At 53.5% G+C, this 102,319-nt stretch overlaps 3 protein-coding genes across 12 annotated transcripts; 2 read left to right on the top strand and 1 right to left on the bottom strand.

Moving 5' to 3' along the window:
• Window positions 1–5,600: 5,600 nt before the first annotated feature.
• DIDO1 (death inducer-obliterator 1) lies at window positions 5,601–55,308 on the bottom strand. Of its 10 annotated transcripts, none has more exons than XM_055544494.1 (17): window positions 55,018–55,308; window positions 47,277–54,522; window positions 36,509–36,682; window positions 34,293–35,133; window positions 33,168–33,489; window positions 31,067–31,279; window positions 30,182–30,395; window positions 21,366–21,840; window positions 20,935–21,094; window positions 20,427–20,543; window positions 20,208–20,312; window positions 19,839–19,974; window positions 19,118–19,646; window positions 18,419–18,572; window positions 17,539–17,628; window positions 16,639–16,834; window positions 5,601–10,117 (listed from the first exon to the last, which is right to left on the bottom strand). In XM_055544494.1, exons 3-17 carry the CDS (start codon window positions 36,525–36,527, stop codon window positions 7,074–7,076), a joined length of 6,615 nt encoding a protein of 2,204 aa, XP_055400469.1. In that variant the 5' UTR covers window positions 36,528–36,682; window positions 47,277–54,522; window positions 55,018–55,308; the 3' UTR covers window positions 5,601–7,073. The 10 variants fall into 10 exon arrangements, with proteins under 10 accessions (XP_055400469.1, XP_055400473.1, XP_055400475.1 ...); XM_055544498.1 differs by lacking the exon at window positions 47,277–54,522 and adding an exon at window positions 35,810–35,923 and having other exon boundaries at window positions 36,578–36,682; XM_055544500.1 differs by lacking the exon at window positions 47,277–54,522 and adding an exon at window positions 35,810–35,923 and having other exon boundaries at window positions 36,578–36,682; window positions 55,119–55,308.
• Window positions 55,309–55,344: 36 nt separating this feature from the next.
• Window positions 55,345–63,297, top strand: GID8 (GID complex subunit 8 homolog). The gene is made up of 5 exons (XM_055544505.1): window positions 55,345–55,481; window positions 58,081–58,210; window positions 59,072–59,268; window positions 59,906–60,103; window positions 60,783–63,297. Exons 2-5 carry the CDS (start codon window positions 58,093–58,095, stop codon window positions 60,954–60,956), a joined length of 687 nt encoding a protein of 228 aa, XP_055400480.1. The 5' UTR covers window positions 55,345–55,481; window positions 58,081–58,092; the 3' UTR covers window positions 60,957–63,297.
• A 3,156-nt stretch (window positions 63,298–66,453) lies between these two features.
• Window positions 66,454–80,679, top strand: SLC17A9 (solute carrier family 17 member 9). Its single transcript, XM_055543177.1, has 13 exons — window positions 66,454–66,512; window positions 72,065–72,262; window positions 72,493–72,632; window positions 74,417–74,516; window positions 75,831–75,961; window positions 76,461–76,557; window positions 76,727–76,823; window positions 77,410–77,497; window positions 78,151–78,185; window positions 78,527–78,642; window positions 79,232–79,287; window positions 79,433–79,462; window positions 79,829–80,679. The coding sequence occupies exons 1-13, from the start codon at window positions 66,454–66,456 to the stop codon at window positions 79,990–79,992; spliced, it is 1,311 nt and encodes a 436-aa protein (XP_055399152.1). The 3' UTR covers window positions 79,993–80,679.
• Window positions 80,680–102,319: the final 21,640 nt, after the last annotated feature.

Genomic DNA, 102,319 nt, shown 5'->3' with positions numbered 1-102,319 from the left:
TAGGTTCATCCTTTTAAAGTGTGCCCTTCGGGGGCAGTGTATTCACATCCCATCACCACAGTCAGGTTCAGAACATTTTCACCCCAAAGAACCCCATACCCATTAGCACTCCCTACCCACTAACCTCCTTTCTGTCCTTGTGGGTTTGCTAAGCCTGGGCCTGTCCTCTAAGGTGTAGGTACTGTGTCCACCTCTCAGCCATGCCCCCACATCACCCAGTGGTTGTTTTCTGTAGGGGAACCAGGTAGTTCAAGGACGGGCCTGTGCCTGAAGGCACAGTTCTTCCACCAGGCTGTCAATGTTGTGCTCATTCTATCAGAGCTCAGATGGCCCTCTTTGGAGTGCCATTCATTTCTTCTGTAGTATCTCTTCTTCAGACAATATAAAATAGTCCTATGCATTTGCTTTGATAGTTTGCTTTTTTTTTCCACTTAGTATGTCCCCAGTAGGGAAATGATGAACCACTTGCTCAATAAAAGATAGCAGGACATCTGATTAATCATAGAGATTAATATATAGAGAAAAAATTAACATATAGAGAAAAAATTAAGAATGCTTTCCCCCACACCAGCATAATCATTAGTTTCAGATCATTGAAATACAAAATTGTATAACCAATAAGTATACAGGATGATATCAATAAAATATATGAGATGATTCTAAGCATGACACCAACACAGACCATAATGTGCACAGACTTGCCCTGGCGATCTTGTTTAAAAGGAGATTCTAAAAAAAAAAAAAAAAAATCAGATTCTAATTCAGCAGGCCTGGGTAGGTCCCAGAATGCCCCGTTTCTAGGGAGCCCCCAGCTGATGTGTGTGCCTCTGATCAGTGGACCCCACTCTGAGTAGCAGAATCACAGAGTACGTGGAAATTTACAGTGTTTAAAAGAGAAAATAAAGATTATATTCAACTTGGCTTTTCATTTACCAGAAATAAAGATCACTGGCACCTACAGTGTTTTTTGTGTTTCTTGATTTGCATGGATTCCTTGCAAATAGCAGTTTCTGAGCCTTCTTTTATTTAGACATGAAACATGAGAATGATCTGGCTTTAGTGAAGCTTATTTTATAAATCAAATGTGAAGAAAATATCAAACATGCTTACTTCAGACTCTAAATGTGGCTCCCAACAGTTCTCGTCTAGCCCTCCGGGGCAGCCCTTCTTAGCTGAGGAGTCAGGCAGAGCCCAGGGAAGTAGGTCAGGATGGGACAAAGCCCACTCCCAACACTTGGCTCCCTTGAGCCAAAAGTAAGCCCCTGTTCCAAACATGCCAAAAAAAAAAAAAAGTAAACAGCATCGTGGAGCAGTGCAAAAGGCTGCCTTTTGAGGCCAGGAGGGGTCACCCTGTGGCCAGGCTATGCTGTAGGGGAGACCTGCGCGGCCAGCTGGGCCACGTTCCTAGCAGCCCCTCTCCTGTGTGTTCGTGATCGGGGGGTCAGCAGAGACAGTTCTGCACGAGATCTGGAGGCCAGAAGAGGAGCTACAGCCTCACAGATTTTTCTACTCAGAGGTCACACCCTGGGGCCACACGTGTGGCGATCCCCCTCTTGGGGACAGCAGCTCCACCCGCTGTTCCACCTCCTAGGGGCCCACTCAGCCTCTGTTGAGCCCAGTGTGCCTCTAAGCCTTACGATACAGTGCCCAGCTTCTCAGGCCGGACTATCAACGCTGGGGGTGCAAAAAAAGGTAGGAGAGAAGCCGGTCCTTCCTCAGGGAACCTGACCTGTCCTCACCCCATTCTCCACACCTTCCCTCAGCCGGTCCTGTCTATCCAGCTCCCACAGCCAAGCTAAGCCTGCAGACCAAGCCCTGATGTGTCACCCTGTCCCTGTCTCTATGACTTTCCCTCTCTCCCTCCCTGTCTCCCCCTGACCCAGACAACGAAGCGACTGAAACCCACAGCTCCAAGTCTTCATGTTGTGTGCTGTGCATCTTGTTGCTGTGACTTGTAGGTTTCATTCACTCCTTAAGGAGTAAGATGAGTGGAGAAATCTTTGTTAGAGATGTGATTTTAATCAGCTGCTTAGGAGAATTTGCAGAGTCTGACAAGACTGAGCAGCTAGCACAGCGCAGAGCCCTGAGTAATATTTGTTGTCACATGACCTGGGCCTGTGATGTGTGTTCCTTGAAGCAACTTGGGAGAAATTGATTAAATATTTTTGTGACCAATTACTAAATATTTGCAAAAATTAATTGTTAAGTATTTAATTTTGTGTTTTAAGTGTTTGATACTATCTTTAAATATTTCTAAAAATACTGTTTAATAGATTGATAGGAGTAAGAAATAGGACACAGAACAAAATACAAGTTTCCCTCTGCTTTCTCGAAGGTGCCTCGTCTGTTAAAGTATCAATAAATTACACACACAAGGAAAGACAAACCAAAGGAAAATTTAAAGCCACTAACTTGGACTTCCAAGGAAATGAATGCATCAGCCTGCCAGGTCAAGAGATCAACAGTTCCATGACAATGGGCAGGTGGCCCGCAGGAGTCAGACCACCAGAGGCAGGGAGAGGGCTGAGGCTATAGTTAAAAAGTAAAGTGAAGTCACTCAGTTGTGTCTGACTCTGTGACCCCATGGACTGTAGCCTACCAGGTTCCTCTGTCCATGGGATTTTCCAAGCAAGAGCACAGGAGTGGGTTGCCATTTCCTTCTCCAGGGGATCTTCCCAGCCCAGGGATCAAACCCAGGTCTCCTTCATTGCAGGCAGACGCTTTACGGTCTGAGCCACCAGGGAAGCCAAGAGGGAAGCCACCAGGGAGGCTGTAGTTAAAAACCGCAAAATCACAACACATTAAAAGCAGCCCGAGGTGGACCTGCGCTGCAGAGAATTAGCCCCGAATGTCCAGGGCTCGGTGGAGAGATTTCAGGACTGGTCTGGGAAAAGTTCAATGGAGCAGGATGCCAGAGCCGTGGCTAAGCTGGGGTGTCCTGACCCGCTCAACCACGTGGTGAAGAGAAGGAAGCAGCAAAGGGACCCAAGCCTTCTCTCCCTCGCTCCCACCCCTTCCTCCTTCCCCACTCTGTGTTCTTTAAACAAAAGGAAAGTGTTCCTTTACTACTTACATGATGACAGATGTCTATGGGTAGCCAGTCCATCATCACAGATGAAAGGATGCACGTGGTCCAGGGGAGAGGTGTGACCTCGGCCGAGCTGCCTTTCAGGCTTGAGCTGCTTTCTTTTTGTTCCTGACGTGCAGTGTGTGTGTGTGTGTGTGTGTGTGTGTGTGTGTCCATGTGCATGTGTGTACAGGCAGGAGCTGGGTCTCACCCAGCAGTTGCCAGCCCAGCACAGTCTCCCTGTGGGTCTGGGTGTCACTCACAGTCAAGGTCATGAGAGCAAACAGCCTCCATAGCTGCCATGGGACAGGACCCCTTGTTCCCCGAATGCCTCCGCCCTGCTGCCATGCCCACCACCCTGCTCTGTCTGCCTCCTGTCCCCTCTGGCATGTCCTGAGCAGAGTCTTGCAGCTGATGGCCTTCGCCTGGGGCCAGTATCTCACTGGACGCACGTGGCTCCCCCTGGCAGTTGGGCCTCAATCCACCCTTACGTTGGCTAAAGGGCACCTGGGTGGTTTTCTGCTTTGGGCGATCGTGAATATGTATCACTAAAAATATTCAAGTTCTCGCACCCTTGGGGTGACATTGCCCCCCTGGGAGTACATGCTTTGGGGTGAATGTAGAGGGGCATGGCTGGTTTGCATGGACTTCAGTGACAAGTCACTGACTGGAAACTGGCAGCTCTCTGGGGGTGCTGCCTTCCCTCTACACTGTCCTGCGTCCTCGCCAGCACTTGCCACTATCAGCTTTCTGACTCACGCTGTGTAATTTTCCTGGGGCGGTGTCCATGGCAGCTGAATTCCTCTTCTTTTTACTGATACCCTGATTTCTCTGTTGCAGCCAGGGGTGGCTGTGTGCCCACCTGGCCAACAAGGTCAAACCAGACATTTTAAAGGGGCGACGCTGGCTTCCTCCTACAATAGTAAAGGGATGATGTGATGGTTCCAAAGGCAGCCTTCTTGCAAACCGGAGGACAAGAGTCATAAACAGTGGATGGCAGTGCGGGGGACCCTCAGTGACATCATAAGTCAGTCCACTTGCTGGGGCTGCCTGTCCCCCACCTTCATGTGTTGCTCAAAGATGCAAAAATCTCTGTACCTCCTTGGTGATCCCTGCCTGAGCACCAGGACCACAGGTACAGGAAAAGGAGGCCAGAGGCACTGCAAGGAACTCATGCCTCTGGACGGCGGCACCTGGGGAATCTTGGTTTCCCTGGGACACCTCTCATTGCCCCCATTCCATGAACATGTGGGACCCCACATATCTCCAGGGAGCATACATTCTCTGGGAAGGAGAAGCTTGAAATCTTTTGAACAATGTGAAAAATGAAAATGAGGCTTTCGATGAATACTTGATGTCTTTGGGAATCACCCAGGTTATAAGAAGTGAAAAAAGATACAAGAACGTATAGAATCCCAATTGTGTAAAAGAAAAATGGAGGGAAAAGGGATTAAGGGAAAAGGCACACAGCTGATGACCTGTTGGGTGGGAAGGTGTGGGTGGTCTCGGTGGGTCTCCCCTTTCTTAAGTGTCTGACAAGAAGCAGGCTTCACAATCATTCGAAACCTGGAGCTCCGATCCTCATCTTGAGGGATCTGGGTTGTGGTTGGGGCTCGTATCCTGGTGCACCTGCTTCCCCCAGCCCTGCCCAGCGTCTGTCCTGCAGCACTTGGGCTTCTCTCTCTGGCAGGAGTCACCAAGGTCAGGCTAGCACCATGGGTTCTCCACAGTTGAGCAGCCTCCTTCCTGGGCCATTGTGTGTCAGCGGGCCTGATGCGTTTCCAAGATGGCAGTGGTGGCAGTGGCCCCAGGCTGGGGTCCCTGCACTCACCCCTGGTTTCTCATGTGTTCAGCTGGGTAACCGATGGTCAGTTACTGACTCTTCAGCCCACGGGGTGGAGTCTGTCCTGCCCCAGGGACATTTTCTGGGTGTCTTGGCTCACAGCAGGATGATGGGTGCACAAGCTTTGTTAAGAAGCCAAATGCTGGTGCCAGGGTCACCAGGTTGGGGCTAGTCATGCAGCTGAAGTTCAAGGGCAAGACCCACAGCTTCGTCGTCTCCTCCCAAGCTGTTCTCCTGACCTGAAAGCACCGCATGCCCCCACCTCCCACTCCACCACCCCCGACTATTTACTCCACCCTGCATGGTGCCTGGCCCACCTGCTCTGCCTCACCACATGCTCCCTACCAACCTGCCGGCCAGCCCGATGCACCTTTAAGCCCCGAGTCAGCAACTGGGACTCTGGGTGCCTGCCAATCCTGCAAGGGATCTGCGTCGACTGCCTATCCCCAGACCCCACGTCCCTGTCATCCCTGATCGTGCTTCTCTGTCTTTCCTTTTGTGGCCTCGGACTTCCTGCTGGATGTGGGGACCCACACTGGAACTGTCCCTAAAGGGGGTGCATTTGGGAGGGGTCTTCAGGCCAAGGGCACCCCCTGCCCACAACACGCTGACCCACAGGAAGTAGGGAGCCAAGATGTCCTGTACAGACCCGACTTTCCAATGCGATGCCACACAAGACAGAAAAACTTTCTGTAGATGTTTATTCTACTTCATGTAACAAAGCTATGAAGTTCCATGTTTAAATGTACAGTGATATAATACTTTGCAATATAAAATACAATTTACAGAAATTTCTATCAAGTAAACCTAAAGAAACACACTTGATTTTTTACATTTGGTTGTATTTAAATTAGAAAATTTTTGTTTTAGAGGTAAAAAAAAAAAACCTTCACATCACATTAGATGTTGGAACTCGTCACCACTTTAATGTAACTTAACCTACTGATAGGGTCTGTAACACCCACAAATCACCCAAACTGCTAAGTTCTCAATGTTCTCGCAGCTTAAACGTTTGTGCTAGAAAGGGAAGAATCTGTAGTGATGTACAATGGAATAGACTCCAAAGAACAAAGGAAATTCTCTAACTTTACATTTGCAAAATTAAGTTTATGAAAATATAAAAAAAATTACCAAATTATATTTATACAGTCAAATAAATTAGCAAGTTTTCCTCTACTTTCCACTTCAGAAATACTTGGAAACACACGACGGGAAGCAGCTTCCTGTGCTTCACGGTGAAAAGCATTCTAATTTGCAGTTTTTGAGCTAATAGCGCTATTTTCACCTCAGGCTTTATACAAATATTGTTCCATTTCAACGACAAATGCTGAGATTTATCACCTGACAAGGACAGCAGTGTGGAGCTAGTGCACTTTTCCTGGGACATAAGAAAGAACTGCTCAGGTGGTAAAGTCCAACCAAAAAACTGTTCCTGATTATTCAAGTCAAAGAACGGCCCTCCCACCCCACCCCACCTTTTAAATTACACTTAATTGATTTATTTCCTTTCTTTAGACTGGTAAAATTTAAATCTTTTAAACTAAATATTATTTAAAATTCAACAGTTTCTATTCAGATGTTGCTTTTAATCATTTTTTTGGGGGGAAAGAAAAACTGTAAGGCAATACATAAAAACTGAGCAAAACTAAGAAATGTTTTGTTTCCTGGTTGAAATTTGTAATTCAAATTTCTTTGTGACGAGAGAAAGATGCATCTGTTAAGTTTGGCATTTCTCAACCATCCAGAGGTTAGCTGACAGCCATGCACAGAAACCCATGGCCACCAGGTCCGAACCCTGTGAAAACAGACTCTGGAAACAGACACACAGGTGAGATGTCAGGAAAGGTATGGCTTTAACAGCCACTAAACTCCCTCACAACTTACAACAGTCAAGTTATTAGAAAAGATAACTTTATAATCTGAAAAAGCAATATGCTTTTGTAGGTACGTTCCCATTTCAGTATATTTAAATGGAAATGTTAAGAGTTCTTAGTTTTTTGTTTCTAAAAAAGCATCGGAATTGTAAAGGTGTGAAATTTTGTAAGAAACCATTATACACAAAATTACAGTAACTTTTCAAGTCCATAAGGTTCTATTTGCGCATGAGCCCCCAGTTCTTTCCAAGACCATCTGCTCAGCAGGGAGTGTGGCTGCTGCAGGGCCCTAGGTCTGGGCAGTCGGAGCGGCAGCCCGAGGGGTCTCGGTCTTGGGGTCCCGGGGCCGCTCCGGGCTCCGGCTGCGGTCCCTGCGGCGCTCCCGCTCGCGGGCCTTGTCACGGTCGCGGTCCCTGCTGCGGGACCTCTCCCGGTCGCGCCTGCGGTCGCGGTCCCTGTTGCGGCTCCGCTCTCGGCCCCGGTCCCATTCACGCCCCTTGTCCCTGCCCCCGTTCCGCTCGCGGCTCCTGTCCCAGTCGCGGCCAGCGTCCTTGTCACGGTGGCGGTCCCAGTCTCGGCCACGGTCCCAGTCCCGCTCGCGGCTCCAGGTCCGGCCGCGCTCCCTCTCCCAGGGCTTCCCACGCTCCCTCTCCCGCCGCCGGTCATCAAGGGCCCGGCCTGAGCGGCTGTCAGGTGGTGGGGCCTCAGGCTCCTCTGGGGCCTTGTCGCGGGGCCGCCCCTCGAAGGCCGGGCCTCTGTACTCATGGCCCCGGCCCCCCTCGCGGAAGTCGGCCTCTGGGCCCTGGGCCGGTGCGGCGGACGATGCAGGAGGGTGGCTGGGCAGCTCCAGCAGCGGCCTGGGCGCTGGCTTGGGGCCGGGGGGAGCTGGACCCTGGAAGTGGAAGCGGGGAGGCACCGGCTCACTCTTCTCCGGGAATGGGGCACCCCCCCGGGGTCCCCCGAAGGGCAGGGGTGCAGGTGCCCTCTGGCCAGAGAACCGGGGCGGTGAGTGGACCCGCTGCTCTTCAAACTGCTGAGGCTGTATGCCCCTGGGTCCAGGCACGAAGCCAGGCGCTTGGCCTCTGGGGCCTTCAAACTGCCCAGGGTGTGGCCCCCTTGGGCCCACGAAGTGGCCGGGTGGGGGTCCTCGCTGACCTCCGAACTGAGAGGGAGGAGGGCCACCTCGGGGTCCCTTAAACTGCGACAGCAGAGGCCTCCTCTGGCCCCCGAACTGGAACGGTGTGGCACCCCGGCCTCCTGGGAATGGGGCCTGCTCAGGTCCCTCGCACTGGGCAGGGCCACCTGAGGCCTCGCTGTACAGGGCATCCGGGTACTCTCTCTTCTCCCCGTGTGCGTCCTTACGCTCTTCCAACAGAGGCGGCCCTGCTCCCCTGGGTCCTCCTAGGTGGGACGGGGAGGGGCCCCTGCCATCCCCATAGGGAGGTGGCCCATGTGGCCCTGAGAACAGGGAAGGGATGGGTCCCTTCGGAGGCCCAAATCTGGCCGGTGGAGGGCCTCCTCTTGGCCCATCGTTATTAGTGTTCTCTTCTGAGAATGGAGGGACTGGCCCCCGAGGAGCCGGGAAACTGGGGCCGTGAAGGCCCGACATCCCGAAAGCACGCGGTGTGGGCTCCCTCTGGCCCTGAAACTGGGGTGGAGGTCCCCCTTTCTGTGCCAAGGCGGGGAACACACCAGCCCCCTCGCCTGGCCTGGGCTGGGGCTCTCTGTCTCCTTCAGTGTCAGTGGCCAGGGTGTCACTTTTCTCGGCAAACTGAGCATTTCTCGGGTCATCGTACTGAGAGGAGCCCATCGGGTTCTCCTGAGGTGCATACATGGGCCCTGAGAAACCAGGAGGGGGGAAGGCCTGGCCCTCACCCTGCGGAGGGTAGAGAGGCTGGAAGGAGGCGCCCGGTGGTGTGGGCAGTAGTACCTTCCGGGCAGGTCTGGCCACGGTGTCCAGGCCAGCCATGCTCTCTGGCCCGAGGGTTTCTGAGGGCTCACGAGGGGGAGCATCCTGTTTGGCCGGCAGTGGGGCCTCTTCACCCGGAGTCCATGGCGGAGGGGCCGACTCAGGTTCCTCCTGGGCCGGCAGCAGCCCTGGACCAGCGGAGACCCCTCCAGGTGCTTCTCTGGCCGGTGGGGCCCTCAGGGCAGCCTCGCTCTCATTGTTCTCCACGGCCAACCGCCGGGCCTGCCTGGGGTCCCGGCTCAGCCGTGCCTCGGCATTTGGGCCGGGGGCCTGGTTGGTGGTGGGGGCCGGAGCCGGCTTGACTGCAGCCTGTGGTTCCTGCGGGAACAGCTCGGCCTTGGGCAGTGTGGCCTTTGGAGGCGGTGACATGAGTGCGTCTGACACAGAGAAGTGGGCCATGGAGGCCCCAACGGCGGCCCGCTGCTGCCTGAGCGCCTCTTCCTGCTCCTCCACCTGTCGCTTCTGCTCCTCGATCTGCTTGTTGAGCTCTTCAATCATCTTCTGCTGCTCCACCAAGGAGGGGGCAGAGAGGCCAGGCCCGCCACGTGTGTCTACACACATTCTGTTGGGCAGGTCATCGATGGTCACTTTGGCTTCCTCTAAGATCGTCTCATCCTCGGGGTCGTAGGCCACCTCCTCCCGCTCAGCTGCCTCGGGGGCCTCTTCCGCGTCCTGGTGCCTGGCCCGGTCACTGGGCGGAGTGTCCAGGGCTCTCTCAGGACCGTACTCTTCCTCGGGGTCATACGGCCTATCATCCTCCTCCTCCTCCAGGGCTCTGTCTTTGGAGAGCTGACCGAACTGCTGGACGATGGGGTCCAGCAGGGGTGCTGCCGTCAGCCCCCCATCAGTCTTGGCTTTGGAGTCCTGGTGGGGGGCTGGGGCCGACTCCACAGGCTCTTTGGAGAGGGGGTCAAAGGACTTCTTCTTCCCAAAGAGAGTCTGCAGGATGTGTTCCAGGGGCGAGGCGGTCTTTGAAGTAGAAGAGACAGAGGAAGCAGCCGCTGGAGCTGCTGCCGCCGTCCCGGATGGCGCTGTGGCTCCTGGTTTGAGTGTCGACAGTATTTTCAACATGGAAGACGAGCCTGGCGCCCCAGGTGCTTCTGGAGGAGGGGGTGGGGGTGGGGGAGAGCCTGGGGGCGTGCTGCTGACAGCAGCGTCCCCTGGGCAGAGCTGGTATTTGGCGGGCCTCTTCTCCGGCGGCAGGGCAGCAGGCACTTTGGGATGGACAGGCTCCACCTCGTCCTGTGTCAGCAGGCGAGCCCGCTTCTCCTCTGTCTTGTCTAGCTCGCCAGCGCCTGAGGGCCGTTTTGTTTTCTGACAGATCACTAACCCGAGGATTATGTTTGGACGAGGTGACTCGAGACCTAAAAAACAAGAGTTGTGAGAATGTGAGAATCAAAACCAGCCTTTGTCCTTGAGAGGTAAGCTTTATTATGGGCAGGGAGGGGGAGGAGATTCTATGGCAAGATAAAATCAAGTGTTGGGAGAGTTACGGTGACAGACGCATACTGCACCAGGACAGCACTGCACACTTGCCTGGCCTGACGCCCCACAACCCACGAACTGGGGGCCTGATTTACAGACACGTTCATCCCAGTGGCTGGGATCCTACAGGTTTCCAATTACACGCAATGCTGAGACAGAAGCGCCCGCCCCAGACCGTTAACATACTGGGCATGAAGCCTGTGTGGACCACAATGTTTTCTAAAATTGAGCTCTGTTCTTTTATTTGTCTCTAACTACAAATCAGGAGGGTAGCACCCTCTTTCGACTCTAACTTATGAGCTGCAATATATAATTTATTTTATACTAATGTTGAAGATTCAATTAGGGACCGATTCTACAACTCAATTACAATGATCAATACAGCACACAGCATTCCATTAAGTTCACCACTCACTTGTGTCAACAATTATAATTAACAGGAAAAATGATGCTGACTGAAAGGGCTAAAATAAACGTTCTTTCAGGTTTAGAAAGAAACTCAATGACCAGTAACTTATCAAGAGCTACTTAATGCTCAGGTCTTTGTCAACAGAGGACATGGGCCTTAAAGTGCACAGGTGTTCAGGACAGGGGCGGTGATGGACAGGCTAGATAGAAAACATGCTGAGAATTTCAGAAAAAGCATAGTTCTTAAAAATGACTATTTCTTCAGTAAGGCTGAATTGTAGTACTCTATATCAGAAACGCTACTGTTTCAGTAATGCCCCCCACCCCAACACTCATAATAAATCCAGAATACTGACAGGGGAACAGAAAAACCCAAGTCACAAATCAGTGATTTAGGAAGAAATGATAAACACAGGAGAAAAATTCTGTTTCCACAGCAGAAGACAGTTAAAATTAATCAAATTGTATAATTTCAATTTATGGATAAATCACTATTTATAGATATTCATATATTTCCTATTTATTCACTAAGAAAATTGGGACTGCTTTTCCTGTTCTGTGATCTTAAGTTGCTCACAAATCAGTTGTCTCTGGACATCATCACGTGGTTCCAAGCATTTCTGTCGCCCTTCCTAAATGCCAGCAGAGAGGTGCTGACGAGGAGAGCCAGGCCCGCCAGAGTGAGCTGGGCCAGGCCAGCGTCCACACGGGTAACCTCCACACGAACCACCTCCAGCCCCTCCCCACATGGCTTCTGGGCCTCCTGTTCACAGGATGACGTTCAATGGCCGAGGGCCCATGAAGAACCCCACTAGTGAGAGGAGTGGCTTCCAGAATGTCCTCTGTCTGACCTGACACAGCTGTGGAGAGAGGAGCTGGACACAGGGGTCACGGGGACATGGGCACAGGAGGGCCAGGCCCACTGCACTGAGCATCGTATCCAAATAGCTCTGCTCAGATGTCAAAGGTAACCCATCAAGTTCACTTTCTAATCAAAGTGAATTATTTTAACTTGGTATGCCTCTCACTCTAACAGCCTTCTACTGAGTATTCATAGCTCACAAAAACCCAGACTGGGGTAGTCAGTTGCTCAGCTGGCTCTCAAGGCCCTTCTGGGCTGACTGTCGCCGACACAGCCCCAGAGCTGGCAGAACGGGTCCCCATGCTGAGCACAAGCTGGAGCCTCGGCGGCCCTGTGAGCAGCAGATTGATGTGCTTGGCGATGGCAGGCAGAGTGGGCAGGAGCCCTGGCCAGGGCCATCCTTTCAGGGCAGGGCCCATGACGGTTCTCACCGCAGACAGGCTGTGCCACTTCTGAAGAGCTAGACCTCTGAAGGGCCAACTCTAGGGCCTGCCTGGGGTGTGAACCAAGCTCGGGCCAGAGTGGCCGTGTGTGGACCGTCGTCACCACGTTAGCTCCGGGGTCAGCATGCTGTCCTGTCAGCACTGCTCCCACCATGGCTCTCACCAGCTCCAGATGCTTCCTAACCAACAAAGTGTACCTCAGACTCGGCAAGACACTTCAGACTCTGCCTTTGTGGTCACGGCCATCACACATAAGGTTATGATGGAACTGCTTCACATTTACATTTGTTCTGAAAACACTAAGCTCCCTGGCATCCCCTGAGCAGGTCTGTGGTTAAATGCTTTCTGCTCTCAGCTACCCCATCTGCACACGCCTCATCAAGCTCCGGAGTAGGAGGAGTGTTAGTTTTGAACTTCCCTACTCATCTCCAGGATCTTACATCTAAACTGGGTCGTCTCACAATGCACGCCCCTATCTGGAAGCAGTCAGATCTGAAATGTCACCAGCACCTCGGAAAGGACTTGCTCATGGGAGACCTACAACTCCTTGCACTACATGGGGCCTAGGCAGTGACCCTCATGGAGATGAGGGCATGTCCACTGCACCCGTTCTGCACTCTCACACGTGGGCATCTGGCAAGGCCGCCACTGGGGAAGTGGTGAGACAGCTGTCCCCAAAGACGTCCACTGGGGCCAATGTGGCCATGACCACTGCTGAGTGTGAGCCCTGGAGGAGAGGCACCCTGAGAAGAGTGTGCAGAGACAGGGGCTCCAGAGAGGGCATGGGGCACCCCTAGCCCCAGCAGCAGTGACCAGCCAGGGTGCTGATGTACCCACCTCCCTTTGAGGGTGGTTGTGAAGCTTATGAGAAAGTAGATGAGAAGTAGGTGTGGGGGACACTGAACTACTGATTCCAGACAAGGGGTGTTGACCAGACTGAGCACCAGGATGTTGGTACCCCCACTCGACTCTCCAAACTGTGAGAGCAAACGGTCCACAATGTTCCAAGGGGGTGAAACAAGTCTTTCAGCTGCACGTAGCCCCAGGTTCACACTGGGAGGGCCAGTCCCAGACTGCCCATACAGACAGAAGTGGACTCACTGAAAAGGTGTGTGATTATTTCCTGAGCCAAGGTCCAAACAGGGGCCTGTGTCTGGGTGTGTCAGCAACAGGGTGGCCAGGGAAAGTGATGAGAAGCAGCAACCCCCTCCCCGGGGTGGGGGTGCCCCCAGATACCTCAGATGTGGCACTTGGAGGGTGAGGTTTAGCTTTAATCAATAAACCAGCAGAGAGCAGCCTCCTTAACCACATCATCATGATGCTCCTACCCCTAACTCTACCTGGCATGCTCCACTATTCATTATTTAAAGTGAAAACCTTCTTATGGCCTGAATCTGACAAGACAAAATGTTCACACCTGCGGGAACAGAAATTGTGTTGGTGTTAACAGCTACCGCCCTTAGTGTTTGGGTGGAGAAGCCCTGCCTGACCCCGCACGCTCACTCCCCAGCAGACCTCCCATGCTGGGTCCCTAAGACCTGTGGTCCCAGTGAGCAGAGTGCTGTCCGTCCGCGACCAGGAGCCCGTGCAGTGCCGCCCGCACAGCCAGAAGCTCGCGGAGTCGGCGTAGGCAAAGCAGGCAGATAGTCCTCAGTCACGGTGCACCTAGACAGGGACCAAGGCCTAGCAGACGGTTCAAACTCAGACAAACAATGACCAGTTTCCATGAAATATTTTTTATTGATTTCAAAGGAGAGAGAAACACATTCCTCATGGCATGACTGTGACTCTGATAACAGTATCTCTGCACGGTTACGGAAGCGCACAACTAGGCGCGCACGCACACACACAAACACAAGCAGACACTCAAGACATGCTTACCTGACAACATTGTAAGTCGTGGACATTTTCAGCTAACTCAGGAGACAATTAGGAGTGAAGACAGAAGACACCACGGATTGACCCCATCTGCTAAGAAAGCGGCCTTCTCCTTGCCACACCTTAGAAGGTATGACCCTGCCCTCTGCTCAGTGTGGTTGCGGAGCCCTGGCTGAGACCCCGCGTCCCAGCAGTGGAGCCTTCTCTCAACATGAGGGGCAGCGAGCTGGGCCATGAGTACTGTCAGCTGGGTCAGAGGGACGCAGGCCTCCCAGCTGTCCCCCGAAATAACACGCGGGGCAGCGTGTGACATGACGACAGCCTGGCCTCTCTGGGACAAGTCTGAGAGCACACAGGACAGAAGGTCCTGGAGGTGGAGCAGGCTCAGGGTGTGCTTGGACGCCGTGCAGGGGGCTGGGCTATGGGCTCTGCGTGGAGACCCCTCCAGGTCCACCATCCCCACAGTGCGGGGTGGAGAGGATGCTGAGAGCAGGCAGAGGGTGCAGCCCTCCCCAGTTCTGGACACGGGTTCAAAGCCTTTGTCTCCACCTGCTTCTTGGGTGTGAGCCACACAGTGAAAACCCACTGGCTCCTAAGTTCAGTAGTGAGGGTCACCGGTAACTTTTTCCAGAGACCAAGTCATGCTGAGTGGGTCACTCTCCACCTACAGCTCCGGCAGCCGGCCTGCGGGCTGCTCAAAGCTCTGTGCCCCAGTGAGGCCTCAGGACGGAGGCAGGGCCGGGGCAGACCCTGGCTCCACACTCCCCAGTCTGGTGACCTCAGGCAGCAACACCCCCAGGTACTGCGGGTGCTCAGCTGGGCTGGCTGCTTTGAGGGACATGACGCCCCTCAGGCTAGGCCTGTGCCATCAACACGGTGCAGAGACAGCAGAGCACCCTACCCACCTGGCAGACACTGCACATGCCATGAGCCTGGGACCTGCCTGTGAGCACTTGCACCGCATCATGATTTAAGTGTGTGAAGCGGCTCAGGGAGGAGGAGTGTGGCCAACGTGCAAGTGGAGAGAAGACACACAGATACCACTGTCAGATGAACATCCCAGGAGAATTAAAAACACATATACCAAGTTAAACAAGCTCAGACTTAGAAGCCCTTCAATCAAAAAGTCTTGAAACGTCTTCTCTCTACTGTGGGTGAAAATCTGCCACAGGAGCTGTGGGGTGCCCCTTCAGGAGTCTCAGCCTCGGGAATGTGGGGGTAGGAATGATGTCCTCCCTGTTAGTCACCCAATGTGGTCACTTGGCGGTTGAGGCAAGCACTCCCACCCAGCCCTCCTTATGGTCGTGTCACCCGGAATGCCCAGTGTGGCCCCCACCCAGCACGGCACAGTGTCAGCTCCTGTCTGGGCTTCACTGGAGAAGTCTCCTTGGTGGCCCCGTGGCCACTCCCTCCCTACTGCATCCCCACACCTGACTCATCCACCTCTGGTCTCCCGGGGACTGTCCCGTGGCCCCAAACCTGGCTAGTCCCTGGCTCATGTGACAAGATACTCTGGGACGGAGCCATGGAGTCTGCAGGTGGAGCTACAAGAGGGGCTCCGACAAGGCTGGAACGGTCTCCCTGCCCCACTGGACAAGCACTCAGTGTGTGCCTATCCCTGTCTATGCTTGCGCTAGGCCCCATAAAGGCCACCGCCCTCAGGACTGACCAGGGGCTCCTCACAGTGTCGGGTAGTTGGCTTCACGACCGTCACTGCAGCATCTGGAACACGGTGTCCGGGGACTGGCCAGAGCCTCAGGAGCTGCCTGCCAAGAACTTTGGCCACAGCCCTCCCTGCCACCCATCAGGCAGCACCACTTTAGCACAAGGAAGGCCAACGGCCCCCCAAAGCACTTGGCTTCTGACATGTGTTTGGCATTGAGACAGTCTGTGTGTGGTTCTAAGAGCACAAACCTGTGGCTGTGGGGGCTGACAGGACTCGGGAGGCACAGCTGCAGAGCCCACCAGGGGTGAGCGGCCCTGCAGGGGCCCAGACAGCACAGGTGGACGCATGTGTGCATGTGGCTGTGGCAGGAGCATGGCCATGGACACGGAGATGCCAGGTGCAGGGGGCCTCTAAAGATGCCAGATGCAGCCACCACCCCTGAAGTAAAGTACTTCAAGAGCCCTGAACACGTGGTGGACTCGGCATCTCTGAGGGGCTATCAGTCTTAGGGGCTTCATGGCCAAGGGGATGCTCCCACGGGGGCATCTTTCTGTGAAACTTAAGTCACATCAACCTCTCAGGGTTTAGAGGGCCCTTAGAGACCACATCCCCCTTGGAACCACCTTGGCCCCTCCACAAGAGATCAGTGTGTAAGTCACGCTTTCACGCAGAACTTTGTTAGGAAGGAGCAAGCAGAAAGAGGCCCACTGAAGGTAAAACTCAAGCAGCAGGTTTCAAAGTGCCTATTTCTAGAGCCATTTCCTATTTCACTGCCATTTCTTGCAACTCCTTGAAATGAATCTCCAAGACGAGGGGGAACAGCCCGGCTGACGTCCGGAGGAAGGCAGGACCGAAAGGCCAGACCTTGGCCCGCCCCGCACTGCCCCTGCTCCTGCGCGTCAACACCTGCTTACCTGGGGCCAGGCAGGCTCTAGGTGGACACTGCAGGCTTGGCCCTCTGCACAAAACTCTTTAAGACAATTCACGCCTTGACAGGGTACTTCCAGTGCCCCCTCCTCTACCCTAGAAGTTCTGCAGCCCAAGCTGCTTCAGCTCTGCTCCAAGTTCCGCTGCCGAGGCAGGTCTAGGGGAGGCTTGGCGTCGGCGGGAGGGGATGTTTGGGGTCTGAAGGCTGGTGCTTACCTGGCCCCTCAAAGGGCAGCAGTTTGGAGGGGATGGGGTCAGTGGCGCTGAGTGGGATCAGGTAGAGGTCCTTGACGTGCCGGCTGTTGTTGGCCACAACGCCGAAGCGGTCGCGGCTGCTGAAGTAGGAGTAGAGTGAGATGTAGGCCACCTCCTCCTCCTCGGTCGCGGGGTGGAAGCGGATCAGACAGAGCTCCTGGACAGACAGGACGGGAGCATGGGTCTGTGGCTGCTCGGAAAAGCTGCTGAGCCTTAGGAGCAGCTGTGAGGGAAGCAGTGCCCAGTCCTGCTGCCCAACACGTGAGAAAAACAGGGCGGTGAAGGAGCACAGGCCCGAGACTCAAGACTGCTGGGTTCCATCTTGGTCTCGGAGGAGCCTCTTTAAAATTATTTCTATTTATAGTCCCAGGGGGATCTCGACACAGGTTCCACCTCATGGGGTTTTTGAACCAAAGGGCTCATCTGCGTGTAGGGCCAGTATCTGACACAGAGCTAAGAAACCACGAAGCGTGTGATGAGTTGTCTGCAGCTCTGAAACCCAAGGGCTGAACTGGACCAGGGTCATCACCCTCTGTGACCGCAACAAATCCAGAGCCCTTCCACCAAAGAGCAGCACACATGCAGGTACATAGCTGAGTCCACATCTCCGCTGGCCCCCCACCGCTGCCCACTCCAGCAGCTCAACAGTAAGGAAGCAAAGCACCCGTGTTTCTGACCAACTCAGCTGCACACACATCACAAAGCTTCCACCGCCATGCTCCCCAAACACACCCTCACAGGGCGGCCAGCTGTCAGCTGGATTTGAAACATTCACCTCGAAACATCTCACAAACTGAGACATTTCAAGTACTAACAAACCCCTCCTTTCTCGGGCACAGCGACCAGGCTGCAGGCAGGTACCTTGGACACTGAGGATTTGAGCTTGCCGATGTAATCCCAAACGGTCTTTGGAGCAATCCTCCCACCAATGTGAATCGTGTCGGGCAGGTCCTAAACGGAACAGACTCTGAGTAAGTGGCCAGTAAAACCCTGGTGGTCACAGAGAGACCCCAGACACCAGATTCACAAGAAAACCACACTAGTCCAAACAAAGTAGCGATTACACAGTCAAACTCTGCTCAGTTAACTAACATCCAGGATCACGAATGACCAACCCCAAGGATGGTACGAGGACAACCGTCTACTAACTAGGGTGACAGCAAAGCATTTTAACGTTCTCTTTTAAGAACAGAGAGCAACAATCAGGTGTGATTCAGAAGTGCCTGAGCCCTCTTGGCTGAGTCTAAAATGCTAGTGCTGTTTCATTAATTTTGAAAAACAATGGTGCTGTGTGTGTGCCCCTGCACACATGCAGCTGGGCACACATACACCCACCCAGGTCCTATACAAGCTCTAGTGGAGCAGAGGGAGGAGGACGAGGAGTTCAGCTTTTTCAGGGAAGATGAAGGGTCTGAATTCCCACCACTGTGTGAACTGCATAATCTCAGACTCAGCCCAGCACAAACAACCCCTATTTTGCCTCTAGAGGAGCTTGTGCATCCAGACACTCAAGAGGAAGACGGTCACACTTCTGACTCCAGTGCAGGATCAGAGTGCCTTGGAAAACAGGTATGCTCACGCCCGTGCACACACACACATGCACGCGCACACACACATACACACTTCTCTCTTGGTTCACATCTGACTCCAGTGCGGGATCAGAGTTCCTTGAAAAACAGGTGTGTACATGCGTGCGTGCGCACACACACACTCTCACACTTCTCTCTCTCTCAGTTCTAACCTCACTGAGATAATCAAAACATCCAGAGACAGGATACGCCTTAGTGACAAACTTGGCTACACTTTGCATGTTAATAAATCCTTTCCAAATGGTGCTGAGTCGAGACAAGAAGAGGGTTGTATCTCCTTCAGGAGGGGACCGGGACTCGGAGATGCTGCAAAACAAAACCACAGAAAGTAAGTGAACCTTCTCTCTCTGCCCAAAGAATTGCCAGTATTTACTTAAACTGTGTGAGAGTCATGTCTGACTCTTTGCAACCTCACGGACTGTAACCTGTCAGGCTCCTCTGTCCATGGGATTTTCCAGGTAAGAATACTGGAGTGGCTTGCCATTTCCTTCTCCAGGGGATCTTCCCCACCCAGGTATCGAACCCAAGTCTCCTGCATTGCAGCAGACTCTTTACTGTCTGACCCACCAGGGAAGCCAGACTCTTTACCATCTGAGACACCAAATATATTTTGGTCAAAGAAATATATACTGTATAGGCAACAAAAGCAGATGGCTCTAAATTTAGTTTTTAAGATCTGTATCTCTAAGAGGATAACTAGTCACCCTAAAACCGAAGCTTTAAAAAATGCCTTTTTATGAAACAGAAAACTGAAGAGAGCTGCATTTCTGGGTGGATTTCAGAGCTGAATGACTGAATCACTCATCACTGCTCTCCCTGTTCATCGGAAAGGAAGAACGCAGAGGCTGCACCTGATGCTTGGGGACGGCGGCACGGACAGGAGGTATCTGGGCTCGGGGGATGCAGATGGCTTGGCCAGGATGGACTTGGGCACCGTCACGGAGGGTGGCACTGGCTTTGGTGCATCTTGTCGGGGCTCTGCTGGGGTGGTGCCCTCCGGGTGGGTTGCTGCGGGAGCTGTGGCCGTGCTCGGCCCGCCCAGTGCAGTCCTGGGGTCCCGGCCGGACATTGTGACTGTGGTGAGCACGCTGCCACCACCAGGGGTGGGGCAGGGCAGACCTTCCAGGGCGGGGGGCTCAGGCTGGCTGTCCTCCAGAGGCACGGGGAGGTACTTCCTCTCCAAGTGGGTGCGAGCTGCACTTTCCAGGTCCGGCTCTGAGGCATTTTCAGGTGGGGTTTCGGGTGCCGCGTCATCTGCCTCGCTGAGAACTGGCTCAGGTGGGGGGCTGTCGCGCTTGGACTTGGACTCCTCCTTCTTGACAGAGGCTGATAACTTCTGTTTTTTCGGAGCTGGTTCATCTTCCGAGGATGGAACCTGACCTGGAGAACAAGAGGAAGGCCTGCGTGAGAAATCCCACATGGTGGAGGGCGAAGCCTGCCCGTGAGCAGATGGACGACCCCAGCTTTAAGAAGCGGCACTCTGAAGGCAGGGCATACTCCAGCTCCTGACTATCTGACTTGGCTTGAGCCCAAGGTCAGGAAGAGGCCTCCAGTGTCCCCAGGCCTGCTCACCCGTGCAGATCTTGCAGTTCAGGTCAAAGAGGTGTGCCCGGTGCTGGCTGGTCGTGTCCTGCAGCATGCTGCTGAAGACGCCCGGCAGTGGCGCTGCACTCCGCTCGGGGGCCGCCCGCACCGACTCTTGCTGTTCCTAACACACATCAAGTGGCAGAGGGGTCACTTTTTCCAACCCATCCCCAAATGAACAGCACCCATGAGGAAAGCACCCCACATGACTAAGGATCACTGAAGAAAGAGAACAGGACCACTGGACACAAGAACTTGAGGAGCAGTAGAACTCCACACACTTGCTTAAGGTCAGTGTCCTCCCAATAACTCAAACACCCAGCAATATCTGGAAGCCCCAAAGGTGCAGGTGCTCACGTCAGAGTCTGACACTGGTGGAGAGTCTTCCATGTCGGGAACAGCTTCCTGTTTAATGGCAGGCTTTTTAGTCTCATTGTGCAATTTCGTTCTGGACTCCATCACCTAAAATGAGAAAGACATAAAGCCTTAGCCCTTCTTCCCCAAGAGGACTCACCTGCACCAACAGGCTATTAGTTCACTTCTGGGCCTCCAGCCACCGCTCCTGCCAGTACTCACAGGCTTTGTCGTTCGCTCTCTCCACACAGAGAGCTCTTTGGAGACCAGTTCTTCTGGCTTCATTCTCACCAGTTTTGCCAATGAGATTTCTTCACGCAGAACTCGATGGAAAAGTCCCTATAAACAAATAGGTCTCATTCATGCCTTCAAAACCTCTGCAGGTCTGATTCTAAGATACTAGAAACGATGTGGAGACCACAGCAAGGTTAAGTTCCTTCCCCGAGGCCAGTTGAGGGCCCAGACAACAGGGGCCCCGAGGTGGGCAGCTGATTTGATGGCCTGCTGCACCAACCCTGCTAGAGATCACCTCACAGAAAACAGCCGACTGAAGAAGGTACGGAGTTAAGAGGTAGCGCAGGCAGGCAGGAGCCTGGCCAGGCAAGTGCTCGGCCCCATGAGGACAGTGCACAGCACTCACCCACAGCCACTTCGGGGACCGAGTGTCCTGACCGCAGGCCTGGGCAGCACCTGGCCAGGGCTGTCCCACTCCTAAGGGTCTGGCACACACCTGGTTTTTGGGGTCCTTGAGGTTGAACATGAGGCTGCGGTACTTGCTCTTGTACCGATTGTCCGTGACTCGGAACAAGTTAAACATCTCCTTCTCGATGAGCAGTGCAATTTTCCCTACTTCATTTTCTGTCATAATTAAGTCATCACTGTCATTGACTCTAGAAGGAATGAAAAAAGCCCCAAATCAACTGCTGCACTTACAAGTGACTTTATTTTCTGGGCTGTGCCATGTGCCATGTGGGATCTTAGTTCACCGATCGGGGATTGAACCCAAACTCCTCTGAGGAAGCGAGGAGTCTTAACCACTGGATCACCAGGGAAGTCCCACGTGTGACTTTTTCCTTTGAACAGTGGGGCTACCATGAAACTGCCACCTTTTATGGGGAAAGCCATCCATTTTAACAGATAGGAAATAGTGAAACAGCGCACCTTTTCCACAAGATCTCCTTCAAGGAGCGTCTTATGTTCTGCCGAATTTGTGAATTTGGCTGGGATGAGGCTGGGCTCACGGGGCCCAGGCGTCCCGGCGCTGGAGAGGCCAGGGGAACGGAGGTGCTCCCAGGCTTCCTGACAGCTCCCACAGAAGCAGCAGAGCTGGGGAACTTTCTGGAAGCAGACGCGGCAGCAGCAGTCACCAGCCCTGCCTGCTTGGCAGGGGGAGCGCTGCCTGAGGGGGAGGTGGTGGACGAGAGCCATGGCCTCTTGGGGATGGTGCCCTTGAAGCCTGAGGGCGACTTTCTGACAGTGGGCTTGGCCACTGCTGTGTTTGCAAAAGAAGGGGACTTCTTTGGAAGGAGATTTCTGCCCGGGGGTTGTCTGCCGGCCCCCGAGGAGCCTGGAGGAGCCAACTTCTTCGCCACCACCACAGCCGTCTTGTCCTCCATGCGTCTGTCCTCCTTCACAGCTGCAAAGGAGAGAGACCTGCTTAGTGAGGTGGGGGCGTGGGGGGCCCACACAGCATGTGCACCAGAAACCAGCAGGGCTAACCAGGCATCACTCTGTGAGATGGACTTAAAGAGAACTTTTAAAGTAACTGTTGAATTCACAAACGGAGTGTAAAAAGGACTACCAGCAACAATTCTGATAGCGACTATATACTTTGAGGACAAATGCTTTATTATTAATTAAAAAACCAATAATCCAGTAAGCTGTTAAAGGCTAAATTTAAACCGCTAACATAACTTGAAAATTGAAGGGCAAATTTCACTTTATCAAGAAAAGGTATAATTTCAAAGACCACTCTCATGGAGAACTCCAGTGCAATTTTTGGTAAACATGAACTTAGAAAACCTTTCCAGAATGCTGCAGACACACTCTTTAAATGCATGTTCACTGCCCACCACCGCCCCCCCAACACCACAAGGCTCTGAAAGTACTAGCAAGAGTCCATCCCAGGGGTAAGGGACTCACAGGTGTTCATCATTCTTTCGGAAAGTCAACTGGACATGGTAAGATTAATGAGACACAGGATTCTGGGAGAAGACTGCAACATGGGGGAGGCCAGCTACTTTTATACCAGGAGCCGGGTGGCAGGGCCACAACACATTCCCATTCACATGCCTCCAGCTGCAGCTTGTTACTGGCTAAGACAGTAGGTTCAAGCTTTTAACCCAGACAGGGATGCAGCCAAAAGCTAAAACGGAAATCTTTATGCCAGTACTTCATGCTGACAGAGTATACCTAACCCTGTATCAGACCGAGAGAGCTGCACCTGCAGGTAAGCAAAGCAGGTCATTCTCAGAATCAGCCTGTCAAGATTAAAATCCAGACCTAAAACCAGCTGTCACTGACTTTTTTTTTTTTTACAAACAGTCCCTTGGTACTGGGTTCTATGGCCCACTCCCAGACAGCCCCGCTCCAGTCCACTGCCCAGAATGGTTGAACCCAGATGGGCAGGATGGGGGAACAGGCGGGTCCAGGGTGCGAGCTGGGACAGCATGGGGACACCACCTGGGGCAGGTGGTCATCTCACATGGGACCGATGGAGAGGCTGCCTGCCCAGGTGCAGACTTAAAACACCCATGGCATGGTGAGCCCCCAGCACCTAAATGGGAGACTTCATGTTCCAGCAACCTTCCCACTTTACCCAGAGATTAGAGCCACCGATTTGTCACCTGCTGGTGCTTCTTACAACTGTCCTAGGGAGACCCAGGGAAAGTCCAGTGAGGAAAGTGAGACCCTATCTGCAGCTAAGGCTTGACCCCACAACAGCCCCAAGGCATCATGGCCAACATCAAGCAGGGCCATCCTGGCACAGGGTCAGAGCGCTGCCCTCCAGAAGTGCCCTGCCTCCAACACTGGCAATGCCAGGGCAGACAGGGTGCTAAAAGCCCAAGGACTGCAAGTTTTTTCCACTTCATAGTTTAAAGGAAATTAATTTTTAACCAAGTTTGAAATAGGGGTACTATGCACACCCAACACTTTTAATTAAAAGTCGGGTTAGAGGCAGTTCATTGTCATCAAGCAACAATCTTGACTACCAGTCTCCCATTTCCATCTCACAAAGCCTGATCCATGCCCCTCATCCACGGTGTCCCAACCACTATTCCCGTGTCTGCTGGCACCCCCATGTGATGCTGTCTAGGCTTTCCCAAGACCACCCACTTCCCATGGAGGGCTCACTCATGCTCTACGTCCACCCTGCTGGCCAATACCCACATCCCATCAGCAAATCAGTTCGTACAGTAAAAACTGGGGACCTCACAGTGACTAAAATGAAAAATTACATTTCTGTACGTATTATTTCATCAGCTCAAGTTCACGTCCCTAAGGGAGTTGCCACACCTCAGTACATGGAAACTTTTCTTCACCAGCTGACTTGGCTAAGAGGGTCTGCAGCACCTAATGTGCGGACTGCTAGAGTTTAGGTTAAATGAGACGGGTGGAGGCCCTCTTCTTGGGGGAAAGAACAGAGTGCAGCAGGATGCGGTCCCAGACGTGACCACCAGCAGGGGATGAAGGAACCAGCCTGTCAGGATTAAAATCCAGACCTAAAACCAGCCCAGTCACTGCTTTTTTTTTTACAAACTCCACTGAGATTATTCTTAACATTTTTAAATAACTCCAAAATGGTAGCCTAAAGTGCTTCCAGAATCCTCAGTGAGGCACCTGTGATGGGGTCTCAAATCCTGCCACGTGGCATCTACATTGTTTCAGGTGACAATTCCTGTTAACTTCACATCCTTCACTCCCTAAGACCCATGCTTGTCCTGTCTCACCGGTGCACCCTCACTTGGAAACACAAGCCAGAGGCTTATTTCTGGGCCATTCCCAGTCCAGGTGACTGAAGTGAGCGATCTGCTGTCCAGGAGCAGGTACAGTAAGTGAACATCACCTGAGAATTAGGGGACAGCTTTCCTGAACCAGCCTTCTGCTCTCTTGGAAAACTAGTTGCTTCTGGCTTTTTAAAGTCACCTTTCATCCTGTCTTCCCTGCATCTCAGAGTATGTACGTAGGTGTAACTAGTGTAAATTAAGAAACTGGCAAAAATATGGGCACTGGTGGACCTTAACAGCTAGTTGTCTCTGTCCCCCTTGTCCATCTGGCCCCACCGTCACATGTGGGCTGGTTGCTGCCGGAATGGCAGGACACCACACAGCACTGGAGTGCGACAATGACACACTCATTTCTGTGTAGAGCTTAAATTGCACCTGCCGACTCTTCACTCAAACTCCTGTTACCGTGTGTGCACCTTCACAGAAGGGAAGGAAAGCAGCACCCCCAGGGCATCGTGGCTCCAGAGATGGCAGACCCCCCCGCCCCCCCCCAGTGCTGTCAGGAAGCAGGGAAGACTACCAGCCTGCAAGTTGGAGGAACATAGCCCCCTCCCCCAGGAGTGTGTGCCCAGTCTGGGTCATCCTGGGGTCCTGCCTGTGGCAAAGAGTGGCCCGAGTTCCAGGCTAGGTGTTTTCTTGGGAAGCAGCTACAGGAGGAAAAGCTGCCCGGTGGCCAGGTCACTGCCCCAGATGACGTCGTTTCTGCTGGGTCCGGCCATTGGTTTGTACTGGAAATGAGTTGTTTGTGGTGAAGCCCGGTAGGAACCAGGCAGGCCGGTGCGTTCAGGGACCAGCAACATTCTAATTGGCTAATTTCCCAATCAGCATGAAACCGGAGGCCTTGTCACTCGGTGAGGCAGCTGTGGCGCTACAGCTTCGCTGGCCACTGGGTGGCACTGGTGGGCCTCGGTGGGGACGGGAGGACAGCGGCGTGGAGGGCCGCCCTCCACGGGCAGTCAGTGCTTTGCAGCTGCAGCAGGACGAGGCAGCAGCGACGGGCTGCCCGCGCCCAGTCAAGGCTGTTGCAGGGTGGCTCCTCACAGGGCCCGGCGAGAAACCCTGAGGGACGGCCATGGCTTTATGCCTTTCATCCTGCCCAAACGAGGTGCCAATTTACCCTAAAGGCCCCTAGATACGAGGCTTAGAGTAACAATGAAAGCGGGGTACAGGGGAAGCACGGGCTGGGGGACACTTCTTAGGAAGCACGGGCTGTAAATGTCAAAGGAATCAGAGCTTCTGGTGTGACCAGGCGCCAAACACGACTCACCGCATGGTGTGAGTAGAGGACCCCCTCCCTTTCCCCCCTTGCCCATTCCCACGTGGCTACAAACCTGCCCAGACAAGGCAGCTACTGCCCAAGGATCGGGTAAGGGAACCGACCAGCCAGGGCTCAGAGGCCATAGTAGATCTGGGGGATGGACTCCGCACACTGTTATCAGCAGCTCTATTTTCAGCTCAGCCTGGCCATGTATGATGCTGCCTCTCAACTTTTTGACTCCTCCTGGTGTGAAAAACACCATTTTGCTCTTGTACCTTTGCTTAATTATTCTTCAGTGAATTTCTCCTGTAGTAGTAGTAATGCTTACATGGGCGGGGGCGGGGGGGGGGGGGGGCGGTGGTACAGAGAAAACTTGGGAGGCCTGAGCTCTGGCCCCGAGCTCTCACAGCAGGGGTCTGTATGTGGGTGCATAGCCTAACTGTCCTGCTTTGGGGCCAAAGCTTGTCCAGATGGACTTTTTTCTTACTAATATCCAATATTTGAGTGACTTACACCTAGAGAGGTGCAGAGAACTATCCATAATAAATTTGCAAAAAACCGAGTACACTTTCAGAGGCAAACAACCCTTCCTGTTTTAATAGTTTCACATACAGCATTTTGAAAATAAAATACTGAATGATCCATAATGGGTTGGTAATGTATGAAAGAAACGGTCAGTCACCCCTTCAACAGGAATCACTAGGATGACATGGGACGGAGGCCATGGGAGGCAGTGTTCCCGTGTCCTGTCTGCATGGCTAGTGGTGGGGGTAACCCCTGTCCCGAGACCCCACCAGGAGCAGAGCTGCTGCGTATCCTGAGTTCCGACCCTGCCACCAGGCACTCCTACCACTTTAATGAGGTTCAGTTTTCACTCGTCTGTGCCTAAATCATCTACAACTTTAAGAACCATGATGGGGCCAGGGGCAGGTTGGACGCTTACTGCCCCCACCCTGCAGGCCCCTAGTCCCCAAGGGTGGCGCTCAGTGGAGCCTGTGGCCCAAGGCACCTGCTGACCCGGAGGGTTAAGCGGCAGTTACCTTGCTGTTTGTCCTGTTGATGCCTCCTGGTGCACGGCAACGCCCCAAGCTTCGTTTACATAAATTTAAAGTGGAAAATTTTACCGATCTTCTTAGGTTAACTTCTTTAACTTTCAGAAGAAAGACTATAACTATGTGCACAGTGATATGCAACAAACATCGAGGGTGTTAACTGTTCAAACACACCCGAGCCCCGTGAACCACAGGGGAGGGTGTACAGCTGCATCTTCAGAGGCCTGTGGACTCGATGCCACCTCGGGACTCTGCCTCAGGGCTTGTCTGCATGTGTCACAGGAGACGCAGAGCCCCACAGGCCACACGCAGGCCACAGAAGAGCAGGCGTGGTGAGCAAGACCGGTCCTGCTGGAAGCTTCTACCCCATGCCCCCGGTGAAACACCAGAACTATGGGGGGCAGCCTGGGCACACCTGAGGGTCTGTCAGAGAAAACACCTGTGCATGCAAAACCTTCCCTGCACTAACTTTCTGAACAGCTGGCTATTAAAAAAATCAAACACTTGTGAGAAGTAAAATACTTAAAAATACCAGATAATGTCAATGACATCCAAAAACATTCCAGCTGTATGGGTAACAAAAAACAGCCATCTTGGTGAACCCTGTATGAGAACAGGTTCTGACTCCAAGTGGGGGGAGAGATGCAGATGTGCAAAGCTAGTTTGTCACCAAACACTTTTTTTTTTTGCCACTATCCTGGAAGAGACGGATAAAAATGGCTCATGCAGCTGATAAAACATGTCTCTCTGAGGGGGCCATCACTACTGACTGCTCTTCTCCTCTCACAGCCTGCACCCCTATGAAACCACATCCCTGGGTCCTGGAGCCCACGGAGCCGCAACTTGGGAGACTGGACACGTGGCTCACGGGGGCCACACTTGTGTCCCAGCAGGCTGCTCAGCATCACTGGACCTGGCGCACAGGTTCTGCCAGGGGTTCCCATTTTAATTCTCAAAGCTAAAGGAAACTGCAGAAATTTCATTTTTCATTCAAAATTTTGTTCAAATCCCGTGTTTGTTCAAATCACCTCGGGGCCATGGAGGGAGCCTAAAATATGGGGAAATGTTCTGAGTCTGTCAGAGTCCCACTTTCAAATTCTAACAAACCAGGGACACTTCAGAAAAAACACTTCAGCCCTCTTTGTGCCTGGATAGTACTGAGAAGTGAAGAGGAGGAGGTGGAGAGGAAAAACGAGTTTCAGAACTATGAAAACAGGAACATACATCATAATTTGGGGGAGAAATAAAACGGCAACTGTTTCCCTAAGCTAAACTGTACAGAAACTCTGAAAAACAATATAAATAAATATCAGAGAGCAAGTACATGTTACTCCCATCACCCCAAGGATGTGAAGGGCTCTACGTCCGCGGGGGCAGTAGGTCAGAGCCCTCATGCACAACAAGGGCTGCCCCTCACCCACAACCTCAGGCCGGGGCCAGCCTGGGAGAGGAGCGTCCAGAGCACCGCCGGGGCAGCACGCTGACCTCCCAACATCTACCCAAGACTTGACCTGGACCCAGGGCCATGTGGACAACGCCCCCTCCTGATGACTGTCCTGGCATCACCTGCACCCAGAGAAAAGTCACACCTGAGGCTCGGGTGGCAGGTAAGGGTCCTGCTGAGTGTGTGTGCAGGGCCCTGGGGAAGGTCCGCAGCCCCCGCCCTGTCAGGTGGTGGTTTGGGGAAGAGGCAGAGGCATAGCTGCTACTCACCGAGGCGAAGTCGGGTGTTTACCAGCGCCCTTTAACGCTCCTCCCAATCATCTTTTGGGAAGATGACATTTCTGGGATAACAAAAAATCATCAGAAGCAACTAGCTCAACTAGCTCAAAAACTAGCCTTATGCAGGCTTGAAAGTTGTGGCTATCCATCCACATGGTTCTGAGCCGTAAATGTGCTGGGAAAGTCAGTGAGGAGCTGATGTGCAGAAAGAAAAGGCAGGGCAGAGGGAAGAGAAAACCCCGCCTGTGAGCAGTCACTGCCTCCTCGTGGGCCGATCTCCCCACCTCCCCACCCCTCCACCCCAGTCTTCCACCAAAAACCCAGAATAAAGAGTTGGGGGACAAGCGCCCACCCCTCCTGTCTGTCAACTTTCCTAACTTGTGGAGCACCCTACAGCTGACTCCTAGCTCAGAGCCTGGGGGATCCTGGTCGACAGAGAAGGAAATTGGAGAGAAATCAATCACCCAAGTTTGTGGCTACACCCCGGTCTTCCTTTTATTCTGCCACATGCCTACAACCAACCGAGAGCAGTTAGCACAGGATCCCAGAGAGGCTGTTCCCCGCCCGCTCACAGCCGGGTGATGGTTACAGTTAGGTCCAATCATAAGCCCTGTAAAGTGCTACTGTGTAGAGGTGTACCTCTACTGTGTTGAGGTGCTATAATTTGATGGAAATTTGACACGTTGTTAGCACGAAGTTCTTAGTTCAAACAATCTGAGGTGTATTGAAACTCATTTTAATACAGCATCTGGTTAATATTTAACCACTCACTCCTAATATCCGAAAATATATATATATATATGTATATATATACATACATACACGTAGTATCACTTTGCAGTTTACTTGCAACTTCATTTCTTAGGTCTTGGGTCATTTACATTCTCAAAAATGCATCTAGTTATGCAGTTTTCTAGCCACATTATAGCCAGGAGGTCCCCCTTTGGGGGACTAGCTTAAGATTGGGCTGAAGGGAGGCAGCACTCGCCTGTAATCTGGAAATTTAGGACCACTTAACCTTTTGGTGCTTTCAAAAAAGTTGCAAGAGTTTAAGAGCATAAATTAAACCTGAGCACAAAATAATCTCAATCACAGAATACAATGTGCCCTGGAGCAATTTAAGCGTCCAAAATTTAATTTTGGAGAATGAGGCTGAGAAATAAGAACAGAGGAGAGTCAAGCTGCACAGTCTCCTCTGGGACTGCATGAGCCTGTCTGACCCATCCAAGCCCATTCCCAGGAAGTGGGGGAGGAGGGCAGGGCGGGACTCCTGGTCTGGGTGCTGCTCAGCGCAGAGATGTCTTGTTCACTTACCTTCCAGCACAGGAAGTGGGCCAGGGCCTTCAGGACTGGCATGTGTATTTATGTCATGTGTAGTATGTGAATTGGACGTGAAAAAAATCCCAGTTTGGTCAAAAATAATTTAACTCCTGAAAATCATACTTCAGCTGAAAATCAGCTACATCACTACTGTGCAGTAAGAGATTCCCACAACATACAGAGAAGAGAGGGTCACGTGTGTAGGGAGCAGGCTGCATGGCACAGCCCCATGTGGAGAGCTCCCGGCGGTGGTGGCACCGTGGCAGACTCCGGCGGACCTTGGGGGTGGGATGAGTGCCCCACCATCAGGTTCTGTTGAAGACACTACACATACTTACCAGAGCCTAATAATAAAGAAAGTGATTAAAGACATCAATGGTCAGAGGTGAACATTCAGCCATGAGCTGGTACAGCTTTCTGGAAACACTGACAGGAAGTCCCGACAGACTAAGGAAAGGTGCGCCAGGCTCAGGAGGCCTCCTGGCCTCGGGCAAGGGCTCCAATCTCTGCAGGTGCAGCACCACACATGGCTACAACTCCTAGCTCTGAACAGGCCTGAGTGCATGGCCGTCCAGAAAGACCAGGAAGGGTCCAGAGCTCCCCCTGGGTGATACATACATTTATACAACAGTGGCGGCCAGGGGGCAGCAGTCTGTTCTGGCTTTACTGCATTGTAATTGTGGTCGCTGGCCCAGGACGGCGTGCTGCTCTCACAGACTGGCTCCTTAGTGAGGACCTCGTTCCTGGGAGGGGCCACTGCTGCCTTCTTCACCACGTTTTCCTTCTTGTCTGAAGCCAGTCTCTTGTGCACAGAAGAGATTTTAATGCCTGCCTGGATAATCAGTAAAGCCCCAATCACTAGGGAGATCACCGAAGCTAGCCTGCAGTTGTTTTACTCAGCGGCGCAGGTCAGGACACACTCAGCTCCTGGGTCACCCCAGCCCATGAGCTGCATCGGCCACCGCCCTAGCATCTTGCTGAGGGGCCAGGCTGACAGGACAACGAGGGGCTTTGGAGCGAAGCAGTGAAATGAAGCGCGAGCACAGCAGGCAGTGCCCCCATTTGAAAATGCACCCAAGCAACACTGCCCAGACAGGGGCTGTGGACTTAACAGCACATGGAGAGGACAGGCGTACCCCTGCACCCCCCCAAACACTCAATGTGGGCACCCTCAGGGCCCGCTTCCCAACCCCACTGCCTAGACTCCAACAGGGACCACTCGCTCCCAAGAGGGCTGATCTGCGGGGGGAGCTACTCCATGCAGCCACTGGCTTCCGTGTTTCTGTTAGTCCCTCAGCTAGAGACAGGAGAAGAAAACATGAGAACACGTGCCTCTTCATAATTCTGACCAGAACACTGGTGGGGAAGGCGGAGGGCAGCGTGCAGGCGTCTTGGCCCCTCTAGGCCTGTGTACCTTCCTCTCTCTCAATCAACCCACCAAGCCTGGCACCTCCCGGTGATTTTGGTTTCAACTACGCAAATTGCTGGTCTTGGTCAACTTACTTGAACGCTACATTTTTGAAGAACGATTTTTTCTGGCTTTGTCTTCAGCTTTTCTTTTGCTTTGGGTTTCTGCTCCTTCCCTGCACTCAGGAAGCGCATGGTGGCCGCAGCGTGCTTCAGGATGCAGTCGTTGCTGCAGTAGACCGAGTCGGGTTGTGCCACGCTTGAGCACCCAGGGCCGATGCACTTGGCAGCACCAGGCGCTTCCACGACCTGCAAGACCAGACACGGGTTCAAGGTACTCCCCTGCTGGGGCAGGCACCATGCTCTGTAAGGTCACTATTTATGGTACCGAGATTAACACCTTTAATCATGTATGAATGATTATGCATAAAAATGTATCTGTTTATTCAAAACACATAAACCCTCCTCCACTGAGTAAGGCATCACGTTTTCAACCACCTTTCATGCCCCGCACAGTGGGCAGAACTCTGAGAGGACTTCTGCTGCACACTTCTCAACACAGCGGGATTTCACACCAGAATTAGGTTCTGTCATTGACCGAATGGGCATGGATTTTGCCAATTTAATTAAGATACCAGGTAAGAGGCTTTTGAGTTAGTCCAAAGGTTTGACTTATCAGGTAAAAACCCTCAAAAGAGGAACTGAGCCTCCAGAAGAGTGAACACTCCATTGCTGGCTCTGCTGGGAGGCTGCCCAGGCCTAGGCTCTGCAGTCAAGGACCTCAGGCAACAGTCAGAACACCCAATTACACACGGATCTCAGAAACAACAGGTCCAGTATAAGCATGCCACAGAAACTGCCAGGAACATACTTCATATGCTAAGTTACGTGAAAGCTTTTGGAAGTGGATTTTACCCCAGCCAAGACTGATGAGACCCTAGCCCCACTGACACATGGAGAGCAGTCTTATAAGACCCAGAACCAAGGACCTGGCTCAGCTAGGCCTGGGTTTCTGGGTTAATGGACGTGTATTGTCTAAGTCGCTAAGTTCTGGTCACCTGTTATCCAGCAGCAATCTGGAATATGACAAGGGCTGAACACAGCTGCTTGTGGCCATGATTACTAAAGCACATTTTAATGGTCAAGACTAATAATGTATGTGACATATACATGAAATGCACTTGAGCAAAATCTTTTTCCTCAAATAATGTACTTAACTGACTTTCCTCCACAGAATCCAAGTTTTACCCAGAAAAAACACTTAAGCTTATGTGCAGTCTTAAACACAGCAGGAAGATGATGCTTCCTGCTGATTTCCATTTCTGTTATGTTTTCCTTAATTACTAGTTATTCTCATATTTCCACTTAGTGCCTCTTCACACCCCCAGGACAGGGTCCAGGCCTCAAAGCTAACTCACTGCAAGGGGGTGATGGCAAGGGTGCTGACATGGCCACCACAGGACCCCACCACAGGACCCCTGCGTGTACAACACCTACAAGAGATGGGCCATGGTGGTGGGGTGGGCCCCTAATTCAAGGAAGGCTTGGGGTGAAGACACACTGAGTATGACACTTGTGAGCACCTGAGACAGTTCTCAAGATGCACGGAAACCACAACCCCTGGACAAGACATGTGTGAAAAGAGCTGGGAAAGGAGGAAAAAAGAGCTGCACAAACACTGGCGAGTGGGGAACACCATCACAGAGGGTGTATCAGGCACAGTCATCTTGTCACCCTGAGGAGCTGTGCCGCCGCTCTGGGTGGCCTCGGCATCTTGCCTTGAGGTGGGGATAAGACTACTGGTTTTCTCAAGACAGGGCAGGTGATACAGGTGCACATGTGCTTCTGTGACTCGAAAGTAATTTTCTTAATACATGCACTTAAACTTTAAGCTCAGGATGCTGGTCGTGAGAACACTAAAGACTAATTTTTTTAAAAAATTATGAAATACGTTAAATCAGTAATCACAGCACAGGAGACAGACACAGTTAACAACATCAAAAAACAGACCAGGCCATGCTGGCCCTGAGCAGGTGCATGGACCCAAGAGCCCACAGAGCCCAGCCCTACGCCAGTCACTGCAGGGAAAACCTAACTTATCTCAGAAGACAGACGCTTCCGATCTTGATGTTTCTGCCAAAGGCAGTTGAGGGCTTACAGTCACCTCTACCGTCGGCCTCAGGAAATAAGTACTTACGGGCTGGAATATCTTGAGTTTCTTCTTGCCACTTGGGTTTGCAGCTTTTTCAATTCTACCCTTAATTCCCTGGTCTTCACTTGATTTCTGCTCCACGGTTCCTATACTGGTGAAGTCCGTGCTGTCGGCACCCAGGGGTCCTGACCTCGTGTCCTGCATGTCTGTGGCTTCTGAGCTGGCCTCATCCTGCACCTGCAGGATCGTGCAGTTGGGGCAGATGTAGTCTTCCCCATTCCTCTCCAAGAGGCGCCCTCGAGCCTCAGAAATGCCCACACAGTCACCATGAAACCATTCTTCACATCGGTCACAGCAAATCATAAACCTGAAATAAAACAACGGTCAAAGTGTTAGTCACTCAGTTGTGTCCAACTCTTCGCGACCCCATGGACTGTAGTCTGCCAAGCTCCTCTGTCCATGGGATTGCCTAGGCAAGGATACTGGAGTGGGTTGCCATTCTCTCCTCCAGGGGATCTTCCCAACCCAGGGATTGAACCCAGGTTTCCCGCATTGCAGGCGAATTCTTTACTGCCTGAGCCACCAGGGAAGCCAATGGTATCAGGAATGAAAAGGGAGAGACAAACTCAATTTTAAAAATATCAATAAGTCAAATTCACTCTGTTTTTAAAAAAAATTACAGAAACACGGAGCATAAAGAATGTCAGTGTGCCCTTCTCTCAGTTCTATTACCACTGTACATTACCAAATTACATCCTTTTCTTCGAGGGCATCCTGCCCTGGACCGCAAATGCCTGTCCACAGAATGGCAGCCACTCCTTTACCCCTGCAACTACCCAATGTCCACACTGTGCCCCAGTCACAGCCAGTCTGAGCAGCGTCCTGAGGGCTCTCTTGGGCAGCAGACCCACTCTGGTGCAAGCCATCACACCCATTCACTGCCATGGCTGGTGTAACCAGGCAGCCAACATCCCACACCAGCCACCACCTGAAAAGGGCATGGTTCTGGGTAGTGCCCACCCACTCCACTGGTTTCTTTCTGACAATGACTTGCTCATCTTTCCCAACGAACAAGTCACTCATTCAGGCCAGCTTAAGACTCTCTTAAGAGAACAGTGAAGTCTCCGGCAGTTTCCCTGGCTCTGCCCCCAACCGTCCCCCACGACCCACCTGTTGTTGTGAGGCTGGCGGCACAGGCAGTACAGGGCGCTGGGGTCGTACACCTCACACTCCGGCTTGTGCCGGACCGAGTCTGCGGCTTCCTCGGCTCTCCCTCCTGGGGCCACTCTCCCATCCTGCCGGCCCTCTCTGTCCTCTTTTGCTGCCTGGGCCGCAGCCCCCAGGTCGCCCTCAGGCTCCCGTGAGGCGGGCAGTGAGCCCTCCATCACATCCCCTGCCTGGACGTCCACGGTCTCAGCCGGGTCCTCCTCCTCTCGCCGCTTCCTCCGCAGGCGGTTCTGGATGCCCCTCGTGGGCCGGTCCGCGGGCTCCTGCTCACGCTTCTTCCGCAAGCGGTTCTGGAGTTCCTTCAAGGTCAGTCCGTCGCTGTCGCTGTCGGACGTGTCGTCCTCGTCCTCGCCCTCTCTGGCCTTTGCCGAGGAGGCCAGCCGCTGCTTAGCACCCGTGGAGCTGGACCTGGGCCCACTCTTCCCGTCCGAGGCGCTCTCCACACTGCCCTCAGAGGCGGTCTCCGCGTCTGTCGCTGGACAGGACGCTGGCTCCCCAGAGTCCTCCAGGGACACGGGGGCACTCCGACGGCCACGGCGCCGCACAGTGGTTAGAAACTCCTCCACCCGCTCAGTGCGCTTCGGCTGCCGCCCACTGCGCCGCAGGGATGGGCTCTGCTGCTGCCGGGGCGACGGCTCCAGGGTGTCCACCTCCGCATCCCCGGCACCCTCGCGCTTAGCAATGGTGGTCCTCCGGAAGCCCCAAGTCTTCCGGAACTCCTTGCTGGTGGGCTTGATGGCTTTGGGCGCCTCCTCACCACTTGGGTCACCCTTGTCATCCATACCTGACAAGGAAACACAACCAGGCCATGTCAGGCATCAGCCAGGGCTGCGGTCCGGGCCTGACACCCATCAGCTACGAGCAAGCACAGGGGACACTCCCTCACACATGGGAGAACCCAACCTACAGAAAGCAAAAATGCTTCTACAGTGCAGGAGGATTCAGTGACGAATCCCATGCTCAGGAGGAAAACCCAGCGAGCAAACTGCATCTATGAATGTGTCCCCTGACTGCTGAGGATAAGCATGTATACCAGAAGTCAAGGAGAATGAGGAATTGGGCAGTAATGCTGCCAGGACGGGGCAGGAAGGGCAGCAGGGGCTCTCTGGCTCCCCACAGGGAGACATGGGCCCACCTCCCACCTGGCTGGCTCCGGGCCCAGAACTCTGGAGCCCCAGAGTGTAAGATGTCCACCATCCAGCAGGGGAAGGGTGGAGACGGGCTCGTTTGCACTCTGAACACCCAGCCCCACCGAACCCACCCAGATCCTAAAGCCGAGACTGTGTCGACACAACAGGGGTCACCCAGCTCTGCACTCAGGTCCGCAGCAGGGACACTCAGCCAGATGGCACCTCGTGCATCTATTTCTTCTCTCTTCTAAGAGATTATTAAAGGCCCCGGTTCGTGAAAACTTTGTTCTTATTTCAAATGAAAAAAGCCTGAAAAAATACAGTATATACCTTAAGAATTTTTTCCCCAAGCTGTACAGGCTTCAATTACATTTAAATGCTAATGACAACTCAGATTTTATGCCACGTTCCATCCCGGGGGAAGGACTCGTACAGAATGAAAACCTTCAAACAGAAAACACACAAAATTCCAAGTCACACACCACGGAACTCTCTGTTTGGTTCCCACCAAGTGGTGTCACCTCCCATCCCCCATCCAGACCTGCAGTTCTGCACTCTGGGCCTTGGCCCACGCTCTGTGACATCAGCACCCACCCTGTGACATCGTGCCCTCAAGGGCCACGCCACTGTCCTGGTCACCCAAGGCTTTCTGCAGGAAGGACTCTCCTCTACAAGATACAGCCCTCACCAGCAAGAATACATGTCATTGTAAACTAAAGGAACATCCAATCTAATGACTGATTAGACACTCTTGGGCTAAAGTTTAGAATATTTCCAACAAATATTAATGGTACACCAGTTTTTATACATATATAATGCCACTTTTGAAATAAAAACATGACATTGATGTTAAAATTGTGTTGTTGGCATTTAACATATTATCAACTGTGGGAGTTTTGCAAAAACAAAACTGTGGCTAATAATTTGTTATGTAAGACTGAAATGTCTCTGGTAAATAACATTTGGATAACAAAAGACGCATCAGTACATCTCTGGTCAGTAAGATGTCAACACTACTGCCGTTGTTACCTGCCCCACACAGAAGCATGGGCGCTTCTCCCGACTTCCTAAACCCAGCACAAACAGGGCCGTTACAACCTCGTGGCACAAGGAAAGCGCCAGGCCCCCAATGCTGCTGTCGTCAGCCACTGTTCACAGATCACAAGGTAAATTATCTTGAGACTGTGTCCACGGAGTAAGCTCCTAAAACAAACAAACAAACAAAAAAACAGTTTAAAGATCTAAAGCAACCAGAACTAAAATCACATTTAAGGGAAAAAAAGGCACAAAACTTTCCAAGCAATCTCTTAAGTCTACATTATATGACCTACAAAGACATCCACCCAGTCCACAAATACGGCTCCCCTGCAAGGACTTTTTTTAAAAAGGGAAGATGCATACTTTGACTACACGATGAAAGCAGGGCTGGGACAGGCCATGGTTGGCACCCTGGTGGAGAGGGAGCTGGTGGTCGAGTGCAGAGGCCTGAGTGGGCGGGAGGATTTCAAAATCAGTCACTGGTATCAGCTCCTTCCTAATTACAACCCTACTTCTGATGGACCCAGGCCAATAAAAACCAGAGGGAGAATCAGGAACAAGAAATGAAAAGATGAACAAGAAAATTATATGTGAAAGCAATTATTTAGAAATTCTTAACACTGTAGCTATGTTGTCCTTTTAGTTAAAAAATCTAATAAAGATTTCAGAAGACTAATAATTATTGGACATCCCTGTGGTACAGCTTATCTTTGTGTATTTATGCATTTACAGAACATTTCTCCTCCTGTCTCCTCATTCAATCATCATACCTAAATGCTCCACAAACACATTTCTGTTTCTAGGTAAATTCTCAGTATTAACATTTTAACACATTTCACATTCTGTACCCAAGACCCCTGCCTGTGCCTCGCCTCACCTCACCTCTTCCTCGCCTCACTCCAACTGCCTCCCCTGTTAACTGTGGTCTCCTTAGTGACTTCAGGACAAACATTCCATCACACCTCCTTTTAAAGGGACAGAGCCCATCTCACTCTGGCCACCCTCCATCCCCAACACCATGGCCACTGCATCTCTTTCAAGTGGTAAACCCATTTCAAAATGAGAAACTTCTCAGAAGGTACTGGAAATAATTCTTACTTTTATATTTCACAACAATGAAAAAAGTAAAGAAATTAGGACATTCTCAGGAAAAAAAAGTTTTAAAAATTTATGCTAATCTAAAAAAATCATGCCTTTGGATTTGAGTTCTGAAAAATCAAAAAAGGAAAATCCAGTTATTTCTGTTAAGTGGAGTGAAATACTTAACTCAAAACATAATATAATTTTAGACAATTTGGTTCATTTTTCTTGATTTTATACTTGCAAAATCAATTTCATGATTTCTTCACAAATTCAAACATAAAATTTCAGGTCATGAAACAAGTCTACCAAGATTAAAAAAAAAACAAAACCTCTAAGATCAAGGCAAGTTAAAAAAAAATAACACAACTTAAAGTAGGTCCACATACAACAGCAGGTCACCAAACAGTGATCACACTGTACCAGCAACGACGACTCCAGAGAGGAAAAGGACGGTAGGCACTCCTAAAACTGGGAAAGAGAAACCCAGAGGCAAACACTGGATACCCTGAAATGTACAATCTTAAAGTTCCTAAATGCAAACGTCCTCTCAGCTGAAAACGGCTCCATTTCCTACTAAGTAGACGTGCAAATACCAGCGAGAAACTGTGGGTTCCCCAGGCTCCCCTGGGGGTGCTGAAGGCACCCATCAGCACCCGAGGACAGGCGGAAGCCCACCTCCCAGGCAGCTCTCCACTCCGACTTTTTGTTGTTGAGGCCCGGTGATATCCCTAAAACTTGAGGGCCCCAAAGAGCATTTGCTCATGTGGGATGTGTATTTCCAAAATTAAACCTGAGGAAGACTTTCAGAATTGCGGACATTCCCTCATACCACAGTAAACCTTGACAAATTGCACTTCCCCAAAAAGCGGTTGTGACAGGAACCTGAAGCCACATCCGTGAACTCTGCACACGTTCCTAGGCTTACAGCCTAACTATATAAAACTGTTAAGGCACTCAGAGTGCCTCTTGTGCCCATGTGCACACGTACAGAGTCCACAGACTGGCATATCTCATTAGCCAGTATGAGACATGTCTGCTAATGCCAGCGTCCATCTCCTGAAATGTTTTTCCTTACTGGGACAATCAAGCTCATGGTGGCAGATAAAAGCTTTTCAAAATTCTAATCTTAAGCTGGCATTTTTTTCATCAGTAACAAATACTGTCCATTGCTTTCTTCAAGACTCACACTGTGTATCTTTGAGGAAACACCTGCCACACACCCAGAAAATGCAGTCCAGCAGCAATGCTCTGCGGGCACCTCTGTCCCCTTGGGGGTACGCTGCCAGGAACCTCTGTGCCAGTGGCGCGTGCCCACTGGCGGGACCTGCTCACAAGGCTGTGAGCCTGGACAGGGTTTCCAAGCCTACCCTCCAAAAGGGTTTCGATACACACCACGAACATCTGTAACATGACATTTCTAGTTGCTTAAGGACACGCTGGATCCATGTCAAGCAGTCACACGTATTCACACTTTAGGGTCGGAAGAGAACAAACATTTCCTTCCACAAAACTGGTCTAAAACCACCACTTAATTTTCCCTTCACATTGTCCAACCCTTGAAAAATAAGCTGCCAGAAATGATTTTAAGAACAAAAAACATGCTCCCCCAACAACGTGGGTGAAACTGGACTCTACAACCAGATACATCTGAAGGCTTGGCTTCTACAAACTTGCAACATGCAAGTAACCACATCTTGGTCATTTAAAGATGTTCAGGTCTATGGACTGAGGGTTTATTTCTCTGAGACACTTTAAGTTATAATATACAACTGCAATGAAGCTCCTACTTTCATAGTACAACGACCAAACAGCTACGTTTCTCAAGAAGGTAACAGGCAAGCACACACCTGCCCTGCCCTATGCTATGCTAAGTCACTTCAGTGGTGTCCGACTCTGTGTGACCCCATAGACGGCAGCCCACCAGGCTCCCCCATCCCTGGGATTTTCCAGGCAAGAGTACTAGAGTGGGGTGCCATTGCCTTCTCCGTGCCCTGCCGTACCTGGCAGCAAAACAGGCTGGTCCTCAAAACCTCACAACTGCAAAATATTCCCAACTACAGCATTACCTCTGGAGAAGGCAATGGCACCCTACTCCAGTACTCTTGCCTGGAAAATCCCATGGACGGAGGAGCCTGGTGGGCTGCAGTCCATGGGGTTGCAAAGAGTTGGACACGACTGCGCGACTTCACTTTCACTTTTCACTTTTATGCATTGGATAAAGAAATGGCAACCCACTCCAGTGTTCTTGCCTGGAGAGTTCCAGGGACAGGGGAGCCTGGTGGGCTGCCGTCTATGGGGTCGCACAGAGTCGGACACGATTGAAGCGACTTAGCAGCAGCAGCACAGTATTACCTCATTACTCTGGGCTGTGCTAACTCACTTTATAGTTCTGCCAGGTGAGGCCAAGGTTCACAGCTACTGAGATTTCATGTTAAGGGTCTTCCGTCTGACTAATTCTGTGCTGTGGGTGAAGAGGGACTGAGAAGATGTTAAAAGTTCTTTAAACTACCTACCAGGAGAAAAAGAGGCAAGCTTTCCCAATTAAAGCCCCTTTCACTATTCCGTTTTTATTAACAGAACAGTCACTACTGACGGCCTGTCCAGGAATTTCAGATGATGGGAAACACCCTGAAAGGTGGGTGTCCTCTGACCACAGGTCACCCCACACTCATCCTGACTCGAATGTACAGATGACACTTCAGTCCTTCAGGAGCCCCATCAGGATAACCCTGAGGTTACTAAAATTACCCTGAATCAAAGGTGCCTGCAGCACAATAAGCTTCTCAAGAGGTAATCGCAGAGAGAAATCTAGGAACAACCCTGCTGTTTAACATTTCTGAGGTGTTTTTGCTTTACAGGTATGTGGAGACAAAAACCAAAACTTTTTGCTTAAAAACTCGCTTGGACTGACGTCTGTCCCGGCCAAGCTCTAGCGAGGTCAGGCCCCCAGCGCCCTGTGTGCAGGTGGCAGTGGCTGCTCCAGTGTCTCTCCCCAGTTTCTAGTGAAAACACAGGCTTGTGACCGGATAAGCCACCCGAACACGTCGAGGTCACAGAAGAAACGAGGCCCCCTGTCCTCCACAGAGCCCTGCCACCGCAGACAAGCTCCTGTAGTGGTCTGCACATCTGCACCCCCTGAGCCTTCACAGATGGGGTGACTGGCTTGGCAAGAGGCCCCAGAGCTCACCCATGGCCCTGCCACCAGGATCGAACTGCCCCGGCACCTTGACCCCAGGCCTCCCGCCCCCGGAGCTGCGGAAACTCAAGTCCACTGTGTAAAACCCCTCAGTCTAGGTCTCTGTCACAGCAGCTCCTCTTGCCTCCCAGGGAACAGGAAAACATGGCTTCAAACACTGGTCAAGGGAACCTGAACCCTATACCCTGGGGGCTGGTGCTTGTAAGGCCATCGCTGGGGTCTTAGGGACCCTCTGAACTGCACAGGCTCTTATCCTTACTGAGTGTGCAGGATGGGGTGAATTTGGCCACCGCTAAATGCCCAGGACAGCACTGGGATGGGGTCCCAAATGGGCGCCACGCCTCCCCTTCCCCAACCAAGACAGAGGGCAACAGTGACTGTGTGGTCACAGCCGGGACCTGGACATGGAAAGTACCTTCCAGAACAGCCATCCGTGCAGGCACCCCAGCAGCTGCTTCCCCAGCATCTCCAAGTCCCATGGCTGTTAACACAGAACCTTGACCCTCCAGCTCCCCACTGCCTGCCCTACTGCTTTTGTATCTACAATGGTCCATCTGGGTCCCGAGTGCATCTGGGTTGGCTACTCCCATGGCAGGGACAAGATCCCACATCACCCACAGTGCCCAGAGCAAGCCCTGACTGTCTCATGGTGGCAAGAGCTGCTAGTTAGGGTCCAGTGGGAGGCTGTGGGTGAGGAGAGGACGTCGTACAGTAAAGGCAAAACACCCTCAGGTCAAAAGCCCTCTGAGACCTCTTCACCCAGCAGGCACCTTGGCCACACTCCAAGCCTCTCATTCCAGGCGGCCCACTGAGAGGGAGACGTGTGCATTGAACCCTCCTCACTGGGGACGGCAAACTGGCCGTATTCCACTCCTTTCCCCCAAAGCAAGGAAAGCGTTGAGACGCCCACATTCAAAGACTCTGCCTATCTTCTTAACAGTAATCCATTTCCCAGGTGTTAAAGTTCAGGACAACTGTCTTTTTCAATTTTCATTTCTCAACAAGAGCATTTCTAATCATGATCTAGGCAGAGGTTCTCAAAGTGTGGCCCCCGGACCTTCCAGCTGGCTTCCAAGGTCAAAGCATTTGTACAACACTACTTAGCAAAGTGACTAAATAATAACATGGAAGTGTTCTGTGACCTTTCAGGGGCAGGGTAGTTTTTCAGAAGCTAAATGATGTTGGTGTGATGATAGCTGGAATGCAGAAGCAGGCAGGAGAATCTGGCTACTGTTGCCTTGCCTAAGTCAGACATATAAAACCCCAAACCACCTTTCTCCTTAAGCTGTTTCTTATCTTGGAACATAGTTTCCATAGAGTGTTACTTATGTTAATATGCAGGTGTTTGCTATTATTTCTAAGTGAGTAAGTAAACTTAATGTCTCATTTTTAATGCCAACCATGGGAAATATCAATAGATAAAACAGAAACAAAAGCCCTTGGGGTCCTTGTTCATTTCAGGTATAAAGGGGTCAGTCTGAGAAAAGACAGCGTAGACTTGACAGGAAGGGTGATGTCAGATGGCTGTAAGACTGCAGGGCCCTGACAGTGAGGCTCAGGACGCCACCTTTCCAGGACTATGAAGAGGCACTGATCATGAAACTGCAGCATTCAGAGGGACTGCCGCCCACGTCCAAAGAGAAAGTGGTTGGGGAGAAACAAAGCTTGCTTTCTCACAAGCATCTGCTTCCCGAGTGCAGCTGCAGCTCATGCCACAGGCCATGGAGCAAGCATGATGCTTGGAGACCGCGGACACGCAAAGTCCAGACCCACACTGTACACTTCAGCTGGAATTGTCCTCTTTCTCTGAGATTAGCAGAGGCCAACGTCTAGGTCTGGGGGGGCAGTGGGGAAGGCCCAAGCTTAAATAAAACGGTTATAAAATAAACAACAGGACTGTCTTACTGATTTTTACAGATCCACACAGAGCTGAACTTGATGCAACTCCCCACAGCTGCCACTGCTGCCCGGGTGGGGGATATGCTGAGGAGAGCACCTTAGTACTGGAACACCTTGTGAAAGGGTCAAGTCTTTTTAAATTACAACCTAAAGAGCCAAGGGTAGCGCTGTACTAACCTGTCTAAATGGGGCATCTCAGGGGGACCACTCCCCCTGGTGCAGCTGAGCATCCCCCGTTCTGACCAAGGCAGCCAGCAGTGTCCACCCTCAATGACCACAGCACGACCCTCCCACGTTAAAGCCTAAGTCCGAGGGTGTCCCAGACTTCAACCCCAGCTGCAAACCTAACAGCTAGGCACTCTACCCAGGTATATGGAGATGACCATGACCTCCGTTTCCTAACAGGATACCTGAAACGACACAGCATCAAGTACCAGTCAGTGTTGGATAAATGGCAAGTTTATGAAAATGACAATGTCTGCTTGTGAGTGGCTGGGAAAACAGGCCCTCGTGAACAGTCTGTGAACATTTATCAAGGGCCCCCCAGTGCTCCACACAGAGCAGGCAGCATCTCTATTCCCCGCGGGGGTGGCTGCTTCACTGCAACCTGGTAGAGAGAACTAGGCAAGAGCAGGTGTGTTTATGGGTACTCCTAGCATGGACACAAATCTATGACCATCACCAGGAGACCGGTTTCAAAGAAATCCAGAAACATCCATGTGATGGTGTTCTCTAGTAAGATTGTAATGAGAGCAGGATGAACTCTAGAGCCCCTGCCATGGAACGAGCCCCACGCCCAAGTGGAACAGGAGGTTACATTCAGTTCACAGCACATCCTGCCTACCCCCCACCCCCCAAAACCAAGCTCACAAACATGTCCACAGCTGTAACTGGGCTTCCAGAGGCTGCTACTTTCTGGGGTTTCTGCTTTCTTTATATTCTGTATATTGTCTTGTTTTCTATGTATAAATTTATCTTTGCAACCCAAACACAGTACAGCTGTCTTTATACTGGGGGAGGCCCCATTTACCTTCCTGTTGTAAAGGTATATTAAATATCACTTACACATCTGCATCAGCGTATGAAAAACAAAACCATAGCACCTGATACCCGTGAGAGAAACAGCTGCTTTACAAATTGGGCTCCCAACCTGCCCACAGCTGAAAACCCACATATAACTCATGTTCGGCCTCTGTGTATGCAGACTGTGCAGTACCGTAGTACTTACTGCTTAAAAACAGGCTCTATGCGAGTGGACCTGGACAGGTCAAACCTGTGTGGTTGAAGGGTCAATTATACGACTCAGAAAGAGGAAAAGACTAAGAGTGGCCATGCTGTGCTGTGTGCTTAGTTGCTCAGTCACATCCGAGTCTTTGCGACCCCACGGACTATAGCCATACAAAACAGTAATCCACTTCTGGACATATAGCTGGAGAAAACTCTAACTCAAAAAGATACATGCACTCTAAAGTTCACCGCAGCACTATTCACAAGAGCTGAGACACGCAGACAACCTAAATATCCACCAACAGATGAATGGATAATGCAGATGTGCTATATGTATGTAACAGAATATTATCAGCCATAAAAAAGAATGAAATAATGCCATTTACAGCAACACGGATGGGCCCAGAGATTATCATAGTAAGTCAGAGAAAAACTATTTACAAAACAGCAAAACAGACATAGAAAACAAAGCTATGGTTACCAGAGGGGAAGTGCATACTTGGGTAGGAGGATATATCAGAAGTTTAGGGGAAAAAAAAGGCCTGAGTAAGAGACTCCAGGAAGTGTGAACACTTCACATCAAGTGAGGACTGTTTGGCCTATACCTTCCCAATTAGTATATGCCCATTAACTGTTAATCGTGGAGATTCTGCAGTGGAATTAACACACATTATTTGATGCTGGCCATAAATAGGGTCATGTTAGGTATCCACTGTTAAAGATGCCACTGTTTAAATAAGAAGTGCACAAAGGACTGTTTAAGCAAAGTTTTCTTAAAGGATTCTCAAGGCCACCAGGTGTATGAGAAATCAGTCTGCTCTTGGACACAGTGCCAACTTCAGGGACCCAAGGACGAAGTGAGTCAGCCTGTGAAAAACTCAACCCTGGCTCTCAGGAGCCAAGTGGAAGTCACCAGGGATCTTGGGACAAGTGTGTACAAAAGGGAAAACATGTCCTGTTAATAGGAATATAAAACAACCAGGACCTGGAACATCTGGAAAACACATACGAAAGAGACCCAGCCTGTGGGTTGCCTGGGAAGGGGCTCAGAGCCTCTGAGGCCTCTGTGGTCATAGAAAGACTTACAGTGTCAACAGCAGGTCCCACAACTCCAGTCATAAAGAAGATGGGATCCCAAGTCCCCACTCTAATCCATCCTCTCCTCAACGTGAAGACAAATCCCACCCTCATGAAGGCCCACCTGAAGCACTGGGCACCATGTCCAAGCCCCATGACACACTTCCTCAACAAGCCATTGTGATGTTCACACAGGCGTGTGTGCTGTGAGGGGCATGGCTGGCCAGAAAGCAAAGGTCACTGCGGGAACTAGCAGACGGTAAGGGGAACAGCCAACTGCACAACTTTTAATTTGTGCCCTTTCTTATCAGCACATAATTCACTTCACTTGAAACAGCCTGAATAATCAAATACTAATAAAGGACAGTTCTTGGTGGAAAATCAGAACTAAGTTAAAGATACACCTTATTCCTAAACTCATTGCTAAAATAAGCCTGCAAGAACACAACCAACTGGGAAACAATGCTTAGCAAGTGCGTTAGGCAAGGAGTTTCACAACAGGGTTGGGGCTGGGTCTCCATAGCTAACCCTTGACACATCTATGCCATGTTAAAGTGGGCCAGTCATACAGACGGTTATATCTATGCGCCAACCCCAAGTGCCAAAAAGGGCCCCAGGCTCCAGGTTATGTGGCTGGCAACCCTCTTAGGTCCCTGTTACAAGTCTCCAGGCCTGAGAAGGCCACCCTTCTGGTCTCTGCTACAGCCAGGGTGCTTGGCACACAGGATGCAATAAAATATTTGTTGAATACAATGAGAAGTCTTCCTAAAGGTCACAGATCTTATTTCCTTAAAGTCTCCAGTTAAAGCACCTTCCTTGGAAGCACGTTGAAACCAGAACTACATAGCTCTGAGGAAATTGAAGAACATTTGTCTGGGGTTGGCCCAAAGGCCCAGTTAGAACCCAGGTATTCCATCCTGGGCAAGCTCCTTACAGGTGCTTCAGCTTCTGGGAGGTTAGAACAGGTACAGAGCATCATAGTCACTGAAACGAATGAGCACACATACACTGCTCAGAACAGGGTCAGCCTGGGTGGACTGCCCACTGTGAACTGTTGCCAAATGGAGGCTCAGCCTCCCCCATACCAACCAACACTACAATGAGGTATGTGAACACATAAACACACTAAAAAGATCTTAACATCTGCCTTTCCTTCCTGCAAAATCCCCAAGATCATGAGGCTCAAATCTCATTCCATCAAGTATACAAATTACACGGATGTTACTTAAGGCCAACACACGAATTAAACAGTATCTTCAATTTCATTCACATGCTGTTGTTTTAAGGTCCCATCCCTAAGCTCATTAATTGGAGTGCTGGATTCAGAGCAGAAAACCTGCCCTGACCTCCAGGGTCTCCCAAGAAATAACAGAGAGAAAGCAAACGAGGGCGTGGGATCAGGACCCAGAGGCCTAAGCCAGAAAGGGGATGGCGGGGCACATCTCCCGGGAAGCTGAAAGTTACCCCTTTCTACTGTGAGGTCGACCAGAGCATAAAATACAACATAAATTTGAATCTTACATCAAATCGACAAGCGACGCAATAAAAGCTAAAAATCTGCATTTTACGGCTAGGCACATACTCTTTCAAAAAATGAAACCAATTTTCTTAAAGTCTTTTTCGTTGTTCTCTGCTTCCCACAGCATCAAATACCACATAACTATCCTAATGTTATCCTTTACAAGAGTAGTCGACTAGCAACAAGAGAAACAAAAGCGACAAAAACCACACTTCAGGGTGAAAAAAAAAAAGACCGACAGGGAAACTTCACCTCCTTTAAGATGTCTAGAGAAACAACTCTGGTTAAAAAAAAAAAAGGGTGGTGGGGAGGGGGGAATTCAACCCTGTTACACAATTAAGGCAGAATCATTTCCATGTACCAGCAGCTAGACCAGGAACTTCTAGGAAAAAAGCATCGCCCCGCTCTAGGGTCACCCCGCTGCGGGTCACCGGGCGGCGTCCTGCTGGCGCACTTCAATTCGTTTCGACCACGATCCGGCCCCTCGAACACGCCCGCAGCGAGCGGACCGCGCCCGGCCCCTCGGAGTGGACCCTGCCCAGCGGACGGGCGCCCTCCGCCCCCCTCCAGCCCACTGTCCGCGCGGCCCTCCCTTCCCCCTCCCCGAGGCCGCCGCCATCTTCTCCGCTCGGCGGAGCGCGGCCGGGCGCGGGCCCGGCGGCGCCAGGCTGGCTGGCCTCAGGGCCCGCCATCCCCGCCCGGCCCACGCGGTCCCGCGGGCGGCCGCCCCTACGCCCAGCGCCCCGGCCGCCACTCACCGTGGGCCGCAAGCTTCCAGGGTTTCGCAGCCATTTCCTCCGAGCGCCGCAGAGTGGGCGGGCGGGGTTGGCGCCGGCCACCGAGACGCGTGAGGTAGAGGGGCCGCCCGCGCTCTCAGTGGAGATAAGACGCTGGCCACCGAGACGCCAGGGGTAGACGGGCCGGCCGCACCCCGAGCAGCGCCCCGGCGCGGCGGGCGGAAGGAGGAGCCCGGCCCAGGCCCAGCCCCTGCTCTGCGCCGCATAGTGGCCGAGTCCAAGGGCCAAGGCTGGCAGTGTAGGCGGCGCGGCTCCCGTCGGCCACCCTGGGCCCAGTTTGTGGCAGAAAAGGCGGGCACCCGGACGCAGAAGCAAAGCGCCGCGCTCCTTTCCCGCCGGACTGCGTTCCCAGCTTCTCTGGACTCGAGCCTGCTCCCTACCGAGCCAAGCAGCTCAGCGCCGGGGCAGTTCCAGTCTCAGCGCACACAACCGGGCACACCTGCCTACGGGGGCTGCAAGGAAAGGGATCTGACAAATGATAACCCTCCACCTGGATTTTCTTCACTCAGTGCTGACTAGTATCAATTAACACCCCAATACCTGTGCGTGCTTAGTCGCGTTGGACTCTTTGCAACCGCATAGACTGCAGCCCGCTAGGCTCTTCTGTTCATGGGGATTCTCTAATCAAGAATACTGGAGTCAGTTGCCATGCTCTCCTCCAGGGGCTCTTCCCAACCCAGGGATCAAACCCAGGTCTCCAACATTGCAGGCGGATTCTTTACCGTCTGAGCCACAAAGGAAGCTCCCCCGCACCTGCCCCTCCCCAAATACTCAACAAGCAGACCTCAGAGGGGAAACACCTGCTACCTTGGGACGCTGGCCCCAGGACAGTAACTCGTTGGCTGAAGGCCTTTGTCTCCATCACTGCCTCTACAGGTCCCTTATTCCACATTCCTTAAAAGCAGGAACCTCTCGGCAAAAAGTGCCCTGTGTGTAGTAAAGCTGTGCGCGCCCAAGACCCTACAGAGGGCTGCCAGGTGCTCCTGTAGGGGAGCACTAGGGGCCTGGGAGCAGGTGTGCTTCTAAATAAACATCTGGAAAGACCACACAGCTTGCCAAGGCTCTCAGAGAATGCCCCTTTTCTTCAAAGAATTCCAACACAATTTGTTTCTGTTGGGTGATTCCATTAGGACCAACCACTTCCATGGAATCTTGCACAGACTAACTTCATACTCCAACATCTTGACCGTCTTCAGGTTTGTCCCAGACGAGTGTAGTGAAAAGTTCAGAAACATGACAGATTAAGTGGAAACTGGCTTGAACCAGGAGTATGATCTTGGGCAAGCCGTCTGTTGAATGGGACTCATGCTGGGGTGCAGGCGAAGCTCCCTGCAAAAGGCTCCCTAAATGGGAGCTGGAATGGTGAAACCCCACCCAACCTCTCTGGCTGAAAATCTTTACATGAAGCAAACCCAGCAGCAATGTCTTTCTAGGTGGGATTTTTTCCCCCCCCAATCTGTGTTGTCTTTTCACTTTTTTTAAAAAATTAATTATTTTAATTGGAGGCTGATTACAATATTGTAGTGGTTTTTGCCATACACTGACATGAATCAGCCATGGGTGTACATGTGTTCCCCATCCTGAACTCCCCTCCCACCTCCCTCTCCATCCCATCCCTCAGGGTCATCCCAGTGCACCAGCCCTGAGCACCCTGTCTCATGCATCGAATCTGGACTGGCGATCTATTTAACATATGATTATATACATGTTTCAATGCTAATCTCTCAAATCATCCCACCCTCGCCTTCTCCCAGAGTCCAAAAGTCTGTTCTTTACATCTGTGTCTCTTTTTAACTTGTGTGTGGCTTCAGGAGGGCACTGGGTCCTGTGAATGACATGGAAGATGGGGCTGCCGATGGAACAGGAGGAAGCTCTGGGCAGAAAGCTCAGGGGACAGAAAGAAGAGCCCAACAGGAAGCCCACCTGTGCCACTACAGTACTTGGGTTGGGGATGGCAGCTCAAGTGGGCACTCCGGCAGCAAAGGAAAGGAAACTGCACCTCCCCACCTACCCCTATAACTGGCCTCCCTTTCTAACCTCCCAGTGGGAGCTGGCCGTGACCATGGGCTACAAGGTTCAGAGGCATCTGCCACCTGTGGGAGGAGTCAGGCCCTTGTCCTTCTACAACCTCTTCAGGTAATTCCGTTCACCTACTGTCACTCCTCATAGGAGCTGCTCTTCCCTGGTGCAAAAGGCATTTCTAGAACTGCAGTTTGGGTACTTTTCGTTGACATCTACTAGCTAAGAATGGGCTTCCCTGGTGACTCAGATGGTAAGGAATCTGCCTGACATGCAGGAGGTCTGGGAGAATCCCATGGACAGAGGAGCCTGGCAGGCTACAGTCCATGGGGCAGCACAGAACAACCAACACTTTCACTTTCATTGCACTTTCAGCTAAGGAATACCTTCTCCTAACAAACTTACTTTAATAGCTAAACACAGAGGAACAAACAGGTTTAAAAGGAGTCTCCAATTGACTCAAATACCCCAAATACACAAATAAAAATCCTGAAGTTCAGGGAACTGACAACAGCAGTGGTTCAGAGGTTAGGAAGCTAAGCAAGCTTCCAGGCCTCAAGGGGTTTCAGTCTTTGAGGAAAAGTATGGGAAAAATACGACTGATGCATCCTCAACATGTGTGGACACTAGGTCCTGCCACAAACACCCACGAACAATTCTGAGGAAATTTATGAAGGCGGAAAAGCACAACTGGAAAAGTCAGCAATCCTTTTTAGAAGACCGCTTCCTGGTGTTCGGCCTTCTCTCACCCCCGAGTTAAAGCCCACTGGAAAGCAGGGTCCTGAGCAAAGCACCCCCTCTCCTGGTGGTCAAGTGTAACCCTGACAGACAAGGTAAAGTTTGTCAAGACCCTCTCCAAGGACAATTTAAAACTAGGTGAGGCAGCAGCCAAGTCGCTTTATTGTTACTCTTGTTCAGAATTCAAGGATGAACAGGCTAGCACCCACCCTGCAGGCAGGCCAAGAAGGGGTCAGGAAGTCGGGGTCAATGGTGGGCAAGGTCCACCAGTGAATCTGGACCAAACTCAGACCCAGGTCTGGGCTGGAGGGGAGATGTCGGGGAGAAGAGAGGAAACCAAGGGCCAAAGTCACGGTGGGACCCCCTTAGCTCCTCCTCCCTGGCCTTGGTCACCACTGGGTGTCTTTGAATAGCTAACGCATGTGCCCTCTAACCCCAGGGGCCATGGGCTGCAAGGCTCAGACTTCAGAACGACGCTGCTTACTCCTACCTTTCAGGATGGCTCCTGATACTAAGACTACTTTCCCCACAAATTTAGTGAAAAGTAAATAGCTAACTTAAGAAGAAATATTTTAATAAGTATGAGGCATAAGAACTGTATTTCCTTGCTGGCTAGTTTCATCTCAAGTCTCTAAAAGAACACACCAAATAAAAAAGCCAGAAAAATCAACTTCTTTCACAGAAAAGCAGTTTTGACAGAAAAGCAGTTTAAGAGTAAAGTGGACACAAGCACGTGGCGTGCTGCCTCCACCACACTGTGCCTAGATTCTGCATTTCCTCACTAGCTCGTCCATCACACCACAAGGGCAGGTGACAAAGGAGAAAGGCGAAACAGTCCCACAGATCTGAACCGAATTCCGAAGGCGGCTGGTGAGCAGGAACAGGAACCTCCCTCCACAGGGTGGGAGGGGATGGTCAACTGAGACAAGGAAGGTCCCAGACCAGGGCCACAGCTGCTAGTCCTCAGACGCAAGTATGCATCGACAAATAACTGTTGTTTTTTAGTCGCTAAGTCGCGTCTGACACGACCCCATAGACTGTTGCAACCCCATAGACTGTAGACCGCCAGGCTCCTCTGTCCATGCGATTTTCCAGGCAAGAATTACTGGACCTGGTTGCCATTTCCTTCTCCAGGGGATCTTCCTGACCAGGGATTGAATTGGTCTTCTGCACTGCAGATAGATTCTTTACCTTTGAGCCACCAGGGAAGCGTTAAGTAACTGTACTGACTACATTTTAAGAGATTATTTTTTCCAAAATTAAAATACTTGAAAAGTGAAAGATTCACGAAAGTCAGGTCTAACAGTGGCTTTTTGGATTTGTCCAAAAGAGGAAAAAAAAAACAACCATGTAATTTCCTGTGCTTGCCTGGATCACAGAAACAAAATGAAGTGAAAAAAGTGTATTTGAAGGAAATCTCAACAAGAATAATACAAGTCGAGCTATTAGAAAATTGCAAAAGGATACCCAACAGGTTTTATTCTGAAATTTCAACAAATCAATATAGGAGACCAAGAATGTTGCCTTTTACAACTATACAGAAAAACGAAAAATCTTGGAATTCTGTCAGCATACAAAAGTTCCTCTCATTCCAATGGAAAGTAAAAGCATTTAAAGAGTAAACATAAGAGGCTTTTAAAGTCAAAAAAAGAAAAAACAAAATTTGGCAAGTGTTTTTAAAAAGGAACACATGGTTATCAATTGAAACAATGGCTCATCTTTATTCAGTGTTCTATCTCCCATATCAGACATCTGATCAGAACTGGGCTAACTCAAAAACAAAACAACCAAAACCAAACAAAAACAAGAAACCCCTTAAAGCATATACAGATAAATTTTCAATAGCTGTGCACATATATGTTATTAGGCGTTTATATACACAGGTGCACGTGTCTGTATCTATAACCAATGTACTTATCAAAGCCCTCACCAGGCAAGAGGGAAGGGAATGGAGAGTTTCAGCAGAGACGGTCTGCAGCCCACTGCCTGGACAGGGTAGGTAAACTGCCACTTGAGCTTGCTGCCCGTGCCCCGCTGTCCAGCCCAGGCCATGTGTTTTAGGTTAGCACCATGCTGGACAGTTTATGTTACGTCCTCTGCAGGAATTAAAAACTCCAGAAAAATATTACTCTACCCATCCAAAGAAATGTATGACATAACCAGTGCTTGCTGGTTTAGTGGTATAATCCAGAAAGGGAAATACAGTCCAGCAGGGAGGGGGAGGGCGACCATCTCAGACCCCATGACACATGCTTCACAGGGTCTTCATTCAGCTAATTCATCTGGATACATGCAGCAGAACTAAAGCGTAAAAACAGTCTTCCTTACTCCTTTCAACAGCTTCAGGATGAATCTGAGAAGACCCTGAGTAAAGTCAAGGCTATGGCACTTGACCTTTGAGTGAACTCCGGGAGTTGGTGATGGACAGGGAGGTCTGGCGTGCTGCGATTCACGGGGTAGCAAAGAGTCGGACACGACTGAGCCACTGAACTGAACTGAACTGAGTGGTAAGGACATCTAGCCATTATTGGTTAGACAGCATCACCAACTCAAAGGACAGGAATTTGAGAAAACTTTGGGAGATGGTGGAGAACAGAGGAGCCCGGTGTGCTGCAGTCCATGAGGTCAACAAGTGTAGGACATGATTTAGCAACTCAACGACAACAAGAACCAGTAACAATTCTGAGCAGCAATGTCCAATCAGCTTATGCCTTACCCTGAGGAAACAGGTCTGATTTGCCAAATTCCCTGGAAAGCAGGGCTCCAGCATTCAGGCGTTTGACTTCATGCTTTGAGGGTTTGACAGTAAGACAGAAACACCCTCCAAAACACTGCGGTTCTGTAAAATGTGCCTGACACCTGGTTGCTGAATAGTCCAGGATTTGATTAAAGGAGGCACTGTGTATTTTATTATCAAAACACATTTCATTTTAAAATAATTCTTGCATGCTCCTTTAAAACTAATAAACCTTAACAACTCTCTTTAAAAACTGCTCAATTTCCCTGGTGGTTGAGAGGCTAAGAATCTGTCTGCCAATGCAGGGGACACCAGTTTGATCCCTGATCTGGGAAGACCCCGCATGTCTCAGGGCAACTAAGCCTGTGCACTACAGAGCCCGCACTCTGCAAGAAGAGAAGCCACTGAAATGAAAACCCTGCACACCTCAACTAGGGAAAACCTTCACGAAGCCAGGAATTAATCTTTTTTTTTTTTAAATAAAGGACTGCTGATCTGGGTGATTCAGTGCCATTCTCAACTTCTTCCTCTGCTCTCACTCCGCCCGGACCGCTGTTTCCCGTCCTTTGTCCATATCTACTGAGACAGCTTTTAGCGAAGGTCTTCACCCTCACTCACTCATCTGTTACTCCACGTTCTCAACAAGTATCTATGGAACCCCTGCCACGTACTAAAAGTTTCAGCTCTTGTGAGGGTCACATGTTGGTGGAGAACTGTGACACTATCAGGCATCAGTGACATAGAACGGTGTGCTGAAGACAACGAAGGGATCGTTTAGGGACCAGGGGAACACAAAGCAGTGGACAACACCCTACTTGTTGGGATGGTGTTCCCACTCCTAGGCACTGGCCTAGGAGTGCTGCACACAGACCCATCTCCTGAGAGCCCAGAGGAAGGGCAGGGTGCTGAGGCTGGCTTTCAGCTATGCTCACTCTGCACAGACAACTGGGGAGTCGCTGATGGATGTGAAGAGGGGGCCAGGGACAAGAGAGATGACCCTAGCTGCTGTATGGGTTTCAATAGGAAGCCAGTATCTGGACAGAATTAAAGCACAGCAAGACCACTTCTGGGGGTGAGGGGCCATTAACCCATGACCCGCAGAGAAGGCGCAGCTGAACCTTCTTTAGGCTGGAACACCCTAGCTCTTTAGGGCACCGGATTTGTTGTGCACCCTTGAAAAGAATTTTAAAAATCTGCACCCCTCGCCCACTGTAAAGCCGGTGTGTAAAGTTGTTCAGAGGATTAAGTGCTTGAAAAGGATGTAATTGCAGAACACTGTATTTGCATTTTAAATAGATTAGGGCCAAAGCTTTGGACTTGCAGATTTAGCTCAGTTCACTGGCGAGAAATATCCACCATTAGTCGTCAGAAATATCCACCATTAGTCTTCTTTGTCTAATCTGTTTACCAAATTGCACTTACTTTCTGCAACAAGTCCCACTGCATTTCCACGCAATCACACGAAACCATCTAACTCTGACTTTTAACAGGAAGACACTGGAGTTCATTGGATTCTAAAATCTTTTAACTTGACTCTCCAGCAACTGGAAAACGGGAACGACAGAGGATAAGATGGTTGGATGGCATCACCGACTCGACGGACAGGAGTTTGGGCAAGCTCCGGGAGCTGGTGATGGACAGGGAAGCCTGGCATGCTGCAGTCCACAGGGTCGCAAAGAGTCGGCTACGACTGAGCGACAGAACTGAACTGACCTGGAAAACGAGACCTTGCTCTGACGTAATCTGTACTCTTTTCCCGTGGACGCACAGTAATAACCGAATAAAAGCGTGAATGTCTTCCTGCGCCTCCGCGACCCCAGCCGCAGGGCAGGAAGACCCTCCTGCTCCTTGAGCAGCGGCCGCAGTACCTCGAAGCCCCAGCTGCACAGGCTTGCGGTCCCCGCCCAACCTGAGCGCGGATTCTGAACCACGGGCGGGAAAGACCGCCGGGCCCGTGGGAGGTTCCCTGAGGGCAGGTCTGGCCCTGTAGACTTGTTCTGGAGCGAGCTGGTGTGCGCTCCCCGCCGCGGTCGCGTGCCCCGGAGCCCACCCCAACCGTCGGAACCGAGAGCTCCCGCCGTCCGCGCTCGGGCGGCTCCTCCCGGGCCTGCGCGAAGGCAGGCACCGGGTCGGGAAGGTCCCCTCCTCGGGGCTGCGCGGAGCACCGGCGCCTGTACCCCCTCCCCGCCCCCATGCCCTCGGGCTTACACAAACGACGGGAAGGACACTGGGACCTTCGCCTCAGTCTAGATGTCGCCGTCTCGGCGCGAAGTTACCCTACAACGACGCCTGCACGGCGGCCATCTTACCCAGAGGCAGCCGATGCCTTTTGACTCTCGCGCCAATCCGTAGAGCGAAGGAGCCGTGAAGGGAGTTCTGCGCAAGGACGGAAGCTGGAGTCCCGCGTTTCCGGGCGGCCGCCGCACCCCGCCCCCTCCTGAAGGCACTTGATTGGCTGCCGACTCGCGATCTCGCGATCTCGCGGGAAGTGGCTAAGGGGGCGGCCGCCGGTGTGTCTGCCCTCCCGTTCCCCGCCCCCGCCTCCGCCTCCGCCGCGACGCCCGCCTCCGCCTCCCAGACCCCGGCGCCGCCACCTCCCCCTCCCCCCCGGCCCCGCCCGGCCCTTCGAGCGGCCGCGGAGACCGCGCAGCGCGGCAGGCGGGATCCGCACGGTAAGATGGCCGCGGCGAGCCCAGGCGGCCGGGCCTAGCGTCCCCGCCGGAGTGCGGCGGCCGGGAGGCGGAGGGCCGGACTCTGGGGTCGTGGCCAGGGAGGGATCGAGGCGGGCCGGTGAGGAGGCTGACCGGGCTGCGAGGTTGCGCTGGCCGGCCGACTGTGCAGGGGGCCTGCCGGTTTCGGACGTCCGAGCAGGTGTCCTCGGGCCGCGTTCTCGGGGGGAGGCGGCTCCCTCAAGAGTTTCCAGGTCCAACTGTCTCCTCTTCCTAAGGCGGCGGAGTCCGGGCGTGGACTCGGTGTTTGTTGTTGATGGAGCGTGTTTTGAGGGGCGGCGACGCCTGCTGGGAGGTGATAGTTCTCCACAAGTCGCACAGGTCTGCGGCGGGAACTGTTTGCACCAGGACCGCATTCGAGCAGACACTGAGCTGCCGAGACAGGACTTTGCTGGTGGGGCGAAGGGTTCCTCGCCGTCCGTACTGTTTGTGGGGTGTGTAAGTGCTCAGTTTTTCCTGCACAAAACAGAATGGGTCGGTTCTTCAAAGTTGTTAACTTTCCAGTACTGCTCTGTCGCCCATGAGTGAGAGTTTTCGCTAGTGGCCGCAGCTTAGAGAAATGACCTTGTGTGAGGGACGGCCCCTTGGTTTTGTCTCAGTCAAGTTCTCTAAGGCGGATCAGAGTTGGGCATGGCATCCCCCAGCGACCAGGGACTTCATCTTGCTCCCCTCTGCTTCCCCACAGACACTGTCTCCCTGGGCGATCTCTGGTGAACTCTTGGCTTTCAGTCATTTTGTGGTGGACATTGCCCTAATTAATGTTTCCATCGCCCAACTGGGGACCTGTAATCCAGGTGCCTGCTTGACTTCTCCTACTGTGGGTCTGATAGTCACCCCAAACTCGCCCGACTCCTCAAACCTGTTCTTCTCCCAGTCTTTCCTTATTTGGGACTCCATTCTCCAAGGTCTCAAGCTTGAAACCCCTCCATGGTCCATGAATCTTCTTTTATACTTTCCCCCTGGGTCCAGCAACAAGGCCCATTGGCTCAGTCCACGAAGTCTTGTGGGCTGTGCTCTTGGTTCTTCCACTGCTGTCCTCTTGCTTGGGTGGCTCCTCACTGGTCTTCCTGCTCAGCTCTCACCACCCCACAGTCATCCCATGTCCACTGGGAAACCAGAGCCATCTTTTAAATTGCTTTTATTTATTGAGGTAATTGAGCATGTGCTTTGCTTTATATAAAGTAATATCCACAATACCTATGTCAGTAACAAAGGATAAAAGGGAAGTGGACAGTGGATGGGCTCACCACCCATCCTGACACCCCTGCTGGGGCTCCCAGGGCCCCCTTCCCATAGTAACCACCTCCTGAGTTTCAGGGTTCACGCTCTTACTCGAAAAAATAACATGGTTTTTGCTATGAATGTATTTACTACTAAGTAAAAATTGTATAACTTGTCTTGTTTTTGTTCTTTAAAAAACTGCTGCCCTTGGGTCTCTGCTGCAACCTGCTCTCTTCATGCAGCTGGTTTCTAAGTCCCCTGTGTGGGCCTGGTCATGTAGTTTAACTGCTTTGGTAAATTCTGTTCCATTGATACAGTCAGTGGCCCTAAAATCCACAAAACTTTGAAAACCAAAAGTTTTTGATCTTATTTTTAATTGATTTCTTGGCAGAACCCAACCCTGCAAAAGCTTTTAGTAACTTCTGTTCCACTCGGTGTGATCCTCATGGGTTTCACTTAAGCAGTCATGTCCAATCATGGGGTGCTGCCGCAGACCCCTGGGAGGATGTCTTGTGATACATATACCAAATAGTCTTTGTACAACCTGAACAATTCTGAAGTCAGAAACTGGTCTGCCCCAGGGCTTTGGTCCTTTGGGACTGCAGTCCTATGAACCATCGTTTGCTTGTCCCTGCTGCTGTTGACTAACTCCTGGGTGGGCAGTCTCCATAGTGTTGCCATCGTGAACAGTGACTCTGAGCACAGGCTTGTCTGTGTCTGGGACACAGGAGGCTGTTTTTCGGGGTCCCAGCTAGCAGAAGAGCCATCGGCGAGGAGCGGAGCACACATGCACAGTGTGTGCTGAGTGTGTTGCTGTGCAGTCCGTTCTGACCACAGGGTAAAGGGGCTCAAGAGACCATGCACATGTCTGTGTGAGCACTTGGTGTTGTCAGGCTGCTTCATCTCTGTCAGCCTGGAGGGTGTGCGAGATGGCTTGTCTTGAGCACACACATCATAGCAGGTGAATCTTCAGCTTATACCTCTGTGTGCCACCCTGTGCTTAGAGGAGCATCCATCTATTAATAGACTCCTGCTGGGCCTGGAGGGCCTTCATCTGACCTGGACTGACCTCTTGACCTCCTGGTCCTCAGACTCCTGGCTCTTGCTCATGTTCATCCTGCCTTCTGAACCTCCCCAACCTTCTCTCTGGTCCCTGAGCCTGTGTTTGAGTCTCAGGCCCTCTTCATGTGCTGTTTTCCACATTTTAAGTATCTTCCCTCTCTCTACCCTTTGGTTCCTGGTCGCTGTGTTTATATCTGAAATGATCACAATTGTGAGAATTCTTCACCAATTCTTAAAATATTACTTTTTTTCCCTGTAGAAATAAATCAGAATGAGTTACACAGAAAAACCCGATGAAATCACAAAGGATGAGTGGATGGAAAAGCTCAATAACTTACATGTCCAACGAGCAGACATGAACCGTCTCATCATGAACTACTTGGTCACAGGTGAGGGCTGTGCTACAGGTGCTGCCTCTCGGGCACCATTCTCCCTTTCTGGGCTCACAAGCAAGGCTTTACCACTGGAGGGTCCTGAAAGTGAGGTTGCATTCAGGCATCATGGAAACACAGTGCTCTTGTAACCAACTTGGAACTACCATTTTAAAGAGATGTCCTCTTCTAGAGATGAAATCATGATTCCAGGTCTCTGAGATCTAAAGAAAAAACTATTTCTTAGCCTTTGACATTTTGCAGTTGATCTACATCATTAACAATGTGCAAAAGTAGATTTAAAGTCCAAGTAATTAATCTCTTCTGGCCAGTTTGGTAAATGATACTGGACTGTTTCAGAAGGTGTGTCCAAGTCAAAAGAAGAAAGGGGGAGGGGCCTATGGAAGGTAATGCAAGTGCTCTGTGATAACACCCCATCCTCCTGACCCTGTGGAGGAGAGGGTCGCTCTGCAGAGGTGAGAAAACCCACATGTCTCCAGAAAGTGAGTCTCCTTCCTGGAGTTCCAGTGACCTCGGCCCCCATCAGTCTCTGAGACTGAAGGAACTGTGTCCTCATTCACAGTGGGAGGGCGCTGTGCTGCCCCTGGAGCAGGTTGGCAGCTTCTCCACATAGGCCTGGACCCCAGTGCGGGGGCCTCAATGCCCATCCTCCCCTGACTGGAAGTTGAGGGGGTGGGGCAGGTGGAAGGAAAGGAAGTGTAGCTGGTAAGCCACAGAGGTGTTAATCCCACATCCCAAGAAAGTGCAGTTCTTACTAGAGGTTTTCATTCACAGAAGATGGGCTTTCTAGAGATAAAAAGCCCTGGTGTTGGTATCTTACTGATTTTCCAAGCAGTTGAAGGTAGTTTTCTTTTCCAGAGGGCTTTAAGGAGGCAGCGGAGAAGTTTCGAATGGAATCTGGGATTGAACCCAGCGTTGATCTAGAAACACTTGACGAGCGAATCAAAATCCGTGAGATGATACTGAAAGGCCAGATTCAGGAGGCCATAGCGCTCATCAACAGCCTCCACCCAGAGCTGCTGGATACAAACCGCTATCTCTACTTCCATCTGCAAGTGAGTTGCTTGTGGACCCTTGATGAATTAAGGTTCTTCATGTTAGCCATCCCCAACTTCCGGTCCACAGACCGATACCTCCTATCAGGTCAGAGGCAATATTACATTAGAAATAAAGGACACAATAGACATAACATGCTTGAGTGATCCCAGACCATCCCTGCCCTACCCCAGTCGGGAAAAATTGTCTTCCACAAAACAGGTCCTTGGTGGCAGAAAGCTTGGCAAGTGGACGTGTTAGTCACTCAGTTACGTCCAGCTCTTTGCGACCCTGTGGACTGTAGCCCGCCAAGCTCCTCTGTCCATGGAATTAACCAGGCAAGAATACTGGAGTGAGTAGCTGATCCCTTTTCCAAAAAGCCTGGGGACAGCTGATTGCTGTTATTGAGAGGTAATGAGGCTAATTTCATTAGAATCTTGCTGTTATTGACTAGGGAAGGGGTTTAAGTTAGCTGCTCTGCCATGTACCTCAGAAGCTGTTTCTTGCTCTGCAAATGCAAAGTCAGGAGCTTGGAGTACTCAAAAACTCTGTCCTCTGAGAGGCCCTTTTCATAAGAAGCAGGTGCAGCCCTGGGGTGGGGGGGGTGTCACTGGCTGGGCGCAAGTTGTTCACCCTGTCTGCCTGGCCCCCAACCAGCAACAACATCTGATCGAGCTGATCCGCCAGCGGGAGACGGAGGCAGCGCTGGAGTTTGCGCAGACCCAGCTGGCTGAGCAGGGTGAGGAAAGCCGCGAGTGTCTGACTGAGATGGAACGCACACTGGCCCTGCTGGCCTTTGACAACCCCGAGGACTCACCCTTCGGAGACCTGCTCAACATGATGCAGAGGCAGAAGGTGGGCTCCAGAGGGCTTCCGTCCACACCCTCTGTGGATATTCAGGGCAGGATTTCCAAAGAAACAGGGTAGTGTGTGTGGTGTGACCAGGACACTGCTGGGAGGGCCCCACACTTTACTTGTGACATACTAGGAGCCCAGGGTATTGAGACCCTTAAACGATAGTTAAGCCTCTTTGCCAGTTTTTTTTTTTTTTTTTTAATCTGAGCTGGCTTACTGTGTGGAGACTCTTAGGAACGGATGTTCCAAGTATCTTTTGATGAAAATCCCACACTTTGCTCTCTGCCACGGCCTCTGTGTTCCCACCAACAGGGCAGCTCCCCGACCGCAGTCCCCTTTCCCCACTGCCCTGACTGCCCTGAAAGGAGGGTGTCCTTGGGGTCCGCATCAGGTGTCCTCCTAGGGCTTGTTGGGTGGAACTGGTGTCTCCTCCCTGCCAGTTCCCTCATGCCCAGGCTGGATGTGAGATCTGCTGACCATACCGTGTGCCCCTCTGGGCAAGGACTGTGTTTTACATCCCCAGAGTGCCCGACGGTCACAGGCTTCATGTTTGTTTAAATAAGTAGCCAGCCTCTCGTGTAAAAATGGTTTTGAAGACGTATAAGATGCATCTTATAATGGCTCCTTTTCGCAGGTGCCCTGTGTGTGAGGTGGTTTTTATTGGCTATCCATTTTCTAGGTGTGGAGTGAAGTGAACCAAGCTGTCCTGGATTATGAGAATCGTGAGTCAACACCCAAGCTGGCAAAGTTGCTGAAACTACTCCTTTGGGCTCAGAATGAGCTGGACCAGAAGAAAGTAAAATACCCCAAAATGACAGACCTCAGCAAAGGCGTGATTGAGGAGCCCAAGTAGTCTGTGTGGGGCCCCGCCACATGGCCCCGGGCCCGCGGGCGCCACCTGGGACTGAAGATTTTTACGGCAGCAGAGAACTCTCTTCTCCCGTCTTTTACTGTTTGTGTGTTTTGTTTTGTTTTTGACCCAGCATCATTTTGAAAGGGAAAAGTAGCCCTTTTAAGCACTGGAAAACTCCCAGTGCAAGATACCGTCTCTTCTGGAAGGCCGGCAAGGACTGCCCCATGGCCTGTGCTCAGCGTTCTGGGCACTTCAGCTCCTGAAGGCGCCTCATCTTAGGGCCGCTAGTCCACTCGAGGCCCCGCTCAGAGCACTGGCCAGCACTGATGACCGTCTTGCTCTGTCAGCATCCAGGAGGACAGCGTGTCCTCCTCCCCCCCATCTCAGCCGGCCTTCGTGTAGAAATGTTTTCTTTCCCTCTTTGGTTTTTGGTTTGTTTTTGTTTTTTCATAGGAAAGACTATATGAATTTGTAAATCCCAATTCAAAGACTTCTTTTGTGCGAGGGCACTAAGTTTGGTTGTCTTCCTGTTTGGTCTGGGTCATGTGGCTTTGGGGGAGATGGGTGTGTGCGTGTGTGTATGCGGGGCGGGCTGTGTGTTTTTTAATTTTTTAAATATATATTTTGGTGCTGTAAGTGGTGAGAGACTCTTTCCTAGTGGATCAATGAACCATCTCTCCTGGGCACTTTTGTTGAAAATAAAGGTTTCTCCTTAATTTCAAGAATGACCACAGTGGTCTCTCAGAAGTATTCATCATCTCGAGCACAACTTTTGCTTTTGGAGTGGCTTCCCTGGGGTGACCATAGTGACACTGTCTGGTACCTACAGCCAGAAAGGGGCAGCTCCCGGTGACACGTGACAGTGCCAGGCATGCACTGTGGTACAGTGGGCTCTGTGACCCACACTTCTGCCTCTCACTCTGTCAGCCAGTCTGGCAGACATCCAGCTCCTATTCCCTCATGTCTGTCCCCTGCCCGGTGCCCACTGCCGTCACTGAGTCCTGAGTGCAGGCTCGAGTGTTGGGGTTTGGGGCAGGTGGCCCAGGGTGCCAGTGCAGAGCTGCCGGCCCTCAGTGAGGCTGGTGGAGGTGGAGGGGCCCTGGCGTGCAGAGCTCCCCAGGGCTGGTGACCCCCATACATCCTCTGGTGGGAGCACCTGCATGGCTGGGATTCAGTTCTCACCTGATCCCTCCCACAGGGTGGGTTGCGCTGGCACCTGGGCTCTGCAGAGATGCACGCCATCAGCAGCCAAATTTGGAGAGTCTGTTGGCCTTGGTGCTCGACTGGGTAGGTCTTTGGGAAGGTCAGGTCTTCTCCGGCTGCGGGGCGTCTTGGTCACATCCCCACACACTCAGTGTTTGTCCTGCAGGGTCTGTGGCTTCAGCTCCTCTCCCCACTCACTTCCGGCTGCACTTGGAGGCTGCAGGTCATTGGTTTTCAGTGGGTACAGCTTCAGGCAGAGTTTTCCCTCCCCAGTCACAGAGCAAAGGCAAAAGCACTGAGGTCTTTGTAGATCATCAGGAGACCATCAGGCCCTGGACTGGCCCTTACCCCTGGAAGTGATGAGCTTCAGCTCTGTCTCAGTCATCAACTCAGATGTGACCTTTCTGTATGATCATTTCCTCTTAATATTTGGGAATAAAAGTAGGGAGAAAGGGGCCTTTAATCTTCAGGTGATAGTTAAATACAGCAGAAGCTGAAGAAAAATATTAGGGAAGTAGAGGTAAAATTACATTTTTCGAAAAGCATGAAGTAATTCAGCATATTCCTATCCTTTACTATTAGTGTATATAAGATAATTTATGTGCATCATTAACATACAATCAATCTGACATTTTTCAAAACAGTGGGTTTGAGATGTATATTACTGGGTAAGAACCATCCATGAACCATGGGGACCTGTGGAGGGCCTGTCACGTGTAGGAAGTGCTGTGGGATGCTTCAGAGCAGTGCTGCTGGCTTGTTCATCATTTAGTCGGTGAGGGGCTTGACCAGCGAGTGCAAAGACCCATGTGAGCTGGGTACCAGTGAGAGGTGGAGAACTCAGATGGTGCTGTTGGGTTCTTTCCCTGTGTATAAAGAGTGTGGTTCCTTTCCCACAGGCTGGAAATCTTTAAAGGGACGGCTTTGCAGACTTTTCTGTTTCCTCCTCTTGCAGTCTTATTTTTTTCAGCAAGCATTTCAAGGTAATGAACATTAAGTATATCGATTTTTCTACTTCATCTCATTTGGATCTTGCTGTCATGTTGGTTAAAATGTGATGTTTTACCAGGGTAGTTTATGTCTTCTTTTTTACACTTTCTGGTGGAAAGTGCCTTGAAATAAATAAAACGTGACAATATTTTGGTGCTCTGTGTTCCTGATACTGTGAAGTCACATGAGGAATGACCCCTAGTTTGGATTCTTCCGAAGCATAGAGATTATTGCAAGGCACATGAGAAATACTGTATTTTGTTATTTCAATCAAGGTTTCCAGCTTCTAGAAAAGGCAGCTGTTGGTTGGGATGGGTCCTGTCATGGACTGAAATGCCAGGGGTGAGCCTGGTGGCTGCAAGGCTAGCTCTGCCGTCCAGCCAGGATGCCCCCTGAAGACAGACATGCAGAGCAAGCACATGGTGGGCAGCTTTCCTAAAGCAGCGTGACGTCTGTGCTTTCCCCAAGTGCTGACTGGGCTGCACAGGGGCCAGAGGTGGCGAGGACCCCGGGGACACCCAGGCTGTGGTCCAGCAGGGCTGCACTTCACCAGAAGTTGTGCCAGGTGTAGCAGCCCATCTGTGCTGCGCAGTAAGGTTGGGTCTGGAGGCTGAGGAAGGTGAGGTCACGACATAGCAGTGAGGCCTTTGTGGTGTGTCTAGGCAGCAACTCTGGAAGTAAAACTCACGCAAGGTGCACAGGCCCCAAACAAGTAAGAGCCGAGGCCCCAACACCAGTGGGCGCGGCCGGAACAGCCGTCACCAGCATTGGGGGCCAGGGCTAGTCTCTACATGACCCACTGATCACTCTCCACCTTGAAACTCAGGAACAGTGGGTTGGCTGGATATGAGGTCCCTCACAGAGGTTACTGGAAGCTGGAGGCATGTCCAGCTGCTGCCAGCATGAGCGTGGCTTCCTCTCGGGTTGGGACACGTGGTCTAGTGGCCCTAGCTGACACCCAGATCTTCTGCCTCATGGAGGATGGCCCTGTCCAGCTCAGAGGCTCAGGAAGGGGTCAGATGCTCACCCCTGGCCCTCCATTGGTCTCTGTGCATTCCGAACAACCCTCCACCTCTTGTTCCCCACTAGCCAAAGCCTCCTCACCTTGGGCCTGGAGTACTGCAGTGGCCTGTCCTTCCTTGCCTCTGCCCTGGCCACCCTGAGTGGTCCTCACGGCAGCCAGGGTGATCCTGTGACCCTCTGGGGCTTCCATTGTGACTCTCTGGGGTTTCCAGTGTCAGAGCCCTGGCTGGTCTCTAGCTGACCACCAAGACCCATGAGCCTGCCCTTCCCCACTGCTTTTGTCCCCCTTCCTGTCCCCTCACCCACCAGGCTCCTTGTGGTCCTGGAGCTGCCCTGGGCCTCTGCCCACCCCACCCACATGCCCTGCTCATTCTCTGCTCTCAGACTTGATGTGCAGGTCTTTGCAGGGACACTTCCCAGCCCATCCCATGGCAGAAGCCACCCTTCTCTGCCCTCTCGGTTTCCTTTCTGTGTTTTGTTCATACACAGCTCCAGGAGGTAAGCAAATGACAAATGTTCCCCATGGTGCGGCTCTAGGTTTTCATATAAAATCACCATCAGGGACTTCCCTGGTGGTCCAGTAGTTAAGAATCCACCTTCCAATGCAGGGAACACAGGTTTGATCCCTGACCAGGGAACTAAGATCCCACAGGCTGTGGGGTGAGTAGGAAGTCCATGTGCTGCAGCTGCTGAGCTGCATGCCACAACTAGAGAGAAGTCTGCGCACTGCAGTGAGAAATCCTGCGTGCCACAACTAAGACTCAACGCAGGGCTTCCCTGGTGACTCAGTGGTTCAAAATCCACCTGCCTATGCAGGAGACAGGTTGAATTCCTGATCCGGGAAGATCCCACATGCCACGGAGCAACTAAGTGAGTCCACCACAGCTATTAAGCCTGTGCTCCAGAGCCTGGGAACCACGACTACTGGGCCCAAGCACCACAACTACTGAAGCCTGCATGCTCTGGAGCCTGTGCTTCACAAGAGATGCCACCGCGATGAGAAGCCCACGCACCACAACGAGTAACCCCCACTCATCACAACTAGAGAAAAGCCTGTGTAGCAACAAAGACCCAGCACAGCCTAAAGTAAATAGATTTTTTTTTTAAAAGACCTGATGCAGCCAAAAATAAATTTTTAAAATCATCATCAAAGCTCCTGGGGCAGTGGGTGGCAGTGAGCTGCCAGGTAGAATTTAGCAAGGATTCTCACACTCCTCAGTCCTGGGTTATTTGGGGGAGTACTGCTCTCTCCACACTGTCTTTCTGTCCCATTGAGCATCATATGGGTGGAAGAAGCGCCGTCTGCTGCTAGCATGTGTGGAGCAGGGCAAGCCAGGCCCGCAGTGGGCACCACTGCCCAGAAGGAGCTGGGGGAGAGATAAGGCCAAGGGGTAGGGCGTTTTAGGTTTTGTTCAGAGGGCCTCCTCCTAGTGTGACCTGGCCAGGTTCACCAGGCTGCCATGTGTAGGATGGATTGGAGGGGGTGGGGGGGGCGCGGAGCTGGGGTTGTGGGTGTGAAGAGGCAGCAAGCACCTGGGAGAAGCAGAATTGCCCAGAAGTCCACTTGCTGCCTCTCTGTGGCTGTGCCCACCACCCCTGGGCGTCAAGGTTTCTGAAGTCATGAGAATCCCCCCAAGAGCGAGGATCCGGGGATCCGAGGGCGGGGCCTGGCACCTGACAGGAGTCAGAACACGGTCTCCTCCGTGGGCTCTGGATCGCCAGGCTTCCTTCCCCCTGCTGCTCCAGGGTCCCGGGGCCAGAGCCCACCTTCAAAGACCCATTTTGAAACTGGTTCCCTTCCAGTCTTGTTCCCCTTCCAGTGGGTGAGACCAACCCCAACTCTCACCCGAGGTGTGCACAGCCCTGCGAGGTGAGGAGCCCCCCATGTGTGGACGGCATGCAGGCTGCCCGCCAGGATCACCGCCGGCTCAGCCCCTCCAGAGCCCCATCCTTCCGGCTGGCTGCAGGGGAAGCGCCCGCGCCGTCCGTCCCGGACGTCCGCGGCGGCCGCGAGGAGGCCCCGGGGCGCGCAGGGGTCTGCCCCGCCCGGGGGAGCGCCAGGCCCGGCCTCCCCGACGGATGTGAGTGGGGCGGGTACCGAGTTGCGGGCCCCGCCCTGCCCGCCCGCCCCCCGCGGTGGCCGTCCGGGGGCGACAAGTCCTGGGAGCGCGCCGGACGGAAGCGCCGCTGGGACTGACACGTGGACTTGGGCGGCGCTGCCCGGTGGCTGGGCCGGGCGGGAGCGGCCCCGGACACGCTGCGCCCGCGCCGTCCACGCCCGATGCAGCCGCCCCCAGACGAGACCCGCAGGGACGCGGCCGAGGACACCCAGTGGTCCAGGTGGGGCCGCGCGCGTCGGGGGATGGTCAGGGGAGGGTGCGGGCGTCCTGGGTGGAGACAGCTCCCGCCGGCGGCACCTTTGCTCCGCCTAGGGGCCACGTACCTCCCTGCCGCCTCCCTTCCATCCAGGGCCCGGTTCCCCAGTGCCCGGTCTGCTCTCTACAGTCCAGGTCGGGTCTTGGTGGGATGGGAGGGCTGGGGGCAGGGCCTCCCAGCTCACGACCACACACGTTGACAGGCCCCAGCCCCCACCTGTGCCCACCCACCTGAGGGTCGCCTGTAGGTGCGCAGTCAGTGGGCTGGGGGCAGGGGGCTACGTTGGAACCTGCAGCAGACACTGACCCCTGCCTTCCTGTGCCAGCTGTGTGATGCACACAAGGTCCCCCGGGGCTGGGGGTTTACCGTACAGGGAGACCTTGGGCAGGTCATGGCCCCGGGCTGGGGGCTCCGCCCAGCAGCGTGACTCACACAGTGACCAGAAGCAAGCAAGAGGCTCCCCTCCGGTTCTGGGGGGCTGAGGTCCCCAAGTCGTGAACGTCAGGCCCTGCCTCCCCTGAGCTGGCCCTGCTTCCAGGGCCGGTTCACCTCCACTTCTGCATCCTGTGGGCCTGCCTTGTGCCTTCCCCTTCCCCAGCCTCCCAGAGCCAGTCACAGGAAGACCTGGGGAGCCAGGGGCTCCCTGGGGACAGGGCCCAGGGACAGGGGAGCTCTAGAGCCCAAATCACTCACCAGGTGCCAGGTGCCCAGGAGGGCTGCCCACTGGGTGTACCTGCCTCCCACTCACCTGCTCCCTCCCCACCCTGCTGGTTGTCTAGGCGAGGCCTCCTCCCTCGAGCTGACCCAGGAGCCTTGACCCAGAAGCCAACCCAAGTGACAGGAGCTCTACAGGCGGCTGGGCAGAGGGCTGGAGCTTCTAGAGAGTCCTGTTGCTTTGTAACAGTCTGCCTTTGCCTTCACCACCTCCTTCCCTCCCTGCCTGGTTTAGAAAGGAGCACCTCCAGGCAGGCAGTGGGGTGCTGGGTGGAGTGGTGCATACCCTGTGTGGATAAAGGTGATGAGAACTGTGACAAAGGGTTGTGGGGACTGTGCGGCTGCTGACTGCCGTGTGGACCACCCAGAGGCAGGGCCATTCCTGGGACATACCTGACAGGGCAGCCGGCAGCCTCAGCCCCGCTTCTCTCTGGCCCTTGCCCTCTGTCCCCAGCAGCAGGCACAGTTCCCTTTTCTGAATCAAGGGTCCACGTGACCTCGTGTTTGCTCAACCATGGGTGCTTCTCAGGCATGGGGGCCTTTGGCAGGAAGCAGAAGTTTCTAGAAAAGTTGGGGGCATGGACGAGACTCTGGACTGGGCAGAGTGAGGGGATGAAGGTCTTCGGACTTTTTATGGCTGATCCTGTCATGACCTTACGTGTTCCCAGCAAGCCCTGCCGGAGACCAGGATTCTGGGTCTGGCGTTCTGATCAGTCGCCACATCTGGGTCGCCTGCACCAGCAGACTTGCTGGTTCTGTGTCCCCAGCACCTGTGGAGGATGTCCCTTTGCCCGGCCAGCGGCACTGCCTGCCAGCTCAGGGACAGGGCTGCGGGTCCTCCAGGGCCCTAGGAGGAAGCCCATAGCACCTGGCCTCCCAGCTTCTGTGGGGGTCCCCATTCTGGCGCCTTAAGCTCAGGGCCAACCAGTGGTCTGGAAGCTGATGCCTTTCCTGACCTCTCGGTGCCCTGTCAGCCTTCCAGAGTAGGCCAGTCTCAGCCAGCTTTCCCCAGTTTCCAGCTGGACTTCCCACCCAGAGAGCAAACAGAGCCAGGCTCCTGGAGCGCTGGCAAATTGCATCCAAAGGAGGGGCAGGTGTGCTGGGGGCGCGGTCCTATCTATGCAGGTGACCCTTCGTAGCTTTGGCCACAGAAAGGAACAAAGCTTCCTTTTTAAAGGCACCTTCCGGCTGTGGCTGTTCATGGAAGTTAGAAGCCCTGCTCCCCTGCGCCTGGGTTTGCAGGGCTCACCTGTAGGCTGTGGATGTCACCCTGCGCCAACCTCTGAGGCTCATGGACCTGCACTCACCAGTCCTCTGCCCGCTCCTGCCGGCTGGCCTGCCATGCCAGGCTAGGAAAGTGGGGGCAAGAGTGGGGACTGGAGGCATCATTTCCACGGTCGGAGCCCCAGAGGAGACAGTCCCTGAGCTCCTCTGGGGGTTGCTGAGCCAGTGCCTCCTGTGGCCTCCTTGGCCTTCCTGATGCCCCTCCCCTGTCCTACCCTGACACCCCACTCACAGTCTGGTTCTGTAAAGAAAATTAGCATTTGGGGCCACTAGGCCCCAGGAGAATCCTCAACCTGCCCTGTGGGGTTCTGCCCCCGCTTTGCCTCTCTAGAGGGGCATGCCCCGTCAGCCACTGTGCTGCTATCCCCACTTCTGAGTCATTCCAGTCACACTTTGCCAACCAGGAAGGAAGGTGGGGGCACTATGGCCTCTCCCTGATCACTAGGCAGTTTCCAAGGGGGCACCTGCCCCCAACCAGTCGAGTGGATGGCTCCTGGGAGTGCAGAACGGCGGACCTTCCAGCACAGAACACTTTCCCACTGGACTCATAGGAAGCTCTAATATAAAATGCAAATTGCCACAGAGTGCTGCCCAGGAGCCCCATCCTTGCCCCTCCTCAGGGCACCCAGAGATGCAGCATGAAATCTGTGGTCCAGTGCACCCAGGGAAACTGAGGCCCAGGGAAAGGGGGGCTCCCCTAGTCAGGCTGGGGCCCAGAGTGCACCCAAGTGTCTCCTTGGGAGAGTTGCTCATCACATCAGACCATTCCCTTCATCCAGAGCTAACAGCACTTTGGACCGTAATTCCCAGACTCCTAACCGGCAAACACAACCCTCTGGGGAAGCAGGCTGGGCTTATGCCCCTCAAGTCCCCTTGAGTGGAGGTCTGTCTCCACTGGTGGGATTGCAGGACCCCACAGCCTCCAGCTGTGGGGGCAGCAGCTGGATGATGTGGCCCTGAGCCTCCCCCCACCCAGGGCCTCTGCAAGCCTGAGACACAGAAAGGCTCCCCATCTCATTTCCCGGCCTGTGGGAAAGTGCACCAAGTTGCCAGGGTGAGTGGAATGGGGTTGGGGGAGAAATGCTGGGAGGAGGTGGATGCCATTGCCAAGGCTCCCCCGGCCCCACCCCCCCAGTCAATGGCTCCTTGTTGAGGCTTCGGGTGCTGGCAGTCACCTTGCTAGTCACTGACCTGTGAAGGAGACAAGCGTCAGGGGAACAAGCCCATCTTCACCGAGGAAACTGAAGCTCAGGAGGCCCGGTGGCTGGGCCCGTGCCGCGCCACCCCCCACCCCCCACGTGGCTGCATTTGCCCCAGGTGTCAGTGGCCCTGACCTGGAGATAATGGACATGGCCCATCGTGCCCATTTACCAGGCTCCTGGTGCGCGTGACGCCCACTGGCTCAGAGCACAAAGTTGCACTCAGGGCCTCTGAGGTCTCTTACTCCTGGGAGGCGTCCAGGCAAGGGCTCTGGCCCTCCCAGGGCCGGTCCTGGCCTCACCCTGGACTGTCCTCCAAGGCGGCCTCAGCCTGGGGGGATGCCACAGGGAGGGGATCTGCCCCCGTGTCCACAGATGGAGCCCAAGCTTCTGCTGCCCTTGGCCCCTCTTGCTGTTTTCAGGTCAATGCCCAGCGAGGCAGCCAAGGGAGCCCCCGCCAGGTCCAGACAGGGGTTCAAAGGTTTGAATGGGCTTGGGGCACCAGGGTGAGACTCCAGGGTCCTGGCTCATCTGCCAGGTTTGAGGTCCCTGCTGTCCTCTGTTCCTTTTTTTTTTTTTTGGCAACACCACTGCATGCCTTGTGGGATCTTAGTTTCCCGACCAGGGATTGAAACCCACCTCCCACCCCCCACCCCCCACTCCAGAGTCCTGATCACTGGACCACAGGGGAATTCCCTCTCTTGGACATGGGTTTGGGTAGACTCCAGCAGTTGGTGATGGACAGGGAGGCCTGGCATGCTGCAGTTCATGGGGTTGCAAAGAGTTGGACATGACTGAGTGACTGAACTGAACTAAACTGTTCTGAGAACTGCCCGTGCACTCCTGCCGACCTTGCCTGCCCAGTGGCCTGCCCAAGGCCCTACAGCACTGATGCCTTGGCCCCTTTCTGCCAGGCCTGGGGGTGTGGGGGAGCAGACTTGAAGCCTCTGCCCTGTCTCCTCCCCACAACCTGAGCAGCATCTCACTCCCCCGCCCCCCGACCTCACCCCTGCTCTAGGAGAACCCTTGCCGCAGTTAGGCAGGTGAGCCCAGGTGTAAGCAGGATGCCCAAGACACCCCCTCAAGGCTGCCTCAAGGCCTCCCCACTCTCCTGACCCCCCCACCTCACCCCTGCCCCAGGAGAACCCTTGCCCAAGTTAGGCAGGTGAGCCCAGGTGTATGCAGTATCCCCAAGGCACCCCAAGGCTGCCTCAAGGCCTCCCCGCTCCTGAACTCCCCACTGCTGTGACCCCTGCAGGGGATGTCCCCACATTGCACAAAGACATCACAAGTCACTCGTGGTGCCCCGCCTCCCCCCACAGAAAGGGCACTGAGGCTCTTCTCTCTCTCATTTAGAAGTCCCACCACCCCTATCTCATTTTTAAGAGCAGTTGTAGATTGGATCAGGAAGATCCTCTGGTGGAGGGCCTGGCAACCCACTCCAGTATTCTTGCCTGGAGAATCCCATGGACAGAGGAGCCTGGAGGGTTACAGTCCCAAAGTAGGGTCTCAAACAGTTGGACATGACTAAAGCGACTTAGTATGCACGCACAGATTTACAGAGCCACCGTGACGCCAGTAAAGGCTTCCCTGTGCTCCACACCAGAGTCCTCCTTTCACATCCCAGATCAGTGTCTACTTGTCACTATCCGTGGACTGCCGTGGACAGTACTGCCACCGAGCCACACTTGCTTGGGTCCTGCCCTTCCCCCTGATGTCCTGGGATGCCTATCCCCACCCCACCTTGGACCAGGGTCCCATAGGTGCTGAGTCCCTGGGCTCCTGTCTCTGGCTTCTCCTGATTTGGTGACTGATAATTGAGGAATTCTGGCCAGGAGTTTGGAGGACAGTCCCCATGTGGATATTGTCTGGCAACCTTCCTAGAAGGTTCGGGCTGCCTCCCTGCTGCCCAGGCTCCTCCAAGGGCCCTCTGGCCTCCTCAGCATGCTGGCCACCTCACACCACTTTCCCCTGGGTCCCCTGCTGAGCAGACCCAGCTTTCCTGGGGGCCTTGCAGGGTCACTGCTCCTACCCGCTCTCTGCCTCAACTGGGGTCCTCGTGACAGCCCGTTGCCCCCTTGACGGGTTACACTTGGTCCATGGAAACCGAGTACCCGTGTCCTGGAGCACTGGATCTCCCCCACCGCAGCTTATTAACCTGCCCTCACTGGCCACCGTGTGTTCCCACCTCCGCTGTTTCAGGGACCTCATGCATCATTTCTAGCATCTGCCTGTTCCTCCCAGGAGTCACCAGATATGGACAGGTGGGTGTTCAAGAGGTGGCCGAGCTGTCCCTCACATCAGCCTCTCTCTCCCCAGGCCCGAGTGCCAGGTATGGACAGGGACACTGCTGCTGGGCACATGCCTGCTCTACTGTGCCCGCGTCAGCATGCCTGTCTGCGCCGCCTCCATGAGCCAGGACTTCGGCTGGAACAAGAAAGAGGCCGGCGTTGTACTCAGCAGCTTCTTCTGGGGCTACTGCCTGACTCAGGTGGTGGGCGGCCACCTGGGGGACCGGTAATCCCCGCCCCCCAGGCAAGGCTGGGAGAGGGGGCTCCTAGGAAGGGAATGTGGGGACTGGGAGACCCAAGGTCCGAGTGGGGGTGGGCTGGGCCAGCACTCAGCTGTCTTGGGGTGCTTGGCTCCTTGGGGACCCCGCCCGCTCCTCAGCAGGATCCCCTAGTCCGGCCCATCCTGGCAACCTGGCCGCGCGGTTCCTCATGGCCACCCTCTCGTTCCCCTTGCAGGATCGGCGGTGAGAAGGTCATTCTGCTCTCGGCTTCTGCCTGGGGCTTCATCACCGTGGCCACTCCACTGCTTGCGCACCTTGGCAGCGCCCACCTGGCCTTCATGACCTTCTCTCGCATCCTCACCGGCTTGCTCCAAGGTAGGGGGCCCAAGCGCAGCAGAGCAAGGGATTGTGTGCACATGTGAGTGTGTGCGTGTGTACCTGTATATATGGGCGTGTGTTCAGGCAGGTGCTCCTGAGCAAGCATACGTGTCCTCGTGTAGGGGCCTGTGTATGGTATGCCTCAAACTCTACCTCAGATCACAGAGGGTGCGTTAACACCGAAGGCTGTTGCTGGTGAGGCCGCGCCTGGTGGGGCAGGTGGTCAGCGGAGGACCATTCCCACTGGCACGCAGCCAGCTCTGTCTCACATCCCTGCACCAGTGTTTGTGCTCTGATGCCTTAGCACCCAAGCACTTTCTGTTTTCTAGAGTCACTTCACAGGCTGGCTGGCATGTTCTAATGTCACATGTCCTCCTGCCACAAAGTCTGCTCCAGGAATCTGGTGGCCACCAGGCTGCCTCGTGGTGCTGTCAACTCCACCACAGGAGTGTGCCCAGTTGGAGGCCACACCCATGCTGGCTGGGCCAGCGGGCAGAGGGATGCCAGCATTCCCAAGACCTCTGCGTCTCATGTTTTGGGGACATTACGCTTCTGGAGAGAGGCCTCCTCAAAGGCCTCCGGGGGGCGGGGGTAGTTGGTGGCAGGGTCTCACGCCCTCCCTCCGGGGGTGGGATGACCTTCCGAGCTCCTGCCCTACCCCAGCCTGGCATCTGACAGGATAGACCTCCTTCCTTACCATATCTCCCGCTTCCCAGAGCCCGGGCCGGGGGTGGGCTTGCTTCCAGCCCACACCCCCAGGATCCCAGACATCCTGGACTGGGCCTCTACCTGCTTCCTGATCAGCCTCATCAGCCCAGCCTGCAGGTGGTCCTCGTGCTCCAGGCAGTCCAGCACCTGCGCTTCTTCCAACTCACCCCAGTGACCATGGCTAGTACTGTCTGTCCTGCAGCTGAGGCAGGACTGAGCTGTGTGACACCTGGCTGGGGACTGCCCACTGGGCACCCGGCTGGGCAGCCGTCAGCTCAGCTGTTTCTCCCCATCCTCCTCGGAGATGGAAGGACTTCTCTGTGTGGCCTGTTACAGTGAAAAGACCAGGGGTCCAGGGGCAGTTCTCACCCTGGGTGACCAGCAGTGTGGTGTGGGCAGTGCTGGGTCCCAAAGGGAAGGTGGGGGCCATGTCCTGTCCCAGTGCCCAGCCTCTGAGCTTCTCCTGGGTGCTTTTGGAGAAAAACCCAGTGTAACAGGCAAGAGTTGCAGGCCCCCAGTACAGTTTTTTTTGTTTTTTTTTCAAAACTAGAGTTTGAAATAATGATAGCTTCACAGGAAGTTGCAATGCAAGGTGCAGTGAGGCCCCGAGCTGCCCCCTGCCCCCCCACCTCCCTGCAGTGACGTATCCCTTAGCTACAGGGCAGTGTTGCACCCAGGACCCGGCGCTGTGGTCCCTCAAGGCCGTTCAGGTCCCACCTGACATTTGTGCACCGTGTGTGTTAGTGTGTGCACTTGTCACGTGTGTGCATGGTCACCCGTGTCGGTGCCAGGACTCTGAAGCCCTGTGGCCTTGAGAGCTGGCGTAGGCCCCCTCCGCACCCCTGCAACCGCCCCAGCTGAGTGTCTCCTTAGCCAAGTGTCAGGAAAAGCCCACATCCACTGTCCCGGGGGTGATGCAAGGAAGAAGGAGACCTGGGCTTGGAAAATCACCCAGAGCCCCTGGTGCTTCCAGCCCATCTCTCATGCCTCAACCTGCTGCCCTGGTGGGCCTCGTGGGCCAGCTGGCTCGGGACACAGCTCCACATGGCCCCTTCCTTCTCCACCTGCCCCAGGGGTTTACTTCCCTGCGCTGACCAGCCTGCTGTCCCAGAAGGTGCGGGAGAGTGAGCGAGCTTTCACCTACAGCACCGTGGGGGCCGGCTCCCAGTTCGGGTAAGTCCCAGCCTGGGGCTGGTGGGGACAGGCCACTCGTGTGAATGCCACAGGGCGATTCAGCTTCAGTGACAGTGACACATAGAGAGTCTGCTCCTGGAGGCGCTTGCTGCCCAGCCACCCCGCCACCACCACTGTGTTTGCTCTGTCCCCCTGGGGCCAGTGGCAGATGAAGTGGGCTTTGGGGCTCTTGCCCACTTATATTCCCTTCCTTCTGCACTGACAGAACTGGATGGGGGCCTTCCCCATGGGGAGGTGGCCTGCGTTTGCTTTAGAGGGCACCCATCGTGGTCCAGTCATGACTGATCTGATCCTGTGTCCCTCCCCACTGCATGTCCCCCAGAGCACCAGACCCTCCGTGGGGTGTCTTGCTGTCCTAATGGGGCTTCACAACCCCTGGGTTTAGGGTCTCACTTCACTGCTGCCGAGTTCGAGGCAAGAATGCAAAGGGGCCAGGGGTGCCTGTGGGGGTGCTGGGAGCTGCCCAGATGGAAACCCTGGGTGCCCAGTGAAACGTGAATTTCAGAGAAGCAATATGAAACAAGTCACACCAAGAAAGGTTCATAGTGCATCTGAAATCCCATCTCACTGGGTGACCTGGACCTGTTGGGTGGGAGCAGGTAGAAGGGAGACACAGGGAGAGACCATGCCCACCCCCCTCCCCTCAGATGGGGGAATGGAGGCTCAAAGCAGAAGACAGCCTCCACGGGCCTTGGTGGGAAGCATTTTCCTTCTTTTTTCTTCTTTAACCATCTCCTGGTCGAGCCTCGGCAGACGAGGGGCAGTGGGGAGAAGCTCCTGGACACACAGGCCAGCCTGTGGCGGGGAGGCCCCCAGGAGACAGGATCAGCAGGACACAGGGAGGCAGTTGGGTTTGGAGGTTGTTTCTGCGTTTAGAAGTCTTTTTGAAATTTCATTCTCTCTGATAACGAGGAGCTGAAAACAGCGTGGAGGTTTTATATCAGCGAATTCTTGTCACCACTGTCTTCTCATTGCCTTTTTTTATTTTAAAAAGATTCACATGCAAATGTGGGCCAACTGAAGGCCTAGTAGGGAGATCCTAGAACAAAGCAGGGCCCCTGTGCCATGTCATGGCTGCGTGGCTGTGCCTGAGTCCACACTGGCCCATGGCATCAGAATGCTCTGCCAGCTCGCACCCCTAGCATCCCACACGGACCCTGCCTTCCTGGGCAGCTGCTCACAGATGACAGGGTGCCCTGTTTTCCAGGGACTCAGCTCACACAGGGTGGGGTCCAAGTGGCAGCTTTGGCCCCAGTGAAGCGAGGGTTCTGGCCACGCCCGCTGTCTTTGCAGGACGCTGGTGACTGGGGCTGTGGGCTCCCTGCTCCTGGACTGGTACGGCTGGCCGAGTGTCTTCTACTTTTCGGGTGGGCTCACCCTGCTGTGGGTGGGTTACGTGTACAGGTGTCTCCTGAGTGAGAGAGGTACGTGCCACTCCCAGGGGAGTTTGGGAGGCCTGGTGCACTCCTGGTGCCTCATCCCCTCCAGGGAGGGGCCACTGAACCCCGAGAGCAGGTGGGCCCAGGGACCCGGGGCTGCGGCTCTGCCCTCCAGAGAAGGATGCTCCAGGTAGAGAGGACGCCTACTCCCTGAGTCTCATCTGGGCTATGGTCAAGTCTGGGGACTGTTGGATGAATGCGGACATGCAGGGGCCACTCGGCCGGCACAGGCAGTCTGCAGGGGAAGTGGCAGCCTCCGGTGACAGGAGTGGGGCCTGGGAGGTTTGAGGGCTCAGGGGACAGATGGTCAGCACTAATGTCCACCCCCGAAGGCAAGTGCTGCCGAGCCCAGGCACTGGCAGAGAGGGTGTACAGCCCCCACACACAGCCAGGGACCTACAAGCTTCCCCCAGCATCTGGTCTCTGGGAGCAGGTCCATCCTCCCACCTGGATGGCTTTCACGTGGGCCTGCCTCCCCCTTCAGATCTCATCCTGGCCCTGGGCATCCTGGCGCAAGGCCTGCCCGTGTCCAGACACACCAAGGTGCCCTGGAGACAGCTCTTCCGAAAGACTTCTGTCTGGTGAGCGGGCTGTTGTGGGGACAGGGTTTGGGGGCCTGGATCCACCACCGCAGGGGAGCAGCCGGCATGGAGGCAGCTCCACTCTGGGCTCCCCGCTCTCAGCCCCTGGCCACCCTGGTGTGGGGACGGGCTCCAAGTGTGGATGCTGAGCCTGGCGCCCACCCCCCAGGGCAGCCATCATCTCCCAGCTATCTGCGGCCTGCTCCTTCTTCATCCTTCTCTCCTGGCTGCCGACCTTCTTTAAGGAGACCTTCCCCAGCTCCAAGGTGGGTTGGCCACCAGGCAGCTCACAGGATGGGGGGCACCGCAAGGCATGTGCAGAGAGCTGGGTTCCTTCCATCCAGGCTCTGGCAGTTCTGACACCGTGTGGCTCAGTGCCAGAGCCTGGGTGCACACAGGAGAGGCCCAGCTGCTGCCCTGTCTGCCCACCCAACTGTGGACAGTCCTTCCTGGGGTTGGGGGGTATGCAGGGTTCCTGATGTGGGCACAGATGTCCTGCAGTCAGCCTGGCTGGCTTCACCCCAGCTGCTCAGCCACCAGACCTCCCGGTCTGGTGACCAGGAACTTCGGGTCACACACTCTGGGCAGGATGCAATCCCCAGCTCCGCCCCCACCTTGTGGGGAGCCACGAGGGAGGTCCTGCTCACAGGGGAGACAGCACCAGTAGTGCTCGGTCCATGTCGGGGATGGATTAGGGGCTGGGAGGCCGGGCTGGGAGGCCTAGCCTGTGGGCAGAAGAGAGACTTACTGCGCAGTGGTCATGGGCAGCGGCCACCCCACCCCTTTGTCCTCTCCGGATGGCCAGGTGCCCATTCTGGACGCCTCTTAGGTCCCTCCACTCCCTCCCTCCAGGGCTGGGTCTTCAACGTGGTGCCCTGGCTGGTGGCCATTCCCGCCAGTCTGCTCAGCGGGCTTCTCTCCGACCATCTCATCAATCAGGGTGAGCCCTGGGGGAGGGGAGGGGGGCATCCCTCCTGGGTGCCGCTGTAGCAAGGAGGAGGCCACACCCCTAAGGACTGGCCATGATGTGGGTCCCCGGTCCAGAGAGCCAGCCCCGGGGGCCTTGGTGCCCGGCTCCTGGCCTGACAGCCAATGGCTGCCTCCAGCCTGCCACCTCCCTAGCCTGTTCCCCATGAAGGGGACATAGTCACCGTGGAGCAGTCGATTCTCCCACCTGGGTGCTAGACACAGTCCCCCTGGTGGGGTCAGACTACAGACCTATACACCCATGCCCCGAGGATGACCGTCTCACAGGCAGGCTCCCCACGACCCTGCCCTACATGGCCTTAAATGTCAGTCTTGTCCTTGTTACCAAAGGAACCACCCATTCACTGAGGGAAAAGTAGGAAATTTGCAGAAACACAAAGAAAACATTTTGTAATCACCGAGGGACTTGCTTTGCCTGGCCTCTAAGTGCACACACATACACACTCATACACGTGTGCACGTGGCTCAGATGACACATGCTGTCTCCCACGAGCCTGGCCCGGCCCTCCTCTCCCCGCAGCCCTGCCGGGTGGGACCCCTCTGGATACCTTCGGGGGTGGGGCAGCACAGATGGCCAGCGGGACGCTCTGGTCTCCCCCTGTCCAGGTTACAGGACCATCACCGTTCGGAAGTTCATGCAGGTAGGAAGGTCCTGAGACCGCTCTCTCCCGACTTTCTCCCGCTCTCACCGTTTTGCTCCCGGGGCCCCTGACCTAGAAGGTGGCTAATGTGGTACAGCGGCTGGAGGGCTCCCTGGGTCAGCTATGGGGACTGGTCTGGCCAACTGAGGCCCTTCCCTGAGCCCCATCGCTCATCGACTGGGGCTTCTCTGGCTGCAACTAGCATGGCCAGCTGGTTAGTATAGCCTTGTTCCGTGTCCTCCGGGCAGGCCCAATCTGAGAGGGAGCCCCACCCACCCTCATTCAGGGCAGCCCAGGAAGGCCCAAGGCTCCCGCCGCGTCCCCGCTTGTCTCTCCTGCAGGTGATGGGCCTCGGCCTGTCCAGTGTTTTTGCCCTGTGTCTGGGCCACACGTCGAGCTTTTGTAACTCTGTGGTCTTCGCGTCAGCCTCCATTGGCCTCCAGACCTTCAACCACAGGTGAGGGCCGGGCGCCTCATCCTCCAGAGCCCCCCATGCCGCCTCTGGGCTCCCTGGTCCTGGGTCCAGGGGAGGAGCCCTGTGGTCCGTGGTGCACGTGGAGGGTGGGCAGTGACCGGCCCCCACGAGTGAGCCACAAAGTGAAGAGGAATGGAGCTGGTGAGGACCCGGGCTTTTTGGGAAAACGAAGTGGTGTTTGGGGAGGGGCCAGCAGAAGAGATGCTGATCTCTGAGCAGCACCCTCTGAGCCAAAGGTGGGGATCCAGCCTCATGTCCCCCAACCTGCACTGCAGCTCAGGGTTTAATCAGGAAAACAGCTCTGAATTGTTCTGAGTTGGAACTTGATGTTGTTTTCCAAATTATTGGGCAGCAAAGCGCGTGTGCGCTCAAGCAAGCTTGCCTCCCGTCTTATTTCATCCTGGGAGTGGGTCCCATGCCATCACCACTGCTGATCTGGGGCTGACCTCCTGGTGTGGTGGGCAGGCCTGGGTGGCCTCTGGGATCCAGGTGATCAGAAGAGCTACGGCTGGCGTGGTGGCTGGCAGCCATCCTGTGGTCACTTGCCCTCGTTCTCTCCTCTTTCCCGCAGCGGCATTTCCGTTAATATCCAGGATCTGGCCCCTTCCTGTGCCGGCTTTCTGTTTGGTAAGGACCACAGGCCCTCTTTGAATAGGGAGTAGCTGCCCCTTCCTGCTCAGGGCCTCTAGGGCCTATCCTCAGGCAGGTGGGCTGTAGGAGGGTTCCAGTGGGCTTCCGCTGACCAATCCTCATTCTCCCTGTCCTATTCCAGGTGTGGCCAACACAGCTGGGGCCTTGGCAGGTGAGAGGTGGACTGGGATCCCCTGCCTGCGGGTATCAAGCTGCCCTGCTCCGAGTCCTCCCACCCTCTGCCTCAGCCCTCAGGATGGGGCGTGGTACCCCTCGGAGGGTCCCATAGTGTTAGAGCAGTTGCGGGGAGCTCAGACCCTGGAGCTAGCCACAGGGCAAGAATAGACCTGCCTTCCATGGTGACATGGAGCCCCTGCACATGTGCGGGTCCTCAGAGGCTAAGGACTGGATTGCAATGACAGGGCTGGTGCCCTCAGGGCCCTAGCTTCTCTCCACACTGTCCTCGCAGGGGCTGGACAGCCTGTCCTCAAGCCGGCCTGTCTGTCCCCCAACCAACCTGTCCCCTCTTGCGGTACAGGTGTAGTGGGCGTGTGCCTGGGCGGCTACCTCATCGAGACCACGGGCTCCTGGACGTCTGTGTTCAACCTAGTGGCTGCCATCAGCAGCCTGGGGCTGTGCACCTTCCTTGTGTTTGGGAAGGCCCAGCGGGTGGACCTGAACCCCGCCCATGAGGACCTCTAGCCTCCCTGACCTACATCCCTGAGGACCTTGGGCCATCAGCAGGGAACTTGGCCCTGCTTAGGGGCCCCTTTGCTCCTGGCCCTAAAGGGAGGGAGCCTCAGCCCAGGGGGGTGTGGCCTGCTTCCCCTGCCCATGGGGGTCGCACCCTTCTTCCAGTTAGTGAAACTTCAGTGTGGGTGGATTAGTATCTTTAGTAGCAGTAGCTTCATGACAGACACAGTCTATTCTGTGTAGACTCATATGTGCCCCTTGCGGGCATCCCTCCCTGGGGTCATGTTGGTGCAGGGCGGGCGGTCAACTGGAGTCTCCCCCCAGAACCTGCTTGGCTTTGTGTTTCGGCACTGGGGGCCAGATCATGCTCTGGAGGGGGCCGTCCTATGCACTTTAGGGTCTTTAGCAGTATCCCTGGCCCCCACCCACCAGACAGGCCCCTAGTCCCAACAGCCAGCCCTGCCTCCTGACATAACCAAGTGTCCCCAGAAGACCTGTCCCTGGTGCCCCTCCTGTGAATCCCTGGGCACTGCTGATGGACCTGCTCCCCTAGTGCCTCGTGAGGGTGCGTGGGCACCCCTCCTGGGCAGGACACAACCTGAACCAGTGAAACCCCCTGTCCTCCTTGTCTTTCTCCCTCCCTGTTTACAGTAGAGGGGCCAGTTGTCTTACAGATTAATAATAGACTCTGCAAGATGTATATGTAGAAAAAAGAAACTATGAAAATATGGAAAATCACACCAAAGCCTTATTTAAATTATGACTATTAAACTATTTAAAAAGTCCATTATGTCATTTAACTCTCTATTTATAAAAAGAATAAACACATGTTAAAGATTTATTTCATTCATTTGAGGAAACCAGCAAAGCGTTACAAACTGTTCAAGGAAAACATCACGAACAGACAGACACACTGATCCATGTGGGTGCTGACACGAATGCACAAACACCACTGAGGTGGGCCTTCCTTGCTCCGCCCCAGACAGACCCTGTCTGCACATCTGTGTCAGAGCCACTTGGCCGTGCTGTCCTCTGCGGATTCCAGAATCAGACAAATCCTAATTTTCCATGTGAACAAAGATTTCCCCCGACAGCCCCCCACCCCCGCTTTTGATTGGGAAGAATCAGAAAGATTCTCGATTACAAAGTGAGTCTGGACTCTGTAGGTTTGGCCTGATTGTTTACAGAGATGCAGCAAGAATATGAATTTACCATGAAGGCCTTTCTGTTTGCTTGGCTGGGGTTTTTCACGAGAACCCTCAGGTGGAATTCCAGGCTGTGCTGTTCTGAGATGGGAGCCCAGCCCAGAAAGTTCCCCCACAGTGGGGTGCCCTCCTTAGGACCCGGGATGCAGGACAGCTATGGGCTTGTGGCTGTTTATGAGTGCCGCTGTATGTTACCTTGTTGGGCAAGCATCACCCCCATCTCCGCCATGACTTTCTCCTCCCAAATAAGAACTGTCCCCTCCTTGCCAGACCCTGGCGCCCACCATCTGTGTTCTGTCTCTATGACGCTGACCCCTCGAGGCCCTCTTGGGAACCCGTCCTACAGTACTTGTCCTTTCATGACGGCTCATTTCGCTAAACATGATGCCCTCACTGTGCATCCGTGCTGCATCATGTACCAGGATTGCCTTCCTTTTTAAGTCCATGTAATATTCCATCGTATGGATGGACCATGTCTTGTTTATCTCTTCATCCATCAGGGGGACACGGGCTGCTTCTACCTCTTGGCCACTGTGCATTCACTGCTGTAAGCCTAGGAGTAAGAATAACACCTTTGTCTTTGGTTGTTCAGTCACTCGGTTGTGTGCTACTCTTTGCAAGCTCATGGGCTGCAGCACGCTGGGCTCCCCTGTCCTTCACTATCTCCCAGAGTTTGCTCAAACTCATGTCTGTTGAGTTGATGATGCCATCCAACCATCTCATCTTCTTTCACTCTCTTCTTTGTCTTTAACCCACAGCGAACTGTAAACTCTTGGAGAGACTGAGAGAGATGGCCCTGCCTCTGGGAACACAGCCATCCCATTTGGTGTTTCTGTGCTTGAGTCCTGAGGGATGGGGGCCCAGGGCACTCATGTAAACTGGGATCCCAGGCCTCCTGGATGCTGAGTCTGGTTGGACTTCTGTCACGGCCTCACTGTCACCGCCTCACGGGACAGGAGAGGGAGGAACCGGGGTGGGGGCACTGGGCCTGCTGTAAGCAGCTGGGCCTTCTCCCATCACGGCTGTTCCTGGTCCTGAGCGTCCTCTGGGATCTGGGTACAGCCCCACCCCTTCCCAAGGCCAATGCTGGGCCCTGGAATGGGCTCCTTGGATTCCAGGTGAAAGCATTTGCTGGTGGGCAGGCCTGGCCCTGGCCATGTGTTATCTGGTGCAGGGAGGCCCAGACATGGCCTCACCCCTGGGTGGCCTTGGCAGGATCCCAGAGCCAACACTGACCCTGAGTGCAATGGCGGGGAAAGGGGGGCAGGCAGGGAGTGGGCAGGCTTCTGCAGGGTCACTAGACCCTGGACACCAAACCTGCTGTACCTTCACTCCCGAGAGAAGGGGCTCTGGATGCCCAGGGCCATGAGTGTGCATTTGTGCGCGGGGTGTAGGGGGCGGGGGGTGGGGGAGGTGGGGCGCGCGCGTGCGCGTTTGCCACGTGTCTATGCCTGCACCACCCGCGGCCAGGAAGTGCGTTGGGAGGACCAGGCTGTTGTTGCCCGCAGCCGGCCGACAGAGGGCGCCGTCCGACAGGGCTTTGTCCCGGCCCCCCAGAAGCCGACCTGGCTCCTCCCTGGGACGCCAGGTTGGGAGCTGAGGGATCCAGTTGGCCACCAGTGCACCGGCGCTCGGGCCCCTCGGCTCCGTAGGAAGGGATAAGTTGGAAGGATGTTCCAGGAGTGAGGATGCACAAGACTGGAGCCTGAGGCAGGAGGGGGACCCAGGAGTGGCCGGGCCTGGGAGTGCGCACGTGGGGCAACTTCCGGGGGTGGGGGCCCTCTCTCACCACCTCTCCCCCAGTCTGGGTCCCTCCCACTGGCCGCCAGGGCTCCTGCACACACGGGGTTTCTGTATCCACTTCTAATAAGAAGATGACATGCCAGCAGGACTTCATGGTTAGAGGCCCCGAGGTCCGTTCCCCCCACCCTCGCCTCTCCCCAGGGCGCAGGTGTCCTCAGGGGCGGGACTGTCCCCCCCCATTCGGGACTACGGAAGTCTGGCCTCAGGTGGGGCTGGGGTCCCTCCGGTGCTCAGGATGTTGAAGGGCTCAGGGCCGGTTGAAGTCCCCCCAGGTCCTGTCCTAGACCCCAAAAGCCCCACACAGGCCTCACTAGGTGCCCCACCCCACACCCCTCTGTCCCCACCCCCACCCCTACCCCCACAGGTAGGGTGCCCCTTCAGTAAGTGACTCTTTTCTGTCTTTTCTTTAAAACAGGATCTTTAACAGCCACTTAATATCTGTAATTAGCATGCTAATTAGACCCACCCCTCTGGGCTCCCCACCCCCATTCCTTGGCTTTGTCCTTCAGCCCTAGGACAGCAAGGCCCTGTGGGTCCCCACTTGCCCCTGGGGACCCCTTGCTCACCTTTCCCTGGGTGGGAGGTGCGGGGGCCACCCTGGGCAGTTGGGCCACCCCCAACTCTGGGGACCAGGGCCGAGTTCTTTCCCGTGTACAGTGGAGCCACTACCCACCTCCGCAGCAGAGGGAGCTGAGCTGCACGTAGAAACACACTTTTAGGGAATTTGCTTTATCATGTTTAATTGAAGGCCATTGAGGCCGTGGCATGAATATTCAGCGAGGTGGCAGGAGCCTCTTCAGACTGCAGGACTGCAGGACGCACACAGCATGGGGCCTGTCAAAGGGGGAGCGAGGTGGGGAAGCTATTAATTGAAATAGCTTCATTAATTAGTAATTAACAGCAGAGAAATGACTGTGTCACACGTCGTATTTCAGTGGATGCCCTTCATGTGTTATGGGGCCTTTAATTAAAGGATGTGCATTTTAATTAAAGGCAAGCTTGGCCCTTTGACCTTTGGAAGACAAAAGAGGCTCTGAATTTTCAAAGAAACTGGCCGGAAGGCTGGTGCAGGCCTCAGGGGACCGGCATCCTCCGGCTTCGGGACCCTCTGCCTTCCAGCCCCTCTGAGGCCAAGGGCCCTGGCTGCTCCTCCCTGAGCCCAGAGGCGGTGGCCATGTGGGGTCCTGTGGGGTCACAGGTTAGCGCCAGGAGGGGTCCCGGGCAGGAGGGCCCAGAGAGTGATGTCCGCGCAGCCCTGCGGGCCAGTGTCCTGCAAGTGGGGGCTCAAAGCAGTGCCCTGAGACCTTGGGGCAGGACGGAAGACCCCCTGGCCAGCTGGCTGAGCCCTCCTCCCCATTGTGGGCTCCAAGTCTCTGTTCTCTTCTGATGCGTGTGGACACATTTTGTGAACAGAACAAGGCACACGCACAGGGCACAGCCCAGCTCTCCGGGAGGTGTGAAGATGGCAGTGTCCTGGGGCTGCAGGACCAAGCTCTCAGACCCGGGACTGGGACAGCAGACCTCTTGCAGGCCTGGAGGCTGGAAGTCTGGGGTGGAGGTTCCAGCAGAGGTCCCTCTCTTGTGCATGTGGATGGCGACCCCCCTACCCCGCCCCATGTGCTCATGGGCTCGTCCCTCCATGTATGTCTTTGTCCTAATCTCTTATCAGGACAAGCAGATTGGATCAGGGCCACCCTAGGGACCTCGGTTTAAAGTTATCCCCAGCCTGGAAAGGACTTATTTCCAAACACACTCACGTTCTGAAATCCTGGGGGTTCAGGATGTCAACATATGAATTTTGGGGACCTCGTTCAGCTCATAACAGTGTGGCTCCCCCACTTCCACCTTTCCTGAGCCCAGAGCCATAGGAACCAGGAGAAGCTGCCTGGAGACCTAGTGGGTACTGTGGGCTGCTCAGACCCCCTTATGGAATGGGTGGGGTTGCTGGCGGCTCACAGCTGAGTCTCCTTCCTGGGGTTGACCCCTCTCCAGCATGGAGGGACAGAGGCCCTGCCCTTGGCCTCAGCTGGGACAACCCTAAGGGATATAGGTTCCAGAGCTCCCATGGGGCGGTGGAGACTTCGGTTGTAGCAGCAAAGCACCCCAATTCCTCCCCTGCTCCCCGCCTCCTCGCCCCCGCCCCAACCACTGATGCTGAGACCACCTCCATGACCTCCTGCTGCAAATCTCCACCTCAGCTTCATCTGCAGGGGCCCCTGGGCTCAGGCAGGCCCTGCATCCCAAGCTGGGGGCTCCCAGAACCCTCCCCGCTCAGGAAGGACATACAGCTCCTGCGTCTGAGACTCTCCATCTGTTAAACTAGTAGGAGATGCCACACGGTTGAACTGCCCTCCAGGCCCCAGGGCACGGCGATCAGTAAGTGACAGCCCAGCAAGGTCCTGCTCCCAGAGGAGGTGGGGACCAGCCCCCTGCAGCCCATCCCTCATTTGTCTGAGGGACAGTGGAGCTGGGTTCAGGCAGCACTTTTTCTCTCTTTGGCTAAGGACGAGCTTGGCCAGGTTGGGGCTCGGGGGTGGGAGACGCTTGCGGCGCTGCAGCACCTCAGAGTCCGGAGTCCTAAAGACCCTCAGCACCATAGTTTCCCGGAGTTCTCCCCACAGGCTGGTGAGACTTCAGGAGGTTTCTCTGTCTTCTCCCCCCTCCAGTATTTTTGCCCCAAGTGGATGATTTGAACACGGACATGTCCAAGGAGCCAGGTGATGAAGGTCCCAGAGCTACACCCCCTCCCATCTCCCTACTGCTGGGCTTTGCCTATTCATCAGTCATCTGTCCCTGGGACCACTCATGTTTTTATCATTTCTATTTCCATACTTCCTTTTCTGAAGTGAAAATCACCAAGGTTAATTCTTTCTTTCTTTTTGGCTACACTTGTGCAGCATGTAGGATCTTAGTTCCCCAACCAGGGATTGAACCCACACCCCCTGTAGTGGAAGTGCAGAATCTTAACCACTGGGCCACCAGGGAATTCCCAGGGTTAATTCTTTTTTAAAAAAAATATTTATTTTAATTTATTTGTTTGGCTCTTCCAAGTCTCAGTTGCAGCATACGGTATCTTCGAACTTTGTTGCAGCATGCAAACTCTTGGTTGCGGCCTGTGGGATCTAGTTCCCTGACCAGGGATCGAACCTGGGTCCCATGCATTGGGAGTGAGGAGTCTTAGCCACTGGACCACCAGGGAAGTCCTAGGGTTAATCCTTTTACGTGAAAAACGTACACGGCTTGGCTACTTGATTTATGTCAAAATTGACCAGTTATAAAGTCCAGTCTCTGGGACCTATATCCACTTACGCTCTCGTCCTGGGCATCTACCCTCTGTGATTCAGAAGCAGCAGGACGTGGTCTCAGCCTTCTGGCAGGAGACCCTCAGGGCTGGCCCAGCCTTGCTGTAACTCCTGGATTAACCCCTGCCCCAGGTCCTGCCTGCTGCTTGGACCCCATCCTGGGCCTGGTCCAGTGGGTTCCCATCATGGACTTGTCTCCAGAGTTGGCCTAATGGGCAGCTCTGGGCAAATGGGAGTGGGGGGCCAGCAGCTGCCTCGTTGTAGATGGAGGACCAGCTCGTCTGCTGTCAGTGCGGGGTGGGCAGGATGCCTGGGCGGCCCTGGTGGGTGCCTTTCCTCCCACACTCTGTTCTGTCAGAGTGGGCACTCCGGGGCCTCGCCTGCCTGTTTACACACTCGTGTCTTTGTTGAGTTAGAGACAGTCCTGTCTCTGGCTCACCAGCAAGATTCAAAGGGGTTTGAAGAATAAATGTTTTCCTAAGTTTTAGCTGACATTCAATTTTAATGACTTTTTAAACAAAGTAACTGTTAAATGTGTGTGTTTTATGGCCTCCTGATGTCTGACAGGTGTTTTTGCCCATGTGGGAAGCAGATGCTGACTGCACCTCCCTAATAGCTCATAAATAACCAGCCCTGGGCATCCTCCTTTGTATGTGGCTCTGCCAATGGCCAATTTGTTCTTCAGAAGTGGCCACGCTGGCCTGTCAATCAGCTCTTGCCGTAGGCACTTTTTGGTGATTAGAAGCCCCTTGGAGAGTGAGAACTCCAAATTAGTTTTAAATAAAAAATAAGAATATTCATGCTGTTGAACATCTAAAGGCAAGAGAAACAACAGAATCCAAACCAGCCGGCTTGGGTCTCCATGTTGCTGGCGGAGGGGGCTGCAGGCCCAGACCCACCAGGGATCGGGTGCAGGACGGAAGCAGGGGATCATTGGAGGATGGATGTGACCAGAGTCAGCCTGAGACACAGGCCAGTGGAGCACGGGATCTGCCGACTATTTCCTGTCCACTCTGGGCCTTTGTGGGACATAAAAGCTCACCCAAGGATGGGGGGTGGGGAGCTGGTCTCCTTGAGAGGAGGACAAGTTCCCCTTGGAAGAAGTGACAAGGACACAGCGTCTCGGATGAGACTGCATGGGCATGCCAGCTTCTGTGTGCTGCCTGCTCTCCCCTCCTTCTCCCTCCCCATCCCTGGCCTCTGCTGCCTCTCCCCTGCCAGGATGAGCAGGTCCAGTGCCTGCTGCTATGTCATGTCTGCTGTCCTCCTGTCTGGAAGTCAGGGTGACAGCCTTGTGAACTCTTTCTGGGGTCCTTGCTGGCCTCCAGCCCCAGGCCCTGTCCAAGGTGCTGACCAGGCTCAGAGAAAGGCTTGGTCCCAGGCACATGAGCTGCCCTGGACTCACCTTCTTCCTACAGTGGTGTCCACTGCTGTGGGGACCCTCTCACCAATGGTTCTTTACTCCTCACCTCTGCTTAGCGGGGACCCTAGCCCTACCCTCGCAACCTCTTGTCTCTCCACCAAGTTCATCCTTCCCTCATCCCTTCCTCTGCACCTGCTTTTCCTCTGCCTGGCTTGCCCACCGCATTCTCCCAAGCTCAGCCCAAGGTCACCTCCTCCAGGAAGTCTTCCTTCATCTCAGGCTAACTTATCTGATTACTGTCCATGCCAGTTCTCAATGGTGGGTTCTGCCAGGGTTCGCCTGTTCATGCTCACAATTTGTCTTCAGCAGACAGCTGTGCCTGGCACATGGAGATGCTTGATCATTAATGACCTTTGATTAGTTCAGTCAGTTGACTGGTCAGGGTTAGGTCGTTAAGATCGATACCAACATCACACCATCGTGGTGACTGTCTTTTTCAAATTTACCACTTTCACTGGTTTTAATGTTGTACAGTCAACACCTCTATCAAGTTTCAGAACCTTTTCACCACCCCAAAAGGATATTTGGTACCCATTAGTAGTCACCGCAACCCTCTCTTACCCCAGCTCCTAAGAACCAATAATCTACTTCCGTCTTCCTGGATTTGCCTCTTCTGGGCATTTTGTACAAGTGGAATCACACACTGTGGGGTCTCCTGTGTCTGGCTTTTCTCACTGATGGTAATATCCTCTGGGTTCATCAGGGTGTCACATGTAGCTGAGTAATAGCCCATGTCTAGATGAGCCCCTTCTGTTGGTTGCTCCTCAGCTGGTGGGCATTTGGTTGATTCTGGTTTAGGCCCCTTTTCAGTACTCAGCAGCAAGAGGAGCATGTTGACGGGCTGCAGAGACACAGGCATCCAAAGTCCCGCGTCCCTGTTCTCAACTGTGACTGTCCTGGGAGCCTATGACCCACTCTCGGCCATCAGCCATTCCCGATTTCAAGAGGGACAAAGTGGTCCCTTCCCAAATGAAGTGAATTCTGACCTTTCAACCAGGGAGGACTGTGCCAGCCAGGACAGTGTCTGCTATCGCTGCTGCCCAGGCCTGTGCCTAGTGGCCCTGCAGTTCTCTGCTGAAGCGGCTGGTGTCCACATATGCCTGGCAGCGCAAGTCCCCCATGAAACCCCTGAAATATCAAAATCTTAAATATTTTAGCAAATAAAAAAATTTTAAACTGTGCGGCCAGATGTCCAAGTTGACAAAGTGCTTAAGGCATTTGACTGATAAAAAGCCAGAGCCCACAGTAAGTGGGATTTAGAACAAGCCCCGAGGCAAGTGTGTGATACTAGAAACGTCCTGGCCCTCAGCGCGGTGCTCAGGCTTGGGCACGGGGGTTTGAAGGCAAGCGTCCATCTGTCGCACCGTGCGTCCCGACGCTCAACAAAGGCACATGGATCTCAGTGCGGCCGCTTCTCTGCTCTGCAGCAGGCCCAGGCGGGACGTGTCACAGAGGAAGGGCCATCAATATTCATGGTCGGCAGGCACCTCTCCTCTCTTCCCTCTCTCCACTGTGTCAGCTCTCTGCTTGGGCTGCAAACAGCAACTCTGCCTTCAGAGTCTGCAGAAGCACCTGAGACACAGAGGGGCCCGGGAGGCCATGGCCCTCACGTGGGAGATGGAAGATCACCCTAGGCCCCTGTGAGGGCAGAGGGCAGAGCCCTCCCCAGACAGAGGAAGAGAGGGACCTAGGGAGGCCACAGTTCTCACCTGGGCAGAGACGGGGGGTCAGCCCAGGAGCCTGTGAAGGCAGACCGCTCCCCAGATTAAGATGAGAGAGGGAGAAAGGGGAGCCCCGAGGGGTGGGGTCCAGGGAGGGATGGGAGCCCCGAGAGGAGCATAGACAGCTGAGAACTATGGAAACAGCAGAAAGCCTGAGCTCGGTTGGCTGTTTTTTAAATCCAGGGGTTGATTTCCAGCACTGCTCTCCAAGTGTAGCATGTGTAGCTCAGGAAGAACTAACCATGGGGTCTGGGATGGTGGGGACCATTGGCCTTGCCAATGGAGGGAGAGGGGAAAGAGCTAGGCCTTCTGGGTATGGATGGTCTGGTCTCATTTGCACCCCTGAGTTGCTGGTTCTGACTGTGCTGGTGACAGTGGTTTTGGCCTGGAGTTCCCACCACCTAAGCCCAGTTGGGCCCCTTTGGGCCTGGTCCAGGCCTCTTGGGGGAGGGCCTCTTCTTCCAATCCGCCCTCCTTGACATCTGAGAAGCCCTGTACCTACGTGGCCTCCCCCATGGCTGTATAGAGTCAGTCAGCACAGTTAGCTCCAGGGTCTGGCAACCAAGAATGAGTCCCGGGAGCTGACCCACGTGGGAGAGTTAAGGGTCTTGTCCTGGAGAACACCATGATTATCGGGAGAGTCACACACAAGCTGGGACTCCGCTCGACCCTTAACACCATGTCAGGGGACCCAGGTGAGTCTTTTGTACTAGGGCACTGCCCACCTGGTTGTCTGCTAGTCCCGTGGGCAGCTGGGGTGCACCTCCCAGCCCAGCAGAGTCTTAACCCATTTTACAAACCAGGACACTGAGGCTCCAGGTGGCCAGTGGCCGATCCAGGCCTTGGGTCCTGCCTGGTCAGGGGCGCCCCATCTGTTGCTCACAACCTGCCTCTGTCCAGCCAGACCAGAGCATCTGCAGTGGGAAATGGCCTGTGGGCTGTTCCAGTCCCAGGACTCATTCCATGCCCAGAAGGGCACCCCTTCCAGAACATTCTAGCACAATCCACATTGCAAAAAAATAGAGATGAAATGAAAAGACAGAGGAAGTTTTATTATTGTAGCTTTTATATCAGACTCTGAATGGCCACTCCTGTAATACAGAGTCATTATCACAATTAAACCCATTCCATTAAATAGCACAGGTGTTTATTACTGCCAATAAAGGACAACATCAGGGTACTGATGGAGCCAGCATATCGGGTGCTCTGCCTCCTGAGCACCTGGGCCAGACATCTGGGCTTGGGGGACTCACTGGAGAGGACTGGGGCCCTGTTGGGGTTCACATGTCATGTCTCCTCATTGAGTGCCTCCTGCTTCTGAGCATGACCCAGGAGCTGAGGGGACAGTCAGCAGAGACCCCGAGAGAGAGGACAGCAGTTTGCTCTTGGAAAGGATTGACAAGGAGTTTCCTTACACGTGACCCCTTGTTGAGACAGTTGCATCCAACTTTAGAACTCAGAGACTTGATGCTTAAAGAAATGAACATCTAAAAGTTGAAATCAGACCCTGTGATTGTGGGAACATTTTTACATGCAGGACAGGGTATCTTTCGGCGATTTTCTTTCCATCCCTTCGAGTGACCTATGCTAGCATGATGGTTTTAAAATACATTTCCAGATTATTTGACAGTCCTCACCACAGGAGAAGGCTTAATTCCCTCTTCTTGAGTGTGGCCTGGGCATAACTATGTGCGTCTAATGAATAAAAAGTGGTGGGAGGGGTGATTGTGATTTCTAAGATGATGTTACCCATCATCGTTTGCCTCAGGGACTAGCTGCCCCACGGCCACCGTGACTCAAGACAGCCTTTCACCTGCTCCATTGTCTCCCACCTGTGAAACGTGAGGATGGTTTTCCCAGGACAGCTAACACCTTGGGGTCCCCAGAGGGTCCAGTAGGCATGCCCAGCTTATGACTGTGTCAGGGTCCACGTGACCCTCCCACAACTCTGTGACATGGCTCCCAGTGATGCAGAGGCTGTGGGTCCATCTAGGCAGCTCTGTGCTGTTTCTGACGACCCATGGGCTGACCTGCAAAGAGGACGGTGGTGCTGTGAGCACCCTGGGGGCTGTGTGCACACAGTTGGCCAGGGGGCCTGGAGCAGCCACCATGGGCCCTTCCCTGCTCTCCTGAACCTGTGGGAGAATAAAGCCATGGAGGAGCCCTGGACTGCCCATGAAAGAGAGGTAGTACCGTGAGGGGTGGTGGGGTCCTTGTATCCTCCAGGGTGGGCTTGGCCATGGCTTCTGCTGCTGCCGTGGAAGTGCCCACAGACCTGGGCTGAACAGTAGAAACTTGCTCTTATGCAGTCTGGGGGCCAGAGGTGCTAAGTCAGGTGCGGGCAGGGCCACAGCCTCCAGAGACTCCAGGGAGCATCACCCTTGCCTGTGCCCACTCTGGCAGGAGCTGTCTCTCTGTGGCTCTTGTCACCGAGCTCCCTCTGCCTTCTCTCATGTGGACACATGTGACAGCACTCAGAGCACACCCAGATGAGTCAGACAGCTCCTCTTCTCAGGATCCTTAGTCATGCCTATTGTGTGTCAACCAAAATTCTGAAATGGAGACCTGATTGAAATGCTAGTGCTTACTTGAGGTTTATTAGGACTGCAGCCTGGGAGAAACAGATTCAAGAAGTACCTGAATTGTGTTCTGTCAGACTTCAGCATGGGGGGAGCTCATAAATGCAGAACCTGCAAGGTTACAGTCAGTTACGCAGAGAGGGGGACACAACCAAGCCAGACCTGTCACTATGCCCGTAAATGGGCAGTATCTGATGGAAGTACATGTGTGTGCATGCATGTACACACGTTAGCATTTGTGCAAATGCAAACATGTCTGGACACATGTATGCAAATATGAACATGTGTCTGGATATGTGTGTACATGTGTGCAAATGTGAACATGTGTCTGAATACATATATGCACGCTTGTGTGTGAGCGTATGTGCACAAATCTGCATGTGTGTGTAGTGTCTCAGGCACGGCCTGGGTTGGGGCAGGCTTCTTTGCATTCCTCCTCCCCCAGCAGGGCTGGCTTTACAGGAGGCAGCCAGACCTGAGCGATGTGCCAGAAACCCAGCACTGTAATTCTGTAATTTCCATCCTGTAATTCTTAATCACTTGGGAGCCAGGGCCCCGTAGTTTCATTTTGCACTGGGACTACTATTCTGTAGCTCATCTGGCCCCCAGGAAACTGATGGAGTCTTAGGAAGCAGGGCTGCCAGGGTATCTGCAGCCACGTGAGTGACCTGGTCAGTGGGTTTCAGGGAGGCTCAGGGCTAAGCGTGCAGGGGCCAAGGACAGTGGCCAGAGCAGCAAATACCAACACAGGAAACCTGCTGCAATCTAAATTGAGATGATCAGGAAATGTGTCTTCAGTATTAAGTATGAACCATGCAGTTACTTCTGGAGAAGGCAATGGCACCCCACTCGGACATGACTAAGCGACTTCACTTTCACTTTTCCCTTTCATGCATTGGAGAAGGAAATGGCAACCCACTCCAGTGTTCTTGCCTGGAGAATCCCAGGGACGGGGGAGCCTGGTGGGCTGCCGTCTATGGGGTCGCACAGAGTCGGACACAACTGAAGCGACTTAGCAGCAGTACCAGCATGCAGTTACTTTGGGCAGAGGCTTACTAAAATGACTTCCTGCTCTTTACCTGGGAAGCCAGCTGTGTGTCTGGCCAGGAGGATGCAGACCCTGCCGGTCTCCAGGAGTCATCTGTCAGTGGGCACCCCCCAGCCCCGGGTCCTGGGCAGCTTTGTTTCTGTGTGGGGTGGGCAGGCGGGAACAGCAACAGAGGAGTCTCCGGAGAGTGGCGGGGACAGTTCCACCCTGGAATTTTGGCTGCATTTAATATGCGTAATGGAGAGGAAGTGGGCCAAGGCCTGAGATTAGCACCCATCACAGATCCAGGGCAGCAGCCGTCCATCTGGACACACTCAGGTGGGTCCAGTCCACGGCTCAGCCCATAGGCCTCGCCCACCAATGTCTGCTGGTCTTCATCTAATGAGTGATTCCAGATTAAAATGGGCCAGCAACAGGGCACTGATTTATATTAAATCTCCATAAAATGAAAATTGCAGAGACCTACTCAGGGTCATTCGTTATGCAAGGAAATTTAATCACGGTCCCATCTGAACGGCCCCGTGCCACCCGATGGATAATGGAGCTGCCATGTGGGGATTAGGAACGCCTCCTGTTTGCTAGGACAGCTTCCCCTGATGTCTGTGCCTTGGGCCCCCACAGCCACCCTCCAGGACAAGGCAGGGTGTGTTGGGGCACTCAGGTCACCCCGGCAGCAGTGATTCACCCTGACCACAGCCCATGACACTCACTTTGCTCACTAGAACTTTCTCCATATTTTTCTCTATCAAAAAAGTACAACAGGAGGAAAAACAGACAAAATTCGAGCAAAAAACCCTGGGCCACATTCCCAGTTTGTGGAGACAGTGGTTGCGAGACATGGCCTCTCGCCTCTCCCCGTTGGTTCATCTCCCCACTGTCACATCATCACACCTCCCAGGCAGGGCCCTGCCCACTATGCAAGCTTTTCCTGTCCCTCAGGAGAGTCCGAGGCTTCTGGCTGCTCTTCTGTGGTTCCCAGGAAGGGGCCGGGCGTCTCCAGGTTAACGCTAACTGACAAGCAGCTTAGCGAGAGCCCTGGGCACTGGACTCACAGAAAAGTGATATCATGAGGCACCTGCCCGCCTGGCCCTCCTGGAGCCCCTCCCTGACCACTGCTGTCAGCCCCGTTTACTCAGATGCGCTGGCCCAGCCCCTCACAAGGACATGTGTGGACACCGGGCAGCTCAGGGGCCGGATGTGACCACTCTCCCTCACCTTTCCTGGGCCTGGACCACCTCACTGCCCCCACCTTGTCGGGGAAGCCATGCTCAGGTGTCCCTGGAGAGGACGTGTCTTTGGAAGGAAGAGTAAATGCAGGAGACAGAGGACTCCAGAGGGTGATTGGCATGGATGGAGCGGTGGATGCTGGACCTCCTTTATGGGGTGCCCCAGATGGCCGGCAGGGTCATCTTCAGAAACAACCCCATAAAGAGCAAAGTGGGGTGCTTGCATCCCCCAGAGCCTCTTCCACGCACGGCGGCTCCTGCAGGGTGGTTTCTGCAACAATCAGGGTGGCCCCTGACTTTCAGAGCCCAGTGCCCACGGTGGAGCAGTAGGAGACACCACCACCCAGCCCCCCGTCTCCAGCACCATTGAGACCACCACCCACATAGCAGATGGTAACCTCTGCAAGCTTCAGACCCCCTGGGCTGAGTGACAGAGGCCAGGCCCCAATCCCACACCCTATGAATCCATTTAGGAGACATTCCTGAGAAAGTCACTGTAGGGCCAGACAGCAGGCCCGTGGTTTCAGGTCAGGCGAGCACAAGAGGGCTTTTGGGGTGATGGCTAGAGTGTGTATCTTGCTCTGCTGTGTCTCAGGCTGTATGCATTTACCCACATTCAATGAACTGCATCTAAGGGGTGCATTTTACTGGGTGCAAATTGCACCTCAATAAGCCTGACTTGAAAAAATCGAATTGTAGGTGTTAACAGAGCTCTCTGGAAATAGACTGGTGGGGAGGCAGTGGTTGTATGACCTTGTGAATGTTCTTAGTGCCAACAAATCATACACTCAAAAAGGGGTTAAACAGTGTTTTATGTAAGTATGTTTCACCACAATAAAAAGATACAATAAAGGACTTCACTGGTGGTCCAGAGGTTGAGAATCCGCCTGCCAGTGCAGGGGACCTGGGTTCCATCCCTGGTCCAGGAAGACTCCACACATCTCAGGGTAACAAAGACTGCTCCCCCAACTACTGAGCCCAAGAATTCTGGAGCCCGTACTCCACAAGGAAAAGCAATCCCCACTCCTGGCAGCTAGAGAAAGCCCTCTGGCAGCAACAAAGATTCAGTGCAGCCAAAAAAAGAAAAAGAAGATACAGGAAGCACTAACCCCTTGAAGAATGAAGGGATCGCCCCTCGGGGGCAGTGGTACCCAGTTGCCCTCTCATCTTTTCCTGCAGGCTCTGCAGGGGGCCTAAGGGGGTGGGGGTGGGATCTTCAGCAAAGGGTCACCGAGTCTGTGATCCCAGACACTGGCCGTGACCTCCCCTGGCCGGGAGCACAGTTGGCACTAATGAAGCCTTGATGGGGTGGGAGCGGGGGAAGCTGCTTCTCAGGACCCCCACTCAGTCCTCCTGAGGCACAGGGTCCCTGGACGGAGGGGAAAACAGGTGCTGGGCTCTGCATCCTGGCCTTGGTGCTGGGCTGATGCTCACTGGGCCTCAGTCATGTCTGTTCATTTGTGGTTATTTTGGAAACACTGTTCCTTCCCAGACGCGGTGGGCGGAGGAGCAGTTGAAAGCCAAAGGCCTTGTTTCAAAAAGGTCTTTAGCAGGTCTGCGGCTGTAATGAGCCAGTTTAATGAAGTCAGTATCCTTGAAAGTTCATCCGCATCCCTCATCCGTCAGCATGGCCACTTCCCAGCACGACATTAATTAGCCGCGGCGTTCCCTGCAGTGCAGAGAGAGGTGAGAACGACAGGTGTGGGGACCCATGGCCCTTCAAAAGCACTGTTTAACCAGCGTGTTAAACAGAAAACAAGAGCAAACCTGCCGACAACGTGCTGATTAGTAGGTGCTGACCCCTGCCCACCATTCCTGCTGCTCCAGCAGCGGCCAAGGCCTCCTCCCTCTCAGCCGGCTCCCCTCTGCCTCTGTTGAAATCGGGCTGGGCTACAGGTTAAGTGGGGAGGGTCGGGTGCTGGGGCCGGCCAGGCTGGGGGACTCAGGACATGACCACAGCTCAGGGAACACTGCCCTCACCCCCGTCTCTGCAGAGCCCCTTCAGACAGTGGCCACATTCGGCCATCCAGGCTCCCTCACGGTGAGGATGTCCCCTGAGGCCCAGTGGAAACCTCCCCTCAGGTCCTGCCCGCTGACCTACAGAGCTGTCTCACCCAGCTTCCACAAAAGCCCCCTCCCACCCCTGCAGGGCACCTTGTGGCCTTGGCAGAGAGGAAACCGTCTACAGCGTGACTCGCCTGTACATGCACTCATGGACGTGAGTGTGCTCACCTGAACGTGATTACGTTCAGGTGATGCTTGAGCAGACAGCATGGTTGCCCCAGGCTGGCTCCAGACTGGGCTGAAAGGGGATGGTCAGCTGTTCTCCTGGATCAGGTGTTCCCTTTCCAGACCAGCCAGGCCTTCCCAAAACAGAGGCAACCAGCACTGCACTGGCAGTGAGCAGGGTCATGAGACCCTAAACCTGCAATATTTGAAGGAATGTGTTTGTTAGGGGAGGAGGGCTTGCCAAAAGGAAGGGAGGGTTATAGTCTCTTCTCCCCAGAAGTAGCTGCAGCAGAGAGATGGACAGGGAGAGACAGAGAAAGAGAGAGAGAGAGGGAGGAGATGAGCCAGGCTGTGTGTGCAGGGGGCCTGGGGGCAGCTTCTGTTCCCTGGAAGCAGCCCTGGGACATTTGAGGACGGCACTTTCATCCCATCTGGCAGCCCCAGGTCCCTGAGGTGGGGGGGGGGGTTGGAGCTCACGGAAAGCTCTGGAACATCACTGCTGACCCTGAACCCAGAAGGGCTCAGGGTGGATGAAGAGTAGTGTTTTCACGTCCGGGAAGCAGGTTACAGACTTCACATTAATTTTGGAAACCCAGACTCCTGCATGTAAAATAAACACCTTCCCATGAGTCTGTGATGCCTCAAAGGAAGCCCTGCCGTCTTAGACCCTCAGTAGTTCGAGGGTGGCTGAGGGCCGGGCAGCTGAGCTACTCAGGGAGACGCTGGAAGGACAAAGGGTCTGAATGCCCAGAGGCTTGAGATCCAGCTCCTCCCACCCACAATCTGGGCACCGCGGGCCAGAGAGCAACTTACGGACAGTAGGGTTTCTGTGCCCCTGTTACCAAGCCCCTGAACGTGTCCACTCCTGAGTGGTGAGCTGGCCCCTATCAAGCTTTCGGCCAACATCCAGGCTGCTCTACGCAAACCATCCTGGAACCTGGAGTGACTTTGGCAGGGGGGACCTGGCTTCCCACCCGCTCGGTGATGACTTGGGACCGCGTCACATGAGCCTGTCTCTGGATCCCCAGCAGGTGCAGGCTGGGCCCAACCCAGACCTGTCACCCCACATGCACGAGGCACTGAGACCGGCAGCTCATTCCCAAGGATCTTGTAACTTGGGTGCCATCTGTGGTCAAAGGCAGGCACGCAGGCTGGTGCCCCGAGCCAGCGGGCTGCGGAGTAACAAAGGCGACAGAACGCATCTTGGCAGATGCCTCGAGGCCGTCCAAGAGCCCCGTGGGTCCCTATGGCGTCTTGGGACTGGAAGCCAGGTTCCCAGGCTGGCCTTGGCCTCATTAGGGCAGCGAGAGCTGTCCACGCAGAACTGGGGAGACTGCGCTGCCGTCAGGCCGAATCAGGGCCCCCAGGAGAGCAACTGACTGTGGACTCATCACTTTAGACAAAATGGAGCTTGGAGGCGAAGCCAGGCTGCTGGGAAGGCTGGGCTGCTTCCAACATGCAGGCAAGCTGCTCCCGCAAGGACTTCCCTCACTCCCGTGCCCGGCAGCAGCACAGCGCCATGCAGGGCTGGCACCCCAGGAGGCCTTGTGGGTCGTGGGGGGCAAGGCCACATGGGTCTCTGTGATGCATTCAGGGGGGTGTGCCCTCAGGAAGTGCAGACCCAGACACGGGGGCCACAGAGCATCTTCCCTTTGTGTCCCTACCGGGCACCAGCTGGGAGTCCTGCAGAGCTGAGACAGCGAAAGGTACTCATTTACAAACTCGATCCCCTCATGTTAACCTCCAGAATAACTCTGGCCGCCTTCCCACACAGAGCCACACTGAAAAAACAGCTTTTATACCATGATATGAACGCATATGCCTCGGGCACTTCGGGCTGGGAAGAAAATGGCACAAGTCAGTTTTTAAAATGGGGTAAACACCGGATCAAAGGTTACTTTGCTAATTATTTCAGCTGTCCTGCATTATGGTAACGTGGGTTTTGCTCCTTTGGGGTTAAATGTACAAATGTGTATTAACTCTGATTTTATGAACAGACTTGGGGAGTTGGAACATCGAGTTACAAGCCCAAAGAGGCAATTGAGGGAGAAATTATTTAATCCATCATAAATCCCTCTATCCCATCCCTTCAAATGGGATGCCCAAAGGGATTAAAGACTAAAAACATATCCCAGGCAAATTCACATGATAAAATTGCTGTAATCACTCTCTGCTGGATTAAGCAGGGCCCGGAGCCTCTGCGGAGCAGGGTCCATGCAGGCACCGAGGGAGAGGCAGGCTGGCTGGGCCATGCGGAGTGATGGCTGGCGCATTTCCCCATCAATTCAGGAAAACATGTATCTGTCCTTTGTGAGGCAGAACTTCTTTTAATGCTCCCAAACTGCAAAGAGACAGACAGGCGTATTTGGCAAAGTAAGCATCTGCACTGGGACACTCCTCAGCTTACTCGTAAGGGAAAATGAGGCTCCGGGAGGTTTCCATGACCTCTGCAGATGTGAAAAGGAAACCTCATCTTTGGGATGAAGTCAGCAAAACGAAACAATGGAAGCCATGTGTGTGGTACTCGGGGGTCCATCCCTGAGCTCATGGGGGCTGGATGGCTTCTGTGAAGTCCACGCTCCTGGTCTCTGGGGGCAGAGCCTGGTGTAGGTAGAGTTCTGCCCCCGGAGTCTGGGCGCCCTTACCTGTTACTGGAAACTGGGATGCTGTTTTAGGTACATGAATTTCCTACCAAGAAAAGAATGATCTTTGGGCATAAAGTGTGTTGGGCACTATCAGAACCAAAAGTGCTGGAGCCACACCCGTCATGTCAGTCAGTAAATGAAAATGAGGTGCAGGACTGTGATCAAGTAATTTGCCTCTCTGACCCCGGCCAGAGTCCCCATGGAGCCACTGGGCTTGAGAAGCCTGCCCCAAGCTGCCAGGAGCCGGGCTTCTCAGGCTCGTAACCTGAGTGTGAAGGAGTCTTGGTCCGAGAGTGACCCATGCAAGCAGCCAGGGCGGTCGAATCCTTCATCTGTAGGGTCAGTAGAGGAAGAGGCTCTGCTGAATCAAGACAGCCCCTTGGCCACAGCAGGGAGGACCCCAGGGTCACTCCACTGGCTCCCCTGGAGTCAGTGTGGATGGCCTATGCAAGGCTGATGTACAGCAGAAACCAACACAACACTGTAAAGCAATTATTTTCCAATTAAAAATAAAAATTAAAAAACTGCACTTTGAATACTTTGCGCTTTTATCATCTCGAACTGCTATCTCCACCAGACGTGGCCACTGGGCACTTGAAATGGGCTGTTCCGAACTGACATGGGCTCTGAATGCAAGACACACTGGATTTTGAAGACTCAGTACAAAAAAATGTAAAATATTTCTCTAGCAATTTATATTTTCCTAATAATTAAAAAATACTGATTACATGTTAAAATGATAATAGCTGGGCTATGTTGGAATAAATAAGTCATTAAAGCTAATTTCATTTACTTTTATTTTCTTTACATAGCCACCAGAAAATGTAAGATTCTACACATGGCCAGCACTATCTGTGTTGGGCAGCCCCAGTTTTAAAAGGCTTGCCTTAATATCTTGCTCCTCCAAGAATCAACCCTGAATATTCACTAGAAGGACTGATGCTGATGCTGAAGCTCCAATACTTTGGCTACCTGTTGTGAAGAGTCGACTTATTGGAAAAGACTGATCTCTCATTGATGTTGGGAAAGATTGAGGGTAAGAGGAGAAGGGGGCGACAAAGGCTGGATGGCATCATTGACTCAATTGACATGTGTTTGAGCAAATTCCAGGAGACAGTGAAGGACAGGGAAGCCTGGCATGCTGCAGTCCATGGAGTCTCAAACAGTTGGACACGATTGAGTGACTGAACAATTTTTGAAAATAAGCTGTGTCAAACCTGAGCTCCAAAAAGCTCTTTCCCACTGAATTCCTCCCCTGCCTCCGCCCCCGCCTGCCCCCTGTTCAGGAGGGAGCTCTGGGTTAGGCGCTGGGTGATGAGTTTCTCAAGTTCATTCACAGCAACTCATGCCACCCCTGCAGGAAAATGAGCCTTAGAGGAAGACACCAGAACCCCCACCAGAAGCTCCCAGGGCTCCGGGCTCACAAACAGGCACCTCTGGCTGGTTATATTGGGGGTGCACAGGCCACGGAGGGGTCAGACCCTTCCTGTTGGGAATGTTCTTCCAATGTTTAGGTTGTCTTAGAATGAGGAGTTTTGTCGTGTAAACTTGGGAGAAGCCAAACAAGCGTTCATTTTAATATTTCAGATTGCATGATTAGCGGCTGCTGTTGAGAAACCCACCTAATTTCACTTTAAAAAACTCCTTCACTCAACCCCAGGGAACAGCATGGCTACCATTTTGGGAGGACATGGATAAACAGGTTTGCAGATTTTAAAAATATTTAAATTTAACTTTTACTTAAATGAAGTTATTGGAAGAATTTACTTTAATGGTTCTTTTTAAAATTTGTTATTTTTCACCTAGAGGGGCAGAGAAATTTTTTTCTTCACCTTTTTCTTATTGTGTGGCTGTGTTAGTTCCTCAGTTGTGTCTGACTCTTTGCAATCCCGTGGACTGTAGCCTGCCAGGCTCCTCTGTCCATGGAATTCTCCCGGCAAGAATACTGGAATGGGTTGCCATTTCCTACTCCAAGGGATCTTCCCAACCCACAGATTGAACCTGGGTGTCCTGCATCGGCAGGTGGATTCTTCACCATCTGAGCCACCAGGGAAGCTCTTTTTCTTACTATTTGGTGTATTTGCTGAGTGGCTGCTTACAGATCAGTTGTCTGTGTCTTAGAGACTTCTTAGACTGATTTAGAAGCATGTGGCCCAAACTGACACAACTCTCAGAACACTGAAATTATGAGTTCTGTCACAAATGAACACTATTTAATTTGATATTAAAATTTCATCATATTATTTTAAAAAATTAGTTGAAATCAAATACTTTATTCTGAATATAAATGATGTGCTAAACATGTCTGACTTTAGAATAAGCAGCTCTGTTTCAGATTATAAGTAACTAATTTATAAAGTTGATTCAGAGTCACTTTGAAATGACCCTAGAAGTTAATGACACTCGGTATGCAGTTATCTAAAAGGCATTTGAAACACACTTTCCAACACTCAGCTTTTAGAATGTGCAAAACGGATAAACTAGTCTGTTATGGGGGGAAAGACAATAAAAAATAAATATGGAAATTAGCAAAAACCAGTATTAAACATATGTCTTTATGAATAAGACTTAATCACACACTTCATTTTGCAAATACAAAAGGGCCTTTTGAAATGTATTAATTAAAGTTAACCGCTGTAGACAGGCCGCTTTGTAGGGCCGCAGTCCTCTCCCTATTAGCATAGCATTAACGACAGCCGCGGAAATTGGGTTAATAAAGCCGGGTATTGTGGCAGAGCCGGCGAGCGCAAACCGGCGAGCACAGCTCGGTCCCTCTGGGAGGCCCAGGCTGTGCGCGGCGCGTGGACCCCGGCTGGTGGCAGAGTTCTGAGTTGAGAATTGCCTTTAAAAGAGATCCCATCACCGTGATCATTGGCCAGGGCGTGCCCCAGCAGCGTGTACTCACCGGGGCCGGGTCACCTCTCCCTGAATTGTGCGGGGTCGGTGGAGAGGGGCCTTGGCCTGTCACCAGGGCTAAACTAGGCCCTCCCCTGACACCCCAGGAGCCCTCCTCCACGCAGCCGCCTTTAAGCAGAGGGCGCATCTCGGTCTCCATACAGCTTCACCAGGGCCGCGCCAGGGCGGTGGTGGCTGGAGAGTCCAGGGGCTGTTTAAGGACAATGGGAAGCAGCCGGCGTCAACGTCCGCTCACCCAG

Source organism: Bubalus kerabau, chromosome 13 (assembly GCF_029407905.1).
Source record: "Bubalus kerabau isolate K-KA32 ecotype Philippines breed swamp buffalo chromosome 13, PCC_UOA_SB_1v2, whole genome shotgun sequence".
Taxonomy (NCBI): Eukaryota; Metazoa; Chordata; class Mammalia; order Artiodactyla; family Bovidae; genus Bubalus; species Bubalus kerabau.
The sequence above is the reverse complement of the archived record's forward strand: the minus strand, read 5'-3'. Positions and strand labels throughout refer to the sequence as shown.

Coding starts and splice junctions, on each gene's coding strand:
- DIDO1 (XM_055544494.1), bottom strand. Junction 20,544..20,934: donor TCAAGGACCCCAAAAACCAG/GTGTGTGCCAGA, acceptor ATTTGTTTATAG/GGACTTTTCCATCGAGTTCT. Junction 16,835..17,538: donor TCAAATCCTCAGTGTCCAAG/GTACCTGCCTGC, acceptor CTGTCTGTCCAG/GAGCTCTGTCTGATCCGCTT.
- GID8 (XM_055544505.1), top strand. CDS start 58,093: ATGAGTTACACAGAAAAACCCGATGAAATCACAAAGGATGAGTGGATG. Junction 59,269..59,905: donor ATCTCTACTTCCATCTGCAA/GTGAGTTGCTTG, acceptor GCCCCCAACCAG/CAACAACATCTGATCGAGCT. Junction 60,104..60,782: donor ACATGATGCAGAGGCAGAAG/GTGGGCTCCAGA, acceptor TCCATTTTCTAG/GTGTGGAGTGAAGTGAACCA.
- SLC17A9 (XM_055543177.1), top strand. CDS start 66,454: ATGCAGCCGCCCCCAGACGAGACCCGCAGGGACGCGGCCGAGGACACC. Junction 74,517..75,830: donor GGGGCCGGCTCCCAGTTCGG/GTAAGTCCCAGC, acceptor CTGTCTTTGCAG/GACGCTGGTGACTGGGGCTG. Junction 76,824..77,409: donor AGACCTTCCCCAGCTCCAAG/GTGGGTTGGCCA, acceptor CCCTCCCTCCAG/GGCTGGGTCTTCAACGTGGT.